At 44.4% G+C, this 144179-nt stretch overlaps 2 protein-coding genes across 5 annotated transcripts; both read left to right on the forward strand.

Moving 5' to 3' along the window:
* The first annotated feature begins 5078 nt into the window (after positions 1 to 5078).
* CCC1 (cation-chloride co-transporter 1) lies at positions 5079 to 79160 on the forward strand. 4 transcript variants are annotated; one of them, XM_086511955.1, is made up of 13 exons: positions 5079 to 5283; positions 32883 to 33044; positions 33175 to 33253; positions 33416 to 33507; positions 33609 to 33723; positions 34271 to 34371; positions 34537 to 34598; positions 50075 to 50314; positions 50412 to 50523; positions 50645 to 50839; positions 76843 to 77243; positions 77320 to 77481; positions 77648 to 79160. In XM_086511955.1, exons 1-13 carry the CDS (start codon positions 5198 to 5200, stop codon positions 78724 to 78726), a joined length of 2886 nt encoding a protein of 961 aa, XP_086368081.1. In that variant the 5' UTR covers positions 5079 to 5197; the 3' UTR covers positions 78727 to 79160. The 4 variants fall into 4 exon arrangements, with proteins under 4 accessions (XP_086368081.1, XP_086368084.1, XP_086368082.1 ...); XM_086511956.1 differs by lacking the exons at positions 5079 to 5283; positions 33175 to 33253 and having other exon boundaries at positions 33004 to 33044; XM_086511957.1 differs by lacking the exons at positions 5079 to 5283; positions 32883 to 33044 and having other exon boundaries at positions 33233 to 33253; positions 33421 to 33507.
* Positions 79161 to 103446: 24286 nt separating this feature from the next.
* LOC147456837 (hexokinase-2-like) lies at positions 103447 to 141229 on the forward strand. The gene is made up of 9 exons (XM_086511959.1): positions 103447 to 104224; positions 104343 to 104493; positions 104573 to 104755; positions 105446 to 105520; positions 105667 to 105834; positions 140021 to 140119; positions 140199 to 140329; positions 140398 to 140479; positions 140551 to 141229. Exons 1-9 carry the CDS (start codon positions 103761 to 103763, stop codon positions 140893 to 140895), a joined length of 1698 nt encoding a protein of 565 aa, XP_086368085.1. The 5' UTR covers positions 103447 to 103760; the 3' UTR covers positions 140896 to 141229.
* Positions 141230 to 144179: the final 2950 nt, after the last annotated feature.

A 144179-nucleotide genomic window follows, 5' to 3' on the forward strand; every position in this document is an offset into this window, starting at 1 on the left:
CCTCATTTATGTATGCAATATGAGGCCGGATGTTCAATTTGCAGTCTCACAGGTTAACAGATTTATGCATAGCCCAGGGTCTACGCATTGGCAGGATGTCAAGAGGATTTTTCGCTACTTGAGTGGCACTTTACATCTTGGCTTGTTTTATCCGCAAGGGGGATCATTGTCGCCAGACTTACATGCTTTTTCGGACTCGGATTGGGCTGGTTATTTTGACACGCGGGAGTGTCCACAAGTGGTTTTTGTTTCATGCTTGGCAATTCATGTATATCATGGTTGAGCAAGAAGCAACATATTGTGGCCACTTAGAGTTGTGAGGCTGAGTATAGGGCAGTCTTCACAACTACGATTGAGTGTGTATGGCTCAGACGCCTTATGGTTGATTTGGGTGTTGGACATGACACTGCCAATACTATTTACACTGACAGTCAGAGCCCATTGACAGTTGTGAGGAACCCAGTTTTTCATGCTCGCACAAAGCACATTGAGGTGCATTACCACTATGTCAGGGAGAGGCTCTCAACAGGAGAGATCAGCTTGGCTTATGTGCCAACCCAGGACAACCTTGCCGCAAAGGCATTGTCTCGTGATAAGTTCGAAGCTTTTTGCAAAGCTTTGGGCTTACTCCCCTTTGTGGACTGATCATGTCCTCAGGGCATGGCACTTCCCTTTACTCATGTGCCAGCTCTCGTTCACTACATCACTCCACAGGGGATTTGTTACCATATATATGTGGTAGTGATGTGTGTGAACACACTAGGATTGCCGGGGCATTTTTTCCCTCTTTAGGAGGTTTTCCCCCCGTGCATTGTATATACACCCATCACTCTAGGGCTATCCATCTATCTTTCCATTGCACACTAAGTAATAGACTCTCTATTGTGTGCCTTGAGCTTCCTTTGTCTTCTCCAAGCTGTGTGTGTTTTCCTGCAACCCTAATTCCAACAAAATTGGCGGATCTGCATGTATACCTAGTGTTGCTTAAATCGGCGAATCTACACCAGGATGAGCATTTACACACTGTCTAAATTAGCAAATCTGTGTGCATGTGACCAATGGATTAGACAAGGCATAAAAGAAAAAACATTTACTACCTGTTTGGTACCAAATTGGAGTAGGCTAGAATGTTGAAGTATATACCAAATGTTGACTATTATCCCAATTCAATTGAGCTCATATGAGCAATTGAATAGCCTAATGTCAAATGATCTCAATAGCAATTCCATTCAATGCATGCACAACCATGATGCTAGAAATATTAATGTGATAGCTCATAACACAATGTAGATAAATAAAAGAGCCATGTCTTTTGCAAAGTTGCTCTTAGAAATATCTGCAAAGAGAGTCACTTAAAAGAAATTATATATAATGAGCATTAATTTGTCAAACCAAAAAATTAATTGAAATGATCTTGATAGATGTATTTTATTAAAATCCATTGAGAAATTTCATACCTGGAGGTTCTCTGATATGATAGCATTGCAGTTAGCTTCATGTGCAAAAGGGTTTCTCAAAGATAAAGCACTAAAGATGATTTTGTGTTAGATACTGCAAGCAAGGATACGTTAACACTTTTGAAGTCCTTATAATTATAAAATTGATATCCAAACTGGTTATCCATGAGTAGAAGGTTGTGTGCCAATAAATGATAAAGAAAGAGTTAAATAAATTTTGGAGAATTTTTTTTCCTTCAAAGTTTAGGAGATAGCAGATATCGAGCTTGGACCAAAGTGATAGTGAACTCAAACAATAACTAAGGTAAGTGAGATAAAGTGATCAAATTCTTATGTTAAATATGACATTAATTAAACTTATACTAGGAGCGAACATTTAATGAGGATATTGATCACTTAGTATGAAGATTGAGCATGCTTATTGTTGTTAAATGATAGTGTTATGAGTAATACTCATAGTTATAAACTGGACCTAGTTAGAATAAAAAGAAATCATGAAATTTAAAAAAAGGAAGAATTTGCTTATCTGTACAAGTAAAATTGTAAGTTTTGAGTATGCAAATTGATGTTTAGGCCAAAGGGATTAAGAAGGATGACCATTGTGGAAGAATCTACATTGTGATATAATGATCACTCAAAAAGATTGTCCCTCGTTCTTTGGGTGTGAATTATACCTCTAACTCCCAACGGGGGCGGGGGGGGGGGGGCATCAAATTCTATAAATATACAACTCAAAAAATATTCGGGAGCCACAAAAATTTGATGCCATTAATTGTCATTAGGTAGGTTTATCAGGGATAATTTGGCTCCAGATGTCATATCAATGTAAAAAGGTCATTGATATGAAGAATCCAACAAGCTTCAAATGTAGTGCTATAATTGGAATGAAACTCATATGTATGTGCTTGGTTATTAGGCCTTCAAAGCAAATAAATATAAGGGTGTCTTTGTATTGTGTGTATGTGTTTCTCTGTGTGTTTTGATACATATGGTGGGCCATAATGATTGTGCAGCGATTAGGTACCATTGCCCTTGATGGGTATCGGTGTTTGAGAAAAGTGTGACTCAACTTACCATCATGCCACTTTGAAATCCAATTTTTTTTTGTTAAGAGTAAGATGGAAACCTCTCTCTCTCTCTCTCTCTCATGTCCGGGGAAATATCCATAGCTGTTGCCTTGAAAACTTTATCGACATGACTCTGCTACGTGACAAGGTTCAAGTTCGAGTCCTTACATAGATGGCTCCCATTTATTAAAGGGGTAGCGCTTTGCTTTTTTTCCTGAAAATATCTCAGGTGGTGTGAAGCTGGCATTTGGCTATGGTACTCTTGCTTCTCGATCTACTGCATGCTTGGCGCTACTCCTCTAGCTCATGCTGGAGTCTACTGTGTGCACGTGCAAACATGGACTTGTTGACCTCCATTAAACACTACTCCTGCTCGGTCTTTAAACGATGCTCGCGTTGCTTTCGTTGCTCCTGTCTAGATTTTCAAAGACAACGCTCGCGCTAAGCTTTCATACGATCCAAAAAGCGTATGATAGTGCTGGTAAAATCACTTGATGACATGGAGCAACGTGTTCTCAGTTTTCAACAAAATGGTTGTATAGAATCATTCTTCAAAAAACATTTTATTTTGAAACAGACTATAAAAGGATGTTACATGGGGCCACAAGTGTGCGGATGAGGGGAAAAGGCCTCTTGCTTCTCCACCCAACCTCACTTATATAGACTTCTCGCTATTGTAAGCCCCCTTGCTATGCCATGCGAACTTATAGCTCCTTAATGCTTAGGCCATGCTGAGGACCCTTGGCCTCACTCTACTCTACCCTTGGAGTATACTTTTTGTCTTCAAAAAGAGAAGCGGGAAACCATTTTTTAATGACACTAATGTTTTCCCAAGTGGATCCCTCTTTAGGTGTGTTTTTTCACTTAACCAAAAAATATATATTTGATAATCATAAAAGCACACTCTCCACAAATAGCTATGTGGATTGAGAAGATGTAACCATGTAATAGAAAATCAAATTGCCCATAGCATAAGCACTTCATAAGTTGAATGTCTCCTTTCACATATTAAAAAGATTAGTAGATATAGATGACCAAAATGAGCATTGTTAACTCTATTCATAAGAACCATAATAAGGTAGGACACCATAATAGATAAGACGTATTGTCATCACTAGGTTCTACCACACAACATAAGGTTGTCATACTTACTTATCTTGCTATTTTGCAAGCATAACCATCATCATTTTCAAATTATCAAGCTTGTAATTTTCTAAAGAGAGAGTGCTATAATGATCTTCATAAAAAGATAGTGATCAACACTATAGGATCCGTTGTGACACTGTAGGACCCTTTTGCATGCATAATCGCTCCATAGTTGTCATCATTTCCAAATAGCCAACCTTGTAATTTTCTAAAAAGAGAGTGCTATAATGATCTTCATAGAACGAGAGTGATCAACACTATAGGATCCGTTGTGACACTGTAGGACCCTTTTGCATGCATAATTGCTCCATAATCGTCATCATTTTCAAATAGCCAACTTGTAATTTCCTAAAAAGAGAGCGCTATAATGATCTTCATAGAACGAAAGTGATCAATACTATAGGACCCATCGTGACACATATGAAATTATGGCACCATATTCATAGTCAATGGACTCATAATCTCCACATGTGGAATATTTCTTTTATATTGACGTCAAAAACTCAACATTTATATTTGTCTCCTTACCAAAAAGGAGTAGCATGTATGGAGTAAACACACTTAGTGAAGACAGAGAGGAACCCTCAAAACGATGTATTCCACACCATATTTAAGTGACTAAAGTGAACTCTATGAGTTCGTAAACCATGTTATCCATCCTTGTTACCGATAACAAGAGTTAGAAAAAAGGCCTTTTCGTTTGTAATCATGTGATCTTCAAAATCCAATTTTGCTTTCAAGATTTGGAAAACATGTATTATAGCATAAAGATAAAAGTACTAATTGTTGTATGTATATGGAACTACAATGCCTTCCCTTGGTTACTACCCTGTAGATATGATTGCCTTTGTCATATAAATTGCCATCCTAGGTGATAAAATCTCCATTAGAAGCAATCAATGTGTTATAGTGAGATAAGTATACGTGCACTATTGGTCGCACAATTTAGGTTCATCTCAAGCTTTTACTTACAAAATTGAGCACTTTGATAACTCAAAAGAAAGCCTACCAAGAGTGTAACATGAAGGGTACATAAGCACCCTTAGCCCGAGTTCAAGGCATAGTTGGGAGGATGAATGAATAACTAAGCCTCACGTGACCATTCAAGAGGCTTAATTATTCATTTAATGCTCTTTCTGGGCATAGTTGGCATAGTAATCAATAACTGATAACTAAGCTTTGCGCGGCCATCGATTAAATCCATTGGACCTTGATTTTCAAGGTAAAAAATTTTGGGCATTTTAGTTGTAAATTTTCAAAAATACCTTAGATTTTGGCCACGTAGGGTACGAGAGAGAGAGAGAGAGAGAGAGAGAGAGAGAGAGAGAGAGAGCAGTCAAAGTGCCACAAGGTGGTGAATAATGACAATATAATATAGTGATGCGAAAATTTAAACTCAATTGAATTGGTTTCGATTTAAAACTCAAACTCGTCAGTCGTTAGCTTATCAGGAGGTGGATCTGGGAGTACCGTGTATAGATCTGTTAACCGATCTCTTCCATTTCATCTGCATGTTGGGTGGCTGCCATGGAGAATGCAGAACCTTCTTTCGCTGATGCCTCACCTCGTCCTCCTCAGACGTCGCTTCTCATGTCGGATTCCGGGCCCCCACGGTATTTCCTCACTTTGAGAGAGAGAGAGAGAGAGAGAGAGAGAGAGAGAGAGAGAGAGAGTTCTCAAGCTGCGGCATTTTTCACACGTTGCATAGAAGTGCGCTGCCGTTCTATGGGTCACCCTTTCAGTGAATGCTTTCCTAACCGCTCATTATACTTGCAATCATCTAATTTGGTCGTTGCTAGTGAATGAACATGAATCTTAAGTCATTGAGCATTAAGTTTCGATTTATACCATGGCCCTGTTCAGAAAATGCAGCAGAAGAGAGGAGTGTGATCGGTTTTTTTCAGTGCTGTGTTCCAAGGAACGGAAACAAAAGATAATTAATCTGATAGCACACAACTACCATAATGGATGATTGGCTGAAATCTTCAAGCTTCACGAGTACAACACCTTGTTTTGCCGGACTTACTCTGAGTGAAAGAGAGCTCTTTTGAGGGGGGTTAGAAGAGTGATTGTGCCTTCTTGTCTGAACCCAACAGATCTCCTCAATATGAGAATTAGAGAATGTATACTTCCAAGTGCACTTTTTTTTATTTTACACTTTATTTGGATAAGCTGGTCAAAAGTCGAGATGTTTTAACTTTTAAGACTTTATTTCTCTAGTTAGGTGATTGGTTAGAGCATATTGCTTTTGTGTTTTAAGTTTGAGGTAGTCGATGTAGGTTATGCTTGTGCATAATGAAACAAATTCATAAGGTCTGGATAACGGCATCATGGGGGCCTAGCTAAAATGACGAGTTTGTGTCACCGCATCAAAAGATCAAGAGGTGATTTATTGCTAATTATTTATTATTATCCGATGGTGGGTATGGCTTGGAGCATTTGTCTTACTAAGCAATTGCGGGTTTCAATAAAAGGAAGAATGTGTGTCACCTACGCATTGGCTCTCGGGCCATGTCAAACATTGCAACTTTTACTTTAGAGCCTAGGTTGTTAGAGCCTTGGTGGGTTATCTATCTAGATGTAGGAAGTTAGGGCTTCTTTGTGGTTGTACCCAACCTTTTGAGGCTAGGGAGCATGAGAAAGTCACTAACTATGTGGACACGTTTTTGGTCGTTTCTCTTAAAAGGTTACTTCCACGTGCGCACTTCACTCGTGCTATGTGGACATGCTTCTGCTACAGTCTAGCATGAGTCATTAGCTTAGGACTAGCGTGGCACCTTTGTGAGCCTCTAGCAAGACGTGCATGCCCAGGCCGGTCATAGTTCCATACCCTCTCTTGCACAGTATAGCATTTTCAGCATGTAGGTGTTTTGCCGCGTGTGAACCACATCTAACCTGGCATTTATCAATTAATTGATTTTCAGCTGGTCGTGGGGTCTCCTTTTGCCCTGCTCGACCCACCTTTTTCCACCTATAAAAGCAGCCCTTAGGCACCAGTAAGAACAGAAGAAGCAAAAGCAACTCAGTGTTTGCAAGTTAATGCATCTAGCATTTCCAGCCTTCTTCTCATCAGCATTTTCAGTCAGAAGGCCAGCGTTTTTAAGCCAGCCTGATCAGCGTTTTCAGCCCAAGGCAGCCAACGTTTTCATCTTGAAGCGCCAACAGATTTTAGCCTAGCCTCGTCGTGGTTGCAGATCCCTTGCCATCGACATCGCTAGCAAAGTCCGACATTCAGCGGTTGTTGTTGTCATCGTCGTTGACACACAACCCAACACCTAGTACCCCTTGTGACTTGGCTCGGCATAAGGATCCACAGAACCCATCAGAACCTCGTCGTTGTTGCGTCATCGTCGTCAACATAGACCCATCAATACCTCGTCGTCGACATCCTCGTCGTCATCAGTGTTGTCGACATCAACGTCGTCGACATAGAATCTCTCATTACCTAAGTACCCAACATCAATAGCTTTAACACCAGTACCCAACATCAGTAGCATCAATACCTGTCACAAACGGGAGCGCACACGAATAATCAAGCAGCTGAAAATATGTAATCTTTCAACTCAAAAGAGATGAGGGAGAAGATTGACACACTATTTGGGACGAGAAGATAAGCTAGCCCGCCCCCTTAAAGAGAATCTTTATTAGGGAGAATCTTTTTACAAGCGCAAGAACCTGAGTGACCCCTCCGTTCTAGATCTTTCGACTCGAAGGTTAGTTCCATCCCTTGCGGGGAATTCCCAAGAGACAAGCTCTCAATTCGGTTTCTCTTTGTTCCCAGAGGGTGAAGCTTCATAGATCATTCCCAATTCCGTTTTGTTCCCGGAAACCCTGAGGCCGAGGCCTTGGTGTTCCCTCTGTGTGTTGGAGTCCCTGCAAAAGCACAAACATGAAACAACAACTTGTATCGCGAATTCTCAATCGGTACCTGTCGCTCCGAGTGCGAGAAAGTGAACCTCGCGTACTGATTTCACTTGATCACTTGTAGATTCCTGCCGGTAATTCTCCTTGCAGCTAGCGTTGGGATTTTTGTGTGTGTGAGAGAGGGCTGGTGTAATGTGCAGCGGAATGAATGTTGAACTTTGCTCAAGATGAGTGCTCCGAACTGTGCTCAAGGTTCCTTTTTATTCTTATGGAAGAGAGAGCCTTCCGTTCTTAATGAGAGAGTGCAAAGGACACAAACAAAGTGAATGGACACTGTGTGTGAAAGTGTATGAGACTAAGAGATAGAGAGAAGAGAATACGACACCAGAGACGTAAAACCCTCCTCCGAAGGCCCCACTCTCGTTGGTGTCATGTGACACATCCAACCCTATGTGTCCGTGGACAAGCTACAACACGACAAGGGTTCAATCAGTCCAGTCAGTCTAGTTAGTCTAGATTTAGAAGTAATCTGGCACTTTTGTGAGTCTATTCGTAGACCGTGCATGCCCAGTCACTTAGTGTAGATGCATATCCTCTGGTTGCACACAGCATGATCATAAGCATTCCCATCAGAATCCATCAGAATCCTTCAAGGGAAATTTCCAGTGCATTTAGCCTATTTTCCCTATTTTTGACATTTTTCACTTATTATTTTTAAGTGACTTTTGTTGGAAAGTAGTTAGGGCAAATTGAGTAAGTTTGTATATAAGCAAACCTAGACTAGCACTAATTGGTAGAAGAGGCAGCAAGAGCACAAGCTCATCAGGCAACTTCTCAGCAGAACCCCGAAGGGGCCTAGCGTTTTTGCTCCACAGCATAAGCCTAGCGTTTTTGGACCAAATCAGCCAGCGTTTTTGGATCTTGCAGATTCGTGGCGATAGCTAGAAGCAGAAGCCTTAGCGTTAGCAATATCTACAGCAGTTAGCAGATTTCCACCGCAGAAGATCATTTTCAGCCCTAGCGTTTTTGCATCTGCAAGGCACTTCAGCGTTTTTGCAAATCTTCGCGACCGAAACCCCACAAGCATCAGTGTTTTCAGTTTTCAGCATTCAGTACCCGCAGATCAACCCCCGAACCTCGCAGATCTAACCTTCCCGCAGCAGATCCTCGCCGCACGGTCAGATTCCGCAAGATTTTATAGTTTCAGCCCGGAAAACGCAGATTTCAGCATCTGCTTTTTCAGCGCGTCGTCGTCGCATCGTCGTCACTGACATAGAGTCAGAATTAAGCAGATAAAAGATTGCAGATCTCAGCCCTTAGGTCGGTCTCGTCATCCCCGTCGTCATCACCGACATAGCCTAGACTTGCATTAGTCTCATGCATACCGTGTACCAGATTGTGCAATCATAAGTAGACCACTCTCGCCGACGAGTGGGGCCTTCGGAGGAGGGTTTTACAACGTCTCTGGTGTCGTATCTCTCTTCTCTCTCTATCTCTCAGTCTCATACACTTTCACGCACAGTGTCCATTCACTTCGTTGTGATCATAGCATTCTCTCATTAAGAATGGAAGGCTCTCCCTTCCATAAGAACAAAAGGAACCTTGAGCACAGAAAAGGAACCTTGAGCACAGTTCGGAGCACTCATCTTGAGCAAAGCGCAAACATTCATTCCGCTGCACCTAACATTGGTATCAGAGCTTTGGCAGTGTTCTGTATCACTCAAGGAAAGAACCACAAGAATCACAAGAATTTTTTTTGCTTGTTGCGATCGCACGAACCCGAGTTCGCTTGGGCGTGTCGATTCCTAATCGTGTTTTTGAAGAGTAACAGGAATCCCAAGAAAGAAGGGCTTGTCCAGCCTTCCCTTGTATTAGCAAACCTAGACTAGCACTAATTGGCAGAAGAGGCAGCAGGAGCACAAGCTCATCCGACAACTTCTTAGCAGAACCCCCAAGAGGCCTAGCGTTTTTGCTCCACAGCATAAGCCTAGCGTTTTTGGACCAAATCAGCCAACGTTTTTGGATCTTGCATAATCTTGGCGATAGCAAGAAGCAGAATCCCCAGCGTTAGCAGTATCTATAGCAGTTAGCAGATTTCCACCGTAGAAGATCATTTTCAGCCCTAGCGTTTTTGGATCTGCAAGGCACTTCAGCCTTTTTGTAGATCTTCGCGACGGAACCCCCACAAGCATCAACGTTTTCAGTTTTCAGCATTCAGTACCCGCAGATCAACCCCCGAACCTCGCAGATCTCACCTTCCCGCAGCAAGATCCTCGCCGCACGGTTAGATTCTGCAAGGTTTTATAGTTTCAGCCCGGAAAACACAGATTTCAGCATCTGCTTTTTCAGCGCTTCGTCGTCGCATCATTGTCATCGACATAGAGTGAGAATTAAGTAGATAAAAGATTGCATATTTCAGCCCTTAGGTCGGTCTCGTCTTATCGCTGAATTTCTGAGGTCTTATCGTGCTGAATTGCTGGGACTATAGCGCTGCTGAAAACGCTAGGGAAAAAGGGCTATGATGCTGATGTTGAAAAACGCTAGGGTTCTGGGATTTGTGGCGATGAAGCTCTGCTGAAAACGCCAGGGTGATGGTGCTTATGGCGATGAGGCTTTGCTAAAAAATGCCAGGGAGATGGAGGTCTTGCTTGGAGGAAATCGCCACCAAGGGGGGAAGTCTTGCTTGAGAGAGAGAAGAGGAACCTGTTGCCTTTGGCCTGTGTTCTCCTTGCTCTTCTGCCAAATAGTGCTAGCCTTGGTTTGCTTATATATTATCTTACTCAAATTGCCCTACTCAGCTCCCAACAAAAGTCACTTAAAATAATAAGTGAAAAATGTCAAAAATAGGAAAAATAGGTTAAATGCACTGGAAAATTCCCCTGAAGGATTCTGATGGAAATGCTTATGATCATGGTGTGTGCAACCGGAGGATATGCTACTCTAAGTGCCTGGGCATGCACGGTCTGCGAACAGACTCACAAAAGTGCCAGAACACTCCTAAATCTGGACTGATTGGACTGACTGAACCCTTGTCGTGCTGTAGCTTGTCCACGGAGACATAGGGTTGGATGTGTCACGTGACATCCCCTCCTTTTCAAAGTGAGGTACTGGTACCGAACTGTATGGCGTCGAGGGAGATCGCCAATAGCATCCGGAATCTTGGAAGGGACTCTTCGCCGGCCCACTCTGATGTGTGGGTTGTGCGGTACTTGAACTTCATAAAGGTTTGCAATGCTTGCTTCTTTGAGCCCCGCCGAAAGCGACAAAGTCTTCTGGCTCCTTCGATGCTTAAACTTCGTCTAGAGTCATGCTTCTTTCTTCTTCAAGAATGTCTAGGACTGAAAATACCTGAAACCACTTCCAACACAAAAACATGAAGATACCTATTCCATGTAAAGTGATTGGGAAAAATCTCGTCTTCCTAAAAGACTGTGCATACAATGTAGATGAACAAATAGTTGGAGTGCCAAACCGTTCACCACACACGCAAACCATGAGAGCGAATCTTTCTCTTCTGATCTAAAGCAATCAACTGTGGCAATTCACAACGGAAATGTTCATGCTTGGTGCTCATACTTTCATGTGCTCTTTCTACAGCTATGCCATGCCAAGGAAGAGACATGGAATGAGACTTTTCCTTGAATGCATACTTTTCAGCTTTTCATGAAAAATCCGCATACATTCGTGCTCATTCATGAGTGAAACGTGCTCAACGTACAATATGTCATGCCTAGGGAAAGGGATCACAGAAAGACGCTGACTAAAATATAGGAAACGATCGCGAATGAAACACTCGAACAATGCGTGTTGACTTATCATGCGAACACATAGTACTTCTTGTGAGGGTTCTTTGGACCTAGGCTTGAGAGCCAATATCGGTTCTTCGTGATTGATCGAATCTGCAACGAGGTTAGCTTCACTAGAGAAAGTATCAACTAACACATCATCCTTGTGAACAATCATATCATCTTCATGTAAATCATCATGCTTGTGAGAAATCACATCGTGATCATGCAAATCATCATGTTCATCATTATCATTCAATTCATCATGCTTATCATAATAATGCAAATCCTGTGTATCATGCTTTGGAGAAGACGAGATCGAGAGAGTCTCCTTCTCTTGAATCCGTTCAATCTTCGCCTGCACATTAGAAATGAGAGATGGAGAATGAACAACGTGCTCGCCACGAATGACAAGTGGAGTCACTTTTGGCATTGAAAGTGAACGTATTTTCCGCCCAATCAGTGAGAGGGTTATGCTCACGAAACCATCGAATGCCCAAAATCATATCACATCCTGAGAGAGGAGAGACTACAAATTTTATGCGGAAAGCAGCTTGTTGAATTGTAAACAACACATCAAGGTACTCTTTCGTGATGAGAGAGTCCATACCGGGAGCGAAGCGAGAGACCTCAAGAGGAGATTTATGACTAACCTCTAGGCGGGCTCTCTCAACAAGAGGGACTAATCACATCATGCATACTGCCTGGGTCAAACAATATAACAAAACGTTGCCCCGTCATATGACCATAACATTTAATGAGAGACTCATCAATGGGAGGGTCATGAGGAACTTGGGGCACACTCGTGGTGTCATTTATTGCATTGACAGAGGAAGTGGGTTCTGTAGATTCTTTAGATTCATTCGATTCAAGCTTAGGACATGTTCTTTTTATGCGACCCTTAATGTGACAGTGAAAACAACGACCTTTTTTAGAATAAGTGCTTTGCTCTTCCGACATGATGTATCCTCCTAAAATTCCTTGTGCTACCTTTTCATCTAGAGTGAGCTTAGGTTTAGCAATTGTGTTAGCTTTACCCTTAGGTTCACTGTGAGAGTTCTTTTCTGAGAGACTATTGGAAGATTGGTTAGAAGAGTTACCGTTCTTACCATTCTTTCCGTTCTGAGGGTTCTGAGAAGTTTGAGAGGTACTTGTGGAAGTCTTGTTCTCCTTAGGCTTTCCCTTGTTGTGCTTCATCTCTTGGGTGAGAGCAATCGCTACCGCCTTGTTGAGATTCGCAGGGTCAAAGAATTCTACATCAAACTTGATATATTGTTTAACCCAAAAAGGAAAGCCTTTTTGCGCTCATAATCCGATTTGCGTAATTGAGTGCCGAGCTGCAAAACAGGTTAGAAAAAGACATGACTGGCATACCATGTTGCTTGAGATTGCGTCATTCTTCTTTCAATCGTGCTAGGTACTGAGGAGGCATAAACGGCGCCTTGAGCTTGTATTGGAAGTCGGCCCAATTGAAGGAAAGGGGCGGGTCTCCGTCGGCTTCCTCTAGGTGCGCGGCTAGCTATGCCTCTTGCCATGCGTGGTATCAATTTATGGCATCACCGACAAGGTACATAGCTGCCGTCAAAACCTTGCTTTTTCCTGTCTTCTTAGTTGTCGCAAAATAAGCATTAAATTGATGCAACCAAGAATGAGTAACACTAGCGTCCATCTTACCATCATATTTACTGAACGTCAACTTCTCGGTGACGGGGTTGTTGGAGTTCGAATCTTGGCTTGCGCCACTTGATGAACCACCAACATCTTTGGCCGGTTCGGGTTTCGAGGTGAGGACATGTAGTACCAAGTCGTTCATGCGTTGTTCTCTCTGGGCCTCACGCTCTAACTCCAAAGTAGCCTTTCTTTCTTTGGCCGCTTCCCTTTTTGCGTCGGCCACCAAGTGCGCTTGCACAAGCTCACGCTCAATAGTAGTCTTTCTTTCTTCGGCCGCCAAGCGAGCTTGCTCCAAGTCGGCCTTTCTTGCTGCTTTTTTTTCTTTCCGTTCCTCGTCCTCCAAGCGATCGCGATCCTGTTTGTCTTGGCGGGCACGCTCCGCGGCAACGCGAGTCACCTCTTGCTTTGCCATCATGTCCATCATCGACTTAACCAAAGCCTCCATGGTGTTTGGTGCAATTCCTGGCGTAGATGGCGAAGGGGGAGGGTCAGGAAAACCTCCCTGTTGCTGATATTCTTCTTCACTACTTTCTTGCCCATCACTCTCATGCACGGTATCCATTCCGCTTCGGGTGATGACTATGCACTGAAGTTGTGGGTTCTTAAGTTCATGAGGAACTTGGGTTCTTGTGGGTCTTGGGTTCTTGAGGGTCTTGAGTTCTTGAGGGTCTTGAGGTTCTTCTTTTGCTTGCAATCTGTGCAAGAGAAGGATCTTCTCTTCACCTGAGTTCTACTCTTTTCCGCGGGCGCACCCCTTGGTGGCCTTGCGCTCACACCAAGGTTGCTTTTTTCCACCTCACGTTGATTGGCCGGCCGCTAAGTGCACGGTCCGCTCTCAATGAGTGAAAAGAGGCACAAGGGGAGGCTAGACAAGCCCTTCTTTCTTGGGATTCCTGTCACTCTTCAAAAACACGATTAGGAATCGACACGCCCAAGCGAACTTGGGTTCGTGCGACCGCAACAAGCACAAAAAATTATGTGGTTCTTTCCTCGAGTGATACAGAACACTGCCAAAGCTCTGATACCAATGTAATGTGCAGCGGAATGAATGTTGAACTTTGCTCAAGATGAGTGCTCCGAACTGTGCTCAAGGTTCCTTTTTATTCTTATGGAAGGGAGAGCCTTCCGTTCTTAATGAGAGAGTGCAATGGACACAAACAAAGTGAATGGACACTGTGCTTGAAAGTGTATGACTGAGAGATAGAGAGAGAAGAGAATACGACACCAGAGACGTAAAACCCTCCTCGGAAGGCCCCACTCTCGTGGTGAGAGTGGTCTACTATTGATTGCACAAACTGTTATAAAGTGGATGAAGGAGAACTGATGCAAGTCTAGGCTATGTCGATGTTGACGACGGGGATGACGAGACCGACTCTATGGCTGAAAACTGATGCACTTTCTCTGCTTTCCAAAAACTCTAGAAGGCTGAAATCTGATGAAGCAAAACGCTGGTTTTAGGCTGTCGAAAAACGTTGATCAAGCTGGGGAAAAACGGTGTTTTGGCTGCGTTTTCTGGTGCTTCAACCGCTGAATTTCTGAGGTCTTATCGCTGAATTGCTGGGACTAAAGCGCTGCTGAAAACGCTAGGGAAAAAGGGCTATGATGCTGATGTTGAAAAATGCTAGGGTTCTGGGATCTGTGGCGATAAAGCTCTGCTGAAAACTCCAGGGTGATGGTGCTTATGGCGATGAGGCTTTGCTGAAAAACGCCAGGGAAATGGAGGTCTTGCTTGGAGGAAATCGCCACCAAGGGGGGAAGTCTTACTTGAGAGAGAGAGAAGGGGAACCTGCTGCCTTTGGCCCGTGTTCTCCTTGCTCTTCTGCCAAATAGTGCTAGGCTTGGTTTGCTTATATATTATCTTACCCAAATTGCCCTACTCAGTTCCCAACAAAAGTCACTTAAAATAATAAGTGAAAAATGTCAAAAATAAGGAAAATAGGTTAAATGCACAGGAAAATTCCCCTGAAGGATTCTGATGGAAATGGGAAATGCTTATGATCATGGTGTGTGCAACCGGAGGATATGCATCTACTCTAAGTGCCTGGGCATGCACGGTCTGCGAACAGACTCACAAAGTGCCAGAACACTCCTAAATTTGGACTGACTGGACCGATTGAACCCTTGTCGTGTTGTAGCTTGTCCACGGACGGATAGGGTTGGATGTGTCACGTGATAGCTGGCTGAATTTATAGACATCGGCACCTGGCAAGAATAGCCGGTGCGGTGCCGGCAAGGATAGCAGACAAGGTAGCGCTAGAGGAGAAGGGAGGCTGGCATTGGGTTTTGTGGGCGGGCGCGCGCGCGCGAGAGAGAGAGAAAAGAAAGAAAGAAAGAAAGAAAGATTTTTAACGTCTATGTCAGGCCGAAATCGGCCTATGAGACAAATCAAATGTACATGGTGTGTATGTCATCCGTCTATCGGAAAGACAAATGAAACAAAACTGATACAAAACTGAACTGAATGTAGGTAGTGGAGTATCTGAGGAGGGATGGAGCTCTATCTCTAGGGGTATATGCATGTCTATATGCTCAAGGTAGTACAATCATGAGAATGCATCAAGCTATCTAGCTCCATCCTGTACTAATGGGGGGATGTAAGATGTGGTACATGGGCGGGGCTGGTGCCAAGGCTACCCGGATGAAAGCTGTCGGGTCGGCCCTCATCTAAGCTACTCGCTCCTCAGTGGCACGGCGCTCCCGGGCTCGGATCTCCGAGAGAGAGAGAGAGAGAGAGAGAGAGAGAGAGAGAGAGAGAGAGAGAGAGAGAGAGAGAGAGAGAGAGAGAGAGAGAGAGAGAGAGAGAGAGAGAATTATTTTCAGCCGAGTATGGCGCCGAGTAGTCTAGCGCTGGTCTTTTTATAGAACCTTGCTTTTATTTTAAGTGGGCTGCCTACTTATTGAGTGGGCGCCCGATCACTTTTATTAAAAAAATGTGAACCTGGACAAAATTCCATAAAATTGAGTGAGCTGAAAATTGATGCTATGCAATCACATTGCAGGTGTCCCCGGATGCAGTTCTCAGGCACATATGCAATGCAAACACAGAGTCTTCGCGGGAGAGCATCTGCTCTTCCCGGAAAACGCTTAAAAATATTCCGCTTTTCAGAAACCAATCTTTATTCAGCAGAGCTTCCGTTTCTTTAGTGAGAGAGTGCAAATGATCACAAACAAAGTGGATATCGTTGTGAATGAGGGTACTGAGACTGAGAGATAGGGAGAGAAGAATACGACACTAGAAAAGTTGTCAAACCCTCCTCCAAGGGTCCCTCTCTCGATGGCGAGAGAAGTCTATGCTATTGATTGCACAAATCTGATACAAGGTGCTGATGGAAGTACTTGATGCTATGATGTAATGAGGATCTAAGTCCGCGATGATGGCGACGAAGAGGATGACGGTTGGCTGAAAACGCTAACTTCAGGGCTGCAAATGATGCTCTTTCTGGGTTGGAAACGATGGAGTCTTTTGCTAGAAAAACGATGTTGAAGCCTGCTGAAAACGCCGGTTCATCATGCTGGAAAACTCTGGTTTAAAGCTGTGTAAAACGCTGATTTGTTGTTATGAAAACACTGCTGCTGCTGATCTTATCTGCTGATAGGCTAATTCTGCAAATGCTGGCTGCTAAGTGCTGAAACGCTTGTAGAAAACGCCGGTCTTGAAGGGGTTCTTGTTGAGGAGAAAACACTAGAGGGCCTGTTGCAGATTTTACCTGTGCTTTCTTGGTTTCTTCTGCTCTAATGAGTGACTGCTAGGTTTCTTTTGTATTAACTTAGCAAATTTGGCCTACCTAGTTTCCCAACAAAGTCACTTATTAAAATAAGTGAAAAATGGCTAAAATAGGGAAAATGGGTTCTATGCCCTGTAAAATGCTCATAATTTCTACTGACTGTAATGTTGATGATAATGTTGTGTGCAATCAGAGGATATGCAACTACTCTAAGTGCCTGGACATTGCGCACAGGCTCAAGGTGCCAGAACACTTCCTAAGATGACATAAACCTTGGACTTGAAGTAGCTTGTCCACATGCACATAGGGTTAGATGTGCACGTGACATCTTTGTCTGACCATTTGACTGTGGATTAAAAGTTGATGAAAAATTCAACTTAGTGCCAAAATTTTCAAAGAGTGCGCGCCAAAAATTGGACGTGAACTTAACATCCCTTTCTGAAACAATCGATTTTGGCAAACCACATAGGGGGTACCAATGCTTTATGAACAACCGTGCTATATCTTGTGCCAAAATTTTCAAAGAGTGCGCGCCAAAAATTGGACGTGAACTTAACATCCCTATCGGAAAAATCGATTTTGGCAAACCACAGAGGGGGTACCAGTGCTTTATGAACAACTGTGCTACATCTTGTGTTGTGACTGGGCCTTACAAGGAATCAACATGCAAAACTTGCTGAAACGATCGACAATTGTCAAACATTGAGTGTTCCTTAAATGCAAACTAGGTGGAAGTTAGTCACAAAATCCATGGAAATAGCTTGAAAAGGTCCACAGGGAATAGGCAACGGAAGCAAGAGACCTTGCTGCTTACCTCGAGGAGCTTTTGCCTTTTGACAAATAGTGCACTGTGTGACATAACGAAACGCATCCTTTTGCATTTTAGGCCAATTAAAGAATCTTTCTATTTTTTCGAGAGTGGTGCTCATTCCCTTATGTCCACCCGTGAGTCATGTGCATTGTGTAATATGGCTGTCTTGAGAGAGGGAAACACACATAGACGGTGACAAAAATATAACAAACCATCATGAATGAGATAGTTGCTAGGCCCTTGGGAAGCAAGAGCCTGCAACCATTGCTTACCAAACTCAGAATCTGCGTACTGGTTCTTCATGCTGTCAAAAGGCACGCCTTGAAGAGAAACTGTGGATCTTGACTCAAGAGCCAGGATTTGTCCTTTGCGACTTAACGCATCTTAGCTTTTCCAAGCACATACTCAATCAAACCTGCAAATTGCTCAAAAAATTGTGACCACCGTGCTTGGCGATCACTCCAATGTGCACTAGGCATAGACTAGAGCCACTTGAGGGCTTAGTGATCTGTGCCAACTGTGAACTCTCTACCATACAAAAAATGCTTCCAATGCTTAAGAGAGCGAATGACAGACAACAGTTCTTTATCATAAACTGAATAGTTCTTTTTTGCATTATTGAGCTTTTGACTAAGGAAAGCAACTAGACGACCATGCTGCTGAAGCATAGCGCCGATGGTGAAATTGCTCGCATCCGTCCATACCTCAAAGGGGTCATCCCAAGAGGCAAGTATAAGACACGACGCTTCTGTCATTGCAACCTTGAGAGCTGCGAAAGCCTCAATGGCTGCTCCGGGTAAATCCACGCACTGTCGGCGAGTCTTTATCCCTTTCGAAACATCAGTCATGGGTGCGGCAATGTGTGCAAAATTCTCTATGTGCGAACTATATGCTTGACATAAACCAAGAAAAGAACACACATTGTATGTAGTTTTGGGCAAATCTCAATTACGTATCTTTCCACCTTCGCGAGGTCTAGCTTGACGCCTTCTGCAGAAAGTACGCATTGCCGCACCCATGATAGATGTTTTAAAAGGGGTGAAAACTCGCCCGACAACGTGTGGTTTTGCCTGAGGCAGCCATTGAGGCTTTCGCAGCTCTCAAGGTTGCGGTGACAGAAGCATCGTGTCTCATCCTTGCCTCTTGGGACCTCTTTGAGGTATGGATGGATGCGAGCAATGTCGCCATAGGTGCTGTGCGTCAGCAGCATGGCCATCCAGTTGCATTTCAAGTTAAATAGTGCCGAAAAGAATTATTGAGTTTATGACAAAGAACTTCTGTCTGTTATTCACTCTCTCAAGCATTGGAAGCATTTTTTGTATGGTAGAGAGTTCACAGTTCGCAGAGATCATCATTTTCCAGGGTCATGGGGCTGTAGCGGAGCTTGCTCGACCCAGCATGAGATGGCTGTATAAGGGGAAGAGGGGGCGCTCACTACAGGCATAAGTGGTAGCAGATGAAGTTCTAGCAACTTTCAGTGCATCTTCTTTGCAAGACCGACAGAGAGCCCTAGCGTTTTCAGCCACAAGATCAACCCTAGCGTTTTTTGTTTTAGATTAGCCCTAGCGTTTTTTGTTGCAGACCAGACCTAGTGTTTTGCAGTTTCCGTCGTTAGATCTAGCCAAGTCAGGTAGCGTTTTCAGTTTTCAGCCCTTAGCCTTTGCAGATTCAGCCCCTAGCTTCCCAGATCTCACCTACCCGCAACAGATCCTTGCCGTACGATCAGATCAGCCAGCGTTTACAGTTTCAGCCCGCTGTTTTCAGATTTCAGCATCTGCATTTTCAGCGCATCGTCGTCGAGTCGCCGTCCTCGCCATCCTCGTTGACACAGTGTCAGTGTTCAACAGAAAGTCAACGTTTTAGATTTCAACATTTCAGCCCTAGTGTTTTTAGTTTTCACAGCCCGTCCTTGTCGTCGTCATCTTTGTCGTCGACATCGTGGGCAAGTCCATTGCATCTAGACCATTGTACCAGATTGTGCAATCTATAGCATAGACCTCTCTCGCCATAGCGAGGGGGGTCCTTGGAGGAGGGTTTGAGAACCGTCTGGTGTCGTATTCTTCTCTCTCTCTCTCTCTTTCTCTCTGTCTTAGCACTTTCACTCACAGTGGCATTCACTTTGTTTGTGATCATTGCAGTCTCTCTCTAAAGGAACGGAAGGCTCTCCCTTCCGTAAGTAAAAGGAACCCTTCAACACATTTCGGAGCATTCATCTTGAGCAATATCAACATTCACTTCCGCTGCACCTTACAAGAACATTCTACTCTCGTAAGCTATCACATGGCCCTTGTGCAATAAGAGCGCCCTTAGATTGTGTTCACATGTATCAGAGTAAGCCTCAAAGTGTTTCTGCAAATCGGGTAGAATCAACACTCGACCAACTGTCAACTTCTCCTTAAGAGTCTTGAAAGGGGCAATTTTTGATGGTCCCTACGTAAAGGGCAATCCTTTCTGAGTCAAAATGTGTAGGGGAAAAGCAATCTGCAAACTTTCGAATGAACCACTTGTAGTACAAACATAAGCCCAACACTTCATGTACATTCTTCAAATCTGGCTAGTCTCTAATAGTTTCGACCGTTTGGCCGGGTACATCTTTACACCCTTCGAAGAGACAACGTGCCCCAAAAAGTGTATATCTGGCAAGAAAAAATCGCTCTTTTTTCCCACCAATCTATGTTGGCATAATGCTTTCTGGTAGAGTGAGGTATCTTGAAATGCTTGCCATGGAAACCCCAGCAATTACAAATGTAAATTTTTAGACATCCCGCAATAGGTGTCTCTTCTTGAGCTGATAACCTTGGAGGCCTAGTGTGATTACTATATCTTAAGGCTACCATCACAGTGGCATCATTGCCACAGGAACATTGTCTGTCGAGGCCTGTTTCGACTATTCAAGAGCTTATGGACCATGTTGCGGTCAGCTACAGTCTGATGAAAGGAATCTAACCCTAATTTTGGTGTAAGTCTTAGAATGGAAAGCCAATCGTCTTTTCGAGCGTGGCTGACGTCGAGAATGCTTTTTCAGTTTGATTTAGCAGTTTCTTGAATTTTGTTTGGTGAACTTGTTTGGAATCTGTTTGAAATGGATGGTATCCTTTTTAAACCTGTCTTGGTGCCGATTTGAATCGTTTGACTGTCGTTTTAATACTAGTTTCAATGCTTGGTGATTTACTCTCGGGTGGAGTAGTGGAAAATGTGTTTTGGTATTGTCTGAACCTCGGAAGGACATAGACTAGATATATGGGGAGCGTTTCGTTGTATGCTTGAAAAACCTCGGAACGACGCAGACGGGATGTCTGTGGAGCGTTTTGTTGTACGTAGGAAAACCTCCGAACGACACAGACGGAATGTCTGGGGAGCGTTTGTTTGTATGCTTGAATCCTCCAAGCGACCAATTGGCAACCTTCCCAACCGTCTACTCCGATCGGAGGAGTCTTCAGGAATATGGTGCAGCCAATTGACCTTGACCTTGTGCAACCGCCTTTGCCACCGTCGTTGCCCCCACCTCTCCCACTATCACCGCCACCAAGATACAATGGTTAGAGCCCATTTGGATACCCTTATTATCCGTACCTGAGATATGCGCGTAACCAATTGAAAGATTTCAAGGATGGCGACACGACAGTCAAAATTTTCACTTTTTCTGGGGTGAAAGATCGGAAGAAAGCATTGCAGTTCCTACAGCAATTCGACAACATCTATGCTTTGGGGAACTATACAGAAGAATCCAAGATTTCTCGAGCAGCAGGATTCCTTAAAGATAATGCTATGTCGTGGTGGAGTTCAATTGCGACACAAACGCATGCTCTAAGGACCTCGGAAGCTTTTAAGAAAGTATTTGCACGCAGTTATATGACTTCTATGTTTGAAGTTCAGATTTTGGCAGAATGGGGCAATTTCAAAATGCTTGCCACAGAGACCATGGACGACTATAACGAAAGGTTTCTTGAAGTCTACCTTCTGGTGTCCTTTAAGTTCATTTCCTTGGAGGACCAGTGCGAACGATACACCATTGGACTACCATAACCGTTGCAGGAATATTGTCTATCCAAGCAAGTCTCAACCATGCAAGAACTTATGGACCGTGCCGCGGTTGGCTACAAACCGATGAAGGAAAGTTGGAGTTTACTACGGAACCAACTCCGGCCACCAACCAAAACTCTCGGAAACAACGAACAAACTCTCGGCAGTCTCCTGAAACCCAACCTCAAAGGCCTCGTCTGACACAACGTCAACGAGAAACCCCTTTTACAAGAAGGAGGATGTTTCAAATGTTTTCAAACAGGACATATATTCACTACATGTCCTAAGCGGGCCTGGACGTCTTTAGAGCAACCTTATGCTCCCATGACAAAAAGATCTGTAGGGCCACCTCTAGCTAAGAGAGCTAGACCTGCTATTGGACTAGTCCTTGATATCTATGGTATACACCCTGAAAGTACAATTGAATTGTGTCGAGCATATGACAAAGTAAACGGCTTGAAAGCCCTTATTAGACCCCGGAGCTACAAAGAACTTCATCCATCCAGAATTCTTGAAGCAAATGCTCTTTGATTATGATGCCGAGGGTGGAGAAATTGAAGCTGAGCTAGCCACGGGGCAAACTCAGAAAGTGGTTGTAAGGTGCAGCAGAATGAATGTTTGAACTTTGCTCAAGATGAGTGCTCCGAACTGTGCTCAAGGTTCCTTTTACTTATGGAAGGGAGAGCTTTCCGTTCTTAATGAGAGAGTGCAATGGACACAAACAAAGTGAATGGACACTGTGAATGGAAGTGTATGAGACTGAGAGATAGAGAGAGAAGAGAATACGACACCAGAGACGTAAAACCCTCCTCCGAAGGCCCCAATCTCGTCGGCGAGAGTGGTCTACTATTGATTGCACAAATCTCCACAATGCTTGGACTTGCCGACGATCAGGACGACGACGAGACGGGCTGAAATCTGAAAATGCTGAGGGCTGAAATCTGCAAATCTTTATCTACTGAATTCTGACTCTATGTCGGTGACAATGTCGATGGCGACGATGCAACGACGACGCGCTGAAAACGTAGATGCTGAAATCTGCGTTTTCCGGGCTGAAACTGTAAACCTTGCGGAAACTAACCGTGTGGCGAGGAACTGCTGCGGAAAGGTGAGGTCTGCGAGGTTCGGGACTTAATCTGCGGTGTCTAAGGGCTGAAAACTGAAAACGCTGAGGTTTCTTGATGTTCCGTCGCGGTGAAAATGCAAAACGCTGGGTTATGGTACAGATGCAAAAACGCTAGGGCTGAAAATCAACAAATTTGTCGCCGGTTGTCTTGCAAATGCAAAATGCTAGGCTGATTTGATGTTCTGTTGTCGCCGGAATCTGCAAGTGCAAATCGCTGGCTGATCTTGTCCAAAAAAACTAGGTGGTTGCTGTGGAGCAAAAACACTAGGCCTCTTGGGTTCTGCTGAGAAGTTGCGTGTTGAGCAAGGTGCTCTTGCTGCCTCTTTTGCCAATTAGTGCTAGTCTAGGTTTGCTTATATACAAACTTACTCAATTTGCCCTACCTACTTTCCAACTAAAGTCACTTAAAAATAATAAGTGAAAAATGTCAAAAATAGGAAAAATAGGCTAAATGCACTGGAAAATTCCCCTAAAGGATTTTGATGGGAATGCTTATGATCATGCTGCGTGCAACCAGAGGATATGCATCTACACTAAGTGCCTGGGCATGCACGGTTTGCGAACAGACTCACAAAAGTGCCAAAACACTTCTAAATCTAGACTGACTAGACTGATTGAACCCTTGTCGTACTGTAGCTTGTCCACGGAGTCACGGACACACAGGGTTGGATGTGTCACGTGACATCCCCTCCTTTTCAAGGTGAGCTACTGGTACCGAACTGTATGGCGTCGAGGGAGATCGCCAATAGCATCCGGAATCTTGGAAGGGACTCTTCGCCGGCCCACTCTGATGTGTGGGTCGTGCGGTACTTGAACTTCATAAAGGTCTGCAACGCTTGCTTCTTTGAGCGGCGCCGAAAGCAACACAAAGTCTTGTGAGGCTCCTTCGATGCTTCAACTTCGTTGAGACTCATGCTTCTTTCTTCTTCAAGAATCATTAGGGCTGAAAATTCTTGAACCCATGTCCAACACAAAACCATGAACATACCTATTCCATGTGAAGTGAGTGGAAAAAATCTTGTCTTCCTCAAAGACTGTGCATGCAATGTAGATGAACAAATAGACGGAGTGCCAAACCGTTCACCACACACACGCAAACAATGAGATCGAATAGTGTCTTTCTGATCTAAATGAATCAACTGTTGTAATTCATAACGGAAATGCCCATGCTTGGTGTTCAAATCATCATGTTCATCATTATCATTCAAATCATCATGCTTATCATTGTCATTCAAATCATCATGCAAATCCTGTGTGTCATGCATTGGAGAAGTGAGAGACGCAGAGAGTCTCTTTTTCCCGAATCTCTTGCATCTGAGCTTGCACTTGAGAAAAGAGTCGCCACATTTCTTTCATGTGTCGGTCGTTCATTGCTTTTCTTGCTTTGGTCTCTCGATCAAATTCTACTTTCTCTTCTTCGGCTTCCAAGCGTGCTTGCTCGCTCTTACGTGCTATGGCTGCCATTCTTTTTACGCGCTATGGCTGCCATTCTTTCTTGGTGTCCGCGCTCCATTTCTGCTTTTCTTTCTACTCTTCTTGCTTCGCGGTCTAACTTCCTGTCCATCATCATCTTGTCGAAAGCCTCCATAGGAGTTAGTGCAATCCTTGACGTAGATGGGGAAGAGAGAGGGTCGGAAAAACCTCCTGGTGGGGAAATTCTTCTTCGCCTCTCTCATGCTCATCACCTCAAAGCGAAGTATCCATTCCGCTTCGAGTGATGACCAACCACTGAAGTCGTGGGTTCTTGTGGTCTTGGGTTCTTAAGTTCACGAGGAACTTGGGTTCTTGCGGGTCTTGGGTTCTTAAGTTAACGAGGAACTTGGGTTCTTGAGGTTCATTGGCTTGCAATCTGTGTTTGAGAAGAATCTTCTCTTCACCCGAGTTTTGCTCTTTTCCGCGGGCGCACCCCTTAGCGGCCTTGCGCTCACACCGAGGTTGCTTTTCCCCACCTCACGTCGATTGGCCGGCCGCTAAGTGCACGGTCCGCTCTCAATGAGTGAAAAGAGGCACAAGGGGAGGCTGGACAAGTCCTTCTTTCCTGGGATTCCGGTCACTCTTCAAAAACACGATTAGGAATCGACATGCCCAGGCGAACTTGGGTTCGTGTGACCTCAACAAGCAAAAAAAATTCTGTGGTTCTTTCCTTGAGTGATAGAGAACACTGCCAAAGCTCTGATACCAATGTAAGGTGCAACAGAATGAATGTTTGAACTTTGCTCAAGATGAGTGCTCCGAACTGTGCTCAAGGTTCCTTTTACTTACGGAAGGGAGAGCCTTCCGTTCCTTTAGTGAGAGTGCAATGGACACAAACAAAGTGAATGGACACTGTGAATGGAAGTGTATGAGACTGAGAGATGGAGAGAGAAGAGAATAAGACACCAGAGGCGTTGTAAAACCCTCCTCCGAATGCCCCACTCTCATCGGCGAGAGTGGTCTACTATTGATTGCACAAATCTCTACAATGCTTGGACTTGCCGACGATGTCGACGACGAGACGGGCTGAATCTGAAAATGCTAAGGGCTGAAATCTGCAAATCTTTATCTGCTTAATTCTGACTCTATGTCGGTGACGATGTCGATGGCGACGATGCAACGACAATGCGCTCAAAACATAGATGCTGAAATCTGCGTTTTCCGGGCTGAAATTGTAAACCTTGCGGAAACTGACAGTGCGGCGAGGAACTGCAGCGGGAAGGTGAGGTCTGCGAGGTTTGGGACTCGATCTGTGGTGTCTTAAGGGCTGAAAAGTGAAAATGCTGAGGTTTCTTGATGTTCCGTCGCAGTGAATCTGCAAAACGCTAGGTTATGGTGCAGATGCAAAAATGCTAGGGCTGAAAATCAACAAATCTGTCGCCGGTTGTCTTGCAAATGCAAAATGTTAGGCTGATCTGATGTTCTGATGTCGCCGGAATGTAAGTGCAAATCGCTGGCTGATCTGGTCCAAAAACGCTAGGTGGTTTCTGTGGAGCAAAAATGCTAGGCCTCTTGGGTTTTGTTGAGAAGTTGTCTGTGGATCAAGGTGCTCCTGCTACCTCTTCTGCCAATTAGTGATAGTCTAGGTTTGCGTATATACAAACTTACTCAATTTGCCCTACCTCTTTCCAACAAAAGTCACTTAAAAATAATAAGTGAAAAATGTCAAAAATAGGGAAAATAGGTTAAATGCACTGGAAAATTCTCCTGAAGGATTCTAATGGATTCTGATGGGAATGCTTATGATCATGCTATGTGCAACCAGAGGAAATGCATCTACACTAAGTGCCTGGGCATGCACGGTCTGCGAACAGACTCACAAAAGTGTCAGAACACTTCTAAATCTAGACTGACTGGACTGATTGAACCCTTGTCGTGGTGTAGCTTGTCCACGGACACATAGGGTTGGATGTGTCACGTGACAGTGGTACCGCTCATTGGTGCTCTTCCAGTGACTATCCAAGATTATTATGGAAAAGCAGATTTCCACATTATGAAGTTGGGCAATTGCGACACAAACGTATGCTCCAAGGACCTGGCAAGCTTTCAAGAAAGTATTTGCACGCAGTTATATGATTTCTATGTTTGAAGTCCGGATCTTGGCAGAATGTGGCAATTTCAAAATGCTTGCCACAGAGACCATGGACGACTTTAACCAAAGGTTTCTCGACGTATACCTTTCGGTATCCTTCTATAGATTCGTTCCCTTGGAGGCTGAATGTGAGCAAAACACCATTGGACTACCATCACCATTGCAAGAATATCGTCTCTCCAAGTAAGTCTACATCATGCAAGAGCTTATGGACCGTGCCGCGGTTGGCTACAAACTGATGAAGGGAAAGCTAGAGTTAAACACAGCAGAACCTCCGGCCACTAACCACAACTTTCGGCAACAACGAACAAATTCTCGAGTCTCGTGAAAATCAACTGCAAAGGCCTCGTTTGACGCCTCAACAACGAGACACCTTACTACAGGGAGTTCGATGCTTTGGATGTTTTCAAACAGGGCATAACCATTCTAGTGGTCCTCATCGCACTGATAGACCAGCGGAGCCGATGTTTGCACCAACGGTTGACGGAACCCTAGCGCCACCTCCAGCTAAGAGAGCTAGACCCGCTATTGGACTAGTCCCTGATATCAATGGCATACGCCTTGAAAGTACAATTGAATTGTGTTGTGCATATGGCAAAGTCAACGGCTTGAAAGCCCTTATTTTCTTTGACCCCAGAGCTACAAGGAACTTTATCCATCCAAAATTCTTGAAGCAGATGCACTTCGATCATGAAGCAGAGGGTGGAGAAATTGAAGCCGAGCTAGCCACGGAGCAAACTCAAAAAGTGGTACCGCTCATTGGTGCTCTTCCAGTGACTATCCAAGATTATCATGAAAAAGCCGATTTCCACATTATGAAGTTGGGCAATTGCCACGTTCTCTTGGGCATGCCTTGGCACGACAAGAATGATGCGACTCTCCACATCCAGAATGGAACCATTACCTTGATGTAGAAGGACAAACCAGTTGTCCTCAAAGTTCGGTTGTCCGAACAAAAACCTGAATGAATTATCTAGTTGTTTTGTAGCTAGATACTATTGAACTCTATTTGAGCAAATATTGTTACAAATGGATGGTATTTGTTTTAAACCTGTCTTGGTGCCGATTTGAACTGTTTGACTCTGGTTTTAATGCTGGTTTCAGTGATTGGTGATTTTACTCCCGAGTGGAGTAGTGAGAAATGTTGTTTTGGTATTGTCTGAACCTTGGAACGACGACGGGATGTCTGGGGAGCTTTCCATTGTATGCTAAAATACTTCGGAACGATGCAGACGGGATGTCTGTGGAGTGTTTCATTGTATGCTAGAAAACCTTTGAACGACGCAGACGGGATGTCTGGGAAGCGTTTGGTTGTATGCTTGAACCTCCAAGCGACGAAGGCTGTGATCTGGGGAGCATTCGGTTGTAGCAGTACTCTGAGCTCTTGGTCCGACCCTTTTTAGGTTATTTGCGGGGGAGTGTGGAGGTAGTCGTTGAGTAGCTTCATACTGCAGACCGTCTGTCGCAGGGTAGTGCTCAGCGACGCTATTCGTTGTGTCTTGTAACATGCTTATGTGAGCATTTGTGTTGCATTGTGATGTGCCAACCACTGAATATTCCTTATTGGATGAGATTCTTCCAGGAAGCCAACAACCCAAGAAATCAAGAGCTCCAATCTGGGATGAGACTCCTTATTCGACGAGATTCTTCTGGGAAGCCAACGACCCAGGAAATCAAGAGATTTGATTTGGAATGAGAAAATTGATTGTCCCTCGGAATGACCCTCGGAATTTTTTTTGAGCTAACTTGAGTTGTTTTGCAGATATGTTGTAATTGTGGACGATTACTTTCTTTCAAGAAGGGGGGTTGTCACAAACTGTTGACGTTTCAAGCCACTGAAGAACGGAGCCGACTTGTTGATCCCGGTTGAGGGGCCTAAACCCTAAGAAGAAGTCCTACCAACTTATGGGATTCCGTCCATGGGGCCCAGAGGACCTAAAGATTAAAGCGGGACCAACACACACACACAAAGCAAATTCAGATGATGATGTGGCAACTAGTACGGATTTCCACGTTTTGCGTTGACAGATGCTGACGTGGCAACCAACACGGATTTTCGCGAATCGTGCTGCTGACATGGCATGTGTATGGATTTCGGTAATTCACGTTCATAGCTTTTTTGGGTTCTCAACACTTTTGGACCAGATGCTTTTGAGTTTATAGCTTTTCATGTAAACTGTTTTTGAATGGCCAAGGGCCTTTAAATATGAACAGTGGGCTCTCACTCTGGCATTCTACTGCGGGGAGATGTAGAGAAAGAGCCACAGTGTACGCCACGGTTTGGGGCCAGTACTCTTTGGTATGGAATTTGGCCACTCCATGTCACGTGTGCTCTCTCTCTCTCTCTCTCTCTCTTTCAGTTCAGTTGTTATTGAAGTGCTAAAAGTCTGTTCTTTTCTATTGGCACGTAGTGCCCTTCCCGTGACATCCAACCTAGCGTTTTGCTAGCAGAGGAGTTAACACCAAAACCTGCAACGTTTGCTCTAGATCAGATCCAACGTTTTGCTCTAGACCGGCTCCAACGTTAATGGGCCAGATCAGCCAACGATTGTGCAATTCAGCCCTAGTGCTTCCAGATTCAGGAGATCAGCCCTAGCGTTTTCAGATTTCAGCCCTTTCCTCGCCAAAACCGGCTTAGATCTGCACCCGCTAGTTCTCTCAGATGCGGTCGGGTACTTTGGCAGCCCATTGAGCCTCTCCTTAGCCATTCCCTCACCGGAATCAAGTGCTCCATTGCTGCCCATCATCACCGTCATCGAGATCTGCGTTTTCAGCCTTGCTTTACGCGAGAGATCTTCTGCGTTTTACGTTGCAGATCTGCTTTTTTGCGGCCAGCTTTCAGCCCTTCATTCCTCTCATATCGGGAGCGCAATTCAGCCCCAGATCTACCCCTTGGTGGCCATCGACAATCCCACAACGAGAAGGATCCAAAGGTGCATCAAATCAGCCCTGGAGGTGCCTCGTCTTGAGGAGTTACCGTGGTGACATCTATCATTCGAATCAGTAGATTCAGCAATTGAGGTATTGCATGTGTGTACATTCCATTTACGCAATATAAAGCAAATACCACATAGGCAAGGTGTGGGTGCCCTTGAGAGGGTTGGTTGGGACCTCATCGGGTGTCGTTCTCCTCCTCTCTCTCTTTGTCTTTCCCTCTACACATCTCTACCGCACTCTCATTCCCTCTCTCTAGGGAAAAGTAAAAAAAACCATCATTCAAGCTAAAAGGAATGACTAACGCAAGGAAAGGAAGTAAAAGATTTGTGGAAGTGTAAACCCTAGATCTTCACCAATTCAATACCGCTGCACCTGACATGCTACTTGTGGTCTGATCGGTGCATATCATACGATTGGCTTTACGAGAGATGTGGCCGTGCTCACAACATATGGGAACATCACCTTTCCAAAGAAGACACCACCATCGCTAGTGGACAAAGACTTTCCATTGGATCTTACAGGTACATTGACTTCGGAGGAGCATTCTCTTGGCTCTACAGAAAAGATCATGGATCTCTTCTTGGCCTTTCTCATGGTCTTCATCATAGATAGTGTAGAGCCTCAATGCTTTGAACTTCCTTATTTTTGAGATGCTAGAGATGAAGCGTGCTCGTCTTGCATCTGGAGCCACCCTAGTCTCGGCTTGGTTGGCATTCTAGTTGTAACAGGAGGGCACCATGTGCCAACGAAAAGAACAGACTGAACACAAGACACGGAGTGGGGGATTCCCACCCCTAGAAGCACTGGCCCGAAACTGTGTTGCCCCTTTCGGTATTTCTTTTTATTGCTTCAACTGAGTACAACGTCAGCAACACTGCTTTGCATCTCCACGCTGAAGCTTGCCAGAGAGTGAGCCGCTGGTTCGTATTTAAAGGCCCTTGGCCTACAAAAAGCAATTTACATGAAAAGCATCATATCCAAAAGCATATGGTCCCAAAAGGTGGCACCACATTGGCGGGCGTCCGTATAGCTGCCATGTCATTAGTATTCTACGCAATTCTCTTTGTGAGTGTGTGTGCTTTACTTTAGGCCCCATCAAACGGGAGTCCTATAATTTGTTGGGGGTTAGGATTGTATTCTAACCCAGTTTGATGATTGGGCCATTGTGGAGACTCCGTAAGTTAGTGAGAACTTCGTCTTCTTCTACTTCTGCTATGGTTTTGGCCCCTCGGTTGGGATGTGCAGGTTGGCTAGGGTTAGGGCTAGGGTGCCCAACCCTCTAGGTCTTCAGTGGCTTGACACTCAGCAGTTTGACAACAGTTGCTCTCAGTACTCTCTTGATCATTTGGACGTCTTACTTCAAAGTTGTCGACACTCACCTTAAGTAACCACAAAGCAGATATATCCCTCAACGTGGGTAGATGTCACCTTCTTGCTTGTGTAGGTAGAGAGCCACTTTGACTTACTTTCTCGTGGCATTGTCGGCGTGGATCATGCTTTGGTTGACATCGGAGGATTGAAGGGAGAGATGCAAGCATGATGGGCTAGACATGTTGGTTTCAATAGCCCTCTTCTAAAAGGATGACCACATCACAAACTCCTATGTATGGCTTTTCCTTGTCATGGAGTATGAATACAAGCAGAATCCTACGTTTGACTCTCCGTCATCTTAGAGGACTCTACCTACATGTAGGACACCATCTCATGGTGGTCCATGCGGTCTATCAGCAATTGCTGCAGAGCATACGATAGCTTCTAGTGCGTAGACTCTTGAGTTTGCCTTTTTTTGTTACGGAGGGCCATTGCGGTATAGACCCCTCAGTCTTACCTTCCCGGAGTGTTTGTGGGTGATTCGCTTGATCACTTTGGGGTGTGACTTCTTCCTCTTTTCTTTAGATGAGTGATCACATATCTTCATTGGCAGGATTGGAAATTTCCAGGCATACTGGCATTCCTTTATGATTGTTAGAGTCTATCTCAAGAGTAGTTGATACGCTCAATTTGGAACCTATCTTTTGGAGCAGTACCTTTGACAGTAGTTGTCTATGTTGCTTGGGATGACATCTTTCACAAAGTGATGACATGGCAGTACCCAATGGTCGGACAAAGGAGCCCACAAGAGAGACATTAATGATGTGGCGGCTTGAAATTCCTGCTGCAAAATTGCGCTGCAATTAGGGGGATGCCAAGGGCAGCCAAGTAGAACTTGGGAGACTAACGGAGAAGTCGAAGAAGATCAAGTTGATCAAGATGAGTAGGATGAAGATGATGAGTTTGAGACTCAACATAGAACACCTGCGGACGAGGGAACTCTTACGGAGGACCCTGATTCTGGCTTGGCTACTGTTGATTTCAGGTGGCACTGATTTATGCAAAACACATTCACAAACAACCGCTGACTGAAGGTTGTGAAAGATGGTTGAATGTTACCAATCTTAAAGGATCCGGTTTATGCGAAACACATTCACAAACAACCGCTGATTGAAGGATATGAAAGGTGGTTGAATGTTATCAACCTTAAACTAAAGTTGGCAATGAAGATTAAAGCAAAGGCGGAAGCTGTCAAGAATTCTCACTCGACTGTCTCAGTAGAGGACATTCAGAGGGAGGTAGAGCGCCAAGCAAGCAAGCTTACCAAGTGTTCGACGCTGCTTTCTCGGGAGGCAATTTTGTATAGGCTTCCATGGTTCGCAAAGCAGCATCCCACCTTAAGGGGAATGCACAGACATGGTGGTCAACTCTTTTACTCCACAAAAAGGCACTTTGCAAGTGGGCGGGGTTTAAGAGATTGCACACGGTGCTTTTGTGATAGCAATCTTGAGCGCTTCGACTCTTGGCTGCATCAATCTTAACTCTTTTTAACATGTCACACAACTGTGCAGCAAATTGCAATGTGTGCAAAGTTCCCGATGTGAGAACTATAAGCTTGACAAACAAAAATGAGCAAATACCATATGCAGTATGAAACATTGGCCACTCTTATCTCTCATACCTTCTCTGAGTTGACAAATATTGTTGGCAGAAATGACATAGCTCAAATAGCAAACCGTAGTTAAAAAAAAGTCTGACTTCTTTGCTGCAATGTAAAGACGGCCAAAATCAAAACGTTGGCCACTCTTATCTCTCATACCTTCTCCAACTCAAGACAAATATCATACAATCATTGGTAGCAATGACAGCCTAAATATCAAACTATAGTAAAAAAAAAGACTGACTGCTTTGCTGCAATGTAAAGACGGTCAAAATCAAACATGTTAAAACTTTTTTCTACATCTCTCGCATGCTGCTCCAAGGAGCTGAGAAGAAAGAGTATCTCATCAAAACTTGCACCTTTCTTTAAAGGTGATTTTGTGTTTTTCTTGGATTCATCGTGGTAGTTATGATTAAATAGAACTCCAAAGCTCTGCAAAAGGCTCCCTATAAGAGCTAAGGCTAGAGAAAGTCTCAATCGAATAAGACTTTCCATAAAAGTACTTTTATGCTTAGTTCAATCCAACAAGAATTTTTGTGTAAGTATCTTTCAAGTGTTAGGTGTGAGTAGAAAGGACACGGTCATTCAATGTTTTCCTATCTTTGATTTTTTCTAGGCTGGGCAATGACAGGACCTGAGTGTGTTGCTTTGGGTTTTTTCGTCATGCACTAGAAATTTGTTGGTTTTTGTAAATAGCATCCTGGTAAACGAAGTCTCTCTTGTTGTTTTTGCAGGCCTGTGCTCTTAAAGCCCCCTAGTGTAAATGTAAATGATGAGCCTCGAGATGAGGACGTACAACATTCGCCCACTCATGATGCCTTTGACCGGCCTGGCCGAGAATCAAAGTTGGAGTTTTTTGGTTTTGATTCTTTGGTGAACATTCTAGGCTTAAGAAGGTAAGGAAGGTGGTTCCACTTTCAATTATAAGTTTTGCTAATCTTAAGCAGCACTTTGATAATTCATAGGTGTAAACTAGAGCCAGTTTTTGCGCACATTTTATTCTTATTATAAAACAAGTTAATGCAGTATGGCTGGTCAACAACCTGCTGCTCCTACAAGCCCAAGGGATGGTGAGGACGTTGCTATAACCCTTGGCGAGCGTCGGGTAACTGTGTAGCTTTTCTTATGGCAGATTTTCTTCGTGTGTGAAAGACCAACTTATTAATTCTTTTTCAGTTTCAAATTTCTTCTAAGAGTTTGTCGCACTTCTCCTGCACTGTGTTTTCCCAGACAAAAATGGTTGAATGATAGCTTCGCCATTGTGCAGCGTAGGGATGCTAAGCTTGGAACATTGATGGGAGTGTTTGTGCCTTGCTTACAAAATATATTGGGTATCATTTTCTACATCCGATTTTCATGGTATTGAATAAAGCTCCAGATATAATATTGAACATATAACCTATGCTCTCATATATGCATTTCTCAGCATCATTAGTTAAAGAATGTTCTCTATGATACAGGATTGTAGGGATTGCTGGTGTATGGCATTCCTTAATATTGATCTCACTGTGCTGTCTTTGTACATGCTTAACGGGTCTTTCGTTAAGTGCTATTGCAACCAATGGTGCCATGAAGGTAGTAATTAGTCTCTTACTGTCTCTGACTTGCTTTTTCACTTGTTTGATGTCATACAACACTGAGATGAATGGTCTTTAAAATATTGTGATGAGGTAACAGATATTTGATGAGGTAGCAAATATATCATTATTGAAACTGTTAGCTCATTATGTCAAAAGCAATCTTGTGGTTCCCTTTAAAGAAGCTTCATATGAAGTATGATTGAATTTCTTGGAGTATAGGACAGTGTGGCTTATTAAGTTACGAGTTTTGTTGTTTGTTCGTAAATTTGCACAGTTGCTGTTCCTGTGCAAAATAGGTTTTTAGTTGTAAATCTAGGTTTGGTGATTATGACAGAAGGATGATATATATATATATATATAAAAGTCTGCTTTTGTGGGCCACCTTAATCTTTTATTTGTAAATTCATAGTTCAATTTATTTTTATACTAAAAGTTGGTTTTACTGCAAGTAGTAAGCTTAGGTTTGTGACTGTAGGTGGTGTTTAGTTTTTGGTGTGGTTACATATGTATGATGGAGTTTGCGGGGACACTTTCGTTCGTAGGGCGGTGGTCCTTATTATTTGATCGGTCGTGCGCTTGGTCCAGAGGTCGGTGTGAGCATTGGTTTGTGCTTTTTCTTGGGCAATGCGATTGCTGCATCTCTGTAAGTGCTACTTTTCTATGAAAACTCAATGTTTTTGATTGTTGGGGCTTTACAGCCGCTGATCAAATCAGGCATATATTTTATACGCATGAACGTAAAGCCAGCTTGTTGTAATCTGGACTGAGGAGCCAAATAACTATTTTTTCTTTGATTTGGATCAAACAGATATGTATTAGGAGCAGTAGAGACATTCATGGATGCTCTTCCGGGTGCTGGCATTTTTAAAGGTAGTTTTTGGTGTAGAGTTCAACCAAGCCTGTGATACCATCTTTAGTGCTGGAGTGCTTGATTTGAGATGAAGTATTCTTCATGAGGATTAACGCCTTGTTATTGAATCGCCTGTCATTTAGGTGAAATTACTGTGATTGTGCTGAATGGGATATTTCGGATTGAAAACTCAAGATAGATAGTGCACAAACAATTTTAGGTCAATAGCTACTGTAAACTGAGCCTGTGCATGTTCTTGAAGACAATACCACCTTTTTTCACGGTGAGCCTAGAGCTATTTTCAGGATAGAATAATGATTTTATGTAGAAGCAGTGGAGGCTAATCTAAGTTCTCTCTATCCGGAGGTAGTCATGGAGTGGCTGCCTGCTATACATTCAAGATGAAAGCCGAGTAGCTATTGGCCTATGGTCATTGGTGAGCATGGCATCTCTGAAGGGATCTAAGAGAGCAAGGGTGCCATGTTCTAGGCTTAGCTGTGGGGCTGGGGCTTGCAATGCTCATGGAGCCTATTTCCAACCTTATACCGAGTTGTTGCTCAAGCATTTTATATGCCTTTTTTAAGATTCTAGGGAGTGTGATGTGTCTCGGCCAAGATCTTGCAGGCTTGTACTTGCTGGTTGACTTGGACTGAGGTATCATGGCATTTGTCTTTTATATCAACTATTCTGGGCAATGCTTGGTTTTCTATTGTCTTATGATGTGTGAGAAACCTATGGAGAGTGGGGGGATAGTAACACAGCTAAGAGCGGAGTGAGTCAAGGGCAGATGGGTTGAAAACCTGTCGATGGGGTGTGCATGCGCAAGGGTGTGGGGGGTGTATGTCATTTTGTAATGTGAGTAGGGTACTAGGGTGAAAGACAGGTATGATTGGCATACTCAAATTGGGCACACTTGGTCATAACAGTCGATGATGGAAATTGTCATCTCCACCAGTCGTGGCCCTGTCCATCTATTATCCCATTATCTACGACTACGTTATTGTAGGCTCTAAACTATGTTAATCATCTGCCATAGTCTGAGATGCATTTATCAGCGGGCGCTTGCTACTCTCTCAAAATAGGCCTACTTTATAGAAGGTATTCGTGGCTCCTTCATGTCATATGTTACACTCTGTAGGTTTTGTGTCCTGCCATTAAAAACCCGTATAGGAGCGGTCTCCATGTTCATGTAGTGCAATACTTGCCATAATGCCCATAAAGGGATTCTTCCTATGACCCTTATATATGCTTTTCCCCACTCTATGAAATTCCTAGTATTGTTACTAGTTAGAGTTCAGGCATTTCTCTGGATTTGTCCACTCGGTCCCAGTTTTTCCTAGGGACAGGTGTTAGGGAGTGAGGGCTGTTTTGTGGCTGTGCCTGCCAGTGAGAGGTAGGTTTCTCATGTTGGGTTGTGTTTAGCCATGTTTAGCTCAGGTTTTGGCTTTGCTCCATGGCCAGATAGGGTCGTGGAGGCCTGCGATATTTTATCCCAGTCCCCTGTATTTTTCCCCCAGGCATCTGGTGCCCCTCTCCTATTTTTCTCCCTTTTTCCTAGGTCGTGGAACTGGAGGGCTGGGTCGGGCAGATCTGGGTGGGCCATATATATGGGCATTGGGGGGCAGGGGAGGGGGGTTATCTTCTCATGGCATGCATTTAGCTCCAGTGTGGGGTGCCCTCTCATGGGTACCCCAAGTGGTAACAGGTGGAGGTCACAATGATTGGCGGCCCTAGTTTTTTTCTCAACAGGCAGCCCTAGCGTTTTCACCAGCAGCCCTATCGTTTTTGCCTGGCAGCCCTCAGTGTTTTTTTGGTGGGCAGCCATGGCAGGGTTTGCAGATGATTGGTGTTGTTGTGGAGGCGATCCCTCGCCAGTAGAGATGGGCAGGAGATCTTCTCCTTCGAGTTATCCCCTCAGGGCAGCCCATTCTGTGGGCATCTCAATCAGAGGCATAGCACCATCCTTGTGTGCCGGCCTAGAAGAGCAGAGATCCAGATCTTTGACACCTTTGTGGGCTCTATGGAGCTGAGATTTGGGGACCTTCATTGGACCATCATGGGAGGACAGGTCGCACTGATGGATGGGGGGACATGGAGAAGCCACTAGTCACTATGATCTCACGGCTCCATTAGAGCCAAGGCTTCAGTACCACATGCCATTATCCGAGCAGAGCTAGCTGCCCCCCCACTAGTGGTTGAGGCGCTCACCAGATCTGTTTCCTTCATACACCGCATGTGGGAACTTCCTAGAAACAGATATGCCCGCCTTGCACTCGAGTCCTCTCGAGAGTTAGCCATGCAGGGAGATACAACATGCTGGTATGGGGAGATGACATCATGGTTTCAGGCGCATGGGTTCAGCATAGACAGACTACCCCCCTTCCAGTACTCACTGGATGCACCCTCTCTGACTCTCACACAGTCCGAATCACCAGGCTCATCCGCAGGACCTGACTCAGCTAGACACCAAGAGGACATGGATAGAGCCAGCACAGGAGCTGGGCACAAAGATGGCTTTCTACAGAGAGCATCTTCTCCAGCTTATGGAGGACGGTTTTGTGACGAGACCCAGATACATGGACACCCACTTGTCTCATGGGATACGATGTGCTATTTGCCAGATACGCACATCTTCACACCAGCTGTGGATCGAGATTGGGAGATACAGCAGAGTACCAACAGAGGCCAGGACATGCCTCCTGTGTGACCTGGAGCCTGAGACAGAGTTGCACTACACATGCCACTGCCCCGTCTACTATGAGATACGCGGCCGCTTCCAGTGCTTGTTTAGAGAGGGCTTCGGACGACTCTACAGAGTCATGCGGTACGAGGATCAGAGATGCTTGGGTCTGTTTTTGCTCGAGCTGTGCAGACACAAAGAGAGCCTGATGAGGGGAGAGGCCAGCCAGTGAAAGAATTAGAAGAGGTGGTTGATGCACAAATTGCTCAGCTTTTTGACGCGCAGAACAAAAGCTAAAAAGCACGGCAAAAAGCAAAAGAAAGCATTGACTTCCCGGGCTATTTGGGTCGTCAGTCTACTTTTGAAAAGGCAAGAAAACAGAAGAAGCGTGTTCGATTTGAAGGAGTACCCCGTTCTTCTTCTTCTTCTTCTTTTGACAATTCTTCTAGCTCATTTGACTCGAGCGAAGAAGTCAGAAAAGGCAAAAAGCGAAGCAAAAAGCAACGCTTCGGAAAGGGCAAGAAAAAGGCAAAGAAGCCCAAATCTCGCCCCATGAGTGAGAGTTCTACAGAGGACTTGTCTATAGACAGTTCGGACTCGGATGACAACAACTTTTATGCAAAGAAGAAGAATTTTTACAAAGCCAACCAGTACGACTTTCTGGAAGACAAAAGCAAGAAAGTCCGAGAGTTTAAGGAAGATGGACAATCAATTAAATTTGACACGTTTTCCGGTTATAGAGATGCTTCGAAGGCTTTGTCTTTTGTACAACAGTTTGACATCGCTTTCGCGGGAGGGCGTTACTCAAAGCACTCTTAAGATTCGGAGAGCTGCCTCTTACTTTAAGGGGAATGCTCGAACTTGGTGGTCCACGCTTCTATTAAACAAGACTGCGCCAGTTAAATGGCTAAAATTCAAGAGGCTTTTTATTTCTTCTTGGTTGACTCAAGAGTATGAACGCGACATACGAACTGCTTGGAGCCATCTTCGGATGACCAAGAAGGATACAGTGGACGCTTATTGCGAGAGATTCTGGAGCTCTTTTCTACCCGCCTCTTCATTTAAGAAGATCTCGTTCAAGGAACAGATTGAGCGGTTTACCTTGGGTCTTCCTACAAAGATTCGAGATCACTGCTTGGAACAGAAGTCAGCTTCCATTCAGGAGTTGATGAGTCATGCAAAACGGGGTTTTGCCATTCACTCAGGCAGTTTGACCTACCCCACCGATGAGATCATGACGCAAAGAGCCGAACAAACTTCGACAAATGAAAGTAGAAAGAGGAAGAGCAACCCAGAAAAGAAGGATGCACGACCCAAGGTCGCTCCTCAAGAAAGAGCTCGCTATATCAAGGAGGGGAAGTGCTTTGGATGCGGGGAATCTGGGCATATCTCCGCGAAGTGCCCTAAAAAGGCACAGAAAGAACAAAACGACAAGGACGACGAGAGGCCTGAGAGTTCGAGAGCAGCTGAGGAACGTGGAAGAAAAGGCAAGATGAAAATAGGATTGGTTCCAAATTGCGTGGGTATTGATCCCAGCACGTTGGACGAAAGTACAGAACTTTGCCGAGCTTGGGACAAAGTAAAAGACCAAGAAGCTTTGATCTTCTTTGATGGAGGAGCTAAGGTCAACTTCATTTCACCGAAATTGGCGGCGCGGCTCGAGATCACTCCCAATCGGATGGGACCACTTGCGGAGGCTGTTCTAGCGGCACCCCACCCAGCAAGGACGTAGCCATTACACCTGTCATTGGCAAACTTCGGTTGCATTGTCAGGGGTATTTGGGGCATGAGGACTTTTACATAATGCCTTTGGAAGGTTGTGATGTTCTCTTGGGAATTCCCTGGTACCACAAGAACAACGCCGTGGTCGACTATCGAGCGAGGAAAGCGACATTGACCACAAAGAAGGGCAGAACCATTGTACTTGACATTAAACTTAAGGGCGAGTCTGTCCCTATTGTATTAGCTTCGGCCATTTCAAAGTTAATGAAATCCAGTTTGTTCGTTTACTCGATCTTTATGAAAGAGTTGAGTGAGGAGGATAGGACAAATATGTCTGAACTTGATAAAGAACGCCAAAATTTTCTCCACTCTCATGCCGATTGCTTCTTAGAGGGCCTGCCAGGCGAGTTATCACCCGCTCGTCTTGAAGATCATACCATTGATCTAATTCTTGGAAGCACGCCACCGAACCAGTCACCTACCGTGTGAGACGAGCCCAGAACGAAGAGATTATGAACCAAGTGAAGGACCTCTTGGAAAAGGATCTTGTCCAGCCTAGTACTTCACTGTATTGCTCTCCAGTGTTGTTGGTTTTGAAGAAAGACGGATCTTGAAGAATGTACATCGATTATAGAGCTCTCAACAAAATCACCATCAAGAAGAGATTTTCGATTCCTAGAATCGATGATATACTTGATCGACTTCAGGGATTCTCGTGCTTTAGTAGGATCGACTTGAAAAGTGGATATCATCAGATCCGAATCGCGTCGGGAGACGTCTACAAGACAACCTTCCGGACGACTTTTGGGTTATTTGAGTTTTTGGTGATGCCTATTGGTCTAACCAATGCTCTTGCGACATTTAACCGGATGATGGGCAGGATTTTTCAAGAGTACAGGCTATTTGTTGGCACTTTCTTTGACGATATCATTGTTTTCTCCAAGGATAAGGCAGAACATAGAGATCATCCGCTTCAAGTCTTTCAGGCATTACGAGATTACAAGTTAGTGATTAATGCGAAGAAAAGTGAATTTTTCATACCAGAGATACACTTTTTGGGACACATTGTGTCAATAGCAGGAGTGCAGATGGATCCGGCCAAGATAGAGACTATCCGTGATTGGCCCGATTTGAAGAATGTCCATGAAGTTAGAAGCTTCTTGGGATTGTGTTCGTAGTACAGGCGGTTCATTCGGAAGTTTGCAGAGGTTACTTTCCCTTTGCATATCTTGATGTAGAAAGGAGTCCCTTTCTCGTGGGGACCCACAGAGGTGACCGTCTTTCAGACATTGAAAGAGAAATTGACTACGGGACCAATTTTGACTTTGCCGGACTTGCAGAAGTCATTTGAAGTATATTGTGATGCTTGTGGTCGTAGTTTGGGTGCGGTCTTAATGCAAGAAGGCCATGTCATTGCTTACGAGAGCCGATTGTTCTCAAGGCCAGAATTGACAGCACAGATTTATGAGAAAGAGCTTTTGGCGGTTATCCATGTTCTTACTCAGTGGCAGCATTACCTACTCGGAGCGGATTTTACTGTCTTTACAGACCATCAGAGTTTATGCTACTTCTTGTCACAGAAGCAACTATCGGAAAAGCAGATGCGGCGAACATCTTGTCACAGTTTCACTTCAAGATTGTCCATGTTCAGGGACAAAAGAATTTGGTGGCAGATGCTTTGTCTCGGAAGCCGTTGGTTCTGGCTATTTCCACGATACATCATAGGAGCTTCGAGGATATGGTCAACCAACATGCCACAGATACGGATTTTGCAGACGTTTTCACACGGATACGGGATGGGGAGACATTAGCGGGATATTCCATTCGGGATGGCTACTTGATGAGGAAAACCATGTTGTGCGTTACACAACTATTGAGGGAAAAGGTTATGACTGAATGCCACTGTCCGCCTTTTACGGGTCATCGCGGAATTGCTACCACCATGAAAGAGGTAGAGAGATACTTCTTTTGGCCGAGACTCAAGAAGGATGTGGATGAGTTTGTGTGCAGTTGCTTGGTATGCCAGAAGGTCAAGTTTGACATGCATAAAGCACAGGGATTGTTACAGCCTTTGCCCAAACCCTCCTGCCCCTGGAAAAGTATTGCAATGGATTTCATTTTTGATCTCCCGAGAACACAGTGGTCACGATGGTATCTGGACTGTTATTGACAGATTTAGCAAGCAGACTCATTTCATTCGAGTGAAGAAAACAGTCAAGCCGGATTGCTTAGCGAGACTGTTTGTGGCCCAGATTTACAGATTACATGGCATTCCTGAGACGATTGTCTCAGACAGGGACCCAGATTCACGAGTTTGTTTTGGAAGGCAATTTGGGAGAACATTGGCACCCGGTTACAGTTCTCGTCATCTTTTCACCCGCAGATTGCCAACTCATTGGTTTTAGATTTATTGAAGTCTTATATCTCGGATCAGAAGACTCAATGGGAAAAGTATCTACCTTTGGTGGAATTTGTAATGTGCAGCGGAATGAATGTTGTATTTTCTCAAGATTAGTGATCTTTATTGCTCAAGGTTCCTTTTAGTTCTTAGGGAAGGAGAGAGCCTTCCGTCTTATGGAGAGTGCTATGATCACGAACAAAGTGAGTGGATATTGTGCGTGCAAGTGAATGAGACTGAGAGAAGGAGAGAGAAGAGATACGACACCCGAGAGGTTGTAAAACCCTCCTCCGAAGGCCCCACTCTCGTCGGCGAGAGTGGTCTATTTTGATTGCACAAAGGTGTACAATGTGTATGCAATGGACTGATGCAACTTGGACTATGCCAATGACGACGACGGTGATGACGACGACAACTTAGGTTGAAATCTGTGATCTTCTATTGGTTGAATTTCGTGGACTGTTTCGGGGCTGAAATGGACTGTTTTACTGCCGTCTTAAGGGCTGAAAATGGTGGAGTTGTCGGGAGTCATGCTAATGATGAAAAACGCTGAATGTACTGCTCTTCTGGCTGCGTTTTAAGAGAGATATCCTTGGCTGAAAAACGCTGGAACAGCAGGTGGTTTTCATGCTGAAAATGGCAGCAGCTCTAGCGTTAGTAAATCCCTATCACGCTGTGGTTGCTTTGCTGAATTCGATGAAGAAAAACGCTGGACTTGCTGATGATGCTATCGTTAGTAAATGGCTGAAAACGCTGATGGTGATCAGGAGAAAAACGCTAGGCTTAGATGCTTGCTGGCGATGGTTGTTGGATAAGGAAACGCCAGGGAACTGGGGTGGGGGATGGCGATGGCTTGTTGTGAAGAAAACGCCAAAGTCTGCAAGAGGCTAGGCGATGGTATCTGCTGGGGGTGCTGAGGGGGGGTACTGCTGAGAAGTTGCCTGTTGAGCGGGAAGCTCCTGCTGCCTCTTCTGCCAATTACTGCTAACATGGGTTTGCTCATATATTAACTTAGCAAAATTGCCCTACCTAGTTTTGTTGGAAAGTCACTTAAAAATAATAAGTGAAAATTAAAAAAAAAAGGAAAATAGGCTAAATGCACTGGAAAATTCCCCTGACTGAATCTGATGGATTCTGAAGTGAATACTGATGATCATGCTGTGTGCAACCGGAGGATATGCATCTACACTAAGTGACTGGGCATGCACGGTCTACGAATAGACTCACAAAAGTGCCACATCATTGCTAATCTAGACTTGACTGAACTGACTGAACCCTGCTGTGGTGTAGCTTGTCCACGGACACATAGGGTTGGGATGTGTCATGTGACATCCCCTCCTTTTAAAAGTGAGGTATTGTTACCGAACTGTATGGCGTCGAGGGGGATCGCCAACAGCATCTGGAATCTTGGAAGGGACTCTTCGCCGGCCCACTCTGATGTGTGGGTCGTGCGGTACTTGAACTTCATAAAGGTCTGCAACGCTTGCTTCTTTGGGCCGCGCCGAAAGCGACACAAAGTCGCTTGAACTTCAACTTCGTCTAGAGTCCTGCTTCCTTCATCTTGAAGAATCTCCATGGCTGAAAATTTCTGAAACCATCTCCAACACAAAACCCTGAACATACCCATTCCATGTAAAGTGAAGGAAAAAAATCTTGTCTTCTCTAAAGACTGTGTATACAATGTAGACGAACATAGAGACGGAGTGACAACCCGTTCATCAAACACATGCAAACAATGAGATCGAATCTTTTCTGTTTGATCGAAATCAATCAAATTTGGCAAATCACAATGGAAATGCCCATGATGGGTGCTCATACTATCACGTGCTCTTCTGGGTACTGTGTCATGCCAAGGAAGAGACATGTAATGTGACTTCCTTACATACATACCTTTCAGCTTTTTACGAAAAATCCGCATACATTCGTACTCATCCATGAGAGAAACGTGCTCAACATACAATATGTCATGCCTAGGAAAAGGGATCACATAACGATGCTGACTAAAATACAGGAAACGATCACGAATGAAACACTCGAACAATGCGTGCGTATCAATCATGCGAACACATAATACTTCCCGTGAGGGTTCTTTGGACCAAGGCTCGAGAGCCAAGATCGATCCTTCGTGATTGATCTTTGGACCAAGGCTCGAGAGCCAAGATCGATCCTTCGTGATTGATCGAATCTGCAACGAGGTTAGCTTCGCTAGAAAAAGCATTCACTAGTACCTCATCCGTGTCAACAATCACATCATCTTCATGCAACTCATCATGCTTGTGAGAAATCACATCTTGATCATGCAAATCATCATGCTTGTCATTGTCATCCAAATCATCATGCTTGTCATTGTCATCCAAATCATCATGCTTCTTATAATCATGCAAATCCTGTGTGTCATGTTGTGGAGAAAGAGAGACTGAGAGAATCTCCTTATCCCGAATCCTTTCATCCTTGTCCTGCATATTAGCAATGAGAGATGGAGAAGGAGCAATGTCCACTCCATGAAAGATAGTAGGAGAATCACTTTTGGCATTGAGGGTTAAAGTGTTAGCTTCAAAATCAATGAGAGCGTTACCATCGAATGCCCAAAATCATATCACATCCTGAGAGAGGAGAAACAACAAATCTTCTAGTGAAGGCAGTCTGTTGAATTGCAAACAACACATCAAGGCATTCCTCTGTGATGAGAGCGTCCATACCAGGTCGAAAGCCAGAGACCTCGATAGGAGATCTCGGACTAACCTCGAGGCGGGCTCTCTCAACAAGAGAGGAACTGATCACATCATGCATACTACCTGGGTCAAATAATATGACAAAACGGTGCCCCGACGTACGACCATAACATTTAATGAGAGAATCATCAATGGGAGTGTCCTGAGAAACTTTGGGCACAATTGTGTTATCATTCATTGCATTGACAGATGTAGTGGGTGCTGTGGGTTCTTTAGATTCATTCGATTCAAGCTTAGGACATGTTTTTATGTGACCCTTAATGTGACAATGAAAACAACGACCTTCCTTAGAATAAGTGCTTTGTTCTTCCGACGTGATGTATCCTCCTACAATTCCTTGTGCTACCTTTTCATCTGGAGTAAGCTTAGGTTTAGCAATTGTGTTAGCCTTACCCTTAGATTCATTGGAAGAATTCTTTGATGAGATACTGTTGATAGATTGGTTAGTAGAGTTATCATTCTTACCATTCTTACCGTTCTGAGGGTTCTGAGAAGTCTGCGAGGTAGTTGTGGAAGTCTTGTTCTCCTTAGGCTTTTCCTTGTTGTGCTTCATCTCCTGTGCGAGAGCAATGGCTACCGCCTTGTTGAGATCGATTGGATCGAGTACCTCGACATCGTACTTGATATACTCGTCCAATCCAAAAAGGAATGCCTCTTTGCGTTCATCATATGACATGCGTAATTGGGTACCTAGCTGCAAAACACGATTAGAAAAAGACATGACTGGCATACCATTTTGCTTGAGAGAGCGCCAATCATCCTTCAATCGTGCAAGGTACTGAGGTGGCATAAACCGCGCCTTGAGCTTGTCTTGGAAATCAGTCCAACTAAAAGAGGGGCGTGAAATCGTCGGCTGCCTCTAGGTGCACGGCTAGTTGAGCCTCTTGCCATGCGTGGTACCAATTGATGGCATCACCGTCAAGGTACATAGTTGCCGTCAAAACTTTGCTATTTCCTGTCTTCTTAGTTAGTTGTCGCAAAATAAGCATTAAATTGATGCAACTAAGAATGAACAACCGTAGCATCCATCTTACCATCATACTTACTGAAAGTCAATTTTTCTGTGACTAGATGATTGGAATCCACGTCGTGGCTTGCGCCACTTGACGAACTCCCACGATCTTTGGGTGTGTCGGTCTTTGAGGCTAGTGCTTGTCGAAGCAATTCTTGAGTGTGTAGCTCTCGTTGAGCTTCACGCTCGGTCTCCAAAGCCAATCTATGAGCAACACGATCGGCCTTCAAAGCCGCGTTTCTTGCCGCCTCTTTCGCCTTTTTGAGTTGTTTCCGTTCTTTGCGTTCGTTGCGCTCGCGCTCTAAAGCAAGTCGATTGTCTTCTTGTTTTGTGGCAAGTTTTGGGTTTCTTTCGTCGCGCTCATAGGCTCTTTCGTCGCGCTCATGGTCCTGAGCAAGGCGATTTGTTTCTTGTCTATCCATCATGGCCAACATCTGCTTGACCATTTCCTCCATAGGGTTTGGTGAACTTGGTGGCATAGATGGCGAAGGGGGAGGGTTAAAGAAATCATCTCCGGGTGGGGACGAGTCTGTCGCCTCTCTCATGCTCATCACCTGTATGCGAAGTATCCATTCCGCTTCGGGTGATGACCATGCACTATGATCTTGGGTTCTTAAGTTTGCGAGGAACTTGGGTTCTTGAGGTTCTTGATTCTTGAGGGTCTTGGGTTCTTGAGTTCTTGGGTTCTTGAGGATCTTGAGGTTCTTGAGGTTTTCTTTCGCTTGCAAATCGCGTTGGAGAAGGATCTTCTCTTCACCCGAGTTCTACCCTTTTCTGCGGGCGCACCCCTTGGCGGCCTTGCGCTCACACCGAGGTTGCTTTTTCCCACCTCACGTCGATTGGCCGCCCGCGAAGTGCGCGGTCCGCTCTCAATGAGTGAAAAGAGACACAAGGGGAGGCTGGACAAGCCCTTCTTTCTTGGGATTCCTGTCACTCTTCAACAAAACACGATTAGGAATCGCCACGCCCAAGTAAACTTGGGTTCGTGCGACCGCAATAAGCAAAAAAAAATTCTTGTGGTTCTTTCCTTGAGTAATGCAGAACACTTCCAAAGCTCTGATACCAATGTAAGGTGCAGCGGAATGAATGTTGTATTTTCTCAAGATTAGTGATCTTTATTTTGCTCAAGGTTCCTTTTAGTTCTTAGGGAAGGAGAGAGCCTTCCGTCTTATGGAGAGTGCCATGATCACGAACAAAGTGAGTGAGTGTGTTGAAACCTTTTAAAGGTGATGTGCCCGAAGATGGGGAGCCCGATGAGCAACCCGACGTGGAAGAAAACGAGGAGATCCTTGTTCTTGAACAGATTTTGGCATATAAGGACAGAAAGAATAAGGGTAAAGTAGGAAGGCGGTTCTTGGTTAAATTCAAGAACTATCTTGCATTGGATGCGAAGTGGATGGAGGAGGAGGACCTAGCAGATACTCCTGAGATTGTGAACCTTTACCTTGAAGCTTTTGGTTTAGCATAGCCTACTCCAAAAGGAACCCTGAATTCAGCTTGGCCGGAGATCCGGTGCAGTGGGTTGCACAAGAGGGGAGTTACTCCGCTCCTTTGTCAACAGATGTCTTGATTTTTGAATACTAGAGTCACTGATGTGTCTTTGAGCTTCAGGGATACTGAGAGCTGACAGTATTCTGTTGCATGACTTTATGAAATGGAATTCCTGAATACGTAACTGATTTTTTCTTGACTTGTTTTTAAGTGTAGGAATTGATAGACGAAATGACTGCAGCATTTTGGTCTGAATGATCTCGAATAGACATGGTTGCAATAGGGGTTACTCAATCGGGCATCTATGAGGTCTTGAGTGGATCTGGATGTGATTGCTAACTACATTGCCGATAAATCATGCTCTGAGATCCAAATGAATGTGAACTGTGAACTGTTTGAAGTGATTTTTTGTGATGTCGTGGTAGATTCTCGACTTGGAGTGTCCAAGTCTGTTACAAATGCCACATGACTAGTGGTACACTGCCACATCAGCATGTCTCCGTACACTATGTGTGTTACAAATTTTTGACGTGTCAAGCCACTAAAGATCGAAGCCAACCTGCAGATCCCGACCGAGAGACCTAAACCCTAAGGAGAAGCAGCAGGAGAAGTTTCACCAACTTGCAGGATCCCGTCCGATGGGGCCCAAGTGACCTAAAGGGATTAAATAAAGCTGGAACCCCCCCCCCCCCCCCCCCCCCCCCCCCCCCACACACACACACACACACACACACACATACACACTATTGCATAGCAGTTGATGACGTGGCAGGCCAGTACATACGCCTAAATTGTGCGCTCACATGTTGACGTGGCAACAACTATGGATTTTTGGATTTCGCGCCGAATGTGCTGATGTGGCACCTCTATGGATTTCCATGATTCACACTAGGCAGCTTTGAGCGCCAGTTTTTGAGGCAAGATGCTTTTGAGTTTGAAGCTTTTCATGTAACTGCTTTTCATAGGCCAAGGCCCTTTAAATATGAGCCAAGGGCTCATTCTCTGGCACGCTTCCGGGTGAAGGTGCAAAGCGTGGAGTACCGGCTTGAATTGATTTGAAGCAATATAAAGAAATACCAAAAGGGGCGCTAAGGTTTGGGGCCAGTGCTCTTTTGGAGTGGAACACTGCCACTCCCAGTCTCGTGTGTTGTGCATCTCTTTCAGTTCGGTTGTTATTTAAAGTGCTTAAAGTTGTTCAATCTATTCTTTTCCGTTGGCACGTGGTGCCCGTCTCGTGACAGTGTGTGTGAGAACACGTGTGTGCCATGGCAGACATATGATGTCATCATGTTGACACATATCTCTCTCATAGAGAAGTAGAATAAATAAAGAGCTCTACAAAGGGCTATAGTCTGCAAAAGTCCACATAAGTCATAGTTTCTATGGAACGGGATTCTAGGGGTGTGGAATGCCGGAACGATGTTTCGGGGGTGGAGGATCATATGGAACGGCTTGGAATGACTGGCCGTTCCGGACAGCCGGGCCAAACCGGAACGGGGCTGCCGGAACGACTGGGCAGCAGTAAAAAACGGCCAAAATTTGGGGGTAGAATTTTCAGCTCCCCATTATAAAATGCCCCCCCCCCCCCCCCCCCCCCCCCCCCCCCCCCCCCCCCCCCCCCATCTCTTACCTTCACGAGTGACAATGCACAAGGTTGCCATTATGTATCTACTATCTCAAGCTCCCTCTCTCAAGTCTCAAGCTCTTATGTATCTTTCTCTCGGAGTCTCTCAAGCTCTCTCCCTCCCTCTCCCTCTTGCTACCCGTCTTTCTCTCTCAAGCTCTTAAGGAGTCAAGCCTAAATGAAACACATTTGCCATTGAAGATGCGAGAATCTTTCGAGTCGTCTCAACTTTCAAGTCTACGAGGCTCAAGCCTCAAGGCTCAAGCTCTCTTCTTCTCCCTCTCCCCCTCTTTCTCACATAATCCATGGCCTCATACTACTTGTTTAGACAAATAGAGCTAGAAATTGCATTATTTGGATGTTTTTTATGCCTCCCGTTCCGTGCCGCTCCCGTTCCGGACCCCTCAGGTGTTCCCCCGTTCCGCGGGGAACCGGTCGCCGTTCCCGTTCCGCGTTCCGGGTAACTATGACATAAGTTGGTGTGAACCAACTCCAAAACTGCAGAAACTCGTCGGGTAGAGTACTTTAGAATAGCCTCTCTATGTCGCTCTTTACAAATGCAGGAACTGCACTATCCTTGCTTACCCCCAACATCAGGTAAGCCAACAGTCATTGCTCTTGAAAGCAAAGAACATCAACATTTGAGTGACCAAATTGATAGTTTCATAAATCACCTATAGGAGATCTCGCCTTTACTGATGAAAGAGCTTGCTTGTCGAGATTGACTGCCATCATGGTTACCATGAAACATGTTTTGTTAAGGGTGAAACCTTGAAACCATGAAACTCGTGAAATGTTTTGATTTCATGAAACACCATATTGAAACCTTAGCCTACAAATTCAAATTTATGTAACTTCAGGCGTTTTGGTTTGTACTTTCTAGAGATGAAATGTTTCAGGGTGAAACTTTGTGTTTTGGCCTGAAAGATTTTGGGACTGAAATGTTTCATGGTGATGCTGACTGCCATAGGAACCTTAGCAGGAGCTGGTAACCCGGGGAAGAGAGAGGGATGGTAGGTGATAAAGATGGATGCTTCAAAATTGCCAGACATCTTTCTGTTCCATTACGCGTTTTGAGCGTATGCAACCAATACTTAGAAGGTCTATAGCCATGTAGCACTTCATTGACTGTACAAATGCACTTCATCGACTGTACAAATGTGAGTCTTAAGTTAAATACTGGGAAATATACACCTAGCTTCTATTGCACAGATGTCCTGTTTATCTGGTTGCCTTGAGAGCGGGGAATTGCAGACATGGGTTCTACATGCTCTAATCTGCACGACGAGGGTAGTGGATGCGGACAAATGCATAACAACACCCGCTTGGATGAGAACAATTAGCATATGCAAAGATGGGTTTATCATATGCATGGTCATCAACCAGCCAATCAATTGTTGCTGTAATGCAGTTCCTGGGAATCAGCTTACAAGTGCTGGACACAATTCTCTAGGCATTTCCTTGATTTACATAGACTTTGAAGCATGCATATGGCCCATACCGTCATGGGTGCATACTGAGGGACCTTTGTGCTACAATTTAATGCTATCAAATTTCTTGAAACTTTGAGTTAACGTCTGCTATCAGTATCTAATGCTGCTTTTTGGAGAGATTTACTTGAACAAGACTAAGGTTTATCCCAGCTGGTCACAACATAGACATCTAGCAAGTGCAGCCTATTATTTGCAGTGCAAGCATTCTGTCTGATGGGAAGTATTTTAGAGGCTACCAAATTTGAATGGAAATATGCACCCTAAAATTTGAAGTTTGTGGGCAAGTTTCCTACTTCCTTAAATAGTCATCTCAGTCTTCTATGGGTTGGTACATGATTTTGCAGCTAGTGTTACGGAAGTTCTGGCTCCATCTGCTTCAGGGGCAACTACAGAAGCAATTAAAGGCCCTAATTTACACGACCTTCAGGTGTATGGCGTTCTTGTAACTGTGGTCTTGTGCCTTATTGTGTTTGGTGGAGTGAAGATGATAAACAAGGTTGCCCCAACATTTCTCATCCCAGTCTTAGTCTCACTGTTACTGATCTTTATCGGCATATTTGCAGCTCGCAAACAGGATGGATCAGGTGCTTTGTTGTCTTATGTCATAAGTTCCTTAAACCTTTAGATTGCAACAGTAGCCTTCTGATCATAAACTTTCCTTGCTTTTGCAACGTCCACTAGGTATCACTGGCTTGCGGTTCAAGACTTTAAAGAGTAATTGGGAAGCTCAGTATCAAAGAACAAATAGAGCTGGGATTCCATCACCAGATGGAATTACATATTGGGGTTTTGAGTATGTACACGCTTTTTTTTTAAATTCTTTCTGAATCTGTGTGCATGGTATCTACCTTTAAGCGCACACTCTTAATTATATTGCCACTACATGATGTTTATTGCATGAACTTCTGTTTCAGTGAGTTATTAGGGCTATTCTTTCCTGCTGTCACGGGGATCATGGCAGGTTCTAATAGATCAGCATCATTACGAGACACTCAAAGATCCATACCCAGAGGCACGTTGTCAGCCATTGGTGCAACCACTGCATTGTACTTAATATCTTGCTTTATGTTTGCAGCTGTTGCTACAAGGGAAGAGCTTCTCACAAACAGGTGACCACTTTGCCTTTCTCGAAGTTGTACCTTGATTGGATTAAGCATTAAGAAATGTAAGAAGCTAACAACACTACTAGTAAGTGCAGCCAGACGAAAAGTTTTCTTAGCTTGTCGCATGTAAACTTAGTAAGTGCCAAATAGCAATAAACGAAGAAGGTTTGGGCTGTGCTGCAAAGTGGGGGTTGTTGGGTCTAAACTCTAAAGGCCCTCTAGCCACCTCTTTTGTATATTTGCACGCTCACTTATTCTTTGGGTGTGAACCACCCCTAGGGTCACTTAAGTGACCCTTATAATGTGTACCCTAAAAACAATAATACATTGGTGTGCTAATCACGTAAAACACCTTGCGTCGACCTCTACTTCTCACGTTCATTCTATGCACAAAATACCAGGGCTGCCTTCTCCAGTTGCCAGCGCGACCTTCAAACTGGTATCAAAGCTTCGGTTCCCGCACACCTACGCACCTGGCAGGAAGCAGCAAGTATTTTCTCTCTCTTCGATTTCAGCCCATCCCTCTCTCTCTCTCTACGATTTTCAGTCAGCAGGTTTTCTCTCTCCTCTCACTACAACCCATAGTCCCTCTGGATCGCTTGAGGCTGTGGATTCTTCCGTTCTAGAGAAAGCAGGCAAAATCCTTTATAGCAAAGAAAGGAGAAACTCGCAGGGGCTGAAATTTCAGCAATTTAACAACACATTGAGGCTTTCGAGGTTGAAATTGCGCTTACAGGTTGAGGGAAATTGGGGTTTTTTGCTCAATTTGCAGAAATTTCAGCAATTAGATTGTCAAAATTTGGGGCTTTTGCTGAAATTTCAATATTTGTAGACATTGGTGAAATTATTGCAATTTGTGGACAGTTTGAGCAGAGATTTTGAGTTTTTTAAAGAAAACTTAGGTTTCATCAAGAAGGGATGAAATTTCAGCAATTTAACAACACATTGAGGCTTTCGAGGTTGAAATTGCGCTTACAGGTTGAGGGAAATTGGGGTTTTTTGCTCAATTTGCAGAAATTTCAGCAATTAGATTGTCAAAATTTGGGGCTTTTGCTGAAATTTCAATATTTGCAGACATTGGTGAAATTATTGCAATTTGTGGACAGTTTGAGCAGAGATTTTGAGTTTTTTAAAGAAAACTTAGGTTTCATCAAGAAGTTTATATGTGGCATACATTTATGTATTTACATGCGGAATACTCACCATTGAGTTGATGTATTGTTGAAAATACATTTTGCAGCAACTTTTAATCCATTTGCAAATTTGAGGTTTTTGCATATGCGCTTTGCTTCTACTGCTCAAGTGGTAGTACTCTTGCTAGGAATGTATGCCCTATTTGTGTGCTGAAATTTCAGCTTTTATTGCTGAAATTTATCCTTCTTTACTGTTGTACACTTGTGATAAAGTGTCGGTAACGTAGTGTTACCACCTCTTGCTCTTCTACACTGAGTATTGAGCTTGTAAGAAAATCTCAGTTTTCAGCCTATTGTCATAAAATTACAGCAGTGAATTTTTGGTCCTTTTTGCACCGAAATGGCCTCTAATGCGTCTACGAGTGGTGAGTTAAAGTCTCTCCTTGAAATCAAGAGGTTTGACGGCTCTGGCTTTGACTTGTGGAAGGATAGAATGCAAGGAATCTTATTTCTGAAAGGCTGTGATGATATGTACTTTTGGAAGTGAAACTTGTAGCTTTGTCAGATGATGATTGGGCTAGGCTCAACAAGAAAGCTATTGCTTACATCAAGATGGCTGTGTCTGATGAGGTGCTCACGAACATTAAGCGTTTTGACACTGCTTATGCTATATGGAAGAAATTGACAAATAAGTATGAGAATACAACTCCTGTGAATCAAGTGCATCTTATGCGTAAGCTTGTAAACATGGAGTTGGATGAGTTGAAGCCTACATCTGAACACTTGAGGCTGGTATCTTGAGTCAGTTGCAAGACTCAACTTTGTAGCCATTTGGTGATATGCTAAAGGCTATTTTCTTATTGATGACTTTGCTTGACAGAAGGGAAGCTTTAGTTGTCTCTTTGAGCAACAATGCTGCTTTGACATTTGATGGTGTACGAGGTTCTATTCTCAATGAAGAGATTAGAAGAAAGACCAACAGTGAAAGCAGCGGGTCAGCATACAATGTTAGAGGTAGGTCTGAAAAGAAGAATAATACAAACAATAGAGGCAAGAACATGAGTAAAAACATGGGTAAGTCCCAGGATGTTACATGCTATCAATGTGGATGCAAAGGGGATAAAAAACCCGATTGCGGGTACTACAAGGAGGAACTCAAAAGAAAGAAACAACATGGTAAGAAGAAGAAGGATTCTAATGATTCTAAGAGTGATGGTATGACTCTTCTTCCAAGGAAGTTGCCAAGGCAAATGTTGTTTCTAGTGTGGTCATTGAAGAAATTGTTGATACAGATGATGCACTTGTTGTTGACTCATGCTTTCACGATGATAGTGTGGCAATGGCAAGTGACATGTGTATCACAAAAGCAAAGGTAATTGATGCATTACTTTCAACACAGGATGGTTTGTCACAATCATGGATAGTAGATAGTGGTGCCTCGTTTCATGTTACTCCATCTTTGGAGTCCTTTGCTTCATACACTGCAGGTAGTCTGGGTAAAGTTTACTTTGGGCAATAACCATGCATGTGAGATTGAGGGTGTTGGCACTATAGGCACTTGAAAATGGTCAAGAGCTGATTTTGCATGATGTTAGGTATGTACTTGGCATTAAGAAAAGACTACTTCCAATTGGGCAGCTAGATATCAAGGGTCAAGAGCTGATTTTGCATGATGTTAGGTATGTACTTGGCATTAAGAAAAGACTACTTCCAATTGGGCAGCTAGATATCAAGGGTTATCACACTATGGCTGGTGGTGGCTCTTGGAAAGTGCTTAAAGGCTCAATGCTGATTGTAAAGGGCAGCAAGATGGGAACTCTTTATTACTTACATTGCAAGGCATCACCTGGCAAGTTTTTGGCTGTAGCTGAAGTTCACTCTCACATGGAGCTTTGGGGCAAAAGACTTGGCCATATGAGTGAAAAAGGGCTTGATGTTCTCTCCTCTTTGGGGAAATTTGATGTAAAAGGCCCTGGCCTTGATTTGTGTAATGATTGGATCTATGGAAAGCTAGTGAAGTTCTTTTATTCCTCTGGTGTCACTCGTAAATTGCATGTTCTTGATTTAGTACACTCTGATGTTTGCACTATGCTTGTGAATTCACATGGAGGCACAATACTTTGTGTCTTTCATTGATGATCATAGTAGAAAGACATAGGTATATGTACTAAAGAGTAAAAGTGATGTGCTTGACTCATCTAAGAAATTTCATGCATTTGTGACCACACAAAAAGGACTTAAGCTAAAAGCTATCAGGATGGATAATGGAGAAGAGTATGAATTACTTGAGTTTAAGAGCTTTTGTGAGGTGCATGGCATCAAGCGGGAATTGACAACCCCTTATAATCCATCATCTAATGGTGTGGGATATAATCGCACAATTTGTGAGAGAGTGAGATGCATATTGTCCACAGCTAATCTCCCTCAAGAATTTTGGGGAGAGGCTCTTAAAACTGCAGTTTATATGCACAATCACTCTCCGAATCGTACGTTAGATAATGGCATTCTTGAAGAGGCTTGGTCTGGCAAACTGGCTTCATATGACCATTTACGAGTCTTTGGCTGCAATGCATTTGTGCATGTACGTGCTGATCAGAGGACCAAACTTGACATGAAATCTATCCAGGGCATCTTCATGGGATATGGAGATGAAGGAGAGATGGGTTATCGAGTTTGGATAACTCAATACAGGAAGATAACACGGAGCCGAGATGTAGTTTTCAATGAGGTTAAATTGCTAAAAAATGCTACACATGTAGACATTGACAAAAAGAAAGTCAAGTTTCTACATAATCAGCCAGCCATAAAGCCACCTTTGGCTGAAAATTTGATTCCTTTTAATGCTGAAAATGAGCAGCAACCTTTTGTGCAATTGCCAGAAGACAATGGGATCAGAGTTACTCGGAACGCGGAACGGGAACGGCGACGGGGGACCCCGTGGAACAGGGGAACGGCGCGGAATGGGAGGCATAAAGAACACCCAAATAATGTAATTTTTAGCTCTACATGTTTGAAATTTGAATACAAGAAGTATTGGAGTCCTTTGACTCTAATACTCACAAAAAACTCGATTTGAAGACCTTTAAGCCATGGATGATGCGAGAGGGAGAGGGGGAGAGGGAGGGAGCGAGAGAGCTTGAGAGAGAGAGAGAGAGAGAGAGAGAGAGAGGGAGAGAGCTTGAGAGAGTCAGAGGGGGAGAGCTTGAGTTTCGAGAATTGAGAGAGCTTAAGGCTTAAGCCTTAGACCTTGAGGGCATGTGGATTTGCTTGAGAAGGGAATGGGTGTGAGGGGGTGCATTTTGAGTCCTTACACACTTTAAAAAACTCCTAATGTTCACTACAAATTTGCAAAAAACTGCCCATTTCTCCCCATTTTTGAGAGTTGGCCGTTCCAAGGCCGTTCTAGAGCTGTTCCGGCCGGCCGTTCTGGTATCAGGTGGTCACTCGGAACGGCAAAACGTTGGGACATTCCGGCCTGGCAAGGGGGGAGGGAACGACGTTCCGGCTTTCCAAGGCCTAGGGAACGCGTTCCCCGGTAACACTGAATGGGATGCATGAAATGGTATTATACCACATGACCAGCATGCTGAAAAAGAATTATGGCAGCGAGGTAATGCTGAAAATCAGCAGCCAATTGATTGTGTGCACATTCCGGACGATGTAGACCCATTGCCAGTCAATGCAGAGCATTGGATGAGAAGGTCTACACGTGTTAGAAGGCAACCAGAGAGGTTCTAGCCATCTATAGATTGCATTTTGTTGATAGATGAGGGGGAGCCTCTTACATTCAAAGAGTCCCAGTCTTGTGAAGACAAAAGTAAGTGGGAGCTTGCTATGGAATCTGAGATGCAATCACTGTATGCAAATATTACATGGGAGCTTGTGGCTTTGCCCAAAGGTAGGAAAGCTATTCCTAATAAGTGGGTTTATAAGGTCGGATGATGTAGCGCGGATAATGTGTCGTGCTCTCTACAGTGTGGGTGTCCCTCAGTGCAATGTGCGTGACAATCTCACTCAACAAATAGAAACTCTCAAACAGAATGAAACACAGAAACAATGGATAACAACAGAGACACAACAGTAGACCAGAACATATGGACTCGGCTAGCTCAAAGAACCATGTACAGACTCTGGCTTGGCAGCACACTCAGCTCCAGCCCAGGACTCACATGTACAAATGGGGTGTCGAGGCTCAGATATGCATGGATGGTGAAGCAGTGCTCTGTGTAAGACTCGACCTAGACGTCTACGTGCAAGATAAGATAGAACTGTCCCAAACGACTACTCATATGTACAACCATAAGAGCCACCAACGGCCCATAAATGTCCAGCCAGCTAAGTCTATCTCCAAACTGAGTGGTGGTGGTGACCTGGCCACGATGTCCACTAGACCACCGTAGGTACCCTGCCACGTGTCACTCCCAGCCCAAAGGGTCCGTCCAGTGTGAACCAGACCAACTGTAGCTAACTGTCCAAGTGCCTATCCTGTGAAGTGACACTGTAGCCTGCTACAGGTTGCCCACCACAAGACTGGTCACCGTCTCGGTGAGCCAAAACTGAATGAAACTGCAAAAGTAACTATATGTACAATGAAAGGTGGGGTAAGAGCACAGTCCTGTCACCCAAGTGAAAGTGTCGTCGCCACTGCTGCTCCAGAAGTATCCGGATCGGGAGGAGCCATCAGATCGATAGTGTAACTATGCGGTTGTTGTACTGTGCTTTGCGTAACTTGGTTTCCTGTGGTTGTAGCAGCCATCTGCTGCACAGCGGATGGGAGCACCTGCCCTGAAGTGAACTTCGGACGCCTAGTAACACAACCATGGCGGTGTGCACCAGCAACACCGTCACAGCAAGGAACACTCTTGCTCTGCATGTGTGGCATCTGGACCTGAGACCCCTGAGTGAAGTACTGGAACTGGGGCTGTGGGTAGTGTCCTATGAACTGTTGAGAGGGCTGAGAGGGACCTGCTGGGTAGTGTCCCATGAACTGCTGAGAGGGCTGAGAGGGACCTGCTGGGTAGTGTCCCATGAACTGCTGAGAGGGCTGAGAGGGACCTGCTGGCGCTGCAAAGCCTGCTGGATTCTGGACCTGTATCCCTGGCCCAATCCACCCATATCCCACAGGAGCCTGGGTAGGCCTGTTATCATACATAAGCATTTCTTGAAATCCGTGCACCTGTGCTTTTAGGTCATCAATAATCCTCGACTTTATCTTCAATGCCTGCTGTAGTGCAAAAATCGTTGCATCTCGATCTGCGATGGCACTCTCGGCAACTCGCAGGGATGCCTCCATAGCTGCGTATGTGGCAGAGTGATGCTGGTGGGTTGCAGCTAGCTGCTCTGCGCCTAGCTCGACGGTGGCAATAGCAGCTCTGGAGTCTTGAAGCAACTTCTCTGAAAGCTGAAACAGAGAAGTGGAGTCGGTCCTACCTGAAGATCCCTCAGATGGATGTGACGCTGGAGGGTGCACATGCGGCACTGCCGGCGAGCTAGAAGTAGGTGCAGTTGGTGGCACAACCGACGAGCTAGAAGTAGGTGCAGTTGGTGGCACAACCGACGAGCTAGAAGTAGGGATACTTGGTGTAGTAGGTGCTTCGGAGATTGTTGTTGTAGGTGGAGGGAGTGATATGTTGACTGGTGTATGAGTGAAGATGGGAGAAGAAGGAAGAGGATTCTGTATGGGTGAAGTGACCATCCTATTCTGAGGAGCGGTAGTAGACACTGGTGTCGGCACAGCAGAACCAGGTGTAGAAGTAGACGTATGACGCTGAAGATGTACCCTAGTCTGCTGGCTCTCATAAACTGGCAAGGAGAGTAGAGACTTCACTGTATCCTTCACCACTTTCGCCTTGATCTTCTTTTTCTTGGTGACTGTGGGGTCAACCTGCATGCTCACGGTTTTCCTTTTCCCTTTCGAGGTTCCCCGTTCCTCATCCACTTCATTTATGTTAATAGGTATGTTTATGATCCATGCCAAGAGAGGTGCTGCAAAACATCTAAAAGTTAACTGCACAGACTGCACTTGGGCCCGAAATCTTTTAGCCCTAGACTGCAAAGAGCTGAAGAGAATTTGGTGGAATCCACATGGGATAGTGTGGATTAAACAGTATAGCCCGTCGCAGTGGGAGAATGTAGTGAGAATATCTGTTTGTACCTTGTCTTCTTTGGCATCCCGAGCCAGAAAGTAATACCTGAAGATTGCGAGAAGCCGTCTGTTTCGCTCATAATTTGGGTGATCCGAGCTCAATAGCTCTTTACATGCTTGGATTGTCGCATCCTTGGACAATAAAGAGAAAGTGCGAGTAGTAGACTTCACAGCTGGAAAGTTGGTCATACCCATGGCATGGCCAAGCCTTGTAGCTGTTAGCTTGTGGCCTCGGACCTTTGGAAAGTTTTTCAACAGTTGATGTATCAGTTCTGCTGGAACAGTATCAGGTAAATTTGCATCAGCCAATGCTGTGAGGCCCAGAGTCTGTAGCTAAGCAGTCGAAAGAACCTCACTGAGAGATGGTCGAGGTTGCTGCATATGAAAATGTAATGAGAATGCTGTGCGATTTTTTAGGCCTCTTGATTTCATGAGTGATGATTTGCTGCTTTTCTTTTTTCTGAGCCACCTTTGAATGTTCCTCCTGATCACTGGAAGCACCTGACTCGGAATTTACATCTGAATCATCAGATGCTGCTGAGTTTGCTTTGTAGCTCTCATCACTTGGGTCACTGGAGGTAAAGTCATCTATGTCATGGTTGCTGCTGCTTGCAGATGCTTCATCTGCTTCGCTCTCTGATTCTCCAACCAGAGCTTTCCTCCTCTTCAACTCTACCTTTTTCTTGCTACTTCCTTCTTGCTGTTGCTTGCTACCCCCTGCCATGGTGAGGTAGGATGACAAACAGAGCCAAACAGAGCCGTTGAGTAGCCAAGTGATGGAAAAGCACTGAGTAGCCAAGTGATGGGAAAGCAGTCAGATGTCAGATGCAGACCAAGTTGGATTATTTCTGCAAAACGATTTAGGCTGGGGCGAGTAATTTAGGATAGGGGTAAATTCGAACCAGAGTAGGGTAGGGGTAGAGGGTAGGGGCGAATGTGAACTTTTAGAGGATAGGGCGAGAGGGTGCTGAGAGAGGGTAGGGCGAGAGGGTAGGGTAGGGGCGAGAAGGGAGGATAGGGGCGAGAGTGGGTGTTGGGAGAGGGTAGGGCGAGAGGAGAGGGTAGGGGCGAAAGGGGGTGCTGGGAGAGGGTAGGGGGCGAGAGGGGAGGATAGGGGCGAGAGGGGGTGCTGGGAGAGGGTAGGGGGCGAGAGGGGAGGATAGGGGCGAGAGGGGGTGCTGGGAGAGGGTAGGGGGCGAGAGGGGAGGATAGGGGCGAGAGGGGGTGTGGGAGAGGGTAGGGGGCGAGAGGGGGTTTAAGTGAGGTAGGGGCGAGCAGCAAGGTTTAGGTAGGGCGAGGGGTTGGGAGACTATGGTCGGTTAATGGCTTAGGAGCGTGAGCCATAGTTACCGGGGAACGCCCCCTAGCCCCCGTTCCGGCGTTCCGGGGGACAGTTCCCTTCCCGAACGTTCCGGAACGTCCCGGAATGTCTGACGTTCCGGGTGGCCAATGCAAACCGGAACGGCCGTTCCGGAACGTTCCGAAACGCCCCCGGGCCGTTCCAGAATGCCCCTGGAATGGCCAATGGCTACAAACAAATTTGGCAAAAATTGAAAAAATTGAAGTAAATGTTTGGGCTTCTTTTGAAAGTGTGCAAGGCCTCAAGGACTCATAAAATGCACCCCCCTCCCCCTTTCTCTTCACAAGCTAATCCTCAAGGCTCAAGCTCTCTCCCTCTCACTCTCAAGATCTCTCCCTCTCAAGACTCACTCTCTCAAGGCTCAAGGCTTCAAGCCTTCAAGCTCTCTTCCTCTCCCTCCCACTCTCTCAAATCTCTCCCTCTCTCTCTCTCTCTCTCTCTCTCTCTCTCTCTCTCTCTCTCTCTCTCTCACATCATCTAGTCATAGCAAGGTTGAATGGTCTTCAAAACGAGTTTTTTGTGAGTATTAGAGTGAAAGCACTCTAATACTCCTTGTATTTAAACACAAGGAGCTAAAAATTGCACTATTTGGGTGTTTTTTATACCTCCCGTTCCGCGACGTTCCCGTACCGGACCCCTAGCCGTTCCCCCGTTCCGCGGGGATCCCGTTGCCGTTCCCGTTCCGCGTTCCGGGTAACTATGGTGTGAGCAGGTACACAGTGTTAACATGTTAACAGATGCGAAGAGAAGGTACAAAGTGTTAGTAGATACAACGAGAGGATAATTTTTGAGCAGGTACAAAGTTCGAGCAGATACAAAGAGAGGGCAATTTTGACTCCAAGGATATACAAGGAGAGAGCAATTTTGACTCCAGATAAGAAGGGTATTAGTAGATTAAGGTTCCTGCAGCAAAATTGAAATTTTAATGGTACCAAAGGTTTTTGCTCCTATTGGAATCAAGAGGTCTTTGATATTCTTCCCATAGACAGTATTGCATTGGGAGTCTCATCAAATCCTTGACTACACCTTGTTCACTGTAAAATTGCTATCTAAGCAGATTCCACTTTTCAAACTGAACAAACCCACTCCGACGAGAAGCTTGACTGAAAGCTTAACTGGAAGGACCTTAATACTTAATCGCAAATAACACTGAGAATAGAAACAATTAGAGGAGTGACTGAACTGTAGAAGTTCTCGATAATACCCAATTACCAGGACTTAGTGGAGAAAAGATATCTTAGAGGAAAGGCGGAAACTTACAGACAGCAGAAACCTAGACAGTAATAGAACATCCATTCTGGTGGAAAGCTAGTGGGGAGGAGAGCAGAACTGAGACAGTAACAGAACATCCGTTCTGATGGAAAGATATTGGGGAGGAGAGAGATGGGACATAGAACCTACAGAGCGGAATAGTTGCAGACCCTTTACTCAGTTTACTCAGAGGAGTGATAGCCATTGATTCTAGAGCCATTTACTAGTGGCAAAGGAACGCCATCCAAAGTGACTAACTGGACAGCCCCCTGTGGCAAAATCTCCTGTACTTTGAATGGCCCTTGCCAAGTTGGAACCAGCTTCTTTGCTTTTTTCAAATATTTTACCTGATAGAGCAGCACTAGTGTGCCTTGCGTTATTTTCGGCTTTCTGAGGTGACGATCATGCCACGCTTTGCGACGAAGTTGCTCCGCTTGCAGAGCATGTGAAGCTAAACGGCGGCTTTCATCCAATAAGGTGAGACGGGATGTAGAAGCAGATTCCATGCCCCAACTTGCACGCAGACTGCCCACCCTAGGGGATCCGAAGTTGAACTCAAATGGAGCTATGGCTTCCAAACCGAAAGCGAGTTGAAAAGGCGTTTGATTCGTTGTTGCTTTGAAAGATGTGCGGTATGCTTAAAGAGTGTTGTGCACAGCCTGAGCCCATGATGTTGGATGGAGATGGCATGCTTTCCTCAGTACGGCGATCAGAACCTTGTTGGTGCTCTCGGCCTGCCCATTGGCTCTAGGATAATAAGAGCACGACTTGCGATGAAAAATCTTGTAATTGGCCAGCAAATTTTAGATCATGTCATTGACAAAATGACTGCCCCTATCACTGGTGATCTCTAAGGGACATCCAAATCTGCATAAAATATTTTCATATAAAAATTTGGCTACTGTATTGCCAGTGCAATCTACTGTCGCCAGTACCTCTGCCCACTTTGTTGCATAGTCTATAGCCACTAGCAGATATTTGCGATTACTTGGTTGAGCCGGGGGATATATTAGACCCACAAAGTCCAAGCCCCATCTCTCAAAAGGTAGCCATGCCATCGAGACCTGCAGAGGACGGTTGGATTGCTTACTTGGCTTCGGCCCACAACGCTGACACACATCACAGACCTTAGAATATGCTATTGCATCCTTAAAAACGTAGGGCCACCATAGACCACTCTGTAGAATCTTCTGGGCGGTGATGTGACCAGGGTAATGGCCACCAGTGGGACCATTGTGGGCATCCTCTAGAATATGCTCCACCTCATGAGGCGAGACACAAAGCTTCAGAACACCATCTGGTCCCGATTTGTAGAGCTGGCCCCCAATCAGAGTGAAAGGCCTGGACTTCAACAGCAATCTCCTCTTTTGCAGTGGGGATGCCTTCTCTGGGTACAGCCCAGTAGATAGAAAATGTAGGACCTCGCCGTACCATTCTGGTGTTGTATCGATTTTAAAAAGACTACTATCTGGAAAGTCATCCGCAATCCCGGTAGCTTCTTCACCTGTGTGAATGCGAGAGAGGTGGTCGGCCATTACATGATGCTTACCAGGACGGAGTACCACTTCAAAATCAAACTCTTGGAATAGAGGAGCCATCGCCATACTCGACCTGCAACCTGTGGCTTATTAAGTAGATAGCACAAGGCATGGTGATCAGTAATAATTGTGAAGTGGACCCCTAGCAAATAGTGACGAAATTTGTGTAGAGCATACACTATAGCCAAACCTTCCCTCTCTGTGGTACTATAGTTGCGCTCTGCTTTGGTGAGCAGGCGACTTGCATAATGTACAGGGCGATCCAAGTTGAACTCTTTGCTAGGCTGAGTCAGCACAGCACCCACAGCCAGCAGACTGGCATCTGTATGCACATGAAAAGGTAGGACCCAATCCGGGGCAACTAGAATAGGCGCTTTAGTGAGGCGTTTTTTGAGGTATGCAAATGCTTCGGCCTCAGGTATTGACCACTGGAAGGGAACAGCAGCACTGGTGAGCCGGGTCAATGGTTGAGCCACCTGTGCATACATACGTATAAACCTGCGATGATAGCCGGTGTGGCCCACAAAGCTTTGAACACCTTTGGGATTTATGGGAGGAGGTAACTTCAAGATGGCCACTATCTTCTCTGGGTCAGGTGCCAAACCTTGAGCAGACACCACATGGCCCAACAGTGTGCCCTCTGTGACCAAAAAATGACATTTGTTCGGATTGAGCCTGAAACGTGTCTCTCTGCACCTGAGGAAGACTGCAGAGAGCTGAGCAAGATGCTCCTTTAGATTTTCTACTGGGGTCGAACATTGAGCACCCGAGAAGGTGGAAAAGTCATCCATGAATATGCGAAGGTGATCAGTAAGCAGGGGACAAAAGATGAGATATACTATGCGATTGAAAGAAGGCGGTGCATTTTTAAGCCCAAAAGACATTCTAGTGTAGATGAAAATACCCGAGGGAGTCACAAAAGCTGTTTTGATTTGGTCGTCGGGATGTATTCCTAACTGATTGTAGCCACTGAACCCGTCCATAAAACTATACAGTACATGGCCAGCGACATCTTCGAGGACTCTCTCATTGAAAGGGGTTGGAAATCCATCCGGTATTGTGACCTTATTCAGAGCCCGGTAGTCGACGCAAACTCGAATTTTGTTGGACTGCTTCTTTGGGGCAATAACCATAGGGGACAACCATTCTGAGTGCTCTACTGGTACAATAATACCTGCTTCTTGCATTTTCTCCAACTCGATTTTGATTGCTTCTACATATTTGGGATTCAGTTTGTAAGCCCTTCCTCTGACTGGCTTAGCCCCCTCAACCAGAGGAATTGTGTGGACTCCTAGCTCTGCTGGAATTCCCTCCAAATCGTGGTAAGACCAGGTAAACATATCCTTGAAAAGAGTGCATGAAAGAGATTACCTGGTCGAGTATAGCGGGATGATCCCATAACCAAGCGGCTAACAAGATGGGCTGATGGTTGTCAGGGCCGCCTAGGTTGACCTCTCTGACTGGGTCAGGCAGTGCAGTGGGCGAGGCTGCGTCAGGGATAGAAGACCGTGCCACCTCTGTGAGCTTCTGGACATTATGAGCTGGCGTTTGATCAATGTTGAAATCAGCATACTCTTTCTGCAACCATCCTGATGGAAGCTCTATGAATGGTAAATCCTCAGATACCTCAAAGTGCTCCGGCATGGGTGGAGATTCAGATGGAATGGAGGTTAAGGAGGGAGGTGGGATGTTGGCCAACTCTTGCAAGGGAAACTTTTTCCCCCTTCTATGGTGGGTTATAGGCTCACCCAGGCCGATGGTTTCAATCAATGGACCCTCTGAAGGATGGTCATCAGAGACTGGCCCACATGGTTCTGGTTCACTTGGCTGACTAGGATTACTGGCTTCAAGTGTAGGATCAGGGGAAGAGGGTGAATCTGTTGTCAAGGGTTGAAGAGAGACTGCATAGCATGGCATCGAAGATGTAGCTTCTAACCACTGCAGTAAGTCTTCATCGGACCCATCAGGAGGGACCGGCTGCTCCAAGTCAGGGTTGGACTCTACTGACAAAGAGCTATGCTGAACGATTGGATCCATGCCACCTTCGAGACGAATTTGTTGCATTGGAGAGCCAGGGGTATGTATCCACATGGCGTCGTTTCCCCTGTCATGAAGTGCTTTCGTATGTCGCAACCATGGTCTACCAATCAACAAGGGATAACCTCCCTCTACCTGGGGAAGATGAACTACCACAAAATCCAAGTCAAAAGTGAAATCTTGTACCTTCAGAGGCACCTTGTCGACTATGCCCACTGGGTAGACTGTTCTTTGATGAGCCAATGTAACAGTGAAAGGAGCAGGTCGGGTAGGCTGTAGACCTAAGGCCCTCATAGTGAATTCGGGCATCAAATTGATTCCAGATCCACCATCAACGATGACGCCGGATAGCTGCTGTCCAAAAATAGATACAGTGAGACGAGGACTTTTATAATCGGTGAGAGGAGCAGTTGGATAGGAAATCAAGTAAGACCCTGAGGGCTGTACAGGGAGGTGCCCGCCACTAGGCCCAGCCCCCGGGTACAAAGACTGAATGACTGACAGGGTGTCACTTCTAAGTGTTGCGTCAAGCTTTAGCATGTCGTATAGTGACACCTGTTGAAAAGTATTTTTCAAGATGGCTTCTGCTGTGGGCTTGGCGCCTTCGAGCTGGGCTCCTTTTGGGACCTTAATCTGTTACAAGTCAGCCACTGCTTCTAAGAAGGCTCCATCAATGTCAGATAACAAGGAAGTTGGTTTGCTCTGAGCAATTGGGAAGGACTTGTCCTTTGGGTCAGGTAGACCAGATTGAGGAAGTGGAGACTGGCGAGGTGGACCTGTGGGTAGACTGAGACCAAGAGCTTCTCTTTGTGCCCGAGTAAGGACACCAGCAGACTCATCCACTTGCAGAGGCTTAACCACATGAGTAGCAGGTGAAGGTTGAGGCACGGTGTTCACAGTAATCAAATTTATCTTCGGAAAGGTGAATTCGGGCTGGTTTTGAGTCGAGCCTGAAGACGTGGATGCCCTGTGCTTGGGACAATCCTTACTGTAGTGATCCTTCGAATCAGGGCAATGACGACAAGGAGGGGACCCCTCGGGTAAAGGACACTTGCTCTAATAATGCCCATATTCTCCGCATCTGTAGCAGAGTATGGGCCGATTGGAAGGACAAAACGGGGGACGAGGTGGTTGCTGCATGGAGTTGGAGGCTGAGGTGTAGAAACTTTGGGGAACTGAGGGAGTACTGGCATGATAAAAGCTGTGGGGTGCAAAGTTTTTGTGCATACCTTGCTGCATAGGGGGTGTTGTCAGCAGAGGAGGCAACTGGTTTTGATGGCCGTAGGGTGAGACCATGTTGGATGCAGGTGCTAGCCCTTGTTGGACAGAAGGACCAAGATTTTGCTGTATTTGGCGCAATCCCTTGAGGTAGTAACAATCCTTATCCTCATGTCCAGATTTTTCACAGAAGTGGCAGTAAACCCGAAGGGGGCATTCCTGTGGGGGGTGCCCTAGAGAGCGGCATGAGCTACACCAAACCATAGCCTTAGTCTCTTGCTGACACTTGAGCTCTTCTAACTCGCGCTTAATCTGTTCCAATGCCTCATTATGTGTAGGCTTCTCTTGTCTAAGAGAGAAGGACCTCTCCTCTTGAAGAGCTCATTGTAGCTTTAGGGCTTCCAATTCCAGTTCCAGTTAAAGGATCAGTAGGACTACCTTCCGAGAACACAGAGGGAGTATCTATTTGAGGAGAGTTGTTGAAGAGCTTCCTAGCCCCCTCTATTCTAGTAGTAGCTGCGATGAACTCGTCGAGAGTGGCGTCGGGTCGGAGACTCTCTCGGAGTTTTTGCTGAGAAGTTTTGGGAAGCGCCTTCTCCACCCACTTTTTAACCATGAATTCACCGGGTTGTTGGGGAAGCTTGGCCACCAGTGACTTAGTTTTAGTCATAAGCTCCGCAAAAGTCTCCTCCGGCTTGAGCACCATGTTGGCCAACTCATCCAACACCTTCTCCTGGTAGTCACCCGGCCTGAAAGCTGCACAGAACTGCTGTCTTAAGGCTGCCCAAGTTGCAAAATGGTTCTCTGCAAATTGGTTGTACCATTTATCTGCTAGGCCATCCAGGGTGGATGGAAATAGTACCAAGTAAGCATACCCACTATTGGGCACTGACGACGTTAGTGGGGATGTCGTGGTATTTAGTCAATACTATGCATGATGGAGCTGATGGTTATATTGTCTCGTGGGTGACTACCATGAGTCTATACCTTGCACTTTCCTTCAAGGGTGAATCTGGGTATATCCTGGATTCATCTAGGTATATTTTTTAGTCGTATAGCGGACATGCAGACCTCACATTGTGAAGTTTTCGTTCGAGTTACGACCAGTTGATATTGTGCTAATTCTTTGTATCTTTTGTGGTGCGTATGCCCTATCAACTACCTTTTCTTTTGTGCTAATTTTTCCAATTTAACGCTTCTCTTAGTGCTAGGCTTCATTATGGCTGAGTCTGCCCTTGATCTCCGGAGTCATGACAGAAACTCAGCACGCTGAACTTTGTGTTGATGTATGCTCATGTGTGTGTGCGTGTGGTGTGTGTTGTGTTTGGGAGCATATGTTTGTACCTAGTTCTACACCCACTATTGGGCACTGACGACGTTAGTGGGGATGTCGTGGTATTTAGTCAATACTATGCATGATGGAGCTGATGGTTATATTGTCTCGTGGGTGACTACTATGAGTCTATACCTTGCACTTTCCTTCAAGGGTGAATCTGGGTATATCTTGGATTCATCTAGGTATATCTTCTCTGTTCAGCCCATGTCCCCTACAGAGAGATACAAATCTTCTTGCATGGTCGTCAGCATCTTCTGAAGAAAGCCCTTTGAAGGTAGGGAACTTGATGTTCACTTTGGCCAAAACACTAGCTAGTGGCTCCATGATTCCTTGCTGAGTCTGTTGCACAATAGCTTGTTGTAGCAGAATAGGAGAGAGCTTTTCTGGAGAAGGTGATCGCGAAGATGGGGAACCTGATGACGACGGAATGGGTGAGAGCTTTTCTGGAGAAGGTGATCGGGAAGATGGGGAACTTGATGAAGGAATGGGTGATGTGATATGTGGAGGTATAGGTGATGAGGTTGAAGGATTTCTACAAGGTGTCAAAGGTCGTCTTCTGTGATAGTACTTCAGAGGGCTCAGTAGTGGGCTTTGACGCTCAACTGACCTCCTTGTATGTGTCATGCAGTGACCACCAGTCCAATCACGTTTGGGCAAAAAACTTGTGACAGGTCTAGACTCCACCAGACCAGACCAGACCAGACCAGGTGAGTGACTAGACCCGGCTGGACCAGGGACGAGGAGGACTAAACCAAGGTCGAGGACAGGTTGGACCAGGGCGAGAGAGGACAAGACCAGTTGGACCAGGCGAGAGGGGACTAGACTAGTTGGACTAGGAGAGAGGAGAACAGTGCAAGGCAAGGTTGGCGAAGGTAGGCGAAGCTAGATAAACCTAACTAGCTTCAAGATTTGCACCTCGGACGAGACCAAGGACGAGGAGGACTAAACCAGGGTCGAGGACAGGTTGGACCAGGGCGAGAGAGGACAAGACCAGTTCGACCAGGAGAGAGGGGACTAGACCAGTTGGACTAGGAGAGAGGAGAACAGTGCAAGGCAAGGTTGGCGAAGGTAGGCGAAGCTAGATAAACCTAACTAGCTTCAAGATTTGCACCTCACAGAATGAGATTTCAGTTGAGGTCCCACCGTGATCGCCAAAATGAGAGCACCTGTAGCGCAGATAATGTGTCGTGCTCTCTACAATGTGGGTGTCCCTCAGTGCAATGTGCGTGACAATCTCACTCAACAAATAGAAACTCTCAAACAGAATGAAACACAGAAACAATGGATAACAACAGAGACACAACAGTAGACCAGAACCTATGGACTCGGCTAGCTCAAAGAACCATGTACAGACTCTGGCTTGGCAGCACACTCAGCTCCAGCCCAGGACTCACAGGTACAAATGGGGTGTCGAGGCTCAGATGTGCATGGATGGTGAAGCAGTGCTCTGTGTAAGACTTGACCTAGACGTCTACGTGCAAGATAAGATAGAACTGCCCCAAACGACTACTCATATGTACAACCATAAGAGCCACCAACGGCCCATAAATGTCCAGCCAGCTAAGTCTATCTCCAAACTGAGTGGTGGTGGTGACTTGGCCACGATGTCCACTAGACCACCGTAGGTACCCTGCCACGTGTCACTCCCAGCCCAAAGGGTCCGTCCAGTGTGAACCAGACCAACTGTAGCTAACTGTCCAAGTGCCTATCCTGTGAAGTGACACTGTAGCCTGCTACAGATGACAAACCCAAGGACAAAGTGTGTTTGGTTGCTAATAAGGGTTATGCACAGAAGGAAGGCATAGACTTCCAAGAGATCTTTGAATTTGTGAAGATGACTACGCCATAGTTACAGGGAATGGCCATTTTCTGGTCTCCATTTCCCTTTCCCATCCCGATTTCCCGTTCCGGATCCCCATTCCGTGTTTCAAACGTGAGTATCCGAAACAGGGAATGGCATTTCATGCATGTTGCCATTCCGCATTCCCCATTCCAATTTCCCATTCCGGGTTACTATGGACTACGCTCCGTGTTTTGTTGGCTTCATGTGCTCTCTTAGATTTGGAGTTGGATCAAATGGATGTAATCACTGTTTTCTTACATAGTGACTTAGATGAGGAGCTGTACATGCAGCAGCTTGAGGGCTTTGTCATTCCACGGAAAGAGCATTTGGTATGCAAAATGAAACGCAGCTTATATGGGCTGAAACAAGCCCCTAGACAATGGTACAAGAAGTTTGATACTTTTATGCTCTGTTCAAATGCAGTCATGCAGATCACTACCTTTACACTAAAAAAGGTTCTAGATGGTAGTCTTATTGTGCTAGTCCTATATGTGGATGATGTGCTAATTGCAGGCAAGCATAAGGAAACTTTGAATGCTTTGAAAAAGGAGTTGAATTCAGCTTTCTTTATGAAAGATTTGGGTGCAGTTGAACATATTTTGGGTATGCGCATTGCAAGGGATAGAAAGAAGCGTCTTTTATTCCTTTCTCAAGACAAGTATATCAAGAAAGTGCTAGTTGATGCTAAGCCTCCGGGTGTGCCTTTATCATCACACACAAAGCTTAGCAAGCATGATTGCCCAAAAGATATACAGTTGCCCCTGCTATGAAAGGTATTCGTCAAGCATCAGGCTGTGGTTCTTTGATGTATGCCATGGCTGCTACATGACCGGACATTGCTTATTCAGTGGGAGTTATTAGCAGGCTTATGTCTAATCATGGCAAACCACATTGAAAGGTACACAGGACACATGCATATGTTTTGGAAAGGGTACATTGTCAATGCGGGGATTTTTTGATTCAGACATGGCAGGAGATCTTGACACTCGGAAGTCTACCAGTGGTTATGTCTTTACATTGTCTGGTGGAGCTATTTCTCGGTGTTCAAGATTGCAAAAGATTGTTGCACTGAGCACTACAGAGGTTGAATATATTTTAGTCTCAGAGGCTTCCAAAGAAGCCATTTGACTTGGCCGACTTGTGAGGACTTTTGGTCTTCCAGCTCATGCTCCAATGCTTGGTTGTGATAGTCGGAGTGTTGTATGCATGCTAAGAATGCCATGCTCCATGCTCGAACCAAACACATAGAGATGTTCGGTACCATTTTATACGACAGGTATTGGATGATGGCCTTGTCACACTGACAAAGGTCAAAACACAGGATAACCCTGCAGATGTTCTCACTAAGTGTCTTGCTAAGACACAACATCAGCATTGCTTACACTTAGTGGGAGTTACTTAAAGGTACCACATCGGACCTTTAAGTGGGAGGTTGTTGGGTCTAAAGGCCCTTTAGCCACCTCTTCTGTATATTTGTACACTCACTTATTCTTTGGGTGTGAACCACCCCTAGTGTCTCTTAAGTGACCCTTATAATGTGTACCCTAAAAACAATAATATATTGCATTGAAGGGTATGCCGATTAGCACATGTAAAAACACCCTACATCGACCTCTCCTTCTCATGCTCGTTCTCTACACAAAACACTAGAGTTGCCTTCTCCAATTGCTAACGTCACCTTCAGGGGCTTGTGATCAAGCTGAAGAGTCGGCTATTCAAATATATTCAAGACTTAGAGCAGATTGGGATGTGGCTTTATCAGTTTAAATTTAACTGGAAATGTAGATATTGTTGTTTGATCCAAGCCTCCCATAAATAGGCAGAGGGTTATGAATCGACAATATTTTCTTAATTGGTTACACATCATTCTGTAGTTATTGCGTTGAAGTTGTGTTTGGTAATGTGCATTGCCCTGGTGCCTTGTTTTCATTGCCTCTGCCTTCAACTAGTGGTGCGTTACTGTATTGCTTTGTTTGCCACTGCTCCCCTTCACATAGATGCACCTAGCAGGAATGTTGAACAAATGACAATGCAACCCTTCCAATATCACCTCAGCTATTGTAAATGTATATCGCATGTTTTAAGGTAATAATTTTTTTTCCCCCCCACAAGAAAAAGATCCTTCCATTAGTTAATAAAACTGCCCAAATGGCTACAACTGACCTTTGCTAGAGAGGGCTACATTGGAAACATGGGGAGACTCTCCCATTTAGAAGACAAGGTATGCACAATGAGGGCTAAATCACGAGATGGGAGGGGGAAACAACCACACTGGTGACCGATAATGCCATCTAGGCATGCCCTGGACCATGGTGAAGAAAGCCCTTGGACTCCAAGGTCGCAAGAAAGCCTTGTGGCGCTCCCGTATGTGGTTGGAGCTGCCTGATGAGCCTCAAAGATGCGAAAGCAATGGGCCTGCCAGATGAACCAAAGTGTTAGGCCGCATATGAGCTCCCAACACCACTCTCTAGCATTGCACCACTCTTGGGGGATAAGCTCTGTGGCAGGCTGGAGTGTAGGTTGACCCCCCTGAAGAGAAGGATAAGCTGTCTAGGGGCCCCACAAAGCTTGCATGTTGCCAAACCTTTGAAATGCTCAAGGTCATACATAAGCTCCCAAGATGCCAACTCAACCTTGTGCACAATAGCATGGCTGCCTCCAATCCTATCAGAGGGGTCCTCCAACATGTTGAAATCCCCCAAGCACACCACTCAAAGCCTGCACAATTTGTGACCAAAACTCAGCTCGTGCACTCGTTTGGTTGGGCGCATAGATGTTCAAGAAGCCCATGAGGCTACCGTGAACTTGCATAATAATCCACCAGGCCTTGCCTGGCACAATAATACCTTCTCCAACAATGGCCTGCTACCATGAGTCCGCAATAGTTATACATACACCTCTCTGGATGCCTTTAGGCCCAAAAGCAGCCGACCAAAAGGTCTCATAGCGGTGCAGAATATGACCACATCGTTGAATGCGGCTCTCACAATGATGGTGCTCCTGAAGCATAAGAATATCAATCATACCACCCACAAGGCATCTTTGAAGCTCTTGGCGCAAGCGACCCCTCTGACGTTGAAATTGGGGCCCACCTAAATCCTGCACATTCCATGAGACAATCCTCATTGGATCAGTGAGAAAAGACCGATGTTGCGACAAGAGCCAACCTCGCTATCTTCGAGACCGGCTTGGATGGGGAGTAATCCTCATCCAAGCGACCTCGAGATAGGCGTGTCTGAGGTGATTGTCCCACCCAGGTCCAAGTAGAGTGTGCAGTCCATAGGGCTACATCCTCTGTCCAGGAATCCTCATGTACACATACATAGCAAGGGGGGCTCTGAGTGTCGGCAAAAAGGTGAACCACAATGTGCCTACATCTTGCTGCATCCGGTGGTGTCACACTGAACTTGGGTAGAGGCCAAAGCGTCTGTATCAAATCTCTCACCCCCAGGGCCCCTGTGTGGTGTGAGAACTCTATAGCCTAGACCTGAAGCCGATCAAGAATTGTGTGCAAGGTCCACTCTGTGTGATCCCTGCCACACAACGAAAGGAAAAACCTACAACGGTGTCCAAAGCCTCAATGCCTCTGGCGGCTAGAAGGAGGACGTGAAGTCGGAAACAAGCTGCCTCAAGGTGGGGAGATGGGTCACCATGGAATCAGGTGAAAGTGTAGTCAAAAACATCCCAACATCAGCGAATGTCAAAACTAGTCCGCCCACGGGGGATTGACGCAAAAGGAGAGATTGTACCAAAAGTGCGTCCTCAAGTAGGGTTGTCCCTCCCAAGCCATTCGGCTTGTAGGGAAAGCACTACCAACAGGGCGTCGAGCTGCGAATGAGTGTTGTCACAAACTACTGACATGGCAAGCCGCTGAAGAACGGAGCCAACTTGCAAATCCCGGCTGAGGGGCCTAAACCCTAAGTGAAGAAGCAGAAGCAGCAGAAGAAGTTTTACCAACTTGCAAACTCTTGCCGAGTGGCTTTTTATAAAGAAGAGTTCCTGCCAACTTATGGGACCCCGTCCGATGGGGCCCAAGTGACATAAAGGCATTAAAATAGGCTGGACCCTCACACACACAAAAAATAGCATTAAAAAATGATGACGTGGCAGCCAATACGGATGCTTGCGGTTTACGCTGATGACATGGCATGCTTGTATGGATTTCCGAAATTTGCGCTGCTGACGTGGCAGTTGTACGGATTTCCTGCTTTTACGTTGGCTGCTTTTGTAAGGTGCAGCGGAATGAATGTTGTATTTTCTCAAGATTAGTGATCTTTATTGCTCAAGGTTCCTTTTAGTTCTTAGGGAAAGAGAGAGCTTTCCGTCTTATGGAGAATGCTATGATCACGAACAAAGTGAGTGGATATTGTGCGTGCAAGTGAATGAGACTGAGAGAAGGAGAGAGAAGAGATACGACACCCGAGAGGTTGTAAACCCTCCTCCGAAGGCCCCACTCTCGTCGGCTAGAGTGGTCTACTTTGATTGTACAAAGGTGTACAATGCGTATGCAATGGACTGATGCAATGGACTGATGCAATGGGACTATGCCGATGACGACGACGACTTGATGGCTGAAATCTGAGATCTTCTAACTGCTGAATTTTGGGACTGTTTCGGTGGCTGAAAATGACTGTTTTGGCTGTGTTTTTATGGCTGAAAATGGGGAAACATTTGCAACCAACTTGGGATGTATGTGCTACTGTATGCTAGGGCTGGAAATGCTGTGGATCTGATGTGGGTTGGGCTGAAAATCACTAACGCTGGGGCTGCCTTTTCCCTTGCCAAAACGCGGATTCTGATGGGAATTCCAATGATCATGCTGTGTGCAACCGGAGGATATGCATCTATGCTAAGTGACTGGGCATGCACGGTCTACGAATAGACTCACAAAAGTGCCAGATCACTGCTAATCTAGACTTGACTGGACTGACTGAACCCTGTTGTGGTGTAGCTTGTCCACGGACACATAGGGTTGGGATGTGTCATGTGACAACTTTTGGACCAGATGCTTTTGAGTTCACTGTTTTTCATGTAACTGCTTTTGAGGCCAAGGGCCTTTAAATATGTGCAAAGGGCTCAGTCTCTGGTACTCTTCTGGGTGAAGGTGCAGAGCACGCGTACCGGCATTGTACTGAGTTGAAGTAATATAAAGAAGTACCGAAAGGGGCGCCAAGGTTGGGGCCAATACTCTTTAGGTTGGAACTCCGCCATACCATGTCGTGTGCTCTCTCTCTCTCTCTCTCTCTCTCTCTCTCTCTCTCTCTCTCTCTCTCTCTCTCTCTCTCTCTCTCTCTCTCTCTTTCAGTTTAGTTGTTATTGAAGTGCTAAAAGGTTGTTCAGTCTGGTCTTTTCTATTGGCAGGTGGTGCCCGTCTTGTGACAAGTGTCTAGTCCCTTGTGTTGAACGAGTGTGGGATGAGTTGGGTGATGAAGCTGAGGGCCGAACAGGGAAAATTTGGTATGAGAGGTGGGGGGGAGAAGGCCGAGCAGAGGAGTCGGTAGGCAGGGGAGGGGTTGGTTGCAGTCAGTTCAGTTGTTATTGAAGTGCTAAAAGTTTGTTCAGTCTGTTCTTTTCTATTGGCATGTGGTGCCCGTCTTGTGACGAGTGTCTTGTGTCGGAGGAATGTGGAATGAGTCGGGTGATAAAGTTGAGGGTGTCACAAACGGGAGCGCATAACAATATAAAATATACTCGGATAAATAAATTTATCACTTAATATTGAAGCCAAAGGATATAGAGAGAAATAGATAGAGAGAGAGAGAGAGAGAGAGAGAGAGAGAGAGAGAGAGAGTGAGAAGATCGACACAGCACTGGGGACCAGAAGATGGTCCCCCCCCTTAAAGAGAATCCTTTATTAGGGAGAATCTTTTTACAAGCACAAGAACCGGAGAAAACCCCTCTGTTCTAATTCTTTGACTCGATGGTCATTCCTTCCCGTAAGGGAAATCCGAGAGACGAGCTCTCAATCCTTTTTCCATCTGTACTCGGAGTTGAGACTCCGCAGACAATTTCTAAATTCCGTTTCCGGAATTCCCAAGCGTAGGCCGAAGCCTTCTCGCTTCTCCTTCGCGATGAAGTACCTGTAAACACACACGCAAACACGCGACAACAATTCGTATGGCGAATCCACAATAGATACCTGTCGCTCTTGCGCGGGAAAAGCGACTTCCGTGCTTCGTAGTCTTGCGCGATCTCTTGCGTTATCTGGCGGTAGAGTCTTCTCTTGTTGATGTTGGTAACCTCCTCCCTCAGTGAGGGCATGTGGTGCTTTTATAGCTCCTTGGCCACGGCACGAATAACTGCTCGCGTAGAGATCGCGGCCGGGTCTTTTTTTTTTTTTGGGGGGGGGGGGGATCTGTTCTAAACTTCTACCCGAAATAGGGAGAGAGAATTCGCTGGTTGGTTTTGTTGCTTTATTTTCTAAGTGGCTGCCCACTTATTAAGTGGCGGCCGGCATATTTTAAAATTGGTCTGAACCTGCCCAAAAACTCAATAAAACCTTATAATTAAAAAAACAATGCCTTTCACGACACTTACCAGGCATCCCTGGATGCAGTCACATGCACGAATGCAATGCAAACACAGATTCCTCGCGGGAAAGCGTTTGCTCTTCTCGGAAAACTTGTTAAAATTTTCCGCTTTTTAAGAAAAGCTTCTCTGAACCCATCTTTATTCTTGTGCTTGCGTCTTTACGCGTATTCCTCTTTCCAGTTTTGATTTCCTCTCGACTATGGATATTCCCTTTCCGATGCACCCGTCACCCACCTTGTGACGCATCAAGAATACCCATCACCTAGTCCTTTCCTAGCGAACATACGGTACAATCTCCTTCACGATGCTCTATGTCACCCATCCTATGACGCATCAGAGATGTCCGTTCCTGGATGGTCGGATACTTCTTCCCGATGCTCCCTGTCACCCATCCGATGTGACGCATCAGAAGTACCCATTCCTGGTGGCCTTACAGATATTCCCGTTCACAGTGCTCCCGTCATTACTTTGAATGACGCACTAGGAATACTCTGTACTTGGATGTCTCTAGTAAGAAAAACCCTCACTTAAAATTCCAAATAATTCATTTAGAATTATTTTTCCTTGGTGTTCCAAGCGAGAAAACCCTCTCACTTATAAATTCAATAATTCATTTAGAATTATTTTTCTGTCAGATAAAGCCAATTTAATAACAAAGGGCCCAACAGGGGAAAGAGGGGGAGCGAGAGGTGGGGGGGAGGAGGCCGAGCAGAGGAGTCGGTAGGCAGGGGAGGGGCTGGTTGCGGCGAAGCTGAGGCCAAGGTAGGCTCCTCAGGGGCATCCTGCTGCAAAGGGTCAAAGCGGTTCCCTGCGGGAACCTAATGTTGTTGGGCTGAGCCTGCACTACAAGTCGAGATCTGTTGCGAGGACAAGCCTTCGCTAAGCGGCCCATTTGCCTGCAAATGAAGCACTAGTTTAGGAGTCGCGCATACTCCACCCTCTGGCATAGCCACCCACCACTCACCCAAGCCTAGGTAGAAAGAACCACCTTTGGGAGGGTATGAGTGTCTTGAACCTGAACGCATGGTGTAGGAATACTTGCAGCCTTGGCAGCAACTGAAGCTGCCGTGCGCGGGGTCTCCAAGACTTTCCCGATTGCGGAACCAATCCTGGAAAGAAGCGGGAGGTACTCTCCCCTTAGGCGGGGAAGCAGACCAAAAAGGGCAGATCTGCTTCCTCGACAAGAACATCCAAAGCTGGTTCAAAACCGCGGCGGATGCGCGAGTGGGGGAGGGGTAGGGCTGGGTGCGAGCAAGGCGAGGGAGCGGCAAGGCGGGGAGGGTGTGCGAGTGAGGGGAGGGGACAGGGGAGGGGTCAGCACGAGCAAGGAGAGTATGGGGGGTTACAGCGATGGCATGCGAGCAGAGCAGGGTCTTTTCAAGGTTAATAAATATTACAGACCAATATCTTAATATCACACACGAGAGAATGTTAGGAGTTCAATACTTTCTTGGAGTTTCTTAATCCAAGAAATCATAGAGTATTTGAAGAATAAAAGGTGTTTTCAGGATGTCTTCGTCACTGTACGAGTATATATGAAGCCTGGGAGATAACCCTTTCTTGTGTAAATTGCTTTTGTTTTATGAACTGTTGTAAAATACCTCACTTGTTGCACAGGTTGCTTACAGCCACACTGGCATGGCCTGTGCCAGCAGTCGTACAACTCGGCATCATTTTATCAACTCTTGGAGCTGCTCTGCAAAGTCTTACAGGGGCTCCCCGTCTGCTGGCCGCCATAGCAAATGATGACATACTCCCTGTCTTGAAATATTTCAAAGCACCTGATAGTGTGGAGCCACATGCTGCAACTCTGTTTACTATGCTTATATGTGGTGGCTGTGTTTGTATCGGCAACCTGGATCTTATCACGCCTGTGATTACAATGTTTTTCCTCATGTGTTATGGAGGAGTCAACCTATCTTGTTTCTTGCTTGATCTGTTGGATGCTCCAAGTTGGCGCCCTCGATGGAAGTTTCATCATTGGAGCCTTTCACTTGTTGGAGCGCTGGTTTGCCTAGGTAAGTGAAGATTGTTTGCCTTGTGGTTTTTTTCTTTACCCATGATGTTTCAAATGTTTTCCTTTTGGTGTTGCAGTTATCATGTTCTTGATATCATGGTCATTCACTGTTGTGTCACTTGCCTTGGCAAGTCTTCTTTATTATTATGTGAGTGTGAAAGGGAAAGGTGGTGATTGGGGCGATGGTTTCAAAAGCGCCTACTTCCAGCTGGCTTTAAGAAGTCTCCGCACGCTAGGAGGTTGGTTCCCTCCAGTAACATCACCTGCACTCTTTTACATAATTATGATAAGGAATGAATTTTTTTAATTAACAAAATCAATTATAGAGATCTGATTCATTTTATCAGCTAGCTTTTCTGCAGTTCAGCCAACAGTAATTGTATTCTATTTTCATGATTTTTGCAGCCAACCAGGTTCATCCAAAGAATTGGTATCCCATACCATTGGTATTTTGTAGACCATGGGGTAGCCTACCCCAAGATGTTCCTTGTCATCCTAAGCTCGCAGATTTCGCAAATTGCATGAAGAAGAAGGGTCGAGGTATGTCAATTTTTTTGTCGATCATAGATGGAGAATACAGGGAAAAGGCTGAAGAAGCGAGGCATGCGTGCAAACTTCTTAGTACCTACATAGATTACAAAAACTGTGAGGGAGTGGGAGAAATTGTTGTGGCAAAGAACATGCATGAAGGCTTTCGGGGTGTGGTACAAACGATGGGCCTCGGAAATTTGAAGCCAAACATTGTTGTCATGAGATATCCAGAAATTTGGAGGGAAGAGAATGCCAGTGAGATCCCACAAAATTTTGTTAGTATTATTGATGACTGCATCACGGCTAACAAGGCAGTTGTAATTGTAAAAGGTCTGGATGAGTGGCCAGGAGAATTTCAGAAGCAGTATGGTACTATAGATCTGTACTGGATTGTACGAGATGGCGGTCTTATGCTGTTATTATCACAATTGCTTCGTTCCAAAGAAAGCTTTGAGAGCTGCAAGATTCGGGTCTTCTGTATCTCTGAGGAGGACACGTCAGCAGAAGAACTGAAAGCAGATGTGCGCAAATTCCTGTATGATCTTCGCATGCAGGCAGAAGTGATAGTAGTCACAATGAAATCTTGGGAGGCATACCAGGAGGACCAAGAGGCGAAAATGGGAAAAGAGGATGCCATGGAAGCCTTCTCTAAAGCAAGAAAAAGGTTAAATGATGAAGCTGCCAAGCTGAGGAAGTCTGGGCACATGCGGGACAATGAAGTAGCTGTCAGCGATCAGCAGGTTAACAAGTTTTTGTACACAACCTTAACTTTGAACTCCATCATTCTGAGATATTCCCGGATTGCTGCGGTAGTGTTAGTCAGCCTTCCCCCACCTCCTTCCCATCATCCAGCTTGCTTCTATATGGAATACATGGACTTGCTTGTCGAGAGTGTTCCCAGGCTGCTGGTGGTGAGAGGTTACCGAAGAGATGTAGTAACGATCTTCACTTGAGGGCATACATTTAATCCATTTATTGATAGGTTAGGCGGGTCAGCACTTTTTTGTGACCCTTGGCTAAAATGGAGGGCATTTTATGCCAAACAGAATGAGCAGTTATTGCAGCAGAGTCACTCAGAGGAGCATGCCCATGCAATTTTCACAAGTCAGTTCTGTGCGCGTATCTTACATGGAGGCCTTCTGACCTTGCTCACCAGAAGTGATTATACCAAGCATGAATCAGATGCAAGTTTGTGAAAACTGTGGGTGATACGAGATTACTGCCCTCGGACAATGTATATCAAATTTTGGATATTCAAATTATTGGCTCACTTTTGATCTGGTCAAAAGGATAGGGAGTAAGTTGTCAATCTATGCATGTCCCAGTAGCGAGCGAGCTCAAACACTTGATGTTTAGTGCTATAATATAGATTCAGTTTCTGTGTCAATGATGTGTTCAACTCGGGGTAACGTGCTTTTGTCAATAAAAGACTGCTGTATTTCCTTACTGGTTTATCAATGCAGGCGATAAAATCAGCTCATGCCTACAGGGAAAAATAACTCACTCTTTGTTTCAAGGATACTCGTGAAATATGATTATTTCTATCATTCCCTCTGATAAGAGGGGCACTTTTGAAATGAAGGCCTGACATGCCATTCAATCAAGTTAGCTGCTAAAGCTCACTTGCGGTCGTGATTTCTGGCAGTGTTATGTATTATAACTTGATGAGATGCTAGCCCTTGAGTATTGGGAGGCAGTTTTCGTCTCATATTTTTCAGGGCAAGGAGAATGAAGATAGCAGCACTCTTTGGAAAGTCTCTACCTTACACATTCGAATAAGGAATTCTAGGGGAAAAAAATTGAATGGTCACTTTATTCAAGTTGTCCATTGAAGAAAAGGTGTCAGCGTATGATGCTTTGCATTGCCAACTTTTGATTACCTTTTATAGTCAGGAGTACAAAGTTGGATAAAAGGTGGCAGATGTCTGTGTGGGCCATGTGTGGACAAAAGGATGGGGATCACTCCCACCTCACCTTCCATGTTCTTTCACATGATTGATGGCTGAAAGCCTATTTGAATGGTTGGCTCTTTGGGAAAGCGCTGTTGTGTTGACCCACTCTTCCCTGCTGAGGATTTTAAACTTTGGAGAATGGATCTGGGAGGGTTGGCCTTTATCTCAGTTGCATTGTGATCCTTGGGGAAGTGGTGCTCTCTTTTGATAGTAGCCCCTTCAATTTCATTCTCTTTCTTCAAGCATTCTGCCAGCATTGGTCTACCATATTTTCTTGTGACAGCAGCAGAGCAAGTGGTATAGGCCTAGTGAGTTGGCTCGATGCAGGTCTCTCCCATACAGTCATGGCTTTGTCTTTGTCTTTGTCTACTGTTTGGCATCTATGGATCAGCCATTGGATGTTGTATTTCATGTGGATGATAGCACATACAAGCCTTCCAATCGAGACTTGGGTGGTAGCAATGGCCATGATCCAACAAGCATGTGTAGTCCACTTCAGGTGGCTGAGAGTATACACCATGTCTCTGGGTTTGCCCCCCATGCCCATATGGGTGCGTGACATGTGCGCTACTTTGCTATATTCGTCTCAACACAGGCTATAACATGGTAAGCTGGATATGCTACTTGTTGTGGTTGTTGCTTTACTTTAGATTTGCATCTGTGGGAGATGGTTTCCTCCACAATGTGCAACCACACTTTAGATCCTTCAGAATGCAGGTTCAAGAGATTCTTCAGTCAGTTGAGAACTTCAGTAGGCTCTTCCAGGGCAGCGGAGGAGTGCTATTATGCCTTCTTGAGATGCTGATATTGTACATCTTTGTTTTTCACCCATATCTGTGGTTTCTTGCACTCCAAGGTGTGCCACCTTGCTGAACATCGTCTTTTGTATGTTCCCTTTTTAACTAAGCAAGCTCCATGGGGACAGGCCTTGGAGGTGTTCTTTGTACAGCCTTGTTATGCTGAAAATATGGCAAGCATCTTGAGAGAGAAACATTCCATTGCAAACAATGCAAGTAGCATGGTGGCAGACGATGCTTCTTGGAAGTTGGGTATACAGTTTAGATGTCACTGCGACAATCTTTGCAGCATAATTTTTTTAGAGTAGCTACAACCTGTTCTTTTGATTCAATGATTTTATGATAATAACACTTTGATGACACGCTTTTGTAGGAAAACAGAGAAGCTTTGCACAAGGCATGATAGATTGTTTTACTACCATCATATCATCATAGTGGATTTCTTACATCTCAGGCTTAGGTTTCTAGGGGATGAAGGGATACTGGATGGATGCATGGGTGGGTGTGCCTGCCCCTAAATACAATTCCTCCCAAAAATCTAAGAAACTGCTTTTTAGTGTTTATTTTGCCATTCAATATGAATGTTTCCATGACCAAACAATGGAAATGATGCGGTAAACCCAATCACTATGCTATTCCAACTAGTCAGCCTTTAGCCCCCCAATGTTACCAAAGATTCCCTTGTTTGTATCACCCGAAGATGATCTTTCCGATTGCCAAAATAAAAAAAGGTTGTAGAATGGCTATGAATTGTCAAGCTTCCTTGAACCTAACCACCAAGCGATTGCAGTTAGTGAACCTCTTAACTCCACCACACCATCCAAGGTTCCCTTGTTTGTTCATCTTAAAAGCTTTTTTTTGTTCAGAGAGAGTTTATACGATGTCTTTCAACAGATGTAACTTGCATGTGTAAACATTTTTTGTTGTCCAGATGAGGCACTTTCCTATAGCAGCTCACATATGACCATGTTCAGTAACGGCACAAGCCTCATTGTTTATCCAAAATTTTCTACATGGCTTTGGCTTGTAAAGTTATGATTGGATGCCACTTCGGGATGATTTTTATAGCAAATATTGACAAAAATCCTCGAGTACCCGTTTAGTTGCCACTTTTCATACTCCATTGACTGTGCACAGATTATGTATTGATTTGTAAACACTACATATTTATGTATACTTTGTCTAAGCCTTTTTTTGTAATGAAAATAAGAAAGGAGAATGTAACCTCCTATGTATTATGTAGGTGCATGCAAACATGCTTGGAAAGAGTTGAAGCTTTTTTATTCTTTGCATTGTCATGGCATCAAAGCATTGTTGAAGTTGAGGATCTATAGGAAACAAGCAAGCATATCACCAAATGCAACATGAGGAAAAGAGCTTTGTGATACTCGTCCCTCGTGGTTGCTTAAGGAGCTTTGATATCTGTGACTCTAGTAGAGTTCCTTTTGGACATGTTTCCACCTTTGGTTTTTGAGCTGGGAAAATGCCATGTGAAAAGCATTAAAGATTAATGACATACACATGTAAAGCCATAGAAATAGATTAAATTTTAGCTTTCATCTAGCAATGCAAAATCAAAGGATCATACTTGTAGTTTTTCTATGCCCCACAATGTAATTCATCTCCTTCATGCTAAGTTCAATTATTGCAGATTTTTGCCAACTTCTAGGTGATTGTATCTTACAAAGAAGACTAGGAAAGAGGTGGTCTACTTGGGCCCAAGGGATCTCACTATTTTCCTCACACAAGTAGCTCTTGTTGTCATTGTTGTAAGGTGTGAGCTTTGTCCCAGAGTATGAGTCAATGAGAGAAAAGGTGGAAATATCCCACATGTAGTGGTGCAAGGCCGTAGAGTTACTTAAAGCTCATTTCATAAATAAACAACCATTCCAAGTTTTCATTACATCTCTCTTGTTTATGGTGAGTTTGTGATGGGTTAGCAAACTACTCAAGATCGTGTTTATGAGTCTAAGTTAATCTATCTTGGAACTTAATTCGTCTGAGTGATAATCTAACTCATACACACACTCCCTTGTGTTCATTATGTTTGTCTTCCATCCATCCTAGCTAGCACGATCCCATTCCCATTAAGTGGTATCCGAGCTATGGTGTGCTAGCTAGGTTTGTTGCCATGCATTTGTCTGTTAGTGTGATTATCATTCTTCAATTAGCATTCCCTAATCCCTGTTTTCCCTTTCTAATGTCTAATTAATGTCCTTAGCTAGTGTGGACATGTTCTTGAGTTTATCTCTTGAGCCACTACCTTCCTAGTTAATTAGGGCTTAGTTAGTGTTGTAATTTTGCATTTGCATCTCCAATAAGCTCCCTATGTGAGCGTAATTTAGGTTTTCATACCATTCTCTATTCTTCAATTAAGCCCAACAATTACATTTGGCGTTTGTTTTGTGTGTAGCTTCTCCTCATAATTACTCACCGCCCAATGTTCAAAATTATCGCAATTTCTATGTGTGGAATTAGTGCTCTCCGCAAGCTCTTCGATGATCCTTCAATCACCTCGATCCGACATCGATAGCCCATTCAATTAGTTTTGATATTATTAGGTATGTGTGATCATTTGTGTGTGTGTGTGTGCACCTCTGTTAAGTTTGGCTTATGTTGCTTATTTTTGGGAAGTCTCAAACAACAAGGCAAGTAGTCTCTTGGCTTAGTGCATTGACCTCAATAGGGTGGGGCACGGGGTGCAATGCTCAAATTGGCTTTTCCAAATTGGGTGCATTGGGTGGACCCGAGCTGGCAATAAAATCCACCTTTTAGGGACGTGGGATCCGTAGGGGGAGTCTCCCATGCCGCGAGCGCTTTCTTGTCGTCGGACGCAAAGGGCTCATTAAAACTGCTTTTTGCTCTTTTTGGCTCCGCTAGCAACCTTCCCTGTGGCTTTGCTTACTGGTCTCATCAACTGTAAAGCCCCTTGCCACACTATTGCATGCCCCAAGGGCCTCCTACCTCAAGGTCGGTTCACACTTCGCTCTGCAAGAACGTATTCTCACCTATAGAGCTGCAACTTACATAGATTTTGTTCCCGAGCTACAAGCAAGCTACAAGCAAACAATCAAGCCCTTCAAAAGGTTTTGAACTTCAAAGAGCTTACCAAAGGGCTCTCTCCCACAGGCAGAGACTCCAAGCTTCAAAGACAATGTCTTCACATAGGGGTTCTTTATTCGAGCTTAAAGATCAAGGCAACCACCAACCAATCAAGCATTCAAAGCCTCCCAAGGCTTCACCAAAGCAGTCAAAGGCAGCCTTGGGCTTCAAGTCCGAAGAGCATCATCGGCTCCTTCAAGCATCAAAAGCGGCAAAGTCCAAGAGCTTCAACAAGAAAATTTAAAGAAAGACCAAACCTTTTCATTATTTGTGAAGAGGGGCTTCACCACCCTGAAGAGGAGCTTCACAAAAAAGAAACTCTCTCTCTCTCTAGACATCAAGAGGACATGGATACAGCAAGCACATGAGCTGGCACGAAGATGGCTTTCTACAGAAAGCATCTTCTCCAGCTTACGAAGGACGGTTTTGTGTCGAGACCTAGATACATGGACACCCACTTGTCTTATGGGATATGGTGTGCTATTGGCCAGCTACACACATCTTCACACCAGTTGCGGATCGAGAATGGGAGATACAATTGAGTACCTGTAGAGGCCAAGACATGCCTCCTATGTGACCTGGAGCCTAAGACAGAGTTGCACTACACATGCCACTGCCCCGTCTACTACGAGATACATGGCCCTTCCATTGCTTATTTAGAGAGGGCTTTGGACCACTCTCCAGAGTCATGCGATACGAGGATCAGAGATGCTTGGGTCTGTTTTTTCTCGAGCTGCGCAGACACACAGAGAGCCTAATGAGAGGAGAGGCCAGCTAGTCTCAGAGATGGATCACAGACTTCTTTAGAGTAGACACTAGACACCCGGAAAAGCTACTACCATAGGAGAGCTCACCGCCTCACATCGGAGGCACATTGATCGATCGAGCGACCCAGCTAGGGAAATCTAGACGCCCACGACTGCGGAGGACTACACAGCATCGATGGAGGTTGCATCAAAGGATTCGGATCACTTTGGCCCAACATGCACGACGCCCGGTCAGGCTATTGTCCATGGAGGAGATTGATGAGATCCGCTAGCAATCGATGCTGGATCTTTCGTGATCTGTGATTTAGCTATCCCACCTAGCTGGATCTTGTGTGATTTGTGATTTAGTTATCCCACATATCTGCTTAGATCACACCTAGCTGTTTCAGATTCCATAGCATTTTATTTTGTCATTTTTGTTACTGACTTTGTATCAGATCCACCACATTGTAACTTTCTTGTCTCATAGGTCATTCTTGCCTTCTGAAGACGTTAATATAACATTTCATTTCTCTCTCTCTCTCTCTCTCTCTCTCTCTCTCTCTCTCTCTCTCTCTCTCTCTCTCATGCACTTAACCCTAAAATTTTGCAACCAAGCACAACAATTTTTGCAATGTATATCATAATCTATCTACATTTATGGTGATGATTTCATAGTTGTGCTTGTGTAAAGAGGTAGACACTGGCTAGGAGAGTCTCCTAAACTAATACCCCTCTATTAACACAATGGGGGAGAAGGGAGTGGAGAAATTTAATGGGGAAGGGTTCCAGACATGATAGACGAAGCTTAGGGACTACTTGATGAAGAAGACACTATGGGGAGTGATCAAGATGTCCCTAGATGTTCAAGAGGGAGTGCTTACTAGGGCATTTAGTGCACAAGCTATAGATAAAGACGAACAAGAACTTGGGATCATTATCACCGCACTTCACAACAACTATGTTCACTTCAGTGATGAATGTACAAGTGCACATACAGCATGGGTTGTTCTTGAAGAAAACTTAGGGGCTAGAGTTAAAAGAAGGAAAGTGAGCCTTAAAAGGAAACTTTACAAAACCACAATGTATGAAGGAGAGGACATAGCTAGCCTTGTGAATAGATTAAAAGCGTCATAACCCTGATGTACCAGAAGATGACAAAGTGGCCGTGATTTTAAGTGCACTTCCACCCTCTTATGATCACGTAGTCACCATCCTTGAAGAGAAAGAACCGGCTCCAACATTACAAAACTTCATCAATTCTCTTTAAGCAAAAGAGAAAACACTATAGGGCGCAACTCATCAGGAGAGCTTTTATTGTATCATCATCAAGGGGAGGATATTCAACATCATCATCAAGTGTTAAGAAGTGTTATGATTGTGAGAAAGTGGGAGCAAAGGATTGCTACACCAACAAGTCTTGCAACAAATGTGGTAAAAAGGGACATCCTCCTTCTCGATGCTACTCAAGTGGAGGCGACAATAGTGGAGAAAGTAGGAGTTGCAGCAGCGACAACAGAAATTACAAAGGCAAGAAACCTGCAAGGGGATCAGCTCATGTAGTGTAGGACAAAGAAGAAGACAAAGACCAAGGCGAGAACAACTTGGTCTACTGCAACGACATAGTGTGATGATTGTAGCCTCTCATTCACAATGGGAGTTTTTTTTTTTGGTCATCCTTAGTGGATAAAGAATATTCAATGTATTGTCCTAGTCCAAACCTCAAGGGAGGATTGTAAGATGTGAGCTTTGTCCTAGAGTCACCAGAGTATGAGTTAATGTGGAATTATCTTACATGTAGTGGTGCAAGGCTTTAGAGCTACTTGAAGCTCTTTTCATGAATAAACAACCATTCCAAGTTTGCATTACATCTCTCTTGTTTATGGTGAGCTTATGATGGGTTAGCAAACTACTCAAGATCATGTTTATGAGTCCAAGTTAATCTATGTTGGAACCTAATTCGCTTGAGTAATAATTTAACTCACACATACACACTCGCTTACGTTCATTATGTTTGTCTTCCATCCACCCTAGCTAGCACGATCCCATTCCCATCAATCGTAAAGTTTGATGGTGTGAAGTCTAAAGATATAACCCATTACAATTGATGAGTCATTGCTTATCAAAGACATGTTTTTTCGAGATTTTGCAAGTCCAAGAGATTGAATAGTTTTGTCAAGATCTGCTTGAAAAACATGCTATGCATATGCGAGAGAGAGAGAGAGAGAGAGAGAGAGAGAGAGAGAGAGAGAGAGAGAGAGAGAGAGAGAGAGAGGTGGGTGAGTTCATGCAACAATGTATGTGGAGGTGTGAGCCGCTTACTATATTGTCCCTAATAGATTGATACAATGAGCGAAGGGTTAGTGGGTTAATGGGAGGCTAGATACATGAGGTTGAGAAGACACATATGGCTTTACACCCATCTAAGTTCCAAGGATAGACCTTTCGCAAGAAGATCTAGAGAGACATGATGTCCTCTTTGGGCTGTTGAAAGACCTAGTCAGGTGTCAAAAACATTTGCTTCTTGTGGTCACATAAGCTACTCCACTTGATGCTGAGAAGTGGATACATTTTTTTTATTGTGGATGATATGTCATTGACATGGGCAAAAAATAAATGAGTGACTGCTGCCAAGAGGTGTCATGCCTAGCAACCCTTCAATTGACAAGATTCTGCGGCTTTAGAAACGCCATCCCTTGGAATGTATTGACTAGAGGAAGTGTAGAAAATTGGCATTATGGATGCACCTAGCTTTTCTACGGATCAAAAACGCATGAAGAGAGGAACCCCAAAGGTGACAAAAGGAACCCCAAATTAGGCCACAATGATGCAACTTGCTATGATAGTTTTCTTAGTGTATAGAATCGATACATCACAAGAAGGAGAGAGGCACGAGGGAGAACTTGAAGAAATGAAAATTCTCCAAAATAGACAGCGGCGATTCTACGTCACAAGAGAAACTTTAGTTTCTTTAATCTACACTCTCTCTCCCCTAGTTCTCTTTGAACTAAAGAGCCCATCTTCAATTTAGAATACACCTTTGAGGTCTCTTGGATTGTTCCTACCACATTAAAAACCTTCCTTTTCAAGGTTTTGTGTGTGTTTGTGTGTGTGAAAAGGACACTGAAATAACCTTTCTATCACCCAAGTGTGGTAGATTGCTTATTCTAGTTCCCTCTTGAATAACAATTCTTGAGTTCAATACTTGTCAGCTAGATTTTTGAGGTCTCTTGGAATTGTTCCTATGGCATTAAAGACTTCTCTTCTTCTACACTCTCTCTCTCTCTCTCTCTCTCTCTCTCTCTCTCTCTCTCTATGTGTACATGTGCTTTTATTGATCTTCAGTTCAAAACTTATTTGATAAATCCTTGAGATTCAACATTATTGGAGAAACTCGTTCTCTCTTTCGTACTAGTCTTACATGCAAGACTCATTGGATAAATCTTTAAGGTCTCTTTTTCCTACACCAATAAAACTTTTCCTATCTTCCCGTAATCATCAGCATAAAGAAGTAAATTGCTAGTCCAGAACTTGATGTCTTCATGCTCATGAGAGCACATCCTTTATAAAAACTTTGTAAATGCAATATTGTCTATATACCCCCCGGTGCATTGGTTGACACATCCTCTTCAACTTATAGGTCACAAAAGATATTAGAAGTGACACCCTTCCTTTCTTTACCCTTATTAATGTAGTGAACAAGCCCTTTTACTCAAAGAGAAGCTAATTTCCTCTAAAGTCACAATAGACACCAAAAGAATTTAATTTACTTCAAAAAACTTAGTGGAGGTGAAGTTTGTGCGGTTTAGGAACCACATCTATAGACTAGACTAGCTTCTTTTGTGATATTCCTAGGCCTTTCTTGTGGAAAATTTATATGCCATAGACCTTAAGTTTATCTTCCTTTGGCCCCAACATTGTTGGAGTTTTAGGTAAGTATCTGTTGACAATTATAACCTATTCATCCTTCGTAGCACTATTGCTTTTTAACTCTAGAAGTTTTCTTTATCTTCTATGGCACCTTGATGACGTACTTTTCCCTTCTTTCAACCTTGCCTTAAACACAATTGAGTCTATAGAAAAAAATTGCCACTAAAGAACCCCTTGTTGACAAAGAATGCTACTTTGATGGCAAGAAAGGGGGGCTTGGAGGGCAAGAGGAGGTGGTTTCCCAAATGTGCAATGGGGAGGAAGAAAAGTGGGCTTCACAAGTAGAATTTCTAGGGTTCACTTCTTATTCAAAAAAATCAATTCAAGAACCACACTACTCTCTTTCCAATTGAGGAAAAACATCATTTACATTTACATACATAGTAACATTTGTGTTTTGGTGATAGAGAATATTTTCACCATGCATGACGTTATAACATCCATTCATGGTTGAGTAACCCAGTCACACATTGGAGAGACTTGATCACTGGTTTGATTTCCTTTTCTTTTGTGCATGCACGGGTTCTCATCCAAAACCACACTACAAGGACCAATCCATAGAGTAGATAGCAAAGGTATTAAGAAATTAATGGAACCCATTCAGAAGAAGCTTATAAATTTGTTGACTTTCCTTTTGGTAGTTGCGATTTCCTATATTTTAACTTTTAATTTAATAATTATCGCTCTAAAACTTAGTTCACTCAGAGAGTCTTACTCGGTGGTAGGTATAACTCGGTACACATACTTTTCCCTTGTGCAGTAAACAACCATATTCAATAGAAAATTTTCCCATGGCTATAGTTCTAGTTGCAAAAAAGTAAAACCTTGTGTAGAGCTAACAACTATTTTCCCATCAAAGTCAGAAAGGAGCTCTCGTTTTACTACATGACTCCACACCTTCCTATGTAACGAATCCTACTCACATTTTCTTCAAAGAGAGCCAATAATTTGCTCTTAATTTCGATGAATGAACGAGCATTTATCTCTAGTATGCCACTTAAAGCATCGGATATCACATTCTAGTGAGCTTTACACTAGCATAAAAGTTAGTGGTATCCTTGAAAATCCTACCCATGGGGTCTTGCAACCCTTCATATATGTTTGAGCTACACCATATAAATAATGTCACCACTTGCAATAAAGAGGTACTTGAATTTTCTATTTGCTTATGGGCTTGCAAACTACAAAAGATGTTAATGTGTTGTTTGTCTAATATGAGAGTTTGTTGGTTCTTGCCTTGCAAATGTTTGTCATTGTGCAAAAGTTAAATTACTTGTGGAAACTGCATCATCACTAGCAGTCGCTTATATTAGTGAACGTCTCATATTATGCTTTTGTTCTAAATGAATTTGTTAGGAAAATTGGGTGATCATGTAAGCAAAACTTCCTTGATGAAGGGAGTTTGTTGGCATTTTTAAGTTTGACGACTAAGACTGGTGATATATCTCTTCCCACAAAGTCATGGGGGGTGCTCTTGCATTTTCTCGTTGTTACATGCTGCTATAACATGGGAGACCTTGATTGAGCAATTTTTGTTTCGCAATCAATGGAACTTGCAAGGGTGGGCAATGCAACTATTGACATGACCTATTTTAAGCTACAAGCAATGGCTTCGACCTATCAGGGGTCAATTGTGTGATTCTTGGGTGTGCAAAGGTATATGACATTGACCACGCTTGACCACGCCTCTTATGTGCTCTCTCATTTTTTGGCCTTCCCATAGCATTGATTAGCGTGTTGGGGCTAACAAAATTTACGAAAAACATATTATAGCTCCATGAAAGCTTCTATTGGTGGTTGAAGAATGTTGCATACACAAATATCCTCTGAATGTGAAAGGATTGAAAGCACTTCATCATCCTTTCAAAGCGTAGATGTGAAGAAATGATGAATCCAAGATGTAATAGTGTTTGTATGTTGATGCATTCTCACCACTTTAAAAGCATACATTTTTCTTTTTCTATCTTTATAGTAAACGGCCAAAAAAGTATTACATAATTGACAAAATAGTGTGCATAGATTTTTTTAAAGCTTTTCAAATGTTATATAGCATTGAAAGTTATATTGCTACAATACGGATCTCATAACCTAATCACTAATCTATAATGTTGTGAAATGATTATTCAATCTCATTAGCACACAAGCACTTCAATGAATACATACTTTTTTTTAATATGAAAAAATTTATTGATAACTTATAAATTTTTAATTGTGCAATTTATGCAGTTATATAATAAAAGCAAAGAAAAACCTTTTTAAATATATTTAAATTCTCTAGATATCAACAAAAAAATCAGAATAAGTTGTTACCATATACATGTGGTAGTGATGTGTGTGAACACACTAGGACCGCCGGGGCATTTCTTCCCTCTTTAGGAGGTCTTTTCCCCCGACCATTGCATATAGGCCCATCACTCTAAGGCTAGCTATCTTTCCATTGCACACTAAGAAACATACTCTCTATTGTGTGCCTTGAGCTTCCTTCGTCTTCTCCAAGCTGTGTGCGTTTCTCTGCAACCCTAATTCCAACAATTGGTATCAGAGCAGGTTGCGTCCTCCCGGGCTTAGTCGCCAGCTGCTCTAGCACACGCCTGCTCACTTTCTTCGATTTCAGTGAGCTTTGGCGAGCGTTCGCAAGTCGACAAATATTTCAGGTAATCTCGAAGAGCTTGGTCTGCTCAGTTTCTGATTCGAGCTCATTTCGGCCTCCGTTTCCACTACAGGCAGTGCTGCACAGGCTATTTCCTCATTTTGTACAGAGTTTCTGTCAGTGCCGTTTTTTGCATAACAAGTGCCTTACAGTCTTCTACGGTTTGTGCTATATAGCACGTGTTGTTCCTCCTCTGTTTCTCTTGTTTTCGGGCAGTTTTCACATCAGGTGCAGCATTTACCATGGCTGACAACAACACAGATGTCTTCAAGATGTTTGCTGCTGAGGACAGATTGGATGGGGACAATTACCCTATGTGGGCTTATATAATGCAACACGTTCTTGTGTCAAAGGGCGTCTGGAATATTGTGCAGGGCATTGATGTATGTCCTGGTCCTGAGGATGTAGGCGATGTTGAGGATGTTGCAAGTCTTGTTGCAAGGATTGCTACTATTAGAGTTGTTTTTTGCCTACGGCAGAACAAGCTCGTTGGGATGTAAAGGATGCACAGGCTCATGCATTGATTGCGTTGTCTGTGATGCGCACTATTGTTCCTCACATCCGTTCAGCAAAATCTGCAAAATAGGCTTGGGATATTTTGACTGGTCTTTATGCAAGCTGCAATGAGGCTAAAATTGCTTTGCTGCATAAAGAGTTGGAGTCGATGATTATGCATGAGGAAGATGATATGGACACTTTCCTTGTTGGTGTCAAGGATATCAATGAACAACTTATTTTTGGAGGTGAGGTCATTTCAGACAGTTCCCTTGTGCAGACTGTTCTTGATGCCTTACCAAATTCCTACCAGAATTTTGCTAGTACTTGGAGACTGATGACCCAAGGAAATCCAGAAGTTGTCAAGTTTGATGCATTATGCACATTGCTATTGCAAGAGTCACTTTCCAGAAAAAACAGGACTAGGCAACGTGCAGTTGAACAGGCTTTTATTGCTTCTCAAAGAAAGGGTGGTAACAGCAATGTAGCCACTTCTTATGGTTCTGCTGCGAGTGGCAAAACTTCTGTTCCCAATGCTTCTGCTAGCAGCACTTCGTCTGGCAATTCTGGTGATAAGGGCAAAAAGAAGATGCGTTGCCATTATTGTAAAGCTAATGATCACTTGATCAAGTCCTGTCCTAAGTTGAAGGCCAAAGAGGCTAAGAAGAAAGAGGGTGGTTCCACTGCAAATGCTGGTTCCACTACAAATGTAGCCATTGTTGAGTCTTCTGTGAAAGGAGACCGTGCTGCTGATGTTGATGCAGAATGGGCTTTTAGCGCAGAGTACACTTACAATCCTGCTGTCCATGATGCATGCTTGTCAATTGCTACAGATTCACATGTGTGGTCTATCGACAGTGGTGCTACAAAGCACATTACCTCACATCGTGAATTGTTCACCTCTCTCGAGTTTGCCCCTCATGGGAATTCGGTCACTTGTGCCAACAATGCCTCTTATCCGGTTCAGAAAGTTGGAAAGATTGTGCTTACTGCTGCTAATGGCAGTTCTTTCACGCTTGTTGATACACTTTATGTACCTGGGATCAAGAAGAATCTTTTGTCTGTATCCGCACTTGCTAGACTTGGACTTGTAGTCAAATTTGTGGATGACATATGTACAGTTCATGATCTCAGTTTTGGTGATGAAATTGTTGCATCTGGCCTTTTGTGTTGTGGACTGTATAAGCTCACTTTGTATGACAAGTGTGGACAAAATTTTGCAAAGGTTGTTGCAGATTCAAGGGCTATTTCAGATGCAAAACTTTGGCATGCACGTTTTGGTCATCTGAATTTTGCCACTTTGCTGCATTTGCAGAAATCTTATATGGTTTCTTCTTTGCCGCCTCTTGAAGCACTTGCCAAACATGTTTGTGAAGGCTGTATTCTGGGTAAAATGCAGCGTTCTAAGTTTCCAAAGGATGGTTCAGTTAGGGCCACATGCAGGTTGCAGCTTGTGCATAGTGATGTTTGTGGGCCCATGCAAACTCCGTCCTTGGGCAATTACCTGTACTTCGTGACTTTCCTTGATGGTTACTCCAGGCATGCATGGGTATTTCCGCTCAAAGCAAAGTCCGAAGTTTTTATGTGCTTCAAACAATTTCTGGCTATGGCTGAAAATGTCTCGAAATGTACTATGGGCACCCTCTGTTCCGATCGAGGGGGGGAGTATATGTCTCATGAATTCAATGCATTCCTGGCTAGTCATGGGATAAAACACCAATGTACAGTGCCTTATACACCTCATCAATATGGTGTTGCTGAGAGGAAAAACAGGTCACTTACGGAAATGGGCACGATGTATGGTCAAAAGTTAAGCTTTGTCGCATGCTTTTTGGCTTGAGGCCATCATGTGTCCCACTTATGTACTAAACATGTGTCCTACGAAAGCTTTGTAGTCTATTACTCCATATGAAGCATGGCATGATAGAAAGCCTTCTATTGAGCACATGCGTGTTTTTGGCTGTTTGGCATATGCTTTGGTACCACAAACACAACGGAGAAAATTGGTTGATAAGGCTGTCAAAAGTATTTTTGTTGGTTATAGTGTTGAAAGCAAAGGTTACAAGTTGTATCATCCGCAAACAAAACATATTCTAGTTTCACGGGATGTAGTGTTTGTGGAAGATTCTATTTAGCCCTTGCTGTCATGTCCTAGAGAAAGTAACGTAAACTCACAGGACATTTATGACACTTTGTTGCCTCTTTTCAGTGGTGGAAATATGAATGTAAGTTCCAATGAGGCAAATGTACAGCCTATGGGGGTTTCTGAAAATGTTACAGATCAGCCTACTACTGATGCAGATGTACATGATGTACTTGATGAGGAAAGGGCTGAAAATGAGCAAGCTAGAGATATGCCAAAATGGCTGGTGCACACTTTGCATGACAGTAAATTGGATGCACCTTTGTCTAGTCGTACTCGTTCAAGCTCTTGCCATGCATGTTATGCATCAGATTGTTATGCTTTGGCTATGTCTAGCTTACATGATGTTGAGGAGCCTCTGTCTTTTGATGAAGCACAAAATTCAAAAAATTGGATGGCTGCCATGCAATCAGAATATGATGCACTTCTAGAAAATGACACATGGACTTTATGTGATTTGCAACCTGGCAAAAAGGCCATTGGTACGAAGTGGGTTTACAAGTTGAAATGCAAGCCGAATGGTGAGATCAATCGCCATAAGGCTCGACTTGTTGCAAAGGGTTATGCACAGCAAAAAGGCATAGATTATGAAGAGACTTTTGCTCCCACTTGTCGTATGACTACTGTGCGTTTTCTAAGTGCATTGGCAACTCATTTTGGTTGGGATGTACATCAATCAGACATTGTTAGTGCTTTCTTGAATGGTGACATATTTGAGGAAGTTTATGTAACGCAGCCTCGCGGTTTTGTCAAGAAAGGACAAGAGGACAAAGTGTGCAAATGTAACAAGGCTTTGTATGGGTTGAAGCAATCTCCTCATCCTTGGTATGAGAAAGCTGACACTCATTTGGTCAAACAAGGCTTTCATAACAGTCCAACAGAAAGCACATTGTATGTAAAGTGTGAGGGTGATGTATTTCTCATTGTGGTTCTTTATGTCGATGATTTGCTAATCACTGGACCAAATGAGAGACATATTGCTGAATTTAAGACTGATTTGAATGCTACTTTCAAGATGAAATATTTGGGGTTGTTGCATCATTACTTGGGTATATAGTTTAAGCAATGTGATGGTGGTATTGCCTTGTGTCAGAAAAGTTACATAGAGACATTATTATGTAAGTTTGGGCTTGAGGATTGCAAACCTATTGCCACTCCCATGGAAACAGGTTTGAAGTTCACTCTACATGATGCTGGCGATCCTGTGTATGCAACACGAGGCTGGATATTCAGTTTGCAGTCTCATAGGTCAGCAGATTTATGCATAGCCCAGGGTCTAAGCATTGGCAGTTTGTCAAGAGGATTTTCTGCTACCTTAGTGGCACTTTACATCTTGGCTTGTTTTATCCCAAGGGGGGATCATTGCCGCCAGACTTATATGCTTTTTCGGACTCATATTGGGCTGGTTGTTTTGACAAGCGAGTGTCCACAAGTGGTTTTTGTTTCATGCTTGGCAGTTCATGTATATCATGGTTGATCAAGAAGCAACCTATTGTGGCCACTTCAAGTTGTGAGGCTGAGTATAGGGCAGTCTTCACAGCTACTGTTGAGTGTGTATGGCTCAGACACCTTATTCCTGATTTGGGTGTTGGACAGGACACTGCCAACACTATCTACACTGACAGTCAGAGAGCATTGGCAGTTGTAAGGAACCCAATTTTTCATGCTCGCACAAAGCACATTGAGGTGCATTACCACTATGTCAGGGAGAGGCTCTCAACAGGAGAGATCAGCTTGGCTTATGTGCCAACACAGGACAACCTTGCAGATCTTTTCACAAAGGCATTGTCTCGTGAGAAGCTTGAAGCTTTACGCAAAGCTTTGGGCTTACTCCCCTTTGTGGACTAATCATGTCTTCAGGGCATGGCACTTCCCTTTACTCATGTGCCAGCTCTTGTTCACCGCATCATTCCAGGGGGGATTTGTTACCATATACATGTGGTAGTGATGTGTGTGAACACACTAGGACTGTCGGGGCATTTTTTCCCTCTTTAGGAGGTTTTTTCCCCCGAGCATTGTATATACGCCCATGTGGTAGTGATGTGTGTGAACACACTAGGACTGTCGGGGCATTTTTTCCCTCTTTAGGAGGTTTTTTCCCCCGAGCATTGTATATACGCCCATCACTCTAGGGCTATCTATCTTTCCATTGCATACTAAGTAACATACTCTCTATTGTGTTCCTTGAGCTTCCTTCGTCTTCTCCAAGCTGTGTGCGCTTCTCTGCAACCCTAATTCCAACATAAGTAACTAAAGTCTTCATTATACTCATTCTTGAGGATTAACCTCAATTCTCTATTTTGAAAGGACAAAAATTAATATAGATATAATAATAAAGCTTTCTGGCTTGCTAAGAAAAAGAGGTCTTAGAGGCAAGGAACATTAGGTGTACTTTGATGGTTGTCCATTTGGACAACATTGGAAATAGAGGTTGTATACTTTTTGGTTTCACCTGCGGTGCACATGAGGCTAGCAACTGTTCTCTATGAATGATGCTTTCTTTGCATACCCTACCACCTCAAGGGGTTTTCGTCCGCGTCTTCTCTTCACTCTCACCTATCCCATCTTCCCAAGCGTCCTCCTTGCTAGTAGTAGTATATCGCTCATCTCCATTGCCATGTCTATGTCCCAACATATTTTTATGTCTTGATCCCGTAAACTCTGCACACCAAGGTACTCCATTAGGCTTGTATGGACTCAAAGAGGACTACCTCAAATAATCTTCTCCATCCATCCAACGTGACAAGATGTCTCTCAATGGCTTAGCCAAGCTAGTGGTAACAACAATAGCGTAAAGAAGGCGAGAGCTTCACACAAAGAAGCTTGAGTCTCCCCTAAACCAAATGATAGATATGCTTGTGTAGGGTATAGCAGCATGGAGGATCATGGTGAGACAATCAAGCATGCCAATCATTCTTCAAACGTTGATCTTGCATGATGTAGCCAATATTGACACTTAGGTTGTGGTTGTAAGAAACTCTCAACCATTCTTATTTGCTCTCAAGATAGCTGACAAAGAGGATAGCATTTTGGGATATGTTCATGCCGAAGAAGACGTGGAGGAGTAGAATATTGTGATAGTCACTCAAAGGTTGAATCAAGGGGTAAGGAAGAATAGCCTTCAAATTAACCTTGTGTAGAAGAAGCACCAAGATGACTATGAATATAACTCACTCTCGTTAGGACAAACCAAGAGACATCAAAATAAACAAGATGACAATCTCAACAATAACCAGTTTGTGTGAAAGCGAAGAAGTTAAAGATGATAATGTGCTAGAAGTGGACTCTATTGAAGATTTTTGCATCACACTTCAATTCTCCAACCTAATGGTCAAAGGTTTCCACCAATGTGGCCAAAAGGGGGTGTGATTCTCAAAGAAACCCCCTCTCTTTTTTGTAAAGTTGCCAAATGCATTGTGTTGGCCCTTCCAATTCTCCTAGGGTGGCCTTTAGTTGGTGATACATGTATCAAATTTGTTTGATGCATGCACAAGGGTACATGCTTCACTTAACTTTTAATATGTTTTTCATATTTCTTTGGTCCTCTTTTAAAAGAAGATATCTACCTTTTGATCTAAGATTCTAGGAAGTAGCACAAAAGTAGAACTCTAGAATTTGCTATTTACAAATATTGTTGAATCTTCTCTAGGAAGAGGGAGAGTTCATTATGATTAAAAGACTTTGGACTCCATACAAAGAACAAAGGAGAGAGTTGTGGAATACCTATTTGCTTATCATCAGCAATTTAATGGCCATGCGAGGAGGACAATGTGGGTTCGAGTGGAGCTCACCTTTATGACCTTTCTACAATGCTTTGCCATTTGATTTCTCTACCTTATTTGTTAGTTTGAAGACGATGCTCATTGTTAATCTTGCTGTAGTCGGGGAGCACTCAATTGTGCGCATGTCGGCATTTGTGGCCTTTGGCCTAATGCCGATAGTTGGTATGAGAACCATCTCTTGTACAATAAGCAGTCCAATAAGCAAGTAAGCATGTGAGGGCACATGGCTTAGCACATGTTGGAAATGAGTGGCATCAGAGTCCAAATGCCTTCCCAATCATCATGGCTTTTCCACATTTTATGGAGCCACTCTTGACCTTTAAAGAGTTGCCCCTTGACCCTTGGGAAAAGGTACCTGTGGCCGTTGAGACGTGCATTTAGCCACTATCAACTACTATATAAGTAGCTAGTTTCTTGTACACACTTTAACCTCTCCGACCTTGACCCAATTATCATTGTATACATCTTGTTAGTTTATGATTAATCAAGTTATGATTTGAGTCTTCTCTCCCTCTCTCTCTCTCTCTCTCTCTCTCTTATTACTAGTGTAATTATCAATGCTACCAAGATGAATGCTAGTCTTGTTGATCCACCCTAGCCCAACATCAACTACCCTTTATGTAGAGGTTGTCTTGGCTCATGTCTGTCTTTCAACAGAGAGCTACATTGTTGTTTTCACATGTAAACTACCTCATATCCCAACCTCTTTTGCCAAACATTAGGGAGTTGAAATCACTTTTACTAGAGGACAACAAGCTCGACGGAAATATTCCAGCAAGTGTTTTTCTTTCTTTCAAAGCTTTACAACCTTTGTGTGCCGCTCTCATGCCAATTGTTCTTCCCCTCCACATCTTTTCAAGAGTTACATCTTGGTTGTGACATACATCACTTCTACTACATCTATGCTTTGTGCAACTACGTCACCATCATCTCACAACCCCAGCATTCAGAGTTTTTGCACCCCAAGTATTTTGGTGGCCTCCTCTCATGTATATATAAGTGCCTTTTGGCACATCCTACCTCAGATAGCATCTCTAGTGTTCAGATGATGTCGCATCATCAAACTCCATATTGCCATATGGTATATCCTTGCACCATTCACCACACAATAAAGTGGTTTCATTTTGAACCAGGCAAAGTAGCTCTTAGGCTCCTTTACCTACTACCAACTGAAGCTATGGTAAACTCATACATAAATACTTGACTATTAATAAAAACATCCCATGATCACAATGACCATCCTACCTCTAGTGACCATGCTACCTCTAAAAGGGGGTTTGTTGGTTTTCAAAGGATAATTGCAAGATAGGGGAAGAGTGGCCCCATGGACTATCATGGTCTAACTTTAAACATTCCAAACAAAACAAGATCTCATATACCAGAGGGATTGTTAAGGGCTACGGCCCACAAATCCATTAATTTCTACCCCATATTCGAAAGGAATCTCACAATCCTAAAACAATCAATCCTAAAAAAGTCTTTGTGATGTCACCATCCCCCCCCCCCCCCCCCCCCTCTCATCACCTCTGTGTGCTTGGGCGCTACCATTATTTGCTTGCTGCATCCTGCACTGCAGTCACCCTTTGCTTCAATCCCCATATCCTTCATATACCCTCCACCTCATGCTCTCCATGGATAAGTCTCATTCCTCTACAATGCCCCCCTTTCACCATTGTTGTGCAGGCCAACTTCGTTTGCTTGCAGTCGTGATCTGCACAATTGCTAATGCTCCGCTTTTGCCGACGAGTGGGATCTTGCAGGGACTACCACAACTTGTCAGGGAAACACTCTGACCTTGCAAATCTCTAGAACACACACACACACACACACACACACACACACACACACACACACACACACACACACACACAGAGAGAGAGAGAGAGAGAGAGAGAGAGAGAGAGAGAGAGAGAGAGAGAGAGAGAGAGAGCATGGACCCTTGCCACAGAGACAAACACACACGCACGAGGAGCTAAATAGATAGATAACCTTTAGCTTCCATCTCTCTCTTCCTCACCGGCTATTTGCTCATCGTGGACCTCTCTCTCCCTCTCTGCGTCTTCATCCTGATGCGCCATCTCCCTCACTATTCACGCAGCTAAGAAATGGAAAATTAACTTGGTTTCAATTTCTTCCCTCTTTTGTTGCAAACGACTTGTTCAACCTTCCACTAATCATGGGAGCCCCATGCTTTCGGACTTCTCCATTCCAACGCCTGAGTCCAATATGCTCTCTATCTTCCTCTATGCAACCCCAATCCCACCAGCCCCTGCCATCTCCCTTTTTGTCTCTCTCTAATTGGGTGCCACCATAAGTGCATGATTAAGCTGCTAGAGCCCGCTAATGGTCCACATATGTGTGGTTGTACCCTTTGTCCCTCTTTACCCACTACTCATGACGCATCTCTCTCTCTCTCTCTCTCTCTCTCTCTCTCTCTCTCTCTCTCTCTCTGACTTCACCACACCTGGCATCTCTCTCTCCTCCACACGACACCTCTCCCTCTTTTCTCTCAAATCCCTCACAGTATCTCACGAGATTCTCCTTAATGAAGTAGCTCAAAAAAGATTGAGCATACGTACTAGCTCACATTCCATTCAAACTAAGAACCTCATAGACACCTTTATGCATTAGTAACACATAAATTTATTTTACTTTTCAAGATCAAACAAGTTGAAGTCTTCACGGGGCCTTCAAAAGGAAAAAAAGTGACTATTGAGGGGTCATGAGAGTTAAAAATCTATTTTAAAAAGGTAAAAACTCAACATCTCACTTGCAATTGAAAGCGAAGCACTCCTGATATGAACTCGAGCTGTCAAATTCTGCTATTTTCAGCACCTTTGGAAAGCCAAGAATCGTTGAATTTTTTAGAATCACACCATGGCAGCTAGCTTCATGGACATTATTTACGAAAGCAGTGAATTGATTATTGCTGTGGGAAATAGAAGAATTCGGATGAGTGGAGCCAGGCATCTCTAGCGGTCATGACCGTTTGCAATGAGTAAGGGTGCATGGTAATGGTTCGATGTTACTTGCCGCTATGTAAGACTTCTGATGTCTCAAACAACCCCTCAAGGTCGATACGAGCTTGAGACTAGTGTACATTTTTTGATGTTTTTTATTTAAAAAATTAGATTTGATTAGCCTAAAAAATAATAAAACAATTTAATATAAATTTTTTGAAATCATTAAATGAAAGGACCCTTTATCAGTATCTCATATAATGGGATCATACTCCTATATATTATTTATTCATTCGTTCTGTGAAAGCCTTTGTCAAGCGCACCAAAAACTCAATGCACCTTTGGACTTTTGGAGAATAGCATTTAAAAGGCTAAGACCTCTTTCTGTTCATTCACAAGACTTTTAAGCTCCATAGGGAGACTTGTCAAACAAGCAAGTTTGAACGACCTTGGCCCCTTGGGTACTAAGGCCTTTAAAAGCCAAAATTCATTCTCACACACACACACACACACACACACACACACACACACACACACACACACCACACGTGTGCACACATATGAGAAAGAACCTTGCAAATGTGCTGGCAATCATGTGCATCTATCTCTCTTTAAGCTCTCTCCATTAACATGTCAAATGTGTTCTAATAATCGCCCAATTTATTACAACGAAAATTGTTGCCTTCTTGAGGCCATTGTGAAGTCTTCACCTTGTTTAAATGAAAAATCTTATGTTAGAGTACATTTCCACCACTTATGATGAAAAATAGAAGACAATTATCAAAGTTATTTATGTTTATTTATTTATTGTTCAATAAGCAAGCTTGATGATTTAGTCTGGCCCTTTAGTTTGTTCTTTTGTTTAATGTTGTTTGTGATGGGTTGTGATTTGTTTGCTTTCTAAAAGAAGCCTTAGAGTTGAGTTGGTTAGCATACTTTCAATGTTTTCATGATGGAAACTTATCTTAAATATTATTTTGATTTTAAAATAATAAATGGATCTTTTTATTTCACCTTTCATTTCAAATGTGACATATCTTTACTTCTCTTGCATTGTAGAGTCTTTTAGAATGTTAAAGTGGAGCTTCACCTTCCATAATTTTAATAAATTCTATAGGTATATACACACACACACACATATATATATATATATAACTATATATATATATAGTTATATTTACACACACATATAAATTTATTTATTTATTCATGATTTTTTTTTTCACATTTCATATCACAATCTCATAATCTTGACTTTTCTTGCATTCTATAACTTAATTATAATCAATATTCGAAAAAGTCTTTTTCATTAAATGATCGTCGGCCAAAGTAGCAAATTGGAAATTAGCATGACTTCTGAACTATTTTCTCACAAATTTCACCAATTTTTCTTCCCTTATTTTCAATTGGCTCACGGCTAAGGTGAGCCAATCTTTTTTTGAATACTGGTTCAGTTGAACTCAACCTAATGATTTTACCACTTTCTTATTGTTTTAGAAAGCCATCGTGACCCTTTCACTTGTTATTTCTTAGTGATATAATTTGTATGAGAGTCAAATGCAAGACTTTTTGACAATGCCTATTATTTGATAATGATTTGTAGTCTCCTCTTAGGGTTGGCACATGCAACCCATTTTGCCTCCGATCGACCAAAAAGAGTGCAAGGCGTGTCACTCTTTTGGCTTTTCGTTGAACGTCCTCTCGCTGGCCAACCATGGTGAAATTCCCCTCCATCGTTGGCCTTAGCATGTGCGCGAGGCTTCTAATCGTTCGAGTCGTTCCACAGATAGGCTTGCCGACCGTGCTGGGTGTGCATATGCTCGTCCCTTCTACCTCTTGTTGATCCCCCGTGTCACTTAAAATATGAGTCTCTCTCTCTCTCACTCACTCACTCACTCACACACACACACAATGTTTGGGAAAAACAGTTCCACAAACCCTTTCGGATAGATTCAAAGAAAGAAATTTTGCAAAATAGCTGGCATTTTTTGCAGTTTAACTCTATTCTCTTAATTTTTTCAATCGGATTTTCTCCTTCTCCTCCCCATGAGACTAAAGAACAAGACCCCATCATGGGATCGAGGACGAACATGCATACACACAAATCTCGAGGAGGACGGACATCTAGCAAAAAGGCAATAGTCAACGTCCCCCTTCATTTGAACTCACCACTTGGGCTATGACAACACAACGAGCTGACCAGGCGAGCGCATACGTTTTATTGTCCACAAATCCCAAACAAAACCCTATAAAGTAATCCTCTAAAGAGGAAAGTAAACTAAGAAAAAAAAAGATAAACTCGAACACTTCCCTTTAAAATTGGACCAGGTCTTCATTGAAGACCCGTATTCTGTAGTCCTGAGGTTCTCCCCCTCCCTTCATCAAGCTGATTTGGTTTTTCAACCAGCTCAAGGCTAAGCTGAGGCACACTTTTCCCGAACACTGAAATTAAAATTAATTGTAATTTACCAATAGGAATTGGTCCTATCATGACTCTTATGTACAAAGATGTGAGTTTTTGTTTCATTGTAAAGTGCACACTATGTTTTTCCCGATTGACCCTAGGCTGTGATATGTATTTTATATATATATACATGTTCAAACTTTGAACTTTGAAGGGCTTGCTTTTGTGGATAAGCACGTCATGCAGATAAAGAAAGTTGAACACGTGGGTCCAGAGTAAACATCTGCCAAGTGGCGAAGGTTGGTGTGCACGCTGGCACTCAGCTGCCACGTGGATGTATATAGAACTTTCTTGGAAATTCAGATTCCAAGCTGTCAGGAATCTAATTGGATAAGGGCATTTTGGCTGGCCCAAAATGCTGACATGGCCAAATTTCCTTCCTACGCGTCACCTGGCTAACTTTGGCGGCGAGCCGTCGAATTAGCAGGCGTACCGCTAAGTGTGGAGATGCAGACAGGACTCGGGAAAAATGCGGCCAATAGGAGTCTGGCTTGGTTCACAATGTCAATAATTAAATGAATGTGGAAGAGATCTGAACCGTTCGTCGGGAATGCCGAGGTCGGCCGTGTTAGATCACAGCCGTTGAAGGAACTCAAATGACCAAAGCAATTTCCAGTTAGAACTGTAGAAGTGTCGTCGTTTGAAAAGCCGCGATAGCCGGGAGCTTCAAGAAAATCAAAGATCAGCTTCAAATTCTCGATCTGCGAACCATCCTGAAAGCTACTGCTTAAGCCTTACGCAGATTGGTATCCAAATAGTGCGTCCTCACCTGCTCCCTCTTCAATCCTCTCGTCCATCTGGCTATGGCAGACCTTGACTTTTCACCAAAAACGCTTTAGATTTTCCAACCACCTCTCTTCCTAATCTCACGAGCTTCTTGCACAAGTTCTCTTTTCTCTTGCTTTTTTGCTCCCCCCCATCCCTTTGCAATCCCCTGCTAATCTGTCGACGATACAGTTTGCATGAATGAGTTCTGCAATGCTTCATGCGACCTTACCTGCATCTAGCTCTGCAGAGCAATGGAGCTCAAGAGCTTCTCCATGGATGCATGCATCACAGTCAAAGGTTCTGCGTGGGATGCATGCAGGTGTGCAGCGGCACATTCTTAGTCTGCGGGTGGCCCCTATTTTTGAAAACAGCATGAGGCATACTTTTATGGACGCGATCAGATCCAGGAGGAAGGTGGGGCTTAGCAGAGTAAGCATGGAGCCGAGTCCTGCTGTGACAAGCGAAGTGATAAGCAGATCGGACTGGAATCGGGTTGCAATTGTGTTGGAAGAGCTTAGGAGGAAGTGTGACACTCCTGCTGATGAGCTTCTTTGTGTTCTCATTGATGGCATGGTTGAAGAGATGAAAGCCGGCCTTGCTGTAGAAGGAGGCAGCAAAGACTACAAAATGATTCTTACGTATGTTGATAAGCTCCCCTCTGGGTACGTGGAATCTATCACACATATCACTCTTCCTTTGAATCTTTCTGCTTGATCAGTGGTCCGTGGATTATGTTGATTCTGCAAGGTTTCTGTTCTGACATGGATCTTCAATTGTCAGAAAAGAGAGAGGTCATTTTTATGCCTTGGATCTTGGAGGCACAAATTTTAGGGTCTTGCGTGTTCACTTTGGGGGCAAGGAGTCCCAAATGAAGGATCAAGAATACCAAGAGGTTTCCATTCCTGCAGAGCTTATGCTGGGCCAACATGAGGTGGGTATCTATTATTCAAATTGCCATGCATTTAAGGAGAAAACACTTCTAGTTAAATTTGTCATGGCTGATCATGCAGGAGTTATTTGACTTCATAGCTGGAAAACTTGCTGAGTTTGTATCCAAAGAAACTGATGCTTACCACCCTTTACCAGGACGAAAGCGTGAGCTTGGTTTTACCTTCTCCTTTCCGATAAAGCAAACTTCAATTGATGCAGGGACACTCATCAAGTGGACAAAAGGCTTCGCGGTTGAGGGAACAGTGAGTTTCCTTTCGTTTGACTCTGGATGGTTTTTTTTTAGCTCTGATAAACACAGTAAGCATGTTTCCTTGAATCGTGCATATACATGGGGCACTAATTATGATGAGCGGCGTCAAAAGATATATACAGCAAAAGCTGCATCACGCTTGTCATGCATGGTTTGATATAGGGTGTCAAAGAGGTCGAGATTTGGTCAGACTAGTTTCCAAATACCAAATTTGAATGCTTTTCACTGAAATTCTTTGAGGAGTGCATAACAATTTCACTTGGAAGATATGTTTTGTTACTCGTTTTGGCCAGAGCCAACTGTCACGCAAGGCTTTGTATCAGATTTCAGAGCATTTAAAAGCAATTTAAGAGTGGAGATGTGCTTCATCAGACTTTGCAAAACAAGGATGGGTGGTATGCTGCATGAGCTCATTGTACAGTTCATAGAATTGCTTGAGTTTCGGGATAGCTAAGTTCACATAATAGGGTTTTGATAAGCAGTCATGTAGCATTCAATCGTGCGATGAACTGCCGCATTGAGGAGTGCATTTGGCATTATCCTGGTCAACTATGCATTAGAAGACCATTGTAGTCGTCTTTGGTGTCATATGAGGAAATGCAACATGTCCTGAGTGGCATGCTGCTGCTTGCTTTGGAATTATATTTGTTTGTTTATGTAAGCCACACTGATGTTGTCACAGGCTGGGAAGGATGTTGTTCAAGCGTTAAATGAGGCTATGGAGAAACGAGGGCTTGATATGGTTGTAACGGCTCTGGTAGGCTTTTGTTATTGTTCAAAAAAGTTTTTAGGAGCGTTTACTATATGCATAGGAATTGTTTGTTTCCCATTATGTTTTTTTCAGTTGCAGGTCTTATTGTAAAGTTGATCTCGTGTCTTCTGTTATTTGCTCAAAAAAAGTAGGTAAATGACACTGTTGGAACTTTAGCAGTCGCATCTTTAGCCACACAGAAGCAGGATGACGAAGTCATGATTTCAGTCATTCTAGGGACAGGGACGAATGCATGCTATGTCGAAAGTATTGATGCCATACCAAAGTGGGAAGGACCTAAACCAAGCTCTGGTAAAATGGTGAGTTTGGTCTTTTCTACCATTAGATCACAAAATTGAAGTTTTCTATTCTTACATTTTGAAGTATTTTAGGCCAACCATTACCCGGTACTATTCATTAGCGTATATGAGCAGAAACTTTGCAGAGAAGACTGTTCAATTTTGAATTGCTTAGATATTTTGTAATAGCAAACTAAGAAAGAATGTGACTGGTCTAAATCAATTAATATTCTTGTAAAAGATCTGTCTGAGATTCTATAATCATTGCCTCGCAAAGAGCATACCATCCAGATTCCAGACAGAAAGAAGCTATTGAGTAATGCAATCTCTAGATTCTAGAGCTTGCATTACCTGTAGGCTGTCATCAAGTTTATCCAGGCCACTTCGACCAATTTATTTCCCCTCTTACAAATTCTTGATGCATCATGTATTTGTTTTGCTAGGTTGACTAGCAATCATCCCGGATTCATGTATATATGTGTGTGATCTTTTTGCCAGGCTCAGTAGCAAAAATTTGTGACTACAAACGTTGGGAGCTAGGATTTCAAAACATATCGATTACCTTGAACTTTAGTTTCTCACATCTTAACATGCTCCGGGGTATGATTGTAAAAAGCATGCTATTTTCGTAATTACCAACAAAATTCCAAGAGAGCAATCTTGAAGAAAATTCAAGAAATCGAAATTATTTTCTAAGAGAGAAATTGGTCTCGCTAGGGGATGGGTTGGGAATGAACTATCCACAAGTATAGCTGCAGGGTGTCACAAATCAGCCCTAAAATTGAGGTGCATAACACAAATCAGCCCTAAAAGTAGAGTGCCCTTCTATTAATAAGCCAAGGGATTGGATAAATGAAAAGCCAAAGGTCGGACAAATGAAAAGCCAAAGGTAAGATAAATGAAATGCCAAAGGTAGCACATTTGAAAAGCCAAAGATCAAACAGTTGAAGCTTGAAAAGCCAAGGGTCAAAGGCACTCAAAAGGCTAGACTAGTATGTCACAGACTTGGGCTAGACTAGTAGTAGTATCTTTTTTTCAAACTACTAGCCAAAGGTCAGATAAATGAAATGCCAAAGGTAGCACATTTGAAAAGCCAAAGATTGGACAATTGAAAAAGCGAAGGGTCAAAGGCACTCAAAAGGCTAGACTAGTATGTCACAGACTTGGGCTAGACTAGTAGTAGTATCTTTTTCAATTTACTAGCCAGTATCTGTTCCGGAGCAAGCATCTCCTCACTCAGGTTGATTTCAGTCTGTCAGTCGTTCTTATTCTTGTGCCTTTTTGGGGCACCGCGCAGATATGTGTCCTTGTTCTCCATAGTCAAAACACTTTCTCGTATTGAGGTATTCGTCTTTTTGTTCCTCTGTCAGACGGGGATGTGTATCTTTCTTTCTTTTGCTTCTGCCTTTATTTGTCGAATCTTGTTCGGTCCTTAGTGTCAAAGATTGATCTATTGGATAAGTTAGGTTACCTGAATGCATAGAAAACCCTTGCTTAGCATGTCCCATCAATTGCTGTATAGACTTGGATTTTGTAATAAACAGTAGTTGCGTATCTCTTTGGGAAGTTCACAACACAACCGCTCGATTTGCTGCTTAAATCTCATCTTTTTAAAAGATGAGGCAGGTAGAAAAACATCCCAAAATCTCTTGCAATAAGTATCTGCCTTGGCCATCCGAAGATGATTCCAAGCGATAATCACGTCATGTTCGTACTCTTGAGTGAGCCACGAGGAAATAAAAAATCTCTTGAACTTTAGCCACTTTGTCGGTGCTTCTTTTCGTAATAGAAGAGTTAACCACCATGTTCGTGCATTTTCTTTCAACTAGGATGCTTTCCCTTCTAATCTTAGAGTGCTTTGAATAGCGTCCTCCAGAATAGAAGCAAGGGCCTTGTGTCCATCTTGAAAATTTGAAAAGGTATCAAATTTTATTGCTTGTCCGCCCTCCTTGAATTCTTTGGTCTTCTTGCTCTTTATCTTCGAGAAAGTGGTATTGATTGGCTCTATCAAAGTGCTTCCTCTTAGAATAAAACATCTCGTCATCAAAGTCTGAACTCTCTGAAGAGGATGAATCCTCCTCAGAAGTGTCTGAAAATTTTCGAGATTTTGGGGGGATGTGCTTTTCTTGGTCTTATTCTTGTTCTTTCCATGTCTTTGGTTCTTCTGTCATTTCTTGCCCTTTCTGTCCTCATCACTGCAATTAGAAGAGGAGGAGCTCTCGAAACTGTCAAAAGAGGATGAGGACGAACTGGACACACCCTCGAAGCGTACACGCTTCTTGGCTTTTCGTGCATTTGTAAATGAAGACTGTCGACCCAAATAACCAACATAATCTGTTCCCTTGCTACGTCTCTTTGGAGGCTTCTTGGTCTTCAATATTTGGTTTAACTTGTCGTTTGATCACATCATTAAGTTCATCTTCAGTGTACATCCGTCACAAGACGAGCACCACGTGCCAACGGAAAAGCACTCAAGAATTGCTTCGACAAGTGCTAGCCTCGAAGACCGAACCACCCAAAGATCGTGGGAGTTCCTCAAGTGCTGCAAGCCACGATGCGGATTCCAACCATCCACTCACAAAGAAGTTGACTTTCAGTAAGTATGACGGTAAGATGGATGCTACGGTTATTCATTCTTGGTTCCATCAATTTAATGCTTATTTTGCGATAACTAAGAAGACAGGAAATAGCAAAGTTTTGACGGCAGCTATGTACTTTGCCGGTGATGCCATTAATTGGTACCACGCATGGCAAGAGGCACAGTTAGCCGTGCACCTAGAGGAAGCCGACAAATTCACGCCCCTTTCCTTCAATTGGGCTGATTTCCAAGACAAGCTCAAGGCGCGGTTTATACCACCTCAGTACCTTGTACGATTGAAGGACGATTGGCGCGCTCTCAAGCAAAATGGTATGCCAGTCATGTCTTTTTCTAATCGTGTTTTGCAACTAGGCACTCAATTACGAAAATTGGATGATGAGCTCAAAGAGGCTTTTCTCTTTGGATTGGACGAGTACATCAAGTACGATGTCGAGGTGCTCGATCCAATCGATCTCAACAAGGCGGTAGCGGTTGCTCTCGCACAGGAGATGAAGCACAACAAGGGAAAGCCTAAGGAGAACAAGACTTCCACAACTACCTCGCAGCCTTCTCAAAACCCTCAGAACGGTAAGAACGGTAAGAATGGTAACTCTTCTAACCAATTTGCCAACAGTCTCTCAGAAAAGAATTCTTCCAATGAATCTAAGGGTAAGGCTAACACAATTGCTAAACCTAAGCTTACTCCAGATGAAAAGGTCGCACAAGGAATTGTAGGAGGATACATCACGTCGGAAGAGCAAAGCACTTATTCTAAGGAAGGTCGTTGTTTTCATTGTCACATTAAGGGTTACATAAAAAGAACATGTCCTAAGCTTGAAACGAATGAATTTAAAGAATCCACAGAACCCACTTCCTCGGTCAATGCAATTAATGATAACACAAGTGTGCCCCAAGTTTCTCACGACCCTCCCAATGATGATTCTCTCATTAAATGTTATGGTCGTACATCGGGGCAACGTTTTGTCATATTGTTTGACCCAGGTAGTATGCATGATGTGATCAGTCCCTCTCTTGTTGAGAGAGCCCACCTCGAAGTTAGTCCGAGATCTTCTATGGAGGTCTCTGGCTTTCTTCCCGGTATGGACACTCTCATCACGGAGGAGTGCCTTGATGTGTTGTTTGCAATTCAACAAGCTGCCTTCACTAGAAGATTTGTTGTTTCTGCTCTCTCAGGATGTGATATGATTTTGGGCATTCGATGCTTTCGTGATAATAACCCTCTCATTGATTGGGAGGCTAATACCTTCACTCTCAATGCCAAAAGTGATTCTCCTATTGTCATTCATGGAGAGGACATTGTTCATTCTCCATCTCTCATTCCTACTATGTAGGACAAGATTGAACGGAGTCAGGAGAAGGAGACTCGTTTTTTTTCTCTCCAAAGCATGACACATAGGATTTGCATGATTGTGAAAAGCATAATGATTTGATTGACAATGATCAGCATGATGATTTGGATGATAAAGACAAGCGTGATGATTTGCATGATCAAGATGTGATTTCTCACAAGCATGATGATTTGCATGAAGAAAATGTGATTGTTCACAAGGATGATGTGTTAGTGGATGCTTTTTCTAGCGAAGCTAACCTCGTTGCAGATTCGATCAATCACGAAGAGTCGATCTTGGCTCTTGAGCCTAGATCCAAAGAACCCTCATAGGAAGTATTATGTGTTGGCATGATTGATACGCATGCATTGTTCGAATGTTTCATTCATGATCGTTTCCTGTATTTTAGTCAGCCTCTCTATGTGATCCCTTTTCCTAGGCATGACATATTGTATGTTGAGCACGTTTCTCTCATGGATGAGCACGAATGTATGCGGATTTTTCATAAAAAGCTGAAAAGTATGTATGTCAGGAAGTCAAATTCCATGTCTCTTCCTTGGCATGACACAGTTTTCGAACAAGCTCATGAAAGTATGAGCACCAAGCATGGGTATTTCCGTTGTGAATTGCCACAGTCGATTGTTTTAGATAAACTGAGAAAGATTCGATCTCATTGTTTGCATGTGTTTGATGAACGGTTCGGCACTCCGTCTCTTTGTTCATCTACATTGCATGCACAGTCTTTAAGGAAGATAATATTTTTTCCATTTACTTTACATGGAATAGGTATGTTCATGTTTTTGTGTTGGAAGTGGTTTCAGGAATTTTCAGCCATGCAGATTCTTGAAGAAGGAAGCATGACTCTCGACGAAGTTGAAGCATTGAAGGAGCCCAAGAGACTTTGTGTCGCTTTCGGCGCGGCCCAAAAAAGCAAGCGTTGCAGACCTTTATGAAGTTCAAGTATCGCACGACCCACACATCAGAGTGGGCCGCCGAAGAGTCCCTTCCAAGATTCCGAATGTTATTGGCGATCTCCCTCGACGCCATACAGTTCGGTACCAGTCCCTCACTTTGAAAAGGAGAGGATGTCACGTGACACATCCAACCCTATGTGTTCGTGGACAAGCTACAACATGATCAATGTTTAGTAAGTCCAGTCAAGTTTACATTAGAAGTGATCTGGCACTTTTGTGAGTCTATTCGTAGACCGTGCATGCCCAGTCACTTAGCATAGATGCATATCCTCTGGTTGCACACAGCATGATCATCAGTATTCCCACCAGAATCCATCAAATTCCATTAGGGGAATTTTCCATTGATTTTAGCCTATTTTCCCTATTTTTGACATTTTTCACTTATTATTTTTAAGTGACTTTCCAACAAAAGTAGGTAGGGTAATTTTGCTAAGTTGGTATATAAGCAAACCCAAGTTAGCACTCAATGGCAAAAGAGGCAGCAGGAGCTCCCCGCTCAACAGGCACCTTCTCAGCAAGAACCCCTCAAGCACCCCCATAAGCCTAGCGTTTTCTTCATCGCTAGACACCTCCCCTCTCTTGGCGTTTTTCAGCCTTGGTTGAACCGCCACAGCAACCAGCCCCCAGCGTTTTCAAGATCGCCATCAAGGCTGTACGAAAACAACGTTTTCAGTGCTCTGTCGCATCAGACAATCAGCGTTTTCAGTCAAGTGCAGCAGCAAAAACGCAGCCACATCCCTGCAGATACTCAACGTTTTCAGCCTTGAATCACAGCAGCACCATCAGCGTTTTTCAACATCAAAACAACAGCGTTTTTTAGCCCTAAACGGTCTGGCGTTTTCAATAGCCCCAAAACAGCCCCAAGTTTGGCAGATTTTCAGTAGATAGAAGATCACCGATTTCAGCCCGTAAGTCATCATCGTCGCCACTGACATAGTCACGAGTTGCATCAGTCCATGCATCATTATTGTACACCTTTGTGCAATCAATAATAGACCACTCTCGCTGTCAAGTGGGGCCTTCGGAGGAGGGTTTTACAACGTCTCTGGTGTCGTATCTCTCTTCTCTCTTTCTCTCAGTCTCATACACTTGCATGCACAATATCCACTCACTTTGTTCTTGATCATAACACTCTCCGTAAAGAACGGAAGGCTCTCCCTTCCATAAGAACTAAAAGGAACCTTGAGCAAATATGGATCACTAATCTTGAGAAAATACAACATTCATTCAGCTGCACCTTACACATTAAGACCGCATCCAGACTACGACCACAAGTATCACAATATACTTCAAACGACTTCTACAAGTCCGGCAAAGTCAAAACTGGTCCCGTAGTCAATTTCTCTTTCAAAGTCTGAAAGGCAGCACCTCTGTGGGTCCCCACGAGAAAGGGACTCCTTTTTGTGTCAAGATATGCAGAGGGGAAGCAACCGCTGCAAACTTTCGAATGAACCGCCTGTAGTACGAACACAATCCCAAGAAGCTTCTAGCTTCATGGACATTCTTCAAATCGGGCCAATCACGGATAGTCTCTATCTTGGCCGGATCCATTTGCACTCCGGTTGCTGACACAATGTGTCCCAAAAAGTGTATCTCTGGTAGGAAAAATTCACTTTTCTTTGCATTAATCACTAACTTGTGATCTCGTAATGCTTGAAAGACCTGGAGCAGATGATCTCTATGTTCTGCCTCATTCTTGGAGAAAACAATGATATCGTGAAAGAAAGTGCCAACAAATAGCCTGTACTCTCGAAAAATCTTGTCCATCATCCGGTTAAATGTCGTCGGAGCATTGGTCAAGCCAAAGGGCATCACCAAAAACTCAAATAACCCAAAAGTCGTCCGAAAGGCTGTCTTGTAGATATCTCCCCGTGCGATTCTGATCTGATGATATCCACTCTTCAAATCAATCCTGCTAAAACACGAGGATCCGTGTAATGTGTCGAGTATATTATTGATCCTAGGAATCGGAAATCTGTTCTTGATGGTGATTGTGTTGAGAGCTCTATAATCGATACACATTCTCGAAGATCCGTCTTTCTTCAAAACCAACAATATTGGAGAGCAATACGGTGAAGTACTAGGTTGGACAAGACCCTTTTCCAAGAGGTCTTTCACTTGGGTCATAATCTCTTCACTCTGTGCTCGGCTCACACGATAAGGTGGCCGGTTTGGTGGTGTGCTTCCAGGTATCAGATCAATAGTATGATCTTCAGGACGAGCGGGTGGTAACTCGCCTGGCAGGCCCTTTGAGAAGCAATCGGCATGAGAGTGGAGAAAATCTTGGCGTTATTTATCAAGTTAGACATATTTGTCCTATCCTCATCACTTAAACTCTTTCAAAAAGATCGAGTAAACAAACAGACTGGATTTCATTAATTTAGAAATGGCCGAAGCCGATACGATAGGGACAGACTCGCCCTTAAGTTTTATATCGAGTACAATGGTTCTGCCCTTCTCTGTAGTCAATGTCGCTTTCCTCGCTCGATAGTCGACCACGGCGTTGTTCTTGTGGTACCTGGGAATTCCCCAGAGAACATCACAACCTTCCAAAGGCATTATGTAAAAGTCCTCATGCCCCAAATATCCCTGACAATGCAACCAAAGTTTGGCAATGACAGGTGTAATGGCTACGTCCTTGCCGGGTGCCGCTAGAACTGCCTCCGCAAGTGGTCCCATCCGATCGGGAGTGATCTTGAGCCGCGCCGCCAATTCCGGTGAAATGAAGTTGGCCTTGGCTCCTCCATCAAAGAAGATCAGGGCCTCTTGGTCTTTCACTTTGCCCCAAGCTCGGCAAAGTTCTGTATTCTCGTCCAACGTGTTGATATCGGTACCCACACAATCTGGAACCAGTCTTGTTTTCATCTTGCCTTTTCTTCCACGTTCGTTAGCTGCTCTCGAACTCTCAGGCCTTTCGTCGTCCTTGTCGTTCTGTTCTTTCTGTGCCTTTTTAGGGCACTTCGCGGAGATATGTCGGTTTCCCCGCATCCAAAGCACTTCCCCTCCTTGATGAAGCGAGCTCTCTCCTGACGAGTAAGCTTGGGTCGTGCATCTATAACCGGCCTGTACAACGTAGAGGGCGGTACTATTTCAATCCATAGTTACCCGGAACGCGGAACGGGAACGACGACGGGATCCCCGCGGAACGGGGGAACGGCTAGGGGTTTGGAACGGGAACGGCGCGGAACGGGAGGTATAAAAAACACCAAAATAGTGCATTTTTTAGCTCCTTGTGTTTAAATACAAGGAGTATTAGAGTGCTTTGACTCTAATTCTCACAAAAAACTCGTTTTGAAGACCATTCAACCTTGCTATGACTAGATGATGAGAGAGAGAGAGAGAGAGAGAGAGAGAGAGAGAGAGGGAGAGGGAGAGATTTGAGAGAGTGGGAGGGAGAGGAAGAGAGCTTGAAGGCTTGAAGCCTTGAGCCTTGAGAGAGTGAGTCTTGAGAGGCAGAGATCTTGAGAGTGTGAGAGGGAGAGAGCTTGAGCCTTGAGGATTAGCTTGTGGAGAGAAAGGGGGAGGGGGGTGCATTTTATGAGTCCTTGAGGCCTTGCACACTTCAAAAAGAAGCCCAAACATTTACTTCAATTTTTTCAATTTTTGCCAAATTTGTTTGTAGCCGTTGGCCATTCCAGGGGCATTCCGGAACGTTCGAGGGGTGTTTCGGAACGTTCCGGAACGGCCGTTCTGGTTTGCACTAGCCACCCGGAACGTCAGACGTTCCGGGACGTTTCGGAACGTTCGGGAAGGGAGCTGCCCCCCGGAACGCCGGAACGGGGGCTAGGGAGCGTTCCCCGGTAACTTTGTTTCAATCACCTGTTAACTTTACACAGAGCACTGAGAAGGGAAGAGAACACAGTTGCGTCCAGCGACTAGAATGTCACTGCGCACACGAGACCGACACCCTGTAGGCCCCAAAGACTGGTGCCCCTTTCGGTATTTCTTTATTCAAATCAAGGTAGACGATCCGACCACTTAGCACAAGCTTTCACAAAGCTGTCCAAACCTGGCAAGGGCTGAAAACGTAGGTTTTCGACCTGATTTTGGCAGCATAACGGCGCAAAAACCCCTGTAGGTCAAAAGTACCTGTCTAGGACGGATTCCCTCGCTATCGAGAAGCTTTCTGGTGCGCTGTCACAGAAATTCAACGGGCTGTAATTCCCTGTTTTTCACTGCCGGGTACCCAAAAGGGTGTACACGCATCCCAAGGCTCTCGCGAGGCTCCCCCGGGGTTCCCTTGCAGTTTAGGTGCGAAACCCTAAACCTGCAAAAAAACACAGCAGGCTGTAATTCGCCGTTTTGGATTGTTTTTAGCGAAGCGAACACGCCTACGCATGTCCCAAGGGCTCCCGCACACAATGGGACAGTTCCCCTGTGAATTGGACGAGTTTTCACGCGAGAAAACTCTCCAAACTCGCAATCTTTCGCGATGGAATTGTGCGTACCTGTGGGGGATTAGCAATTAGCTAATCCGGTTCCTGTTCAGAAGGCTCTTGCCTTGGCAAACGCGCATAAACCCCCAGAACTGTACATGTTCAACTAAGTAGCCCAACTAGTGGGGCATTACCATATGTGCCAAAGGGGAGAGAGAGATGCATGAGAGCAAGTCATCGCGCTACATGAGACAGAGGAGAAGGGAAGCTTTCCATTAAAGCTGTAGACCGGCACCCACTACTCACACACACACTGTAGGTCACTTGTGTTCAAAAATCAGCCTCCTCTCTCAAATTGGGCGCCCCCTCTTCATGCTGGAAGTGGCAAAACTGCATGGAGCGGCCATGTGTCCAGTTTGCCCCTTTTGAGTTAATTCTCTAGTTCCCACTGACTTATAAAGTTATAAGTGACTTTCCGAGTGGCCCGGACTTCATTTGGCGCACACAGGCTTCCATACTCATCAGAATTCAGTGCTAACTGGCCCGACCAGTCCCAGACTGACCGACCCAGACTCCCGCTATGAGAAACCTGTTCGGCCGCAGCCGTTTCACACTGGCCATGCAATGTCCGCTTGCACCTTTTCAAGGGTTCCGGGGAAAACAAGTAAAAATAAAAATAAATAAAAATATCTAGTACTTATTTACGGAAGGCAACAGGAAAAATACACCTCTTGGTGACACACCCCACCCTTGAAATACTGCAAGCGACCTCGCTTGCATGCCAATAATACATGCGGTATCTGTTGATATCACACATATTCTATGATGGGAATCCAAGATATACATGCTTCCGGAAATGTAGCGTTGGACGATTAAACAATCCCACCAACTTGGCTACGACACATATATCAAGCATAGAAGCCTTCTGGTGTACTCTGAAGCACAAACTTCTCTAGCTAAATTCTGTATGGAAAGAGTAGATACAATTGCTTAACAACTCTCTTGAGCATCATGAACCATGCTCTTGCCTTGCTCCAAAAAGGCTACATCAAGTCACTGTGGGTTCCATCTGAAAGGCTTCAAGATACAATTGCAATAGCTGAGGTGAATCAAGCAATTCAGACTCTTCCATCCATTTGGCATCCAACGATGGATAGTTCTTGAACTTCACCAAATAGCGTCTTGCAACCTTTTCTCTAACCTTTCTTTCTTTATGTGCCAATATTTGTTCAAGAACAAGGATTTCATCCAATTCTTCCACTTCGGGTTGTTCCTCATCAAGCATATTCTTTGGCACATCACCAACAAAGGGTCTTAGAAGGCTGACATGAAAAGCATTATGTATTTTCCAGCCTTCTGGTAGCTTTAACCTGTAAGCTACATCGCTGATCTTTTTTGAAATCTGAAAAGGACCATAATATCGCATATTGAGCTTAGAAAACAAGCGTTCCTTGCCTTTCCTTTTCCTTAACCTGGCCTTTTCAAAGCGCAAAAGCACCCAATCACCAAGTGAAAATACAAGTTCACGGCAGCTTTCTTTTGCTTAGCCTGAGTCTTCTCAAGAGCAATCTTTATCTTCTTGTATGTTTCATCCATATCTTGCACATACTTGTCTGCCTCAAAAATCTTGTCCTTAGTCTTCAAAATGGGCGGGACTTTCTTCCCTCCTTCCACTATCTCAAATGGTGCCTTACCTGTTGACGTATGCACAGTGTTATTGTAAGCATATTCAACCAATGGAAGATGGTGTTCCCAAGTTGCCTTGTGCTCTGACACATAACATTTGAGCAGGTCCAGAACAATAGAATTTGCCTCTTCTGACTGTCCATCAGTTTGCGGATGAAAGGAAGAAGAGAACTTTAGCGTAGTGCCCATGTTCTCAAACAATGCCTTCCAGAAAAGACTCGTCATACGTGGATCCCTGTCACTGACAATTGACTGAGGCATCCCGTGGTATTTAAAGATATTGCTCATAAATATCTTGACCATGTGTTCTGGCTTTATCTTCTTCCTCACAGGAATGAAATGGGTCTGCTTACTGAACCTACAAATGATAGTCCAAATCCCATCATTGCCTGTTTGTGTCCTTGGAAGATCAAAGATAAAGTCCATTGCTATGCTTTCCCATGGCCTATCTGGGATCGGCAATGGTTGCAACAATCCAGGTTGCTTTTGTCTGTCAAATTTGACTTTTTGGCATACTAAGCATGATCTTACAAATGTGTCAACGTCTTGACGCAAAGCTGGCCAATAGAAGAATGCCTCAACCCCTTTCACTGTCGCATCAATTCCACGATGCCCAGCATAAGGTGGAGCATTACTTTCCATCAAAATCTTTGACTGTAACTGTTTAGTAACGCATAATTTTCCATGCATCATGAGAAAGTCATTCTTAAGCATATAGTGCTCATGATGTTGCCCATCAACAAGCTGATCATAGATCCTTGCAAAATCTGAATCTTCAGCGTATTGTGTCTTCATTTCGTCTAGTTCACAATGGTACGGAATTGACACTGCTGAAATTTGGGGCTTTCGTGACAATGCATCAGCCACCACATTCTTTTTCCCTTGCACATGCACAATCTGAAAATGGAACATTGACAAGATGTTTGCCCATCGCATGTGCTTCTCAGACAACTTCGTCTGTGTGAGAAAATATCGCAAGGTTACATGATCCGTTTGGACAACAAAATCAGCCCCTAGCAGATAGTGTTTCCAACTAGTGAGAGCATGAATTATTGCCAACAATTCTTTCTTATAGACTTGCAAGTTCCTTTCAGTCTTCAAAAGAATTCTGCTCTCATATGCGACTACTTGGCCATTCTGCATTAGAACTGCACCAAGACTATGGCCACACGCATCACACTGAACCACAAAAGGTTTTGAAAGATCTGGCAAAATGATTACCGAATCTGAAGTCAGCTTCTCTTTCAAGTGTTTGAACGCTAAAATTTCCTTGGCTGTCCACTTGAAAGTAACTCCTTTTCCTTGTAGTGCATGGAGTGGAGAAGCAATCTCAGCAAAATTTCGGATGAACCTCCTGTAGTAGGAACATAAGCCTAGAAAGCTTCGAATGTCATGTACGGATTTCAAGTCTGGCCATGACCTAATTGCTTCCACTTTAGCGGGATCCATGCGTACCCCATCCTTTGAAACAATGTGCCCAAGGAAGTGAATTTCTTGCAAAAAGAATTCACTCTTCTTCGCATTAATGAGTAGCGTGTGCTTACGTAACTCATTGAAAACTGCAGTCAAGTGATCCCTATGCTCCTCTTCGGACTTCGAATAGACAATCATGTCATCAAAGAAGGTACCCACGAAGTTTCTATGTGGTCTAAAAATTCTGTCCATCATTCTATTAAACGTGGCAGGAGCATTTGTGAGACCAAATGGCATGACAAGAAACTCATAGAGACCAAATATTGTCCTGAACGCAGTCTTATGGACATCTTCTGGCCTAATGCGTATCTGATGGTAGCCACTCTTTAGGTCTATCCTTGTAAACAATGACGCTCCCTCAAGCCGATCAAGAATGTCATCTATCCTCAGTATGGGGAACCTGTTCTTGATGGTATTCTTATTCAAGGCGCGATAGTCAATGCACATGAGCCATGAACCATCCTCCTTTTGCACTAAGAGTACAGACGAACAAAAAGGGGATGAACTGGGCTGAATCAGCCCCTTCTCTAAAAGCTCGTTGACCTGACTCATAATCTGTTTCTGCTGGGTTGCACTAACCCTATATAGTGGTCTATTCGGTGGACTACAACCTGGCACAAGATCTATGGTATGACCTCAGGTCTCTCAGGAGGTAACTCCCCGGGCAAAGAGTCCGAAAAACAATCACTGAAACCACTCAAAAAAGTTGACCTTTCTTTATCTAAGGTAGACAAATTAGATACAACTTGAGGTACTTCTTTTGCAAAGATCAAGTACGCAGAAAGATGATTCTTTATTACAGATGAAATAGTAGAAGCAGAAACAACTGGAACAGACTCGCCTTTAAGCTTTACATCAAGGACATGAGTCTTTCCTCTATGTACAAGGGTAATCTTTTTGTTGTAAGTATCCACCATAGCATGCAACCTGTAACACCATGGGATACCCAGTAACACATCACAGCCCTCAAGTGGCATAATATGAAATTCTTCGCATCCACATAGCTCTGAATGTGCAGACGAAGCTTTCCCAAAATGGGAGTAACAGGCTCTGAATGACCTGGGCATGCCAAACCTGCTTCCCCTGTCATACCCATCTCCTCTGCACGAATGCCCAACTTTGATGCCAATTCTGGTGATATGAAATTTGCACGGGCTCCTGGATCAAAGAAAACCAGCACTGTTTGGTCTCTAACTTTGCCCCAAGCTCTGCACAGCTCTGTGGCATCTGTGTTTGGCTGGTCTCCAACCAAATCTGGAACAAGTCCTGCACTTGGCTTTGGCTTCTTTCCTTTATGGTCTGACTTGTCATCCTTATCCTGTGACTTCTTCTGTGGGCATTCATTTGCAAAATGTCCTTCCTGTTCACAAATGTAGCATTTCTTGGCCTCCCTAAGAGCTTTCCTTTCTTCAAAAATTTTGCCTGAAAAATGCCTTTTTTGTCCTTGTCCTTGTCCCGAAGAAGACTTAGACTGCTTCTTGGATGTATCACCTTCTTCAGTGGAGGGCTTCTTTGTGGGAGGCTCAGAAGGCTTGTTGCAACATTGCCCTTGGCTGAAAACTGTTTGCCTTGGGACCCTTTCTTGTGGCTATTAAATCCATCGGAATCTCCCTTCGACAGATTGCTGGCCACTCTTGCATTCTCTATCAACTGAAACATATTCATGACAGTAGTCTTTGTGCAGTAGTCCCTGATTTTCTTGGGCAATCCGCAACAGTACTTCTCAATCTGTTCTGACAGTGGCACAAACCTGTAAGAGGTGACTGGCAACAGTGTGGCCCAAAACTGTTTATTGTACTCTTCCAAATTCGCACATTGTTTAGCATTCAACTCGTGCCATTTTGTCATCACATCCACTTCAAAAGTGTTTGTCAACCATGCAAGCGCAAAAAGCTGTTTGAATTGGACCCACGTTGTTGGGGCTTGACCCTGGCTCAACAATGCGGTCTACCATTGAAGCGCATTCCCTTTCAAGAAAGTGGGAGCCTTGCGTATCTTTGAAGATTCCGTGAAGTTTCCTCCAGCATAAGCTCCATCGAACTGCTGTATGAAGGTCAAAGCCTTCAATTGATCCTCAGTTCCTCTGAAAGTTTCAAACTTCACTCCCTGCCCACCTTCCTTGTAATCCTTCAGCTGACTCAAAGGAGCCACATTATCATAAACAGGTGCCTGTAACAGTGGTGCTCCATGATTGTTCATTCTAGCACTCGCATCAACTGTTTTACCTGTCATACCTGCATTTTGTACGTATGGCTGCAAAAAACCAGCCATACCAAATTGTGTTCCAGGCACTCGAAATTGGCCGTAGGCACCCTGAAAACCTGGTTGGACAGCCATGTTCGCGTACATAGGGTTACCCATGCCTGTTTGCATTGTCCCGAACACATTCCCTGGCATATAACCTGTGGAAGGTCCAGCCATAGCTTGAAACACTGATCCACCTCCAAAATAACCAGGATAAGTATCAGGTAATGGAACGGTCTGACGCATAGCGTGTTCATTACTCCCTTGACCATTCACAAACGGTTCCTGTCCAGCTAAAGCAAGTTGCTTTGGATCATTGGACACCGCTAGTTGCTCAAACACATGGGCTTTCCCTCGAGCATCATGAGTCCTCTGCGCATTGGAAATCTCCTTTTCCTGCAACGGCTCAGTCATGCCCTGTGAATTTTCTCTGTGCCATGTGAGGAAGATCCCTCTTCACGTACTTGGTCTCTCTTCTCTGCCATATCGACAAGCTCTGTGTTGCTTTCACCCCACAACAATCCACGCTGCACTTTTTGAAGAAAAAGTGACTATCCCGTCGATGGAACCATATAACCGGCCTGTACAACGTAGAGGGCGGTACTATTTTAATCACCTGTTAACTTTACACAGAGCACTGAGAAGGGAAGAGAACACAGTTGCGTCCAGCGACTAGAATGTCACTGCGCACACGAGACTGACACCCTGTAGGCCCCAAAGACTGGCGCCCCTTTCGGTATTTCTTTATTCAAATTAAGGTAGATGATCCGACCACTTAGCACAAGCTTTCACAAAGCTGTCCAAACCTGGCGAGGGCTGAAAACGCAGGTTTTCGACCTGATTTTGGCAGCATGACGGGGCAAAAACCCCTGTAGGTCAAAAGCACCTGTCTAGGACGGATTCCCTCACTATCTGGAAGCTTTCTGGTGAGCTGTCACAGAAATTCAGCGGGCTGTAATTCCCTGTTTTTCACTGCCGGGTGCCCAAAAGCCTGTACACGCATCCCAAGGCTCTCACGAGGCTCCCCCGGGGTTCCCTTGTAGTTTAGGTGCGAAACCGTAAACCTGCAAAAAAACACAGCAGGCTGTAATTCGCCGTTTCGGATCGTTTTTAGCGAAGCGAACACGCCTACGCGTGTCCCAAGGGCTCCCGCACACAATGGGACATTTCCCCTGTGAATCGGACGAGTTTTCACGCGAGAAAACTCTCCAAACTCGCAATCTTTCGCGATGGAACTGTGCGTACCTGTGGGGGATTAGCAATTAGCTAATCCGGTTTCTGTTCAGAAGGCTCTTTCCTTGGCAAACGCGCATAAACCCCCAGAACTGTACATGTTCAACTGAGTAGCCCAACTAGTGGGGCATTACCATATGTGCCAAAGGGGAGAGAGAGATGCACGAGAGCAAGTCATCGCGCTACATGAGACAGAGGAGAAGGCAAGCTTTCCATTAAAGCTGTAGACCTGCACCGACTACTCACACACACACTGTAGGTCACTTGTGTTCAAAAATCAGCCTCCTCTCTCAAATAGGGCGCCCCCTCTTCATGCTGGAAGTGGCAAAACTGCCTGGAGCTACCATGTGGCCAGTTTGCCCCTTTTGAGTTAATTCTCTAGTTCCCACTGACTTATAAAGTTATAAGTGACTTTCCGAGTGGCCCGGACTTCATTTGGCGCACACAGGCTTCCATACTCATCAGAATTCAGTGCTAACTGGCCCGACCAGTCCCAGACTGATCGACCCAGACTCCCGCTGTGAGAAACCTGTTCGGCCGCAGCCGTTTCACACTGGCCATGCAATGTCCACTTGCACCTTTTCAAGGGTTTCGGGGAAAACAAGTAAAAATAAAAATAAAAAAAATATCTAGTACTTATTTATGGAAGGCAACAGGAAAAATACACCTCCTGGTGATAACATCTTTCTTATTTGAGTTGCTCTTTCTCTTTCTACTTTCATTTGTCGAAGTCTGTTCAGCTCTTTGTGTCATGATCTCATCGGTAGGGTAAGTCAGATTGCCATAGTGGATGGCAAAACCCCGTTTTGCATGACTCATCAACTCCTGAATAGAAGCCGACTTCTATTCCAAGCAGTGATCTCGGATCTCTGTAGGTAGACCCAAGGTAAACTGCTCAATTCGTTCCTTGAACGAGATCTTCTTAAATGAAGAGGCGGGTAGAAAAGAGCTCCAGAATCTCTCTCAATAAGCGTCCACTGTATCTTTCTTGGTCATCCGAAGATGGTTCCAAGCAGTTCGTACATCACGTTCATACTCTCGAGTCAACCAAGAAGAAATAAAAAGGCTCTTGAATTTCAGCCATTTAACTGGCGCTGTCTTGCTTAATAGAAGCGTGGACCACCAAGTTCGAGCATTCCCCTTAAAGTAAGAGGCAGCTCTCTGAATCTTAGAGTGCTCTGAGTAACGTCCTTCGCGAAAGCGACATCAAACTGTTGTACAAAAGACAAAGCCTTCGAAGCATCTCTATATCCCGAAAATGTGTCAAATTTAATTGACTGTCCACCTTCTTTGAACTCTTGGACTTTCTTGCTTTTGTCTTCCAGAAAGTCATACTGGTTGGCTTTGTAAAAATTCTCCTTCTTTGCATACAAGTTGTTGTCATCAGAGTCCGAACTGTCTGTAGACGAGTCCTCTGTAGAACTGTCACTCACGGGGTGAGATTTAGACTTCTTTGCCTTTTTCTTACCCTTTCCGAAGTGTTGCTTGTTGCTTTGCTTTTTCTTCTTCGCTCGAGTCCGATGAGCTAGAAGAACTATCAGAAGAAGAAGAAGAAGAAGAACTGGGTACTCCTTCAAATCGAACACGCTTCTTCTGTTCCTTTGCCTTTTCAAATGTCGACTGACGACAAAAATAACCCGGGAAGTCAGTGCCTTTCTTCTGCTTTTTGCCGTGCTTTTTAGCTTTGTTTTGCACGTCAAAAAGTTGAGCAATTCGTGCATCAACCACCTCTTCTAATTCCTTCTCTGTATATTTTTTGTGAGCAAAAGGTTTCTTGAGAGCAGGTTTTAGAGGTGGTGTTGTGGTTTTCTGCCCCTCCTGGAAAGGAGTCTCGCTCATATATTTTGCAAATTTCGGGTCCTTCGCAAAATTGAGCATCATCTTTGTTGCATCGCCAATCAATTGACGACGCTCCATCTCTCGACGCTCTGCCTGAGTAGGCCGAGGCGGGCCATACTCCTTGCCGGAATCTTCGTTGTGATCCCTTCCCGCATCTCCGGATGCAGAGGGAGTCACTGATCTTGGCTTGAAGCCATAGGTGCCGCGGGAAAAAATTTGGGATCGGATTTCTCGTAGAAGAGAAATCGGCCGCGCCCTGATACCAATGTAACAGACTTGGACCAAGTCAAGAATCTACCGTGACAGCACAAATAACCACTTCAAAACAATTCACAGTTCACAATTGATCCGACAGTGGCCCGACGGAGTTCCGTGCCTAGAGTTATTGGCCCCAGAGACTGGCGCCCCTTTCGGTATTTCTTTTTGTATTAATCTGAGTTCAAAGTACAAGAGTGCGGGCAGGCGCTCATACACAGACTCTGCGTCCAGATGCTCTGAGTTGTGAGAGGCCTTGCCACCTTATTTAAAGGTACAAGTGATGCCAAAAGCAGAGCCCCAAAAGCTGAAAAATCAAAAGCTCAAAAGCTTTGTAAAAATAAAGCAAGGGTTTTTCTCTCTTTCTCTCTTGCTTAATAAAGAAAGCAAGAGGCTTTTCTCTAGCAAATAAAGCAAAGGCTTTCTCTCAATTGCGTAGAAATCAACACATCCACCAGCGTAGAAAATAAAGCACAAAAGCAATGCCAAAAATCTGCCGTTGTTTTGCCCTTCTGCCGGAAATCTCGCCGCAATTCGCGGGGGTCTGTACAGCTGGCACGTGTCAGCTCGCCACGTCTGCAAAATTCTGATTTCTGCAGTTAGGGTTAGGATTTTTCCTGCAGAGGGTGAGTGTGTGTAGCGGACAGCCACGTCATCACTTTGTGACAAGGACACCCATCGAGCCCTTGAGTTTGTACAACAGTTTGACGTCGCCTTCTCTGAAGGACGGTTCACAAAACACTCCAAGGTGCGAAAGGTGGCATTTGACTTGAAAGGAATTGTATAAACATGGTGGTCTACTCTGTTGTTACGTAGAGAAGTACCTGCAATGTCATTAAAATTCAAATCAATTTTCACGTCAACTTGGATATTTGATAAATATGCAAGAGATGTCATCACGGCTTGGCATCACTTGAAAATTACTGAGAAAGATACATTGGATGACTACTACCAGAGGTTTTGGGATACTTATTTGCCAATGTCTTCTTTTTGGAAGATTACTGAAAAAGAGATACGATACTATTATCTAAACCAGAAGTCTAACTCTATTCAGAGACTTATGCAACATGCAAAGGAACGATTTGGAACGCATGCTGGCTCATTGACTTATCCTATGGACAGAATAGTATCCACCTCAACAAGGCAAGCGTCTGCGAATGAAAAGAATGAATCAAGGGAACCGGACGACAACTCTTCATAGGATTGTGGAGAATCAGATGGTAGCACATTCGAAGGTTCGGACGAACTAAGGGAACCAAATGCAAGTTCATTAGAGGATTCCGTAGAAAGGGGATTAGATGATCAGGGTTCCAAAGATTGAAACTGACGTGTCAATGCACAGGGGAAGCTAGCGAAGCTACCCACAGGTCCCAGGGCACAAGGAAAGAAAGAAAAAAGGGAATCAGTTGGTAGATCAAAGAATTTCCCAAACCCACGATACAATTTTTGAAGTGGATCAGTACGATCTAGATCTGGATACTACTTTTGCCAAGGTGCACGAGGCTCTTGAGAAGTCTCAAGCACGGCATAAGAAGGCAGCCGGCAAGATTTGATGCGACTTGCAGCTGAAGGAAGAAGTTAAGATACTTGGAAGTTGCCAGATACTTGGAAGTTAAGATAGTTGCCAGATACTTGGAAGATTCACAATGCTTCTCATGTGACTCTATTGAAACCTTTCAAGGGTGAGGTGCTAGTCGACAGGGAGCTTGAGGAGCAACCTGAAGTGGAAGAGAGCGAGGAGATACTCGTTCTGGAACAGATCCTGGCTCGCCAGGAAAGGAAAGCGAAAAGGTAAAGTGATCTGTGGTTCTTTCTATGTCAAGAACTCTCCGGCATTGAATGCGAAGTGGATGGAGGAGGAGGACCTAGCAAATACTCCTCATATTGGAACTTTACCTTGAGATTTCGGTCTAGCTTTGACTATTCCGAGAGATCCCGGAGATCAGCAAGGTTGAATCTGGTGCAGACAGGATTGCACAAGAAGGGAGTCACTCCGCTCCTTTGTCATAGATTACCCAAATGGAATAAAGTCTGGATGACTTTATGAAATACATACTTCGACATGGGAATTCCCGGAAATGAATCTGATTTTATGTGTTTGAGTGCAGGTTTGAAAGACGAAATGATTGCAACAATTGGGTCTTGAGATTCTATGGACATTATCGCAATAAGAATTAGTTAATTCGAGTGAGGTCTGATGTGAATCTAGATACGATTGCTAAACACGTTGCCAAGAATCATGGTCCTAGATCTGGATGGATTTGTTGTGATATGATTTGAATGTGATGTAAATGTTCAACGATTGTCGTCCTTGTGCAAGTATTGGATTTGTGTCGTCTAGTGCATCGGTACTTAGAGTTAGTGTCTACTGAACTGGTTTATGGCTTATGTCTGATTTTGCAAGTATAATTGAGGGCGATTACAGTTCTTTCAAAAGGGGGTATGTCGCAAAGTGATCTTTTGTAGTGTTGCGGTAGATTCTCGACATGGAGTGTCCAAGTATGTGGCGGTAGATCCGAATCGCCGACTTTTGGGTTATTTGAGTTTTTGGTGATGCCTTTTGGCTTAACCAATGCTCCTGCGACATTTAACGGGATGATGGACATGATTTTTCGAGAGTGCAGACTATTCGTTGGCACTTTCTTTGACGATATCATTGTTTTCTCCAAGGACGAGGCAGAACATAGAGATCATCTGCTACAAGTCTTTCAGGCATTACGAGATCACAAGTTAGTCATTAATGCGAAGAAAAGTGGATTTTTTCCAACCAAAGATACACTTTTTGGAACACATTGTGTAAACAGCAGGAGTGCAGATGGATCCGGCCAAGATAGAGACTATCCGTGATTGGCCCGATTTGAAGAATGTCCATAAAGTTAGAAGCTTCTTGGGATTGTGTTCATACTACGGCGGTTCATTAGAAAGTTTGCAGAGGTTGCTTCCCCTTTGCATATTTTGACGTAGAAAGGAGTCCCTTTCTCGTGGGGACCCACAGAGGTGACTGCCTTTCAGACATTGAAACAGAAATTGACTATGGGACCGGTTTTGACTTTGCCGGACTCGTAGAAGTCATTTGAAGTACATTGTGATGCTTGTGGTTGTAGTCTCGGTGCGGTCTTAATACAAGAAGGCCATGTCATTGCTTACGAGAGCCGATTATTCTCAAGGCCGGAATTGACAGCACAGATTTATGAGAAAGAGCTTTTGGCGGTTATCCATGCTCTTACTCAGTGGCGGCACTACCTACTCGGAGCGGATTTTACTGTCTTTACAGACCATCAGAGTTTACGCTCTTCTTGTCACAGAAGCAGCTATCGGAAAAAGCAGATGCGGTAGACAAACAACTTGTCACGGTTTACTTACGGATTGTCCATGTGCAGGGACATAAGAAATTGGTGGCAAATACTTTGTCCCGAAAGCCGTTGGTTTTGGCTATTTTCCGCGATACATCATAGGAACTTCGAGGATACGGTCGGTCAATATGCCATAGGACAAATTTTGCAGATGTATTCAATTGAATACTGAAAGGGGAGATAGTAGCATACTATTCCATTCGGGATGGCTACTTGATGAAGAAAACCATGTTGTGCGTTACACAGTCGTTGAGGGAAAAGGTATTAACCGAATGCCACTGTCCACCTTTTACGGGTCACCACGGCATTGCTACCATCATGAAAGGGTTAGAGAGATATTGATTTTGACCGAGACTCAAGAAGGATGTGGAAGAGTTTGTGCGCAGTTGCTTGGTATGCCAGAAGGTCAAGTTTGACAGACATAAAGCTTAGGGATTGTTACAGGCTTTGCCCATACCCACCTGCCCCTGGGAAAGCATTGCAATGGATTTCATTTTTTATCTCCCGAGAACACAGAGTGGTCACGATGGTATCTGGACTGTTATTGACAGATTTAGCAAGCATGCTCATTTCATACCAGTGAAGAAAACAGTCAAGCCGGATCACTTAGCGAGACTGTTTGTGGCCCAGATTTTCAGATTACATGGCATGCCTGAGATGATTGTCTCCGATAGGGACCCCAGATTTACGAGTTTGTTTTGGAAGGCAATTTGGGAGAACATAGGCACGGGGTTGCAGTTCTCATCTTCTATCCACCCGCAGACTGACGGGCAATCTGAGATTGCCAATTCAGTGGTTTTAGATTTATTGAAGTCTTATATCTCGGATCAGAGACTCAATGGGAAAAGTATCTACCTTTTGTGGAATTTGCCTACAGTAACACGATACACTCTTCGACGCGGAAGGCGCCGTTTGAGATTATTGAAGGTGCTGCGAAGGTTCCACCCTTCCTAAGCACGAAAGATAAGATTTTTGAAGCGGACGAGTACACGGGTGACCTAGACACGACTTTTGCCAAGGTCCGCGAGGCTTTGCAGAAATCTCAGGAAAGATAGAAAAAGGCAGCGGATCGCCATCGTCGCGATTTGAAATTGAAGGAGGATGATTGGGTGCTCTTACGTTTTGAGAAGGCACGCCTGAGAAAGAAGAAGAGAAAGGAGAGGCTTTTTCTAAAGCTTAGTATGAGCTACTATAGACCTTTCCAGATCTCCGAAAAGATCAATGATGTCTCCTTCCAATTGAAAACGTCTGGCACTTGGAGGATTCACAATGCATTTCATGTGAGTCTCTTGAAACCTTTTAAAGGTGATGTCCCCGAAGATGGGGAGCCTGATGAGCAACCCGAAGTGGAAGAAAACGAGGAGATCCTTATTCCTGAACAGATTTTGGCACATAAGGACATAAAGAATAAGGGTAAAGTAAGAAGGCGGTTCTTGGTTAAATTCAAGAACAACTATCCTGCATTGGATGCGAAGTGGATGGAGGAGGAGGACCTAGTGGATACTCCTCAGATTGTGAAACTTTACCTTGAAGCTTTTGGTTTAGCATAGTCTACTCCAAATGGAACCCCGAATTTAGCTTGGCCGGAGATCTGGTGCAGTGGGTTTGCACAAGAGGGGAGTTACTCCGCTCCTTTGTCAACAGATGCTTTGATTTTTGAATACTAGAGTCATTGATGTCTCTTTGAGCTTCAGGGATACTGAGAGCTGACAGTATTGTGCTGTATGACTTTATGAAATGGAATTCCGGAAAAATATGAAACTGATTTGTTCTTGACTTGTTTTTAAGTGCAGGAATTGATAAACGAAATGATTGCAGCATTTTGGTCTGAATGATCTCGAATAGACATGGTTGCAATAGGGCTTAGTCAATAGGGCATCTATGAGGTCCTGAGTGGATCTAGATGCGATTGCTAACTGCATTGCCGATAAATCATGGTCTAAGATCCGAATGAATGTTGAATGTGATTTGTCTTGTGATGTCCTATGATGTCAAGTGACGTCGTGTGATGTGATTGTGGATTGGTATATGTGCTAGATGTGTGTTCCTATTGCGTTGGTACTAACAGTCAGTGTCTGCTAAGACAGTTTATGGCCTCTGTCTGTTTTGCAGGCGTAATCGAGGGCGATTACAATGCTTTCAAGAGGGGGGTATGTCACAAACTGGTGACAGGGCTGCCCAATACACACACACACACACACACACACACACACCTACCCTACTGCTGAAAACAACTGCTGAATTGCAGTGTAGGGACTCCTTGCTGACGTGGCACTGCCATACAGCTTCCCGGAAATCACGGACATGCTGACATGGCAGACTGTGTACGGAAAACAAAAAGGCAGCGTGCACCTTTTTATTCTACGCAAATTCAGCAAGAGAGAGAGGGAGCTTTAATTGAATATCTTTTATCAAGCAAGGCTAGAAAAGTAGAAGATGCTTTTATTTTTGAAAGCTTTTATGGGCCAGCTTTTGGGCTCTGCTTTTAGCACCCCTTGTAACCTTTAAACACACGGGTAGGCCTCTCACCACTCAGAGCATTTGGACGCAGAGTCTTGAGTGTGAGTCTTTTGGGGTGTCGCGGTAGATTCTCGACTTGGAGTGTCCAAGTCTGCTACAAAATGTCTGTAACATTTTGTTTCTAATCATTGGTATAGGTGATACTGATGATTGATATGATGAATTTAGTGCATTTAGACATTTACTAGAGATCAGTGAGACGTGGATCTGATGGCTAGATGTGTGAACATGATTCTAGTGCATCAATAGTTCTATGTGGATGTGATGATTGGATTCCGATCTTGTGCATCAAAAATTCCAGAAGGATGAGATGGCTACATAGCGATCTTGTTACATAAAGAGTTTTGGATTAGATGAGATGACTAGTTTGACTGTTTGCGTTGAGTGTTCAATGTGAACTATATGAATGTTGATTGTAATCCAAAATCTAGTGTGGATTAGGATATGTGTTGATGCATGTTGTCTGAATGTATTATCTTGTGGGAATGGTCATTGACATGTTTGCATGGAACTAATGAGGTGATTTGAATTTGAAGTGTCTGTTGGATGTGATTGCTAAATAAGTCATAATGATTAGATTCGGGTCTCGGATCTCGACAGGGATAATGATGTGAATGTGATTGTGGTCGTCCAATGAGTAGTGTCTTTGTGCTAGTGCATGGTCCTAGGTGGTCAAATGCATGTATTCATGGAGTTATTCTCTATTCAGTTGGTTTACTGTCCACTCTCTGTTTTGCACGCATATTCGAGGTGATTAATCTTCTTTTTCTGGGGTTGGGGGGGGGGAACAGTGATGACGTGGCTACTGAGAGAGAGAGAGAGAGAGAGAGAGAGAGAGAGAGAGAGAGAGAGAGAGAGAGAGAGAGAGAGAGAGAGAGAGAGAGAGAGAGAGAGAGAGAGAGAGAGATGAAATGTCAAAAGGCCAAAGTGACCTATGAGACCAGAAAGTTACAATGTGGTGGATCTGATACAAAGTCAGAGTAACAAAATAACAACATAACAGAACAAAGATATATACTATGGGATCCTAGACTGTTCGATGTGAACTAAGCAAAATGGGCGGCTTGCTGGGATAGCTAAATCACAGGAGATCTAGCATCGGCCGTTGGCGGATCTCATCAATCTCCTCCATGGTTAGTAGTCTGATCGGGCGTCGTGCATGCCTGGCCAGAGTGCTCCGAATCTTCTGATGTAGCCTCCGTCGATGCTGTGTAGTCCTCCGCAGTCGTGGGCGCCTAGATTTTCCCAGCTCAATCGCTCAGTCGATCAGTGTGCCTCTCGTGTGAGACGAGAGGGAGCTCTGCTGTGGGAGTGGCTCCTGTGGCTGTCCCGTGTCTGCTCTGAAGAAGTCTGTGATCCGTCTTTGAGACTGGCTAGCCTCGCCACTCATTAGGCTATCTCTGTGTCTTGCTCAGCTTGAGCAAGAACAAACCCAGGCATCTCTGATCCTCGTATCCCATGACTCTTGAGAGTGGTCCAAAACCCTCTCTGAACAAGCAATGGAAGCGGCCTCGTATCTCGTAGTAGACGGGGCAGCGGCATGTGTAGTGCAACTCTATCTCAGGCTCCATGTCACACAAGGGGCATGTCGTGGCCTCTGTTGGTACTCCGCTGTATCTCCCAGTCTCAATCCGCAATTGGTGAGAAGATGTGCGTAACTGGCCAATAGCACATCGTATCCCATGAGACAAGTGGGTGTCCATGTATCTGGGTCTCGTCACAAAACCATCCTTTGTAAGCTAGAGAAGATGGTCTCTGTAGAAAGCCATCTTCGTGTCCAGTTCCTGTGCTGGCTGTATCCAAGTCCTCCTGGTGTCTAGCTGGGTCAGGCCTTGGCGGATGAGCATGGTGATCTCGGACTGTGTTAAGAGTGAGAGATGGTGCATCCAATGAGTACTGGAAGGGTGACAACCTGTCTATGCTGAACCTATGCGCCTGGAACCATGATGCCATCTCCCCATACCAGCATGTTGTATCTCCTTGCATGGCTAACTGTCGAGAGGACTCAAGTGCAATGCGAGCATAACTGTCGAGAGGACTCAAGTGCAATGCGAGCATATCTGTCTCTAGGAAGTTCCCATGTGCGGTGTATGAAGGAGACTGATCTGGTGAGCGCCTCAACCACTAGTGGGGGGGCCGCTAGCTCTGCTCGGATAATGGCCCGTGGAACTGATGCTTTGGCTCTAATGAGCCGTGAGATCATAGAAACGAGAGGTTTCTCCATGTTCCCCCATCCATCAGTGCGACCCGGCCTCCCATGGTGATCCAACGAAGGTCCCCAAATCTGAGCTCCATAGAGCAATGCAGAAGCCACCAAATTGTCAAAGAGCCAGAGCTTCGTCCGAGGCTCTTGAAATTGAACCTGCGAACACATCCTCTCCAATCTACCCAATGCTGCGTGGGCTCTAGTCAATTTGGTCTCTGCTGTTCTTCTGAGTGAGAATGCAATTCCACTAAAAACCACTCCAAGGTAAGTGTAAGCATCTGTGTACTCCACAGTCTCCTGGCCGTATGTGAATGTAGGTGCTGACCTCCTGATCCACTGTGGGGTGGTATTAAACACCATAACCTTGGTTTTTGTGGGGTGGTATTAAACACCATAACCTTGGTTTTACCAAGGTTGACAGACAAACCACTTTCGTGGGCAAACCTATGCAAAGCATCCAATTGATGTTGCATTCCCTCCGGAGATTCGAAGATCAACACAATATCATCAGCATATAACAAAAGTGGAATCCATGTCCCTGCCAATTGTGCATCTCTATCACCATCGCTCTCAATATAGTCAGAAACCTCATCCACATACATACCGAATAGAGTAGGAGAGAGCGGGCAGCCCTACTTCACCCCAATAGTGGAGTGAACCGGTGTAGATAGTCCCTCAGGGGTGCGTACATGCCCTACTACTGATCTGTACAATGCCATGATCCCCCAAATGAGCTCTGTGGGTACTCCCATCTCCTGTAATCTGCGCATCAATCTAGCTCTGGGTACTGTGTCAAAGGCTTTGTGGAAGTCCACAAAGCTACAATAGATCCGTCTCCCATGAGATCTGCCCTCCTCGATGATGGCCCTGAGTGTCAAGGTATGGTCAAGAGTAGAGAAGCCTCTCTTGAACCCTGCGTGCCCAGCTGCATGCATTCCTTCCTTCTCTGCCCATCTACTCAACTGTTGCTCAAGAATGGATGCATACAACCGTGCTAGTGTGTGTCCAATCATGATAGTGCGATAATTCCTAGGCTTCATGGGGTCTCTTGACTTGAAGATAGGTACAATCGTAGATAGGCTCCAAGTGTCCGGCAGGCCCTCACACATGGCACGATTAAACATAACTGCTAGAAGCTCTGCTAGTAGGTCTTTGGCATGCATGAGATGCTCAGCGACTAAGCCATCATGATCATATGCTCTCCAAGTCCTCATCCTGTCAATGGCTTTCTTCACCATCTTAGCGGTGAAAAAAGCACATGTGTGTGGACATGGATCGGGGGGGTTGGGAAGGGGCGGTTGTCTAGGTACTGTGTACAAAGATGATGCGTAATGACCCCAGGTTTCTGTGGAGGTAACAGCAGGGGGGGGGGGGGGGGGGGAGGGACTGCTCATGAAAGAGCCGCCTCCTGACTCAAAAATAGCTGGTATAGATCCTGCTCGAGTAGAGCCAAAAATGCCCTCGTCTTTCGCCGCACCAGGCGTCGGAAGTCAATCTGTGACTGCCTGTGGGTGACGTCCCCCAAAAGCACCTCCCTCTAAAGTCTAGCTCTAGTCTGGCGGCACTCCTCATTGTACCAGCTGTTCTGAGGCATGCTCCCTGATCGGCGTCTTTGCTCAGGCTAGGTCTGTGGGTATGCCTCTACTGCTTCATCATGTAATGTTTGTGTCAGTATAGTAGTTAGCTCCTCCAGAGGTCGCCCCGGTTCCTCAGTGCATAGGCGTCTGTAGATCCCATCTATGTATATAGAATCCGTCTCCCGCGTGAAGGTGTAGCGAGTAGGGGCTGCTACTCGCAGCCTGTGTGCTACACTGAATTGGAAGGAGATGGTCATCGACACAAGAGCATGATCCACTGCCACCCCAACCGGTCTGGGTCCAACTGTGAGATCTTGGATACTAGAGATGAGATTGGGTTGTGCTATGACATAGTCCACTGTGCTGGCTCCATGTCTGTGTGGGAAGCATGTGAAACCTCCCGTAGCAGGAAACCTCTGTAGGCCATTCAAGATGGTCAATCCATGTGCGGTGCCCATGTCTATCAGGTGTCGCCCATAGTCAGTATATTCCACATCGTGTGATAGTCTGGACAGGCCCGTCTCTACAACATCTAGCTCTCTCAGCAACTCCTCTGAAGTATCATAAAAAAAATTGTATGGTGATGGGTAGTCCTAGCATTGAAGTCCCTTAGAATGATAATGTCACCATCTCTAGAGAACTCCCATATGTCATCATCCAAAATAGAAAAGGGGATTGTCCTCTTGGTGGTGCATAGACTGATGTACTCGGGGGAAAGTACCAAATAGCAATGTAGAGATATCTGTCTGTCTCTGCTTTCAATCTCACCCACATGTACCTAGCCTGCTCATCCCTACAGGCTATATGTATCAATGGCTGCAAATCCTCTCTAAATAACACTTCAACTCCCCCCGAGCCCCGTCCTCTGTGCTCTGAGCGTGTCTCCTGTCTGTAAGCTGTCTCCCACCAATATCCATTGATCTGAGGCATGGATTGCCCTGGGGCCTGGTGTGTCTCAGAGTAGAAGATGATGTCTCTTCTAGTAAAACTATCCTCAAAGGCACCCACATCAAGACGCATGGATCCATTACAGTTCCACGCAGCCACTTTGAGTGTGGTCCCATAAGTCTCGCACCGTCATGTGGAGCGTCGCTCTAGTATTACCACTCTTCCATCTCGGTAAAAGGCAATCTTGCCTTTTCCCCTTGCCGCTCTAATCTCTGGCATTACTTCCTGCATGTGAGCGATCTGCGAGAGGGTAAGATCATCCTCGAGAAAGATCCCCGTCTCTTTAAGAGTTGGTCTTTTCTTCAGGAAGGACTTCTTCGCTTCCATGGAGGGAAAACGGAGGATGAGTGCCCTTTCTTTTGAGGTCTCCCCGCTGCTTCCATTTTTCTTTATGTTGCCCACTCTCTAGGCTCTTGTGTGCGTCGGCTCATGAACCTCCATCAAGGCCATGAGTTCTTTTACCTCTTCATCCACATTGCCTTTGTCTTTAAGACCGCAAATTCTCACATGTAAAGCGCGCACACCTCTTCTTTGCTCCTCCTCTAGTGTCTGATTAATGATAGTGGGTGTGGACGTGGACGTTATCTCCTTGCCTTTTCCTTTCTTGGCCACCTCGATCCATTTCTCGGCTTCATCTGCCTTCTGTTGAGTTTTTGTAAGAACATCCACCCAAGAAGTCGTCATCTCTTTGTGTTGCTCTTCTCCCTCTTTGATGGCCCGCACTTGCTCCTTGATCGTGTTGATTTCTTCGATTACTGAGGGTTGCAGTTCGCCCTCCTCCAGTGTGTTTCTTGATCGTGCTTCGGTGAGATCTTTCTTGAGTGACGCAATCTCTTCATACCAAGTCGTCACTCGGTCTTCGAGTGCATTTATCTTGCTCTCTTGGATCTGCATGCGTCCTTCGAGCATTTTTATTGTGCCCAATAGATTGCGGTTCAGCTTGGTAATGGTCTCCGTCATTTCCTCTTTGCACTTTTGAATGGCATCCTCTAGGGGGTCGGCTTTATCGTTCAGCTTCCTCATGGTTAATCGCCGTTCGAAAAAGAGCCGCTAAGCGCACATATGCATCCACACTATGCATACATTATCTTCCGCATCAAGCGTACATCTGCATTAAGCATACATTTGCCGAAAAAATCTGCTATCTGAATTTCTGGATTCCCTTGTGTAGAACTGCTGGACCTGTACTAGAAGAATTAGAAAAAGTGCTCGACGAAATCTGTGTTCTCGACCCCCTTTTCTCTGTCTCTGTTCTGCCGAAAACGCAAGTGCGTGGCACGGGGGGTGGGGCGAGGCTGGGCTGTAGGGGGGAGGGGCAGCACGATAGAGTTGAGAGAGAGAGAGAGAGAGAGAGAGAGAGAGAGAGAGAGAGAGAGAGAGAGAGAGAGAGAGAGAGAGAGAGAGAGAGAGAGAGAGAGAGAGAGAGAGAGAGAGAGTACGTTAAGCAAAAAAGTTGAAAAAAGAGAGAGAGAGAGAGAGAGAGAGAGAGAGAGAGAGAGAGAGAGAGAGAGAGAGAGAGAGAGAGAGAGAGAGAGAGAGAGCGGGAGCGCAGGGGCAACGGGCGAAAGAGGGAGCGGGAGGTCAGGGCAGAGAGAGAGAGAGAGAGAGAGAGAGAGTCACCTGTGCCGCCAGCCACTCGCGATGTTCACCAGCTCACCATGTTCACCAGCGGGGGGGAGGAGCGCAACGAGAGAAAAGAAAGAAAGAAAAGAAAGAAAGATTTTTAACGTCTATGTCAGGCCGAAATCGGCCTATGAGACAAATCAAATGTACATGGTGTGTATGTCATCCGTCTATCGGAAAGACAAATGAAACAAAACTGATACAAAACTGAACTGAATGTAGGTAGTGGAGTATTTGAGGAGGGATGGAGCTCTATCTCTAGGGGTATATGCATGTCTATATGCTCAAGGTAGTACAATCATGAGAGAAGAAAGAAAGAAAGAAAGAAAGATTTTTAACGTCTATGTCAGGCCGAAATCGGCCTATGAGACAAATCAAATGTACATGGTGTGTATGTCATCCGTCTATCGGAAAGACAAATGAAACAAAACTGATACAAAACTGAACTGAATGTAGGTAGTGGAGTATCTGAGGAGGGATGGAGCTCTATCTCTAGGGGTATATGCATGTCTATATGCTCAAGGTAGTACAATCATGAGAATGCATCAAGCTATCTAGCTCCATCGTGTACAAATAGGGGGATGTAAGATGTGGTACATGGGCGGGGCTGGTGCCAAGGCTACCCGGATGAAAGCTGTCGGGTCGGCCCTCATCTGAGCTACTCGCTCCTCAGTGGCACAGCGCTCCCGGGCTCGGATCTCCTCGATCTGTCGGTGGTGGGAGCTCGCGCCCCTGTAGCCTGTGACTCGTGGTCGTCGTCTAGCTCGGCTCACCTCCGCCTGTGGGAGTGTCACTCCTCTCTGAGTATCTGGTGAGGGAGGGGTGGCAATCCTCTGAAAGAAGTCTGTGAGCTGCGACTGTCTCCCCTCTGTCTGTGTAGCTGTGCGTGGCTGTAGTAGTGTGTCCCGATGGCTCTGTATCTCTAGTAAGAAACGTCCGAGCTGTCTCTGATCTCGAGAGTCCATGATCTCTCGGAGAGTGGGCTGTCCTCTGAATAAGGCCTCATACCTGCCTCTGATCTCAGTGTATGCTCTGCATCTACATACAAAGTGCTCCTCACTCTCCACCTCCTCTGTGCAGGCTCTGCAGACTCGCTCCTCCCTGGGAACACCAGTATGTCTCCCGATCTCAATCTCTAACCTGTGTGAAGCCACTCTCAGCTGACCAATCGCCACCCGTGAGCTATGTGGCATATATGTGTCCATATAGCGTGGTCTCTGTATGAACCCCCCAGACAATATGGTGAGAAACTGGTCTCTGTAATCTGACATCCTCGTCCCCAAGCCAGGTGACTCCCAGACTCTCCTAGTGTATAGCTGCCACAGATCCTGTCTCAATACCAAGTTTCTCTCACTGCGAGAGAGGTGAACAGATGGTGAGTGGGGGTCGTACTGGAATGGTGGTAGGCTCTCCATGTCAAGACCGTGTCCCTCAAACCATGCTCTGACCTGTGAGTACCAAGCTCTCTCATGCCCACTCTCTGATAGCTGTATAGCTGCCTCAAATGCTCTACGAGTAAGTCTGTCAGGAGGTAGCTCTCTCATCCTCTGGATGAAGCAGACTGTCTGGAATAATGCCTCTACAACCATAGGTGGTGTGGCGAGCTCGGCTCTAATAATGTCATGTGGCACTGTCTTCTTGCTGCGGAGCAAGCGTGAGATCATACATACCTGTGGCCTCTCAAGCTGTGTCCACTGGTCAGCTGTCAATCCTGGTGCCCATACTGCCGCCGAGTACATCAGGGCCGGGGTGACTAAGGTGTCGAAAAGCCACCCCTTCGTGCGGGGCTCCTGAAAGTGTGCCTGGTGGCATCTCCGCTCTAGCATGGTCAGAGCTGCATATCCTCGGGTGAGCCTGTCAGCAGCAGCCTGCCTCATAGTGAAGGGTCCTGGTAGGCTGGTGAATGTGATGCCAAGGTAGACATAGGAGGTGACTACATCAACCTGTCCTCCTGCTGCTGTGAAGGTGGCAGCGCTCCTCACTGCACTGGATGTGTGAAAGATCATGACCTTGGTTTTGCCAAGGTTCACAGTCAACCCCTTGTGTGTGTTGAATTCGTCCAAGGCCTCAAGATGGCGTTGCAAGCCCTCGGGTGACTCTGAAATCAACACAATATCATCAGCATATAACATGATGTGGACCGGAGTACCTGCCAAGTCGCTCCCCTCTCCCCCTGCTCGTAGTATGTAGTCGGAGATCTCGTCGATGTAGAGCCCAAAGAGTGTCGGGGAGAGTGGGCATCCTTGCTTAACACCAATGGTGCTAGCAATGGTCTCTGAAAAGCTGCCTGGGCAACGAACTCGGCCCGTCACCCTCTCGTAGAGAGTATATATGGCCCAAATCATCTCTGTCGGTACCCCAATGCTGTGAAGGCGCTGGAAGAGTCTCTCGCGTGGGACTGTGTCAAAGGCCTTGCGGAAATCCACAAAGCAGCAGTAAAGCCTCTTCTTCCGCGCCTTTGCCCCATCAATGAGGCAGCGCAGAACGAAGATGTGGTCAGTGGTGGAGAAAGCTCGTCTGAAACCTGCCTGGCCTGGAGCTCGTAAACCCTCGGTCTCTGCGTAGCAGCTGAGCTGTGCCTCAAGTACTGCTCCATATAGCTTGGCCATCGTGTGGCCAATCATGATAGTCTTGTAGTTCCCTGGGTCCAGGGTGTCGCCAGATTTGTGGATAGGCACTATGGTGTGCTGTGTCCACTCCTCTGGGAAGCCCTCCCCTATAGCCCGGTTGAAGACATGTGCAATCAACGGGGCTATAGTGGAGGCCGCATAAATGATGTGCTCACTCTGTAATCCAGTGTGGTCAGCTGATCGTCTGTGCTGCATGCGGCGTATGGCCCTCTCTACCATCTCTCCTGTAAAGGAGGAGCACGTGGGGCGTGGCTCGTGTGGCTGTGGGATAGGAGGCTGCCCTGGCACCTCATAAAGGCGCTCTGCATAATCATGCCAGGGCAGCCGCATGCAGAGAGAGAGAGAGAGAGAGAGAGAGAGAGAGAGAGAGAGAACCCAAAATGAAGACGTGGCTGTACGGACCCTGCATTTGTGCCAGGATTTGCGGCAAGAAACGCAGGCAGTATGGATGTGATTACGTGACAACTTTTTCAGTGCAAGTTATGAAAAAGCTGATTGTAAAGCTTTTTGGGGGTGCTACTTTAAATAAGAGCCTTGGAGGTTAGTTTTGGCAGATCAATGCATCGTTGCACAGTTGTGAAGTGACTCACGACAGTTGTACTTTGTGACTTTAGTAATATAAAAAGAAGTACCAAAAGGGGTGCTAGACTTTGGGGCCAGTTTATTTGGAAGTGGAACATGTCCTAGCAGAGTACCCATCCAGAGGCAGGTGACAAATTTCTTCTAGAGCAACAGCTGTCAACAGGACTCTAGGACTCATCAATTTTCAGCTCATGGGACTCTCCTAGCTACAGCTACAGAGATAAGTAGATCTTGACTCGCTCGTGCCTCTCACAGATCGCACCACTGACATGTTTACCAATGCCGCATCCACACCATTATTGAGAGGCATAGAGCAACCCCTACGAGGGTCTTAAAGAGGAGGAGACCATTTATGTGAGGGTACTTTTAGGGACAGCTCACTGAGGAGATTAGGCTTGGCAGATAGCCTACCAGCTGATTGTACTCGTTCACTTATTTGTTTACGTTTTAGCACTTGTCACCTGTCTTTTGTATTTTCTTTACTGGACATTTGTATAAAATCATGATGATCTAATTTTCTGGTCTCAGAGGTATGTAGGGCCTTTTGCAGACGCCTCTGTGCACAATCACACACTTATACATGTGCATGTGTGTCTATTTTTAAATGTGTATATGTGCTGCATGGGCGTGGGGTGTTGCAGGTGACACTACTGTTTTTACAGATACTTGTATTTTGAAGAAAAATCATGATCTTGACTAGCCTTCTCCCCTTTTTTTTTCTCTCCATTATAACTCCTGTGCTTTTTTGTATTTTTTAATAGATTATTAGTATGGAATGGGGTGGATTCTCATCCTCATTTCTGCCGAGGACCCAGTATGATGAAGCTCTAGATGCAGCAAGTGTCAACCCAGGTGAACAGGTAAATTTTGCCCACATACAATTTGACCATTTTTAGGGTGTTTTACATTCAATTAAGTTTGGGTTTTATGCCTGCACAGATCTATGAAAAACTACTGTCTGGAATGTATCTGGGGGATGTTGTTCGAAGAGTTTTGCTACGGCTTGCAGAAGAAGCAGCACTCTTTGGACCAACTGTCCCATCCAAACTTCTTGTACCTTTCATACTAGGGTAAACTCTATTGTTAGCTCTCCAATAGTGTTGTGAATCAGTCTCTAAAGTTATTTTTAATCTGGCAGAACTCCTCATGTGTCAGCTATGCATCAAGATGAATCTTCTGATTTGCAAGTGGTAGGAAAGATTCTTGGCAATGTCTTAGGGGTATGTATGAAACCGCTTCATGGTGTTCTGGCACAACTTTAGCGCATGCATCCTGACAAACTTCTTTGCAGATTGATGAAACATCTTTGGAACTGCGAAAACTGGTAGTTGATATATGCAGCATTGTTGCAAAACGCGCAGCTCGACTCGCGGGGGCGGGAATTGTTGGGATATTGAAGAAGATAGGACGGGATGGAACAAAACAAGATAGTTCTGCCACTCAAAACAAGAGGACAGTGGTAGCCATGGATGGAGGTCTGTATGAGCATTACCCATGGTTCAGAGCAGAGCTAAAAGCTGCAGTCGCTGAGCTTCTTGGATCGGAGGTTGCGAAAAATGTGGTGATAGAACTTTCAAAGGATGGTTCTGGTATAGGTGCTGCTCTTCTTGCTGCAGCTCATTCGAGATATGGTTAGATGCTCTTGACTCGTGTACATTTGTTTCATTGGTTGTCTAGTGTTGGGAGTAGGTAGATGTTCACAGCAGTACAGGTTGATAATTTGAGTCCCCATTTGCCATTGTGCATGCACCTTCAGGAATAAGATATCATGGGTGCTGCCAGTTGCTGTGAATTTGCTTTATTGTTAAAAGAAGGTTCTTGTACACCTTGCACTGGCATTGGACACCTCTTGAGTACTTCAAACTTACAGATCGGCTTGGTACTAGAGCAGTAATGCTGCTCTCTAAGTACCATTTTTTGATGTAGCATCTTGAGATAGTTTTTAAATTCACCTCTTCCGGCTTTTGATATTTTTCATATTTAATTCTTCCTGCTCTCACTAGTATTTATTGCTCTTGTATAAGCTACCTAACTTTGAGGATTTCTCTGCAGGGCTGTTTCCTTTCAAATATGCAAATATGAGGGCGTAGCAATATTTGCTTTCTTGTTAATCAACTTTTTGTGTGCCTATTGAGAGAGAGAGAGAGAGAGAGAGAGAGAGAGAGAGAGAGAGAGAGAGATTCTATTATCGTCCTCGGAGGTCAAATATGACCTATGGGACCAAAGTTACATGTGATGTAGTATGTGTATGGCTGATGAGTGACTCTCGATGCTCCAAAATTGTAGTGATGAGAGTCGCAATGGAGAGCCCACACTTTGGCTGGGAGAGGAAAGTGTGTAGGTCTAAGTTATGGTTGAAAATGTGAGAGAAGCAAGTTCGGATGTGATCAAAAGCTGAGCACTCTAGTAGTGTGTGGTACTCAGACTCTCGAACTTGCAGTGAGCATAATGTGCACAATCGATTTGACTCTTCTCCATTGCCCCAACGCCCTATCTCGCATCGAAGGAAATGGGAGCTAAGCCGAATTGCTGCGATAGTGCGTATCGCGGACAAGGGAATAGGTTCAAGCATGTAAGTGTGAGTACGGTTTCCTCTCTCAGCGAAGAACATGGTTTTGTAATTGGGGGCAATATAGGTGGTGTAATGTATGAAGCGTGACCCACCAGATTTCTCCCAAGCTGTAATACATTGGGGTTGTAGAAAAGCTTCATTCACTTGAGAGTCAATTGAAGCATCATGTAGCAAGTGTAATGCATCCCATCTCCCAAACCACTTCTTAATGTCTTGCATCCATCCCGTGCTCAAGATCTTGCTTTTATGCGTCTTTTGAACTTTTTTGCTTGCTTCCCATGCAATTGTAGGAAGTCGATGTGAGGGGTTTTGACGCATCTTTATCATGTACTCCACAACCCTTTCCATGCCCATAACCTCAATTGGAAGAGATCTCGACTCAAGAAGTAGGAGCATATATGGTGTGTGTGGGAGAAAGTTTGTAAGAAAACGTTTTTGGACATTCTCAAACTCTTTCCAAGTAGACTTTGAGATGCTCCCGTCCCACACTTCAACTCCATAAAGAAGAACCGGTGTCACCAATGCATCAAAAAGATACTTCTTGAGAACCCAACACTTGATGTTTCCCTCATTACACATGTTTTCAAATGCATAATATGCTCTCTTTCCCGCTTCCAAACGACGCATAGCACATTCATGCCACTTGTGATTGGATGGAACCTCAAGGCCAATGTACTTAAAGCTCTCAACAACTTCAAGTGTCTCGTTGCTGTACACAATGCATGGCTTCTCCTTATGGTTGGTTTTCACAAGCATAACCTTTGTTTTGGATTCATTTATAATCAGCCCACTATGCAAGCAAAAGTTCTCAAGGACAACCATAAGCTTTTGTGCATCTTCTAAAGTGTGTGCTAGAAGCACTACATCATCCGCATACAACAAAAGCATGATTATCGCATTGCAAATAGTGACCTCTTCAATGCCTTCTTTTTGCATAAAGTCAAGTACCATTTGTTCCAATTGATCGATGCATAGACCAAAGAGAGTTGGTGACAATGGACATCCTTATTTAACCCCAATAGTGCTTACAAAAATTTCTGAAATTTCTCTTCCCATGCGCAATTGACAAATCACCTTCTCATAGATTCGAGAAACCGCAAGCATAAACTCATTTGGAACTTGAAGTTCTTCCATCCTTCTCCACAAATTGTTACGTGGAATCATATCAAAGGCTTTCTTAAAGTCCACAAAACAACAATACAATCGCTTTCCTTTCAACCGACTTTCCTCCATGAGAACACGAAGAGTGACAAGATGATCAATGGTGCTATGGCATCGACGAAAACCCGCTTGTCCCTTTGCACGCTTTGGCATCGACGAAAACCCGCTTGTCCTTTTGCACGCTTGTCATTCTCTTCAGCCCAATCACTCAATTTCATCTCCATTATGCACCCAAACAACTTTGCCATAAGAGACTCAATCATTATAGTCCGGTAGTTGTTTACATTCTTTACATCCCCTCCTTTATACAAAGGCTTAACCCAATTAGTACTCCAATCATAAGGCATACCATGTTGAAGTGCAAGGTTGAACATATCACACATCCACTCATGGGTAAAATCTCCCGTCCATTTGATCATCTCCGGCTTGATACCTTGAAGATCTTCCGCTTTGCGAGTGGCCAACTTTTCAAGCCCACCGCATACATCCTCAATAGTAAAAAAAGACGGCATACATGGGAGTGAACCATAAAATGGCATTTTTTCAGTATTTTCTTGCTCATATAATTGCCTACAATGTGTGTACATATCCACTAGACTCAAGTTACCAAAATTCTCAACCCGCTTGCCTCTCAAGTTTCTCCAAAATCTTCCACATGCATGTGCCTTTTCTTGGACTTGAAATTCTTGTTGCTTTACTTCCCATCTTCTTCTCTTCTTTTGAATCAATGCCTTTTATGTATGCAAATGACTTTGATAGTTGTCTTTGTCCATAGTTGCATCAAGCTTTGTCAAGGACTTTCGAGCATCTTGACATTCTTTATCAAACCACCTTTTGCGTGATCTATCTTTGTTGATACCATGGAGATGCTTTATGGCAAAGCATTCTTCCGCACAAGAACAAATAGCTTTCTTGAAAGCTTCCCATTTAGTTTCCAATGGTGCATCACATTGAAGCTTTGTCATCCATAATTTTTTCTCAACCATTTCAATGTACATTGGTGCCCGTTTGAAATCCATACATAGTGATAACTTCTCTTTCCTTTGGCTGAAATTATCATGCTTAGTTTCTTCTCCACATGAAAGGTCAATACATAAGGTGCGATGGTCGGATTCCGGGGTCCATTGACCAAACATAAAACTCTTTATGCGATACATGATGGCTTCAGAGAGTAGCATATAGTCAAT

Source organism: Adiantum capillus-veneris, chromosome 5 (assembly GCF_014529385.1).
Source record: "Adiantum capillus-veneris isolate H3 chromosome 5, ASM1452938v2, whole genome shotgun sequence".
Lineage (NCBI taxonomy): Eukaryota > Viridiplantae > Streptophyta > Polypodiopsida > Polypodiales > Pteridaceae > Adiantum > Adiantum capillus-veneris.

Bases quoted from the DNA above. Each gene is read 5' to 3' on its own strand.
- LOC147456837 (XM_086511959.1), top strand. From the start codon at position 103,761: ATGAGTTCTGCAATGCTTCATGCGACCTTACCTGCATCTAGCTCTGCA. The intron at 104,494-104,572 runs GTGGGTATCTAT...CTGATCATGCAG, and splicing joins TTATGCTGGGCCAACATGAG to GAGTTATTTGACTTCATAGC. The intron at 140,120-140,198 runs GTAAATTTTGCC...ATGCCTGCACAG, and splicing joins GTGTCAACCCAGGTGAACAG to ATCTATGAAAAACTACTGTC.
- CCC1 (XM_086511955.1), top strand. From the start codon at position 5,198: ATGGAGAATGCAGAACCTTCTTTCGCTGATGCCTCACCTCGTCCTCCT. The intron at 5,284-32,882 runs GTATTTCCTCAC...TTGTTTTTGCAG, and splicing joins TCGGATTCCGGGCCCCCACG to GCCTGTGCTCTTAAAGCCCC. The intron at 50,524-50,644 runs GTATGTACACGC...CTTCTGTTTCAG, and splicing joins ATTACATATTGGGGTTTTGA to TGAGTTATTAGGGCTATTCT.